At 40.8% G+C, this 115,082-nt stretch overlaps 1 protein-coding gene across 2 annotated transcripts; it reads left to right on the forward strand.

Annotated features, from left to right (window-relative positions):
- Window positions 1-30,742: 30,742 nt before the first annotated feature.
- LOC132832261 (partitioning defective 6 homolog gamma-like) lies at window positions 30,743-82,397 on the forward strand. Of its 2 annotated transcripts, none has more exons than XM_060850099.1 (3): window positions 30,743-30,985; window positions 44,058-44,280; window positions 76,407-82,397. In XM_060850099.1, exons 1-3 carry the CDS (start codon window positions 30,914-30,916, stop codon window positions 77,246-77,248), a joined length of 1,137 nt encoding a protein of 378 aa, XP_060706082.1. In that variant the 5' UTR covers window positions 30,743-30,913; the 3' UTR covers window positions 77,249-82,397. The 2 variants fall into 2 exon arrangements, with proteins under 2 accessions (XP_060706082.1, XP_060706081.1); XM_060850098.1 differs by having other exon boundaries at window positions 76,404-82,396.
- Window positions 82,398-115,082: the final 32,685 nt, after the last annotated feature.

Here is a 115,082-nt window from a genome sequence, read left to right on the forward strand (position 1 = left end):
CTAGAGAGGTCAGAATGGTTTTAGTTTAAAGTGTTCCTTAGCAACACTTCCCCTGTTGAAACAAAAGAAATGAAAGAGAGAAAAATTAAAATAACAGGAGATAACGAAATTTACTAAAAGGGGAGAATCAAAGAGTGAGAGAAGAACTAGAGGTAAGAGAGAGTCAGAAAAAGTAATTGGAGGGGATAATGTGTACTTTTGTCTGACTTTCCTCTCTTCATTTATAGTTTTTTTTAAAATCAATGATAACACACAACAGCTTACTATACAAATGTAATCTTAAATAACCGGCATAAACAGATTTGCGGCCATAGAGGGATAGCTATAGTTAAGCCTGTTCCTGTTTTAATTGCACATTGATCCATGCATTCTTTTAATAACAATCACAATAGTGAGCTGGACTAGGAAACCTAGCTGATGATTCTCTTCCTGATAACTGAAACTAATATAACACCATTAATCTAACTGAAGTTATGCAATTTGAGCCAGATCAGTCATCAAATGTATGGCTAATTTTAGCAATATTTTAAATTTATTTGCTAACCTATTGTAGCATATTGACAAAAGTATTCCGTGTTTGAATTTGTAATACAAAATGAACTGCCCTGAAAACTTACAGTATATATAATAGCTTGTACCTTCAGGATATGTGGCATAAGTGGTGACTATCAATACTACTCTACAACAAAGTTAAAAATCACATAACACCAGGTTATAGTCCAACAGGTTTATTTGGAAGCACTAGCTTTCAGAGCACTACTTCTTCATTAGGTGGCTGTGGAGAATAAGATCGTAAGACACAGAAATTATAGCAAAAGTTGACAATGTGATGCAACTGAAATGACCTGTGAGAGGGTGCATGTGCACAACCATCACCAGCCAGAAGGGTTCCCTCCCAGGGAGGAACACTTCAGCGGTCCGGGACAATTGGCCTCAGACCTTCTGGTGACCATCCTCCAAGCGGACTTTGGGTCAGGCAACAACGCAAAGTGATCGAACACCACACACACACACTCTCCTACAGACCCATGCACTCTCAGACCCATGCACTCATGCGGGCCCTCTCTCATACACAAGTTCTCTCTTATACGCTCACACTTACACACCCCACATTCAAACCCACACACGCACCCTCTCACAGATTTATACCCCTTTACACTCACACACATACACATGCACACACTCTCTCACAGACACTCACATTCTCCACCACCCCACCACACACACACTTTTAAGTTTGTGGGATGAATTTGTACTTGCAGAATTATACTTTATTTTACTTAACATGAATCCATGTAAGTTTCTGTAAATCTCTTTTTTAGAAATAGAATCAGTCTGAAAATTGGGGTACAAACAGACAGACTTTAACCTCACACCTTCAATGCATTATCTGAGCTGACATAGCACCTTTTGTTAAATTTCACTTGAGGATGTAATTTTAAAAAATGTTCTGAGATTTACATATGACAGAACTGAAATGAACATGGTCATTCGAAAAGATGAGAGGCTTAACAAAAACCCAGGTCTTTTTCATTACATCATCTCAGTTGCATTACACTGTAAACTTTCGCTATAAATTCGGTGTTTTACAATCTTGTACTTCACAACCACTTGATGAAGGAGCAGCACTTCGAAAGCGAGTGCTTCCAAATAAACCTGTTGGAATATAACTGGTGTTGTGTGACTTTTCACTTCGTACACCCAAGTCCAACACTAGCACCTCCAAATCATTCTACAACAAAATTCACAAGCTACTTGTGACAGTCTACTAAGCTGTTAAAAATTAGTTATTAATGCTGAACCTATCAACCCATCAAAACATGACTGTCTCACACTAATTGCTGTGCCATTTGCAGACATGCTGATAATGGCCTGAGCAAATGGACCAGGGAGAAGTAGGAATTTGTATCGATTTATCATGCATAGGATCTGCTGGCACTGACCTTTTGAAAAAGAGCTCGGTTTATTTCCACATCTTTTTATCTTCTTACCATTACTTGCTAACAACTTCACATTTTATGGGTCATGTAAGATAATATTAGAAAATTATATGGTTGTGTCTTATTTACCGCTTCTGATTTAGAGTTATGTTAGTTGTCAGGATGGCTTTATGGGTGAGAGTCTCACCGCAGAGCTTGTGAAATCAAACTACACATCAGAGATGCAAGTGCAAAATCTAGGTCAATGCATAATTGAGGCAGTGCTGCATCACTGGAGGCTCCATCTTTCAGATGAGATGTTAAAACAAGTTTCTGGCTGCTCTCTTGAGCAGTTGTAAAGATTCAATGATACAATTTTGGAGAAGAGAAGAAATTCCCTCCCCCCAGCGTCAACCAATACAAATACAAATTAGCAAGAAAAAAACAATAGACCTGAGGATTGGGAATAGTTTAGAAATCAGCAAAGAGGAATAAACGAATAGGTTAAGAAGTAAAAATAGAGCATGAGAGTAAACTTGTAGGAATATAAGAACTGGCTGTAAAAGTTTCTGTAGATATGTAAAGAAAGATTGTTGAAAACTGATATAGGGCATTTTCAGTCAGAAACACAGAATTTATAATGGAGAATAAGAAATGGCTGAAATGTTAATTTCTTACTTTGCTTCTGTCTTCACAAAGAAGGATACAATTAATATACAGAAATAATTAGGAGCACAAATTTTAGTGTGTGGGAGAAACTGAAGAAAATATGGATTAGTCGAGAAATTGTGTTGGAGAAATTAATGAGATTGGAGTCTGATAAATTTACGCTGCCTAATAATCTATATCCCAGAGTACATAAGGAAGTAGCCCAAGAACAGTGAATCCATTGATAATTATCCTCCAAGATCCTTTAGGTTCTGGAACAGTTTCTACAGATTGGAGGGTATCTAATGTAACCCCACCAATAAGATTAGATTAGATTTCCTACAGTGTGGAAACAGGCCCTTCAGCCCAACAAATCCACACCAACCCTCTGAAGAGTAACCCACCCAGACCCATTTCCTTCAGACTAATGCACCTAACACTTGGGCAATTTAGCATGGCCAATTCACCTGACCTGCACATCTTTGGACTGTGGGAGGAGACCGGAGCACCCAGAGGAAACCCATGCAGACACGGGGAGAATGTGCAAACTCCACACAGACAGTCACCTGAGGCTGGACACGAACCTGAGACCCTGGAGCTGTGAAGCAGCAGTGCTAACCACTGAGCCACCATGCTGTCCCATTAAAAAAAGGGAGGCAGAGAGAAAACAGGGAATTATAGTCCAGTGAAACTGATGTCGATAGTGGGGAAGATGCTAGAGTTCAATATCAAGGATTTTATAGCAGAGCACTTAGAAAACAGTGGTAGAACCCAAAAATGAAATCATGCTTGACCAAATTACAAGAATTTGTCAAGGATGTAACTAGTAGAGTTAATTTGGGGAACCAGTGGATGTAGTTTATTTGGATTTTCAGAAGGTATTCCACAAAGTGGAATTAGGGAAGTGTATTGATATGGATAGAAAATTTGTCGTCGGAAAGGAAAGAAAGAGTAGAAAGATGGATCTTTTTCTAAATGGCTGGAAGTGATTGGTAGGGTACCAGGACCCCAACTATTTACAATGTACATTTGTTATTTAGATGAAAGAACTAAACATAATATCTCAAAGTTTGCAGAAGACACAAAGCTGGGTGGCAGAGTACGATCTGAGATGTTGCAGTGTGATTTGGACATGTTGTGTGAGTGGGCAAGTGCATGGCTGATGAAGAATAATGTAGACAGATGTGAGGTTATCCTCTTTGGTAATAGAAATAGGAAGGCAGATTATTATTTGAATAGCTGTAAATTGGAAGAGGGGAATGCTCAATAAGACTTGCATTTCCAGTGCACAGTCTCTGAAAGTAAGCATGCAGCTGCAGCAGGCAGTAAAGAATAGTGAGAGGCTTTGAGTACAAGAGTAAGAATGTCCTGCTGCAATTACACAGGGCATTGGTGAGACCACAATTGTATGGTACAGAGTTTAGACCTGCTTTTTTGAGGAAAAATGTGCTTGCTAAATAGGGAGTGCAATAAAGTTTTATCAGATTCATTCCAGGACTGACGTCTGAGGAGAGATTGAGTGAGTTTGGATTGTATTCACTGAATGTACGAGAATGGGGGGGGTGGAATTCTCATCGAAACCTATTAAATTCTAAAAGGACTAGTCAGGTTAGATGTAGGAAGAATGTTCCCAATGTTGGGGGAGTACAGAACCAAGCTGTTACAATGTTTTAATGGTAAATGGTGAACCTTTCAGGACTGAGATGAAAAGAAATTTCTTCGGCCAGAGACTGGTGAGCCTGTGGAACTCACAACCACACAACATGGTTGAGACCAAAATTAAGAAAGAGTTAAATAGAGTTCTTATGGCTGAAGTGATCAAGATAAATGAGAGAGGGCAGGATTAGGATATTAAGTTTGATAATCAGCCACGACCAAAAAGAATGGTAGAGCAGGCTCAAGGATTAAATGGCCAACTCCTGCTCTTATCTTCTATGTTTTTACGTTTCTATATCACTAACACAGATTCTCTGGTTGTGATCACATTGCTGTTTCTGCAAATTTAGCCTGTGTAAATTGGCTGCTGCATTTTCTATGACATCTACTCTTGAGAAGCATTTTGTTTTAGCTATGTTGCAATTTTGGAAGTCCTGAAGGCTCCCTTTCCTTTATAATGCAATAGGAGTTTGCCACGCCATGAAGTAACAGCACATAATTCGCTGCTGCTGATGACCCGCAGTGCCTCATGGATGACAGTTTGAGTTGCGAGAACATTCTGAAGTCTGTCCATTTAGCACAATGGCAGTACCAACCTTGGCTGTCTATTTCCCCTATCTGAATTTATCGAGGCAATAAGTTCAGAGTTATCTTTGGGTGATGTGTCACATTGTAATGAAAGTTAGACAAACAAGTTACAGTTATGAAGGAATAACATCCAGAAACATCAGCATGATTAAAACAATTGGCAAAAAATCAGCAAGTCTATAACAGTAGGTAAATGGTGGCTCATCAAACTGAAGGAGGGCACACATTGGTGTTTCCCAAGGTTCAGCACTAGGAACATTGTTTTATATATTCTTCACCCTGGAATACAGAGGAAAATATTGAAACTTGGAGATGTAGCAAACAGTATAGATGATACTAATTAACTGGAACAGAATATTGCAGAATGGGTAGATAAGTGGCAGATGGAATTTAACACAGAACATGTTTTGGTAGAGGAGATAGGAGAAGGAATATGGATTATAAACAAAAACAGAAATTGCTGGAAAAGCTCAGCAGGTCTGGCAGCATCTGTAGAGAGAAATCAGAGTTAACAAGTCCAATGAGCAGACCAATGGTAGCCAGGAAAATGTTTTTTTCATGCAAAATATAGGGAAAGTGTAAATGAAAGGTGAAGGTAGGGCCCAAAGAGCAAGAAAAACAGTTGGACAGACAAAGGAATGGATAACAATCAGCCTAGGAGAATGAACAGCTACTACTGGGTACTATTAGTGGCTAACAATGGGTTGTGTATAATAGCCTGGTGCTTAAAGGCCTGGTGTGTGGGGATTGCGGTAAGGATATGGGAGAAGGTGCCACAAGCCAAAAATTGTTGAACTCAATATTGAGTCTAGAAGGCTGTACGGTCCCCAAGCAAAAAATGAGGTGCTGTTCTTCCAGCTTGCACTCAGCTTCGCTGGAGCACTGTAGCAAGACTGAGACAGAGATGTTATTCAGTTAACAAGGTGGTGTGTTGAAGGACATATAATCTTTATTACAGGCAGATGTAATCTATCAGCAGAATGAGAATGAAGATTTGGTTGTACAAAATGAAAATCAGACTCCATGTAAAGTAGAGTCGAAGACTGTGGTGCTGGAAAAACACAGCCGGTCAGGCAGTATCCAAGGAATAGAAGTGTCGGTGTTTTGAGCAGAAGGCCTTCATCAGGAATGAGGTTTGTGGCCCAAGGGGCCCAATGCTGCCTGACTTGCTGTGCTTTTCCAGCACCACACTCTTAATCTCTGATCTCCAGCATCCATAGTCCTCACTTACTCAAAGGACATCCAAAACAAAGACAATCCTCCAGTGGAGAAATTATTTGTAGAAATCAGAATCAAAGTCAACGATCTTCAAACCAAAGACTTGTCCATATTTCCTGGAAGAAGAAAATGTATCTGGGGAAAAATGCAACCTGTGAAGTCATAGATTTGTGGGGAAATAGGTTAATGGTAAATGCATGTAGGTATAGAAATAAATGTAGAAATGTTAACTTTGGAGACAAATGTTTGGAGTGAAATTTTGTGTATGGTAATAATTATGAAAGAGTTAATATTGAAGTTACATTAGCTCCACTCAATCTGATGATGTCACACAGTATTTGGTTACAGAATCAGGCAGTCTTGCACGAGGTCCTGACGAAAACAGACATATCATGTCTTGCTCCAGATAGTTGTAATCATACTAGCTAAGTGGACATTAATTCCTGATGAAGGGCTTTTGCTGAAAACGTCGATTTTGCTGCTCCTCGGATGCTGCCTGAACTGTTGTGCCCTTCCAGCACCACTAATCCAAAATGTGATTTCCAGCATCTGCAGTCATTGTTTTTACCTAGGACATTAACTGTACTCATTGCTATCACACAGAATTAAATTTGTTCTGTAAGCCATATGCTCTTTTTTTTAACTCGCTAGTAGTCTATCTTGTACCACTGATATTTAGTCAGGCCTTTAGACATAACATAGAAAAGAGAATAGGTGGCAACAAACTAACCTAATCACAAACCAACAATGGGTTGTTACCCAAAGCACAAAAGTAATGACCTTCAGACTTGTAAATACGGAACAAACTCCAGTAGCAATCTTGTATATAACTCTTAGCAGGAATATATGGAGTTCCATTATTTTTTTTTTAAAATTAAGCTGCTTATGAAATTGAATGCAGAAATTTGTATCTATTAATTTCATACAAGAATATTTAAAGTGCTGGTGAATGGAACATATGCTGTTAAACTTAACTTCAACTGTCTAACGATGGACTCACACCAAATGTTACAAAATTGCATTTTAAAAAATATTTAAAAGTCAGCGTTTTCAATGATTTATGTGCCATTAAATAATGAGAAGAGTACAGTAGTCATCCCATATTATTTGCACTTTAAATATTTGGAATTTAGTTTGAAACAGTTAAGTGCTTTAATGGTTTAGAAGTTGGTTTCAAAGGTTTCCTCTGAGTTTTAGGAAACAGTGGCTGCCTAAATCGTAGAGGTCAAGATTTGTTTATCTTGATGATTTGCAATTTACAGAACAATTCATTACAACAACAATGGGGATTGGGAGAATTTTAAAACTCAGAAAAAAACCAATTAATTGATAAAGAAAGATAAAAACAGAATATGAGAGTAGACTAGCAAGACATTTAATCGTATTATTGCAAACTTTGCTAAAACGAGACAGGTCGTCAAAGTTTTTCATCTTGCACTTATTATAACAAGAATGTATGAAACAGACCTGACCAAAAAAAATACACATTTTATACAGCAGAGAAAAGAGTGCTGATTGGTTGAGACATCACTGGTATGGAACTCCAACAAGAATAATTAACTATCAATCTTAATTCTCAGATTCTCTTAATTCTAGGCAGATAGATTCTAATAATAAAATAAACAGCAATAATAAAAAAAAATCAAGGGGAAATAAGGGAAGAAATAAATACAATAAGTATCACTAGAGAAAAAACGCTAAAGGAACTAATGGCTCTAAAGGCTATAGTTCTCCTAGACCTAATGGGATGCATCCCAGGATATTAAAGGAAGTAGCTGCAAAGGTAGTGAATGCACAGGTAGTTATCTTCAAAGAATTCTTTGGTCTGGAAAAGTCCCAGAGGATTGAAAAACTGTCAATATAATACCTCTGTTTGAAAAGTGGCAGAAACAAAAGCAGGTTGACTATAAGCCAGTTGGCTTAACATTTGCCATTGGGAAAATGGTACTGTCTACTATAAAGGATGTAATATGATCAAGCAGAGTCAGGATTGCTTCATGAAAGGGAAGTCATACATGAAAAATGCACGAGAATTTTTGAGGTAATAAAAAGGATAGATAAAGGGGAGGGAGTGGATGTATCATATTTGGATTTTCAAAAGGTACTTGATAAGATTACATGTTCGCTTACGTATTCAGACATGAACAAATGACATGAGTATGGGTGGAGGATTGGCTAACTATGTGAAAATAAAGTTGGGATCAGGCGAACATTTTCAGGTTTACAGGCCAATGACTAGAGCATTGCCAAAGGGATCAATGTTGAGGTCAACATTATTTACAATATATACTAATAACCTGCATGTAAAATGGATATACTATTGCCAAGTTTGCAGATGATACAAAAAAAGATGCAAAAGACAAATAATGAAAAGACACAGAGTCTGCAGAGGGATATAGAAAGGGTAAGCAAGTGGGCAAAAACTTGGCAGATAGAATATAGTATGGAAAATCTAAGGTTATGCACATTGGCAGGAAGAATAGAGGAGGTAAATATGATTTAAATGGAGAAAACCTTCAGAACACTACAGAAGAGTGATTTTTCCTCATCCGTGAATCACAAAAAACTGGCATTCGAGCTCAGCAGGTAATAGGGAAGGGCTTTATTCAAAGAGAATGGAGTACAAAAATAAGGAGACTTTGCTAAAACTATTTAAGGCATTCATCAGACCACAGTTAGAATACCATAAACAGATTTGGGCCCTTTCTAAGGAAAGATATACTGGATTGATGGTACCCCAAAGAATGTTCATTAGGCTAATACCAGGTATGGCAGGGCTGTCTTATGAAGGGATGCTAAGTAGGTTGGGTCTGTACTTGGAAGAATGAGGGACGACCTAATTGAAATATATAAGATTCTTAGGGGACTAAACAGGGTAGATATAGAAAGGTTGAAAGAAACACTGAGAATGCTGGAGAAACTCAGCAGGTCTGGCAGTGTCCATGAAGAAAGAAACAGTTCTGAAGATGTCATACCAGAATGGAAACGTTAACTCTGTTTCTCGGTCCATAGATGTTGCCAAACTTGCTGAGTTTTTTCCAACATTCTCTGTGTTTGTTTCAGATTTCCTATATAAGTAGTATTTTTCTTTTTTTAAGTAGAAACATTGTTTCCCCTTGTGGAACACTCAGACCAGGGGGCATAATCTCAGAATAAGTGTAGAGATGAGGAGAAATTTCTTCTCCCAGAGAGTAGTGAATCCATGGAATTCTTTACCTCAGGGGGCTAGAGGTTAGGTCATTAAGTAAATTCAAGGTTGCTGTAGACATATTTTTAATCAAGGGTTCTAGGAAAACAATCAGGTAAGTGGAGTTCTGTTAAAAATCACTCCAACATGACCTTCTAGAGGCTTACAAAATTATGAGGGGCATGGATAGGATAAATAGACAACGTCTTTTCCCTGGGGTCGGGAAGTCCAGAATTAGTGGGCATAGGTTTAGGGTGAGAGGGGAAAGATATAAAAGAGACCTAAGGGGCAACTTTTTCACAGAGGGTGGTAAGTGTATGGAATGAGCTGCCAGAGGATGTGGTGGAGGCTGGTACATTTGCAATATTTAAGAGGCATTTGGATGGGTATATGAATAGGAAGGGTTTGGAGGGATATGGGCCGGGTGCTGGCAGGTGGGACTAGATTGGGTTGGGATATCTGGTCGGCATGGACGGGTTGGACTGAAGGGTCTGTTTCTGTGCTGTACATCTCTATGACTCTGTGACTTGGAAGCACTACCTGTTGGACTATAATTAGTGTTGCGTGATTTTTGACTTTGTCCACCCAGTCCAATACCAGCTCCTCCACATCATCATCTCATTGAATAGCACACCTGCCTCAAATCTGACTGTCCTACTTCTGCCCCTTCATCTTCATTTTGAAAATATTTTTATAGGTATGTAATTAGGCACAGATTAGTGGAAATACATGTTAGCCCATTAGATGCAGAAAGATATGAAATGGGGAATAGGTAAATGGAACAAATAAATAAACACACAGGGTAGAATCTTTCCAGACACTTAACAAATGTGGGCAATGTTGAAAAATTTGGAAAAATCATGCGAGAAGTTCAGTTTTGACTTCCTACTAGTTAGGAGCATCAAATTGCATTTTCCAATCAAGTTCCTAATGTTGAGTTAAAAATCTTGCTAGTGAATCACATGGGGGACCATTGCTCATTATCCCCTTAATTACTACCTAACTTTACCTTATTAATATGCAGATTCCTATTCTAACACTGCTGGATAGGAACCATTGTCATCCTTCACTGGATTAATGAGTTGGAAAGCAAGCCTCATTACTCTTGCAGTTGTCACAAAAGTTAAACATTGTTAAAATTATGTAAAATCCCCCAATTTACCTGTCTTTTAGACCCAGTTTGACAAAAAATATAGAGGTTTCTATACTTAATAAACATTAGTATTTATTACAAATAAGTAAATTCTAATTGGAGATAAACAATAATGAACTGTCGATATATAACTACTAGTAAAAATTCTAACCACCTATGAACTCCCTTAAACATGCATACAGACAGAAACAGGACAAACAAAAGGGTGGAGGGAAAAACTAAAAAGACCATTCAATGGTCTTGTCCCCACGCTTTGCTGAGATGATCCTTTTGGTTTGATAGGATGCTTCACTTTAACTTTCCTTCTCCAGGTACTTCCATCTGCTTACATGAGTACAGGAAAAAATAATTTGGCTTTCTTCAGGCTTGAGATGGTTATTACTACAGTGCCAAAGGTATTGCTTTTTCCCTCTCAATGATCCAAATCTTTTTCCATCAAACATTCAAACACACAAGATGTTCAGCTATCAGTGAGCCAATCATTGTTGTTGGCAGACCAAGACAACCTTAACTAGACACCATACCATAGATCAACCAGCTACCCAATCTACACATATAATTTGAAGTTGGGGACCAATGTGTAGTGTGTCAAAGTTTGCTGATGACACTAAGATGAGTGGTAGAGCAAAGTGTGCAGAGGACTATGCAGCTTTGCAAAGGGACATAGATAAGTTAAGCGAGTAGGCAAAACTCTGGCAGATGGAGTATCCTTTCTATGCATGAATCCCAGAAGGTTGGTCTGTGAATCCAACAGATGATTAAGAAGGCAAATGGAATTTTGTTCTTCATTGCTAAAGAGATTGAGCTTAAAAGCAGAGAGGTTGTTTTGCAGCTGTTCGGCTATGCTGATGAGGCCACACCTGGAGTACTGTGTGCAGTTTTGGTCTCCTTACTTGAGAAAAGATGTATTGGCATTGGCGGGGGTGCAGAGGAGGTTCACTAAGTTGATTCCCAAGTTGAAGGGGTTGGCTTATAAGGAGAGATCAAGTAGACTGGGATTATATTCATTGAAATTTAGAAGAATGAGGAGGGATCTTATAGAAATATATAGAATTATGAAGGGAATAGAAAAGATAGAAGTAGAGAGGATGCTTCCACTGGTGTGTGAAACTAGGATAAGAGGGTACAGCTTCAAAAGTAGGGGGAACAGATTTAGGTCTGAACTGAGGAGGAACTTCTTCACCCAGAGGGTTGTGAATCTGTGGAATTCCCTGCCCAGTGAAGTAATTGAGGCTTCCTCAGTAAATGCTTTCAAAGTTGGATAGATTTTTTTTAACAATAAAGGAATTATGGGTTATGGTGAGAGGGCAGTAAGTGGAGCTGAGGCCACAAAAAGATCAGCCGTGATCTTATTGAATGGAGGAGCAGGCTCGAAGGGCCAGATGGCCTATGTTTGTATGGCCTAGTACTTATGTTTGTATGAACTTAAGTACTTAATGCCAACCTAAGCTCCATTCAGACACACCTTTGGCTCCAGTTCACCTGTAACTACACTTGCTATGCTGCTTGAACAAACAACTGCCTAAACAATATTTACAATGAATGTCACATGACTTGCTTTGAAATAGTACAGCCATCCTTCAATCATGCCTGGCTTTTTAAAAGAAAACAACCCTTCTCCCATTTCAATCCACAATCAACAATTCAGAAAAATAAAAAAAAGGATACGAAGAGCCTTCACGTTTAAAAAAGAATGAAACACCATTATAAAAAACGCATTTCACCACAAAATATGTTTTGTTGTTACCATGTTAGACATAGACGTTCAACATGTTGAACTGTCAATGACAATCCCAAGGACTTTTGTTTTTGCTTCAGTAGCAGGAAGAGCTGGAGTGTTGACCAGGCGGCTGCCAGGAAGGTGAATCACTGATTTTAAAACTTACCTCGTGAATAGGCAGAGCACACGCTGAGCAGGAGCAGACACGGGACTGCTGATTAAGTGAAGTAATATATTTGGGTGGTTGCGTTACCTGAAACACTACTTAGTAGTGTTTCCCACCCATGCTCCTCCTCGAACCAAAAAAAAGTTCTATGCCCCAGATTGGTAAGGTAACTTGTTTTTTTTTATTCTTTGCTTTTCAACGGTCCCTTTGGGAATTTAGAATAGTAGGAATGGAGGTTAGGGCAACTGAAGGCTCCTCCTGCAGAATGTTGGAGCTAAGGGTCACCACTAGTGTTCCTGCTACAGCTTCTGTGGGAAGTGAACCCAACTCGAAACTGCGTTAGGGAACTGGAGTTGGAGCTGGATGAACTTTGGATCATTCGGGAGGTGGAGGGGGTTATTGAGAGGATTTACAGGTAGGTAATCACACCTCAGGTATAAGAAAAAGACAGATGGGTTACGGCCAGGGGAGGAAAAGGAAACCAGGAGGAAATGTAAGGATCCACTGTGGCCGTTCCCCTCAATAACAAGTATACTGTTTTGAATACTGTTGGGGGTGGGGGGAAACTTACCAGGGGTAACCCATGGGGTACAGGTCTCTGGCACAGAGTCTGTCCCTATTGCCCAGAAGGGAAGGGGGGAAAAGGAGTAGAGCATTAGTCACTGGGGACTCCATAGTTAGGTGGAAAGAAACAGTTTCTGTGGGAATGAGAGAGATTCAAGGTTGGTGCGTTGCCTCCCAGGTGGCAGGGTTCATGATGTCTCTGATTGTGTCTTCGGGATCCTTGATGGGGAGGGGGACCACCCCCAAGTCGTGGTCTACACAGGCACTAAAGACATAGTTAGGAAAAGAGATGAGGATTTAAGGCAGAAATTCAGGGAGCTAGGGTGCAAGCTCAGAACTAGAACAAACAGAGTTGTTATTTCTGGTTTGTTGCCCATGCCACATGCTAGCGAGGCGAGGAATAGGGAGACAGAGGAGTTGAACACGTGGCTACAGGGATGGTGCAGGAGGGAGGGTTTCAGATACCTGGTTAATTGGAGCTCATTCTGGGGTAGGTGGAACCTCTACAAACAGGATGGTCTTCACCTGGACCAGAGGGGTACCAATATCCTAGGGGGGAAATTTGCTAATACTTTTCAGGAGGGTTTAAACTAACTCAGCAGGAGGATGGGAACCTAAATTGTAGTTCCAGTGTCCAGGATGTTCAGAATAGTAAGGTCAGAAATGAGGTTTCAAGGTCGCAAGAGTGCACTGGCAAGCAGGAAAGTAGTTTGATGCATGTCTACTTCAATGCGAGGTGCATCTGGAATAAGGTCGGTAAACTTGCAGCATGGGTTGGTAGGTGGAACTTCAATGTTGTGGGCATTTCAGAGACATGAATAGAGTAGTGACAGGAATGGTTGCTACAGGTTCCAGGATTTAGATGTTTCAGTAAAAACAGAGAAAATGGTAAAAGCAGGAGAGATATGACATTATAAATTAAGGACAGGATTACGATAGCTGAAAGGACGTTTGTGGACTCATCTACTGAGGTAGTATGGGTTGAGATTAGAAACAGGAGAGGTCACCCTGTTGGGAATTCTCTACAGTCGTCCGAATAGTTCCAAAGATGTAGAGGAAAAGATAGCAAAGATGATTCTACATAGGAGCGAGAGTAACAGGGTAGTTGTTATGGGGGACTTTAACTTTCCAAATATTGACTGGAAATACTATAGTTCAAGTACTTTAGATGGGTCAGTTTTTGTCCAATGTTTGCAGGATAGTTTCCTGATACAGTATGTAGACAGGCCAACAAAGGGCCTGGATTTTGTACTGAGTAATGAACCTGGCCAGGTGCTAGATTTGGAGGTAGGTGAGCACTTTGGTAATAGTGACCACAATTCAGTCATGTTTACTTTCACAATGGAAAGGGATAGGTATATACCGCAGGGAAAGAGTTACAGCTGGGGGAAAGGTGATTATCATGCGATTAGGCAAGATTTAGCATGGATAGGATGAGGAAGGAAACTGCAGGGGATGGGACAATTGAAATGTGGAGCTCAATCAAGGACATATGTCAGAGGTAGTTTATTTACTCAGAGAGTAGCAGGGACGTGGAACACACTGCCTGCAACAGTAGTAGACTTTAGCCAACTTTAAGTGCATTTAAATGGTCATTGCATAGACATATGGATGAAAATGGAATAGTGGAAGTTAGATGGACTTCAGATTGTTGCACAGACCTGTGGAACCATCGAGGACCGAAGAGCCAGTACTGCGCTGTAATGTTCTATGTCTTACGTCTCTTTTGTTATTTACGGCAGAGTAGTGTTAAGTTCCAAGAAAGTCAGGAGGCCACAGTTTTAAACAGCAAATATTTTGTTATGGAAAAAAACTCCAAAGAACTGTAGTTGCTGGAAATCAGAGACGAAAACAGAAATTGCTGAAAAACCTCAGGCAGCATCTCAGGAGAGAAAACAGAGTTAACATTTTGTGACCAGTGATTCTTCTTCAGAACTGACTGCAGCTTTGAAAAAGTTGGCATATATGCTAGAGAAAGGGTTGGAGGGAGGGAGAAGGAGTAAACGATAAAGAAGGCAAAAGTCAGAGATGGACCAGATGAAGGTGAGAGCATAGTGAAAATTGGAAGCAAAATTGATAAACATTTCCGATTCTGGATGAGCGAGGTAAGCAACACTGATGTTGTCATTGGCATACCAGAGAAAAGGTTGTGCGAGCTTCACATCCTGCTTCCTGTAAACACTCTATTCCATTCTCCCAGTTCTTCCATCTCTGTCACATCTGTTCTGATGATGCCAACTTTGACAAGGGGGGCCTCTGGAATGCCTACTTCCTTTGTTCGATGATTCCAGTTATTGGTTACTCACACACCCAGCCCCCTACCCAACTCCTACTTTCGCATATATACCAACCTTTTCCAAGCTACAATCAGTTCTGAAAAACAAGATCACTGGACCTGAAACATTGACTCTGCTTTCATTCCACAGATCTGCCAGAACTGCTGAGACATTTCCAGTGATTTCTGCTTTATTATGAAGATGTTTACTCTGCAGGCACCAGGACGAGACTAAGTTGTTTCCCAGCCAACACTGGCCAATAATGTCATCATTAAAGTGACCGTCCACCATATTTACACAAATACATAGGTATTTCTTCTGGTACCGGGCTAGATTCTTAGAGGTTGGCCTCTCAATTCCTGACTCATCATCCACGACAGGACTGGACGTATTCCCATGTCACTCTCATCAACTGTCATTTTTAAAGGTCTGAAAAAAATTAGGGGTGACCAATATTGATTCATTTATTTAAAATGCCTTCTGATTCTCAAAAGCTGCCAAACATTCTGGTGACCTGGCCACTTTTGCTTGTTTCTTTAACAAATTTGTTAAATGTATAATTGTTATGCTGAAGTTGCACACAAATTTACAGTAAAACCCACACATTCCTAAAAATCTTATGAATTCTCATTTTCTCAGGAATAATGAATTCTATAGAAATCATTTTAACTGTCTTTTGCTATACTTGTCCTTGAAGTGACTCTTACTTTTTCAAATTCACTTTTGGCTAAATGCATTACTAAGCAAGCCAATAGCAATTACCTAAATAGATTTTCTGTTTGTCTTACATGGTCTTCTCAATGTACCTGGGACATTCTTGAACACAAATGGTGTCACTTAACATTGGAATAACCCATTTGCTGGAACAAAAATGGCTATTTCTTCAGCTCTTGATACTGATGGTATTTGCCAACACTCCTTCAACAGCTGAATCTTAAACAGGGATGAGGTACTGCTAACCTTAGTACTGCAGTCTTCAAACTGTAGAATTGGGTATGTATCTGCCTTTGCGACTGTATATGGTCTTTACAACTAGATATCTCAAATTCTCAACATGCAAGTCAAAGCAAGCATCTGGCAGATTGTTGCTCTGGACCTCCATCTACAACATATGATAGCAATGTCTCAGGGCAGGGTTCAGGGTGATGACTGCATATACCTCACATTCACAGATGCTGGCATCCAACTTGTGCAGTCTCCACAGACCACAATAGCATATCTTAAACGCAATTACAGTATGCTTCTGCATTGCTGTGCTTGCACTTTGAAGTGCAGTAGCAACTATCATTGGAAAGCTGATATAAGGACACTCTGTGCTCTTGAATAGGCACCCAGCTCACAGAATCCAAAGATGTGCAGGTTAAGCAATTGTTAAATTGCCCATAGTGTTCAGGGATGCATAGGTTAGACAGGGATAAATATTGAATAAGGGAATGGATCTGGGTGGGTTACTCTTCAGAGAGTCGGTATGGACTTGTTGGGCCTACACTGTAGGGATTCTAATTCTAATTAAACCAGACTACATCTAAGGGCTGCTCATTTGTTATCTTACTGCTCATTCACTTAGGACTTAACTGGATGTTTATAGCATCCCAACCATGCCTTTTTTTGCCCTTCAGACAGAGCTAACAGACACATAATACTTCTGTCCTAACTTGCTTTTGAGCACAGGCATAAATGACACAAAGGTTGTCATGATTGTCAGCAGTCATCAATCAGGGGTGTGGACCTGTTGCTATAAGGCACCACTACATCAATGTCACATCTGCGCTATGCGTCAGCAGCGTAAGTGGCAAACACATTGCATTTGCTTCATGGAAATGACCATACCTTAAAATCTAAGGGGTGTTGTCCTCAGTCAAGTCACCTGGCACAGGAAGTCAAGTTCACTCCATATCCATGCTTGTGCATGGGTATTTGACAATTTTTCTCCTCGGGGTAAAGAGCCAAATGTTGGGAACTCCACCATCAGTTTTGGCTCTTTCTACCCTATTGTAGACTGTTTTCTCCTGAAAGGAGAGAAAAGGAGAGATTGAGTGAGATCAAAGTGGGTGGTGCAGCTGTTACATTTTGATTTTATTTTTAATTAATGTAATGACTGCGTTAAACATTTTGATCAAATTTCTAATTAGTGCTTCAAGGAATTAAATGAGAAAAATTTTCATTCAGCTGAGCTTTACTACGAACTGCTCTACCATTAAGAACTCACATTTAGGTAACGCCTTTAACATACAAAAATATTGAACGTACATACAATATGAGAATAAATTATAACAGTTTGATCAAAGTAATTTTTAAGGGGCATCAGAAAGAAGTAGAGACAGTTTGAGAATACTGCAGCTTAGAAGAAGCAGTGTGAATGTTTAAATCTTTCCCTTCATCGGAAAATTGAGTTTAATTCAAAGGATTTGCTAACTTGAATTTCAAAATTGCTCTTTCATTTCTTTAATAGGTGTGTTGAATCTATTGGACTTTAGGGAAAACATTAAACACGTCTGCTGTAGCTTGCTCATCATTATATTTGCAGTCTATTAAGGTTCACTTGGAAAGCTCACCTCCTTTCAAATGTCAAAGCAATTGAAAGATGATCATTTACAGGGCATAGAGCATTGTTTACTTTGTTCACACCCTTCTGATTTGTCCCTTGTTAATGTTGTTAAAATAGCACACTTCCTTCCTTGCTTATGCAGTCTTTATCAAATTATATGATCTGCCTGCTCAAAGGTAATTTTTTCTATCAAAGTCTACTATTTTATCATCGCTAAGAGAGAAGGCATTAAAAGTATTATATACTTCCTTGAAACACAGTTGTTTAACTAATTGTGACAGTGCTCAGGAATTTCACCTTTTCTGTGTGCAGGCATTTACCTGCCCCCGCATACATCAGAAAATGAACTCTTTCAAATTATTCAAAGCTGTTAGAGGCAATCAATTGCAGTCAGGCAAGCTGAACATGTACAGGCTAGCTGTATATCCTTTCAGTTTTCAATAAAGGAACACTTCCTCAAGAAGAATATTTGGTAAACCTTTTTTGATTTATTTACTAATACATGACATAATGATATATATTGCAACGTGACACATCACATGCATGTGATGTTATTGTGACAGTAATAATTCCAGAATCTTCCAGATCATCTTATTCAGACAACAGTGAAAGGTTGACTAAAATGACTATTTCGCAAGACATTGATTGTCCCTTTTTTTAAAAAAAGCAGTAGCTTTGTTCATGCTGCGTGGTGAAGGCAGTAAGCTACTGTGCCATTACACCTAAGGCATAATTGCAACTCTTCTATGAACAGACAAGCCCTGGCTTATGCTTTATTTTATATGTTGCAATATACACATAGATATTAGTTAACCCTAAAGGTTGTCACTCAAATTATATAATAGCTACATTATTTTGTTGCCTTACTCTGCACAGGCTGCTCTTTAGGTCCATCAAAAACTACATTCTAAATGTTTTAGTGAGGAAAAGGATAAAAGTATAAATATTCAGCATTGTAAAGAGTAAATTTAGGGGAAATCAGAGCTTGAATGTTAACATGAAGTGGTGGTCATTAGACAAAGTCGATGGAAAATCATTAGTGGGCCTTATATGCATTGGCTCCATCAGTCTGCCACCTACAATTGGTGGAAAGTGCCTGCTAGCTCCCAGGCAAAAGTGCAATATCAGCTGGTAGGAGGTTGTTGCGAGAAACTGTGTCTATTACTCAGGTAATTGGCTTAGAATGAGTGCAAGAGGGTCCTGTGATCTGAAATGGTATAATGCCCTGACGCAATGGAAATTTAGGTTCTCCTTGAGGTACCTAAAGGAGCACCCATGACTACACAATGAAGGTGAAAAAAAATGAAAACCTGTTTATATTCCTTCACTTATCTGGAACCATCTTCGTTCTAGTCTAATCTGGCAGATAAGCGACGATGGCATCCTCATGCTATCTGCTAGTAAACATTCCAGTTTGGCCCTAATGACAACATTGGAGTCTGACCTACATATCTAAATCAAGACCACACATGCTTCTGCTTGATGTTCCTGTTACCTATTCAAAAAAAACAAGGAATAACTGGAATCCACCAGATAACAGCAGAACCTTGGTATGAGTGAGTGTACATGCAATTTTAATTCCCTAGTAACCTCGTTTATGCCAGTTGGATAGGATTAAAATTGGCTCTCAGCAAGTATTTTCTCAAGCAGAAAGTGACTGACTCTAGGGCCATGCTATTGAGAACAACACATTGATGTTGAACTCACCTTAGAGACAACAGAATATTAAGATACTATCAGAGGCTCTTGTATTATAGTGGCAATGTTTCTATCTCAGGAAGACAAGGCCCAGTTTCAAGTTCCATCTGCTCCAGAGGTGTGTAGTAACGTGAATGAACAGGTTGATTAGGAAAACATCCATAAGTTAGTTTTGGTCAAAATGTTTAAACAATAATACCTTCAACTTGGGGCCTAAAAGAAAGGACTTGAATTATACAGCACCTTTCACAACTGTTTCACAATTAGAGGATGAGAGAGCCAGATAATGATCCTGGCACCTGATTTTGAATTGTATCCTTGGAAAATGGTGGAATCTGAACCCAATGAATATCTGGAATTAAAAGTCCAGTGACAACAATTAAATAATTGTAAAATTCCATCTGGTTCACTGTTGTCTTTACCTGGTTTATGGGATTAACTCTTAACACCCCCACTGGATAAGTAGGAATGGGCATAATACTGGCACTGGCCAGTGGTGCCCACATGCTGTTAATTAATTTTTTAAAAATTACTCATAATCATTATTGTATTACAGGAAACGTGGCAATTTGTACACAGCAAAATCCTGAAGATAGTGAGGATTGCAGATGCTGGAAAATCAGAGTCGATAAAATGTGGAGCTGGAAAAATGCACAGCAGACCTAGCAGCATCGGAAGGAGCAGGAGAGTCAACTTTTCTGGTACGACCCGTCCAAGATCTGGGGAAGGGGAAGAGGGCTGAGAAATAAATAGAGGGAGGTGTTTGGGGCTCAGGGATAGGTAGGTGGGATGATGATAAGTGGATGCAGGTAAGAGGTGAGTGGGATTGTCAGTAACAGACTGCGAAGTAGTGATCTCTTAATCTGTTTGATGGTGTGGCTGAGGAATGGTGAGAATACCTCTGCTGAGCTTTGCTTCATTTCCCACCTAAACCAAAGACTCCCTGCAGAAAATCATCCACATATGTTACTTGGGTAGATATTCATGGCACTTTGTAAGCAGAGCATTTCCACTTACACAGCTATTGTCTCAATGAAATGATTATGGAGGTTTTATCTAAGGCCTGTTATTACACATTCCAAGTTACGAATCTCAGAATTACACTTATTCCAATGCTTTCCTCAACTGTTTCTCTATGAAGGTTTGCATCTTTAAGAGGTAAACACTGCTATTATGTTTATTTTTCAAGATCAAACCACTGCATTGAGTAAATGCAATGTCATTTTGTTTATTTACATTTAAATCCTAGAGTTGCAAATAGAGATTGCTGAGTCCCTTATCAGAGCAACTGGCACTGAGGAATTGCAGAGCCCGATACTGTGAGGGAGTTGATATGTTTACATTTCAGAGAAACATCAACTGGAAACAAATCTGTAAACTGGCCTCCCAGTGTACAGGAGCTTACACTATTTATACTTCATTACAGATTCTGCCACACCAGCAACAATAGACAAAAACATGTGTGAAAGTTTGTTTGAGTCCATTTGTCTGGTGGCTGTAAATCATGAAAGAAGAATTTTGCACAACAATAATGGATATCTGAATTCAGGTGTGGAACTCAGGGTATTCTGCATACTTTTCAATCCCAAATGGACAGAAAGTATTGTAAAATGTGCTAATCTCTGCATCCTGATAGACTCTCTTGTAGGGCAAGGCTTTATTCGGAGAGTGCCAACTTATAAAGCCTGCTCATTCATTTAAAGCAATAAAAATAATGTGGTCTGATCTTAGTGAAACATACAACACTTGCAGGGGATTTGGGGTGTTACTGAAAGGATGCTCTCCTTATGGGAGATAAAACAGAATTTAAAAATGAGTGCTCTCCTGTTTAAGACATAGATGAGTAACAACATTTTCAAAGGTCTGTTGGTTTGTAGGATTCTCTTTCCTAGAAAACAGTAGAGGTAGGATCATTTAATATTTTTAACCCTGAGATAATTACATTCTTGACTGGCGAGAGAGTCAAATTATATAGAGAGAAATATAGAGTTGAAGCCACAATCAGTCATGATTTATTCTTCCAAAGGATTTGAACATTCATTAAATAAAGACTTGAAGGCTAGAGTCACGTTATTGTATTAGTTAAGTGCTAGAAGAAGGCAACAAAGGAAATAGAAAATGTTTCTTAAGGAATAAGGAACATAGAAAATAGGGGCAGGAGTAGGCCATTCATCCCACTGAGCATAATCCCCCATTCAACATGATCCTCTATCTCAATGCCAAACTCCCACTCTCTTCTCATATCCCCTAAAACCCTTGGCTTCTAGAAATTTATATTTTTCTTAAACATGTTCAGTAGCTTGATCTCCACAGTCTTCTATAGTAGACAATTCCAAGGTCCACCTCCAAATTAAGAAAGGTGGTAAGGACAAGTCAGGTAACTATAGACCACTGAGCCTGACGTTGACGTTGTTGGAGGGAATCCAGAGGGACAGGATGTACATGTATTTGGAAAGGCAAGGACTGATTAGGTATAGTCAACATGGCTTTGAGAGTGGGAAATCATGTCTCACAAACTTGACTGAGTTTTTCGAAGAAGTAACAAAGAGGATTGATAATGGCAGAACAGTAGGCATGATCTGTATGGACTTCGATAAGGATTCGAGAAGGTTCCCCAAGTTGCTGCACTTTGGGAAAGCAAATCTTAGCAGGTCTTATCTACTTAATGGTAAGGTCCTAGGAAGTATGAACAAAGAGACCTTGGAGTGCAGGTTCAAAGCTCTTTGAAAATAGAGTCGCAGGTAGATAGGATAGTGAAGAAGGCATTTGGTATGCTTTCCTTTATTGGTCAGAGTATTGAGTACAGGAGTTGGGAGGTCATGTTGCGGCTGTACAGGACATTGGTTAGGCCACTATTGAAATATTGCGTGCAATTCAGGTCTCCTTCCTATCGGAAAGATGTTGCAAAACCTGAAAGGGTTCAGAAAAGATTTACAAGGATGTTACCAGGGTTGGAGGATTTGAGCTATAGGGAGAGGCTGAATAGGCTAGGGCAGTTTTCCCTGGAGCATCGGAGACTGAGGGATGACGTTATAGAGATTTATATAATCCTGTGGGGCATGGAATAGACAAGATCTTTTTCCTGGGGTGGGGGAGTCCAGAAATAAAGGGCATAGGTTTAGGGTGAGAGGGGAAAGATATAAAAGAGACCTAAGGGGCAACTTTTTCACACAGAGGGTGGTACATGTATGGAATGGGCTGCCAGAGAAAGTGGTGGAGGCTGGTACAATTGCAACATTTAAAAGGCATCTGGATGGGTATATGAATAGGAAGGGTTTGGAGGGATATGGGTCGGGTGCTGGCAGATGGGACTAGATTGGGTTGGGATATCTGGTCGGCATGGACGGGTTGGACCAAAGAGTCTGCTTCCATGCTGTACATCTCTATGACTCTGAGAAAGGAAACTTTTCCTCATCACAGTCTGAAATGTCCTATCCCCTCAATCTGAGACTGAGAGTCTTTTTCTGAACCCTCTGGGCAGGGGAAAAAAATCATCCCTGCATTTAGTCTATGAAGCCATGTCAGATTTTATATGTTTCAATGAGATTCCCTCTCATTCTTCTAAATTCCAGTAAACACATGCCCTGTTGACCCAATGTCTCCTCATGCAACAAACTTGCTGTCTCAGAAATCAGTCTAGTGTACCTTTGCTGCTTTCCTTCCTAAGCAAGTATATATTTTCTTAGGTAAGGAGAGCAAAACTGAACACAATACATTGGGTATGATTAGATTAGATTCCCCTTCAGTGTGGAAACAGGCACTTCAGGCCATCAAATCCACACTGACCCTCTGAAGGGTAACCCATCCAGACCAATTTCCCTCTGACTAATGCACCTAACACTATGGGCAACTTAGCATGGCCAATTCATTGACCTGAACATCTTTGGACCGTGTGAGGAAACCCATGTAGACATGGGGAGAATGTGCAAACTTCATTCAGACCGTCGCCCGAGGCTGTAATCAAACCCGGGTCCCTGGTGCCGTGAGGCAGCAGTGCTAACCACTGAGCCACCGTGCCCCCTCAAGTGTATGGTGTTATCGCCTTTACAGCTGCAGTAAGATTTCCTTGCTCCTATACTCAGAACATCATGCAATGAAGGCCAAAATACCATTTGTTTTCCCAATTGTTTGGTTGCCATGGCATGTTTGTCTTCAGTGACTAATGTACAAGAACATCCAGGTCCCTTTTCACATCCTAATCTATCACCATTTATATAATATTCTGCCATTCTGTTTTTCTTACAAAGACAATGTGAGGGTAAGTACCTTTTTTTTCCCAAATGTAACTCCTTATTTGTCCGAAGTACTTTTAAGATAAAATTATAGAGTTTTAGATTTTGTTTAACAGGCACGGAGGAAGTTTTGCATTTTTGTATGAGTTATTTGTTTGGAACAAAAGGTGGATATATTTGCTCGTTTTAACCATTTGCTAATTATCTTTACATCTTTGCTTTAGTGAGTCTTTTTCTGGCAACAGGTTTGCTTTTTGTTAGCATAAGAAATTTAGCATGCCTGTTTCCGACACTATTTCTAACAGACAAATATATCACCTGCTCATTGGTAGACATCACCTCCCTTTTATATTCAAATGCTATTATGCTCAGTAGAAAACTGAGACAAGAAAATAAATCAGTCCACGCCTCCCAACTGGGTCATAGCAGTAGGAACTTAAGAGTAGGACATAAAATAATAAAGCTAGCACTTATGTAGACATTTTGGAGAACCTTCGACCCAACAAGTCCACACCGACCCGCCAAAGAGCAACCCACTCAAACCCATTCCCCTACATTTACCCCTTCACCTAACACTACGGACAATTTAATCTGGCCAATTCACCTAACCTGCACAGTTTTGGATTGTGGGAGGAAACCGGAACACCTGGAGGAAACCCACGCAGACACAGGGAGAATGTGGAAAGGGAAAACTGATAGTTGCTTTGGCCAGCCAGCATAGAATCTTGGATACTGAGGCGGGAATTGAACCCGGGTCTCTGGCGCTGTGAGGCCAGAGTGCCACCGAGCCACCGTGCTGCCCAAAAGAGCCTCTAGAATTAAGATTGAACTTGTTTACATAAAATGATATTTATAAATATTTATTGTCACCTGCAATATAGGATTTCTATCTGTACCAAAGCATTCGAATAAATTACTCGTAGAGTCATAGTCATAGAGCACAGAAATAGAACCTTCAGTCCAACCAGTCCATACTGACCATAGTCCCAATCTAAACTAGTCCCACCTGCCTGTGCTTGGCCCATATCCCTCCAAATATTTCTTATTCATGTACTTATCCAAATGTCTTTTAAGGGCTGTAACTGCACCTGTATCCACACTTCCTCTGGAAGTTCATTCCACACATGAACCACTCTCTGTGTAAAAAAATTGTAATTCAGGTCTTTTTTAAATCTTTCTCCTCTCATCTTAAAGATATGCCCCCTAGTCTGGAAATCTCCAACCCTAGGGAAAAGGCATTTGCCATTCACCTTATCCAGACCCTACATGATTTTAAAAATCTCTATAATATGGGAAAACATTTTATGCAGCAAGTTATAAAAAAAACTCATACCCTAATCCTTGAATCTATGATGATGTTAAATTAAAAATTCTACTCTGACATCGATAGAGGCCTCAATACCATCCCAAAACAAGAAGCAAGTCTGGGGACTTTAAAATCTTCTTTTAATTTTCAAAAATATAGTTCATTCATAAAATATCTTTATACACATACATAGTCAGTAAAGCAGTTCAGTTCTGTACAGTACAGAAGAGTCTGTTTCTCTGCTGTATGACTTTATAACACCTCTAAGCGCTGATGACTTCATGTTGTTTACAGTTGAGTTTTAGATCAATTACCATAAGCCTTACGTTTATATAGCTGGAGAGTTTTTGTGATGTATCCAAGATCCTATGCTGGCTGGCCAAAGCAACTATCAGTTTTCCCTTTCCAGAAAAAAAACTTCATCCATTGTTTGTTCCTTGGCTATATCTGTTTGGAGTCTTGAAAGCTTCACATGATCTGATTGTAAGTCTTCTCTTTTAAATGATCACTTCGTGAGTACTCGAAACGTCGAATTCCCTATTCCTGAGATGCTGCCTGGCCTGCTGTGCTTTGACCAGCAACACATTTTCACTTCGTGAGTACTCTAAATTTCAAAGTTCCAAAAGGTTTTTGTTCCTTCACCACAAAAGGTGGTGATCCTGCAAAGTCTGGATCCCTAGCCAGAAGAAGGTGAGGCAGCCTATATTTAAGGTTTTTTTTCTAGCAATTCCTACCCACACTAAGCTGCATCATGTCCTCCTCCTCCTCCCCATAAGGTTGAGTAGAGGGTTTCTTGCACACAACTGCATTGTTCAGTATGCATTGCTAAAAGGAAACTCTACCACAACACTGGCAATTAACAATATATAGGCATGTCTCACCTGTGTGCACATTCTTGACAAAAGACTTCCAGGTTCACAGTCCTGTCACCATCATTACAAGGTTTGGCAATGGATCTTGGCAGAAGTCTGTCTGTGACTTTGTTTAATATAGATGACATCACTATCCACATGATATCTACAGGTTAGCGCCCAACCATGATAAATGGACCACCTTTCCAGTGCAATTTTCTCAACTGATGAGATACTTAGACTTCTTTTACCTGTTCTGCTGCTGAAATCTCCTTGATCCACACTTTGTGTGGCACCTCCCCTGACCTTGCTGCCAAGGATGGTCCTATCAGGAGCAGTACGCTTCCAACAGCATTGTCTTAGGGATCATCAGAGTGCACAAGCCTTCCTAGTCGCATGAAGTAGGTGACCAAAATAAAGAGTCCCTTTGGGTAATTGGTGATGAAGAGTGACAATGTTGAACACACATGATTCAGCAAATTCTCTGAAGGTGAATTGGTTTCAATTTGATATATTATTCTTGCAGAAATTCCTTGGTCAGTGAACGGAAATGATTGTTGTAGTTCTCAAATAATTCATCTTACATATTATTCTGAATTACATAATTACATAATTTTCTGAATTTTTTCTTCAATGTTTTGGGTATGATTATTCTCAACTGGGCCAGTGAAACATCATCTTCCAGGGAGGTGCCTTCTTGAATACACTAATACTGTCATATTGTTCAGTGTTTCCTGTATCTTATTGGGTTATCCTTGATCATTGCTAAAATCCTTCAGAGCTACAGAACTTTGTAACTAGTCTCATCTCTAACTTGACTCATGTTTGGTAGTGTTTCATTTACTAGGTAATGGATATTTATACCTAGATCTTTTATCCCATGCTTTTCCCGTGTTGACAACTGATCTCGGGCATCTGCCAGTTCTGTTTCCCTCCTCAAGGTGTATTTCAAAATCACGTTGTCATTATGATGCCTCAAGGGAATCCCTAGATCTTGTTGGTGCTCTACACAGATTTTTTTTGTAGGTTTACTGTAATCAATGTGATCCATTATGAACTTTCTCCCACTGAGCTATTTAAGGCATTTTCCCACCGAAACAGAGCTATTAAAAAGCCTCTTTATATGTGGACATATCTGGACTCAGCTCATGTTGGAGACTTGGAACAAATGCTCTTCTTTCTTGTACCAGGGCTATTCAGACCTTTTCATGAGGCATCCACTTGTAGAGTGACAGATTGCTCTCTGCTGTAGTAAAACAGATGTGTCTCCTATTTCTAATAAGCTTGTTGAATTTTGTGCTGTGAATCTACACTGACACTCAATTTCTTCTCTCATTGACTCCAAGAGTTATGTTGAAATGTGAGGTGTTAAAGAACACCTGTAGCAGATTCACCAAGGAAACTTCTCAACTCTTCCTTCCATCTTGGACCTTCCATCAGAGACAGCTGGAGCTTTTTCAGAAATCAGTTTGATACCATCTGCAATGAGTACCATTTCAAAGAACTAATGTTTGGCCCCCATTTGTCTGCATTTAGCTTAAGTTCAGCATTCCTACTTCTCTCCAAAGCTTCATATAGATGGCAGTCATGAACTTGGATATGTTGACCATTCTCTTTTGTTTCTAAATAGGGAATGCTGGATGACTAAAGAAATTGAGGGTTTGGTTAAGAAAAAGAAGGAAACATATATCAGGTATAGTCAGGATAGTCACTCGAGTGAATCCTTAGAACAGAATAAAGAAAATAGGAGTATACTTAAGAGGGAAATCAGGAGGGCAAAACGGGGACATGAGATAGCTTTGGCAAATAGAATTGAGAATCCAAAGGGTTTTTATAAATATATTAAGGACAAAAGGGTAACTAAGGAGAGAATAGGGCCCCTCAAAGATCAGCAAGGCAGCCTTTGTGTGGAGCCACAGAAAATGGGGGAGATACTAAATGAATATTTTGCATCAGTATTTACTGTGGAAAAGGATATGGAAGATATAGACTGTAGGGTAATTGATGGTGACATCTTGCGAAATGTCCAGATTACAGAGGAGGAAGTGCTGAATGTCTTGAAACGGTTAAAGGTGGATAAATCCCCAGAACTTGATCAGGCATACCCGAGAACGCTGTAAGAAGCTAGGGAAGTGATTTCTGGGCCTCTTGCTGAGATGTTTGTATCATCGATAGTCACAGGTGAGGTGCCGGAACACTGGAGGTTGGCAAACGTGGTGCCACTGTTTAAGAAGGGCGGTAAAGACAAGCCAGGGAACTAAAGACCGGTGAGCCTGACCTCAGTGGTGGGCAAGTTGTTGGACGGAATCCTGAGGTACAGGATGTATATGTATTTGGAAAGGCAAGGACTGATTAGGGATAGTCAACATGACTTTGTGCATGGGAGATCATGTCTCACAAACTTGATTGAGTTTTTGAAGAAGTAACAAATAAGACTGATGAGGGCAGAGCAGTAGATGTGATCTATACAGACTTCAGTAAGGCGTTCGACAAGGTTCCCCATGAGAGACTGGTTAGCAAGGTTAGATCTCATGGAATACAGGGAGAACTAGCATTTGGATACAGAACTCGTTCAAAGGTAGAAGACAGAGGGTGATGGTGGAGGGTTGTTTTTCAGACTGGAGGCCTATGACCAGTGGAGTGCCACAAGGATCGATGCTGGGTCCTCTATTTTTTGTTATTTACATAAATGATTTGAATGCGAGCATAAGAGGTACCGCTAGTAAATTTGGAGATGACACCAAAATTGGAGGTGTAGTGGACAGCGAAGTGGGTTACCTCAGGCTACAACAAAATTTGGACCAGATGGGCCAATGGATTGAGAAGTGGCAGATGGAGTTTAATTCAGATAAATGCGAGGTGCCGCATTTTGAGAAAGTAAACCTTAGCAGGTCTTTGCTGAACAAAGAGACCTTGGAGTGCAAGTTCATAGCTCCTTGAAAGTAGAGTTGCAGGTAGATTGGATAGTGAAGAAGGCGTTTGGTGTGCTTTCCTGTATTGGTCAGAGTATTGAGTACAGCAGTTGAGAGGTAACGTTGCGGCTGTACAGGACACTGGTTAGGCCACTGTTGGAATATAGTGTGCAATTCTGGTCTCCTTTCTATCGGAAAGATGTTGTGAAACTTGAACGGGTTCAGAAAAGATTTACAAGGATGTTGCCAGGGTTGGAGGATTTGAGCTATGGGAAGAGGCTGAACAGACTGGGGCTGTTTTCCCTGAAGCATCGGAGGCTGAGGGGTGACCTTATAGATGTTTACAAAATGATGAGGGGCATGGATAGAATAGACAAGGTCTTTTCCCTGGGGTTGGGGAGTTCAGAACTAGAGGGCACAGGTTTACGGTGAGAGGGGAAAGATATAAAAGAGACTTAAGGAGCAACGTTTTCATGGAGAGGGTGGTACGTGTATGGAATGAGCTGCCAGAGGATGTGAATGAGGCTGGTACAATTACAATATTTAAGAGGCATTTGGTTGGTATATGAATAAGAAGGGTTTGGAGCGTTATGGGCCGGGTGCTGGCAGATGGGACTACATTGGGTTGGGATATCTGGTCGGTATGGACAGGTTGGACTGAAGGGTCTGTTTCCATGCTGTACATCTCTATGACTTTATGAGGTGTTGTCTGCATTAGTCAAATTTCATGGAAAGATAGTACACACCTAAAGTTATTTCATTTCTATAAAGTACTATCCTCAGGAAGGGGCAGCCTATCCAATGAATAGTTAGGTAGTTTTTCAGGATCAAGGACATTTTTTTTCACGTCAGTGGTATGGGTCCTAAGATGACTATGCTATGAGTGGATCCATCAACCTTTCCACAGATAAGGAAAGTGGTGTTTGCTGAAGCAATGGATAAAAATCACACAACACCACGTTATAGTCTAACAGGTTCAGTTGGAAGCACTAGCTTTTGGAGCGCTGCTCCTTTATCAAGCCTCAGCAGTGCTCCGAACTAGTGCTTCCAATTAAACCATTGGACTAAAGCCTGGTGTTGTGTGATTTTTAACTTTGTACTCACCAGTCCAAAACCGGCATCTCTAAATTATGAAGCAATGGAATGAACGCCCAGAGTTTTCAAATGCTCCTTCCAGCGTTCGAACTTGATCTTTTTGGGAGATAGAGCTGAAAATGTGTTGCTGGAAAAGCGCAGCAGGTCAGGCAGCATCCAAGGAACAGGAAATTCGACGTTTCGAGCATAAGCCCTTCATCAGGAATGCTTTTTCTTTCAGAAGAATTGTTCAATGTCTCACCACGTGTTGAACTCGTTAATCCGAGGGCGGAGGCCTCACCTTCATTCCCCTACGCCCTCGGATTAACGAGTTTAACACGTAGCGAGACATTGAACAATTCTTCTGAAAAAAAAAGCATTCCTGATGAAGGGCTTATGCCCGAAACGTCGAATTTCCTGTTCCTTGGATGCTGCCTGACCTGCTGCGCTTTTCCAGCAACACATTTTCAGCTCTGATACTCCAGCATCTGCAGACCTCACTTTCTCCTCCTTATTGGGAGATACTCAAACATTTGGCTCCTTTGCAGATGTTTCTTCTCCAGTTTGGGTTGTGTTGACTAGAGTTTCCCATAAATCAGTGGGAATTTTTCAGAAGGTCCTTGAAGCATTTCATCTGCCCTTCTGTCAACTGTTGACCATGAGAGTTCCAAGTAGAGTTTGTTTTGGAAGTTTGCTATCTCAGGATATGCAAACCATGTATCTCAACCTCTTCGCCCAAAAATCTGGGTTCAAGTCCCACCTTTATGTGTCAAGGATAACACCTGAGAATATAATGCGTCATGTATAACAAGTTCATACAGATCATTTATTTTAGAAATACCTGAAATTACAGATGAACCTGCTCGCGACACCGCCATCTCCAGTTTGGGATGAAGAAGACTCCGATTTTCCAGCGACCGTTCGGGGCAGGAGCTGAACGGTTGTACGTGATGACATCAGTACGTGCTAGAGGCGCTGTTGGTGTGAAGCCGTTGGAGAAAGAAAGGGTCTGCGCGCGCAAGTAGGTGCTTGCTTGCGGGTCTGAGTCCGCTCGACAACAATCGGAGGGAGGTTGCGTTAACGGTCCGACCGTTTCGGAACCCTTTCGAATTCCAGTTGGAACGGCGCGGGGAGAAGCTCGTGCCGGGATTCGGCGCCGCCAGTTCCCATCGCAGAGGGAGGAAAGAAACAGGGAGAATGAGCAGAAGTTACAACAAGTCCGGCACGCTGAGGTGTTTGGATAGGGTGGCGGTGGAAGTGAAGAGTAAGGTGAGCGGGTGAACATTACACAATAAAAGCCTGGGGCTGCAGGTTGGCGAGAGTGGGTCTTCCCTTATTCGGAGCGCGGTGCCAGCGACTTTAAATGGGCGCAACTTGTTCAATGTTTACTGCAGGACGGCACTGTGAATCCTGCTCCCTTAGTTCCCCCCCCCCCCCCTTCCTATTTAAATGTGGAGCGCAACATGTAGCTATAAACCGAATGGGAGACGAAGGAGAGCTTTCTTTCTGAATTTATTTTTTAGATATTTATTTCTTCCGTTTTCGTTTCTTTTTCCTTTCTTTCAATTGAAGGAGTGGTATATCCCTGCACATGCTTTCTTTTTTTCTCTCTTCCCCCTCTCTCTGGCGCGTAGTAAAAGGTTCAAGGCCAACATCTGGAATGTGGTTCACAAACAGACATTGCTGGCGGAACTCAGCGGCTCCGGTAGCATCTGTGCGGAGAAAGCGGGGCTAACGTTTAGGGTCCAGTGACACTTTTGAGTGTTTCGCTCACACTTGTCCTTCTTGCCTTCCTCCCCCCCCCCCTCTCCCTTAAATTAGCCGTGCACTCCGGAGAGAAGAGTGCCGGAACTCTCATAAACTGCCCACTAAGCAAGGCGCTTAAACCCCACTGCTGGAGAATTGCTGCCTTTCTCTCCTGCACATTGTGAAGCATTGCCATTCTCAATACCATTCTGTATAGTTAACACTTCGGTATTTCTGCGGATCTGTTTGCCTGGGATCAGATCAGGAGAGGGAAATTACTTATAGGAGGATCTTTGATGTTTACGGGTTGGTATTCACTTAATACCAAGTCAGTTCAAGCGTGTAAATGAATGACAGCTACAGTAACCACACCATTTTGATTGATTTGATATGCCGTTTGAGATTGTGGTTTAATAAAATGTGCTTGATGTAAGATTTTGCTGAATGTTGTATTTCAGAACAATGGGTGCAGACCATGGGTCTAAACATTGTTGTCACTGAGACTGATTGATTCAGTGAAAATAATGATGAAATATTTGACCACCTAAAACTGAAATGGACAGCATTCATTGCCTGGCAGACAACTCAACATCCAAACTCAAAAAGACAGCATTCCAACAGCTTGAGGCTGAATCCCAAAGACAAATCTGGAGAACAAAGGGGCAAATGGTGAGAAGAGAGAGCCATTAAATCTGATAGTATGCTGGCCATCGTTACATTTAATGATCTTTTGAAGCCACCAGGGCGTCTCTAGACCAAGGTCACATGGACAAGATTTCTTTCATTCCAGGATGGAGTCCCTTCAAAGGAATGCAATTGCAGGAAAGAACATTTACTACAACTCTTTACCTGTCAGATGATACTGTCCAGGTTATCTCCCCCATGCCATCCTCCAGAATCCAGAAAAGAGACCATTGTAACTATCTTCCAGAAGGGGGATGATTTCTGCTGTGAAAACTATTGAGCTGTTTTCCTCTTGGATAAACAGGGACCATCTTGTTGCATTTACCAGAATTGTCTTATTTCCTGTGGTTTTAGATCTTGACAGAAATTTCTGGTCTTTGCTTTTAATTTGTCCAGTAACAAAATGTCAAGAACATTATCAGGAACTCTACATTATATTCATCCAAGCACTTGATTAAGTAAATTACAAGGTGCTGTATATGATCCTCCAAAGATTTTGAAATCCATGAAACTTCTTTGCAATCCTGCAATTGCTTCATAGTGATATGACTGCAACAGTCTTGGCAAACTGGCCCATTGTCAAGCAAGGGCATATGATAGTGTCCCCATGGTTTTCAGTCTTTAACAGTGGCAATACCCCTCGTCGAAGATCAGCTGCCACCTTGTGTGAATATTAAGCACTATAGATAGAAAATCCCTTAATCCAAGTCACAGCTAAATGGACTACCATGAACATAACTTACAGTTTGCAGAAAACTGGACTGTCATTTCTCATAATATACCAGATTTGCATATCACTCTTCAATTCATACACGCACTTCAGTCTAATCTTGAATGTTGCTGAAACAAAAAGTCATAGCAATCCTGATGTGGTAAGTCAACTATTCCAACTTTCATATATGTTGAAGAGGAGAGACTGGAATGCATCCTTGCACATTCTGTACATTTACAACCATCTCTTTTGCAAGGCCACAATTGATGAGATTTAGCATAGAATTAACTATACCAGTTCAGCCTTCTATGTGCCATGGCAAATGTATTTGGTCACAGAGCTTTTTTCCAACAAAACACATAGCGTACAGTTCAGTTGTTGTTCTTACACTCCTGTAATACAGTGAAATCGGGATTGTGTATCATTGACACATAGGAACATTGGAGAAATTCCTAGATCAGTGCCTGGGTCACATCCTTTGATCCAATGGGAAGATTGCTACACAAATGATTGAAAGACAATTCTGCAAATATTCAGGTAAATTCCTGTAAAATCAACAATGATGGAGTGGAAACACTTTTTTGATGTCCAAAAAACATCTCTCATTCAATTCTGTTTTTCAACCCTCATAGTTTTCTATGGGACAGTAATGGAAACACCACAAAAACAGTATAAAGCTTTCCTTTAAATGCAACAACATCGATCTTAATAACTAGAAGGAGCTTATTTCCAGTCATTCAAAATGACGACATAATATCTATTAAGCTTAAATCCAAATGCCTTAATACTGAAGCAGAGTGGCAGCAGAGAAGGGAAAAAAAGCAAATCCTGCACTGCAGATCTGTTTAGGATGTTTTGCACTGTGTATCTACAGATTTGCAGGTCAAGAATTGGCCTGTAGAGTCATAACAAATTCATGGCAGAAACCCTGAATAGATATCATCTTTGAATGAAAGGACAGCTGACAGCAAGAATATGAATGATGAGACCAGTAGCAAACTTAACAAATTGTTGACAACTTGCTGCCTTTCTCTTTCTACATAAGGCAGCTCATCATTACCTGACTTTTTTCATGATTTGGAGATGCTGGTGTTGGACTGGGGTGTACAAAGTTTAAAATTCACACAACACCAGGTTATAGTCCAATAGGTTTAATTGGAAGCACTAGCTTTCGGAGCGCTGTTCCTTCATCAGGTGACGACCACCTGATGAAGGAGCAGGGCTTTGAAAGCTAGTGCTTCCAGTTAAACCTGTTGGACTATAACCTGGTGTTGTGATTTTTGACTTTTTTCAGATGTTTGAATTCATCCAGTCAGGTCCTCACACTTGCCATACCACAAAGTGGTTTTAGCAAAGGTAAAGGTGACTGTCTCATTCCTTTTGCCATGCTTTTACCCTTTGAAATGATCAACTGCATCATTTTTCAATGCTTCTTATGTCATTCAGTTGAATAGGAATGCCCTTGATTGGTTTTATTTCAATCCATCCAGATTGTAACCCCTACAATAGCTTATCTTTGTGCTCCCAGACTGTTGCTGCTAGAATACCAAATAGTCTGTCCATTTTGCTTCCTTTTTTCCCCACCTACATGCTGTTTCTAAAACACAGTGTCAGATATGCATTTTTGCCAATGACATAAATTCTTCCTTGTCATCACCTGTATCAACTCTTGACTGTTTGTACTGTTTGTTTAATAGCCAATACTAGATAAGCATACATTTCCTGTAATTACTTTGAAAAACCAATGCGTTTCCTTTGATTTCCTTCATATATAATGATGTCTTGGCCGTCTTCAAGTTTTTATACCCTATAAAGTGGAAATCCAAAGATTTGCTGCCCCATTCTAATTCGCTGAGTTACATTACCTCTCAGTCTGGCTATGCCTCAATTTTTAAAAGAAAATCCCAAAGTTTTGTCTTTATTTTGGATCTCTGTATTCCTCCCGTTCTAACGTCTTGCGCATTTTGGATTTTAATCAGTGCTGACCATGTTCTTAGGTGCCCAGACCCTAATTTCTGGAATTTCTCCCCTTTACTGCTTTGTCTCTACATCTTTAACTTACTACTTTACTAATTTTTGGTCACCTATCCTGATACTTCATTGCATTATGTCAAGTTTTGTTTGATAACAGTACTGTAAAGTGCCATAAGATGTTTTACCAAATGAAATGCACTATCAGTGTAAGTTTTTGTGAATATTTGAGGTTACTTTCCAATGTGCAATTGATGGACAGAAGTATCAAATACTAATGTCACAGTGCATGCTGTATTTTGTATTTTCCTTCCTATCTGCAGTCTGCCAGAACCATTCGATGGAAAGCACAAGTTGATTCAGGATTCTTAGTTACAAATATGTTCAAATAAATTTCAGGAATCTGCCCAAGGGCTAAATTGAGTTGTGGCATTGTGGAATCTGTTCTATTTAAGCTGCAGGGTGGATTCCACCACATCATCAGTAACACCACAAAACAGCTTTTGGCAAGTAATGTTCAGTACAGATAATAACATGCAAAAATTATTGTTCATGTGTGTTCAACCCAAGAAGCTTCCTGTAGGGTTAATTGGTCATTGAGTCACGACCTCCTGGGTGCCCATATCTGCTACAGAGACACCTGCTAGCAAGATATGTGACCTTCAGGCACTTTGAAGAGAGAACAGAAACAAAAAAAACTCAACTAGCCCAGAGAAATCAGGACAGCGAGTTATCTCAGTCCATTTTTTCCTTTGCAACAAGTCCAGCAGTGATTGCTGTGCCAGAGTGGAGCTTCTCAATCACATCATACGATGCTTAACACAGTTCAGTACCACAGTGTAAGCTACCTTCTCGAGTTATCCCTTGCAAAATTGTATTTAGCTTATCCATGCTGAAAACTGAGTGGTTGGTCCAGTCTTCTATGATCCTATTTCATCTTGATTATGGTGCAGGAAGAGGAACATCACTTGAATTGGAGCTCTCTATTTAAGGTGGGAGAATGTTTATTTTGCATTAGATAATCTTTAATTGTTAAATGATCAACACTCTGTAAATTTTCAACACTTCCTTTTAGGTCCACTTTTTTTTATTTATATAAATGATTTAGATGCGAACATCGGAGGTATGGTTACTAAGTTTGCAGATGACACCACAATTGGTGTTATAGTGGACAGCAAAGAAGGTTCCCTCTGAGTACAACGGGATCTTGATCAAGGAGTCGCATTTATCTATTAATTTAGATAAATGTGAGGTGCTGCACTTTGGAAAGACAAATCATGGCAGGACTTCTGCACTTAATGGTAAGATCCTAGCGAGTGTTCCTGAACAAAGAGACCTTAGAGTGCAGGCACGTAGTTCCTTGATAGTGGAGTCCTAGGTAGACAGGATAGTGAAGAAGGCATTTGGTATGCTTGCCTTGATTAGTTAATGCATTGAGTATAGGAGTTGGAAGTTCATGTTGCAGCTGTATAGGACTTTTGAAATACTGCATGCAATTCTGGTCTCCCTGCTATAGGAAGGATGTAGTGAAATTTGAAAGGGTTCAGAAAAGATTGACAAGGATTTTGCCAGGGTGAGAGGGTTTGAGCTGTGGGAAGAGGCTGAATAGCTGGGGATATTTTCCCCGGAGCATTGGAGGTTAAGGGGTGACGTTACAGAGGTTTATAAAATCATGAGGGGCATGGATAGGATGAATGCTCTACCTAGTCTCAAGTGATGACCCTTATTTTCTGGGATGTCGTTCTTGGTAGGATGTGTACCTAAACAATGACTATCTGCCTGCAGTTAGTCAGGTAGTTCTCAACACTTACAAATATTATTAGGTTGTTCAACTCCTTTGAGCAAATTCTGCCATATATATTTTAGATTTTACTATGGTATTAAGGCATTGGGAATCAATGCACATGGCTTGTAGTCGTAAATTATTCTGTTCCTTGTTAGCCATTTTAAACTATTTTTACTTTAATCATGAATTGAATAGGAAAGGGTTTAGAGGGATGTGAGCCAAGTGCTGGCAAATGGGGCTAGATTAAATTAAGATATCTGATTGGCGTGGATGAGTTGGACCAAAAGGTCTCTTTCTGTGCTGTACATCTTTATGACTCTACTGTTCCAGTGTCGTCATATTGTACCTTGAGAGATTTTCAATATGTTTTTGAAGCTTCAAATTAATCTTGAGCCAAGGAGAAGGTTGCATTGGCATAGACTGACGCAGAATAGACACTACAGAAAAAGTGCACTTGTAGTTCCTGCTGAGGGTATATTCTGTAGCTACTGATTTCAGATTGCAACTGCAGTAACAAAACAGTGTACTATTAATTGTAGCAATCTGGAGAGAATTATACAATTTCCAGTATTGAGTGTTCTCTCGTGTTAATTTAGTTAGTGCTTGTAATTTCGTCGTTGAGGCAAAGCTTGCCATGTGCGTCATCTGGAATGTTCAGTTGGGTTCTGATGGATACAAGGTGATTGAAATGTGATCTGTGATAAGTTCTGCCACAAAGGAAAAGATACAGCAGACAGTTGAGGTTTCGGTCTTTCTTTGCCTTTTCCATCTACCTCTGATATGCTGTTACTTCCAAAGGAGGCCACAGTTTTGTTTCAAAAATATAAATTGCTGGAAACACTTAGGTCTGGCAGCATCTATAGAGAGAAAGCAGAGTTAATGTTACAAGTCCAGTGATGATCCTCAGGAATTTTCTTACATGCAGGTGTAATTAAAAGGAAGATCGCAGGCATCTCTGTGTTCCCAAAACTGCTTTACAAACTTAAACTTTCAGAGCTTTATTATACTGTATATGTTCTCTTTGTATGGGCATTGTTATGCTGAACTACCAACTCCTCGAGTAGTGTTGTCTATGAAAATCCCAAAAATTCACACTAATATTTAAAACTGATGTATTTAATCTGGATTTAAGTTATCCATTCTTAATACTGTACTCTCTTAGAACCTCGATTTGAGTGGGGCTGGAAAAGCATAACAGGTCAAGCAACATCTGAGGAGCAGGAAAATCGATGTTTCGGGCAAAAGCTCTTCATCAGGAATGAAGGCAGAGAGCCTCCGGGGTGGAGAGATAAATGGGAAGAGGGTGAGGCTGGGGCGAAGGTAGCCAAGAGTACAATAGGTGGATGGAGATGGGGATGAAGGTCCGAGAGGAGGGTGAAGTGATAGATGGGAAGGAAGATTGGCAGGTAGGACAGGTCATGAGGATGGTGCTGAGCTGGAAGGTTGGAACTGGGGTAAGGTGGGGGAAGGGGAAATGAGGAAACTGGTGAAGTCCACATTGTTGCCTTGGGGTTGCCAAGGAGGAAGATGAGGCGTTCTTCCTCCGGGTATCGGGTGGTGAGGGAGTGGCAGTGGAGGAGGCCCAGGACCTGCATGTCCTCGGCAAAATGGGAAGGGGAGTTGAAATGTTGGGCCATGGGGCGGTGGGGTTGATTGGTGCGGGTGTCCCGGAAATGTTCCCTAAAACGCTCTACGAGAAGGTGTCCAGTGTCCCCAATGTAAAGGAGACTGCATCAGGAACAACGGATACAATAAATGACATTGATGGATGTGCAGTTCAGGCAGTATAAAAGGAGGTCTGAATCATCAAAAATGGCTCCATTATTAAGCAGTGCAATAAAATAACTGAGGTAAACTGCTTAACTCATTTATGCTGCATTTCAAGAATTTGTAGCTCTCAGTAATCTTAACCAGCTTGAGATGCCAAACTAAAATGATCCTTATATTTTTGGTAAGTTGCACTGGTGTTCCAGTCACTAATGTTTTTATCTGTTCTGAACATGTTTCTTTCAAGAAACTAGTTCTGTTTTTTTTAGCTTGTAAAGAAAACCTCTTTCTTTAACTCAGCCATTTCTAATAATCGCAAAAAGGTAATATTTCTAGTTATCCTTTGTAGCTCTTGCAATTCTCTTCCAGTTTGACCATTTGAAGTTAACGGAACCAGTATAAATAAGTTATTTTCCATATTTTAACTACTACTTAGTATTCAGTAAAATGCCTTAAAATTCTTATGAGTAGAAATGAGCTTGTGGGTTGCTACGTAGAGCTAGACAATTCTAGTGCAGCACGCTTACAGATGGGAAAATGACATTAAACTGCCTCCACAAACTTGTCAAGATGCAAATAAGACTTGCTGCAGTTTTTAAAAAAAAACTTTCTCATCATTGGGAGACTAATTCTATTGTGACAAATTTACATACAGTTTCTGTTCAAAATTTTGAAATAAAAATTTATTATGTTTATCATTTTCTGTGTGTTCATCGGTACATTGGAGCTTAAGTACAGAATGTGACTGAGTTCAGTGTCATCTTTCAGTTCAAACATCTGCCAATTCAGAATAACGTAAAAAGTCCCACAAACTGAAACCAAAGTCTTTGTTCTTTGCAGTATTAAAATCAAAGTTGCTTACGGATGAGTAATTCCAGTAATGATACAATGGAGCAGAAACTCACTACCCCTATGTAGGTGAGGTCTATGATTAGCAGTGTGCCGCAAGGATCTGTGCTGGGTTCCCTGCTTTTTGTCATTTTAAATAAATGATTTGGAAATGAATAAAGGAGGTATGATTGGTAAGTTTGCAGATGACACCAAAATTGGTGGTGTAGTGGATAATGAAGGTTATCTGATTCCTGAAGAAGGGCTTATGCCCGAAACGTTGAATCTCCTGTTCCTTGGATGCTGCCTGACCTGCGCTTTTCCAGCAACACATTTTCAGCTCTGATCTCCAGCATCTGCAGACCTCACTTTCTCCTAGTTATCTCAGAATACAATGGGACCTTGATCAGGTGGGCTGAGGAGTGGCAGATGGAGTTAATTTTAGATAAATATGAGATATTGCATTTTGGTAAGGCAACTTGTGGCAGCACTTAATACTTAAAGGTAGGGTCTTGGAGTGTTGCCAGACAAAAAGACCTTGTGGTATAGGTTCATAGTTCCTTGAAAGTAGAATCATAGGTAAACAGAGGAGTGAAGAAAGCTTTTGAACGCTTACCGTTATTGGTCAGTTCTTTGAGTATAGGAGTTGGGAGGTCATATTGCAGCTGTACAGGACATTATTTGGGCCACTTTTAGAATTCTGCTTTCAGTTCTGGTCTCCCTGGAAAAAGAAAGACATATTGTTAAACTTGAGAGTTCAGAAAATATTTACAAGGATGTTGCCAGAGTGGGAGGATTTGAGCTATAGGGAAAGACGGAGTAGACATAAGTTATTTTCCTTGGAGCATTGAAGGCTGTTGGGTTACCTTAGAGGTTTATAAAATCATGAGTAGGGTGAATAGTCAGGGTCTCTTCCCCAGGCTGAGGAATTCAAAACTAGACAGCATAAGTTTAAGGTGAGAGGGCAAAGATTTAAAAGGGGTCTGAAGGGCAACTTTTCATACAGTGGGCGGTGGCAGAAGAATTGGTTGAAGCTTTTACAGTTACAACTGTTAAAATGCGTCTGGATGAGTACATGAATAGAAACGGTTTAGATGGATCTGAGCCAAATGCTGACAAATGGGACTAGATTAATTTAGTATATTTGATCAACATGGATGATTTGGACCAAAGGGTCTGTTTCCATGCTGTACAAATCCAAAACTCTGGGTATATGTAGGATAATGTCTTTGCCTCCTATCAGACATGAGAATACAAAGTAACACAAATTACATTTTAAATTTTTCGTGTGAATTCTGTTCTGAATTAACATCTGGTGTGGACATTGACTTTCAAAATATATTGGCTTGGATCTTCCATGAGGCGTTAATCATGGTTGGATTATCACTCTGTCGGGCCTTCCTTCCACTATGATGCTATTCCATGTTTCTGGCCCAGTCTTCCAAACCCAGCTTTTTTAGACATGTGTAGTGTACATTTCTGCAAAGAGCTTTATTGCAGTGCTGGAACATGGGAGGGGATTCACTAGGGACCAGCATGAATGAATGAGTGATGGTGAATAGGTGGGTTGGGTGTGGAAGGTAAATTGGTAGATGATTGGGGATAGTTTTGTTGGGATGCATTGTTGGATTAGGAGTGGTAGTAGATAGACCAAGGAGTGTCTCAGGAAGGGACGATCAAAGGAAGGGTTGTGCAGTTAATTGACCAGACTCAATTTCAGTTGACCTTACCCCCGGACAGGCAGTGCAGCCATTGGCTATTCCCCACCATTAGACCACTTGCTTTACTAAAGTTGCTTGAGACTGTATCTTAGGCAACCAATGTTGGAGATGTTTAGAATGATGAGTAGATGCTTGTGGTGTATTTTACCATATGAAACTTTAACATTCTGTAACCACACTGGTCTATTTGGTTCTGGACTTAAAGCTGGACACGTTGAGTCAATTATTTGTGGTCTCAGTGTCTTTCCTTAATCACATTAGATATGTCTCTGTTACTAATCAGTGGTTGGACTGTAGGCTGTTTTCTACATCCAGGAAGCTTCTCGATGAATATTAATTGTATTCCACCCCATTCCTCACTTCCACCTTTAAATACAGAATTGAATGGATTTAAGATCCTACAGTTTTTTTAAATATGTTCCTTTTTATTCCTGTTATAGTTTACAAATATTCAGTTGTTCCAGTCTAAACTCTAAAATATGTATACCGATCTCATCTGGACTTTCCCAGATTGATATATTCAATCAACTTACACTTTAATAAGTTATTCCAATTCTCATAACAAAACTTATTTTTAAAAAATCTTTTAACATTGACATTGCACTATTCTCGCATTCATGAATCTTGGCAAATCTTTACTGTCTAGTAAAATGATTGTTCAATATTTTTAAAACATTTGTATGATTTCAGGCACTAACATCTCTTGAATGTTCAATCTTTGTTTGGCTATCTCAGTTTTTCAAAAGTAACTTGCTAAATTCCTTTAGATATTTCAAAATTATTGAACAAGTGTCAAGCTAACAAGTTTCCTTTTATTTTAAATTACCTCTTCTAAACTTGTTTGCCATAGAAACTACTTCTGTATGTGCATGTTGTATGTTCATTCATTACTTTTTATGTCCCTTGACCTTGACAAGAACTTGTTGTGTGCTGCAAGCTGCTTTCCATAAAAGGAAGCAGAAAATACAAAACATGTGGCCCGTGTTAAACTCCAAATAGCATGTTCCTGAATGTGGCCTTTATCTTTAACAAATTCTATTTCAAACTTTACCTTTTGTTTTCTATTTTCCGAAAAGTGTATTTTCATAAGACATTCTTCAGCCCTGCATGTTCTAAGTTTCCCACTCGGTGCGGTTTTCGGCTGACTTGTTCCACTAATAGGTCAGACCTCAAGAAGCTATCTGTGCAGATTTGGCTGTCCCATCCCAGTAGCACAGTTCTACTTCCTCACCTGTGATCACCTGTCCTGAGTCTTTGTTCAGTTGCCCATGCCAGGCTAATGCCACTTGGCTGCCCTATAATATATTCAACTGAATGCAGTCCTGGTCTCGGGGATGTGGTACAGGATCCTGCCATCTTTGCCAGATTCTGTTATGGTTCAATTTGATAAACCACCAGGAACCCCAGGTACAGATTGTGATCATCTATTTAAGTGAACATAAGGATAGTCTGCCTTAAAAGGCTTAAGATTAATCTCTGAAAATAGCCACCAGTTTCTAGCTTTTCTACTCTACAGGTCACATGTTGACCACATTTGTATTAGATTACTCATTTCCTACTGTACAACCAATATTGGTTGTATCCAACCAATGTCACATTTATCTTTGATTGTGTTGTCCAGTTGTTCCCAGTCTTATCATGTTTCATGTAATCCCACAGTTCTTTCCACATTTATTTTTTGCTAAAAGCACTTCTAACTGAAACTTCTTGACTCTGATTCAACTCTTTCAACAAGCTGGTTGTGAATGGTCAGCACTTTAGAACAGCTAGAAGGATGGGTTCTTGATATCACACTGGTGCAGAAATTCAATACTGTATTCCCCTTGTTGGCGAAATTGTAAATAGGGCCCAAGTCATTTGCTTACCATGGAAGTTTGATGAAGTAGGATGCATCAAAGTCTTCCTTCGGATAATGCCAGTATGATACCAGGTATGTGTTTTGTAAGTCCCAAAGACTGGCAGATTGTATCAAACAGAATATCCCTTGTGCTGTACGAAATAATATACTGATCATACCATACCCAACTAGCCTATGCTTGCAAAATTCACAGCGACAAAAAATAGAAATGATTCTGTAATTTGGTGACATTTGCTGATTTATCCATTGTGTAAAGAATTACATTGACCAATTTAGAGTTGTCAGTCAGGATTGCAGTGTGGTACAGTTGCATGCACAGGAAGCTACATACATTAATACACAAGGCGCTGTTCTTTGCAGAACATACATGCACTGCACCTATTTCAATTCAATAGAATACGTGACGACTATTTGCTGATGCATTGGTCAGGGCACTGCTCTTAAAAATCAAGTAATCTCTTTGGTTTGAAGTCTAAACAAAGCATGACAGTTAATAGTCAAGCATCACTAACCATTGCATTCTCCATGGCTTATCTCTACAATTAGAATCCACTTACCAACCAATCAGCACTTTCCTCTCATACAGTTCAAATTTTTGTTTTCCCTTTTATTGGTATTATTGTGAATTGTCCTAGTGAGAACGATGAAAAGTTTTGACAAATGCCTTTTTTCAGCATTATTAGGACTTCTCTTGGTTAACTTTTCAGGTGAAGCACTGGGCCATTAATTTAAAAATGGTGGAAAAATAATATGCAGAAAATAAGACAAAATATAAATATAAACATATAAATGTTCTGTATTAAATATTTAATGTCTGATTTATCATACCTGGAAACCAAAACAGTTACGTAATTTGTGTTCAGGTGATAAATGTAGAACTGTTGAGATTTGGTTGTCTTTGTCAGAACCATTGACTTGCTATATTTATTCATTCACTATTATCCTGAAGATGCTTTACTTCAAAATGTTTCAAACCCGTACTTAGCACATTGTGCCCTTTTTTAATTTCTTTCCCCCTTCCCTTATCAACTTGCCTTCAGTTGGTAATCATATCCAATCTTCAGAAGAGATCCTGACAGGTCTGCTACTTCCAGAAACTCCAGCCTATTGGAGTTTCTCTAGAGAGTGGATAAATGTTAGTTTCATGTAACTGATTATTCTATACTTTATAAGTATTACCAATATATTGTATGTTTTTTAAAAATTCTTTTTGTAATGTTAATATGCTCTAGAGGAGTTACTAATACTTTTTTTTTGTTTTTAATAAGTTTGGGGCAGAATTTCGAAGATTTTCCCTCAGCCGCTATAAACCTGGAAAGTTTGCTGAATTCTACAGCCTAATTATTCATACACATAACATTTTGAACATGGATATATTAATTGGATATGCTGATGTCCATGGTGACCTGCTGCCAATCAACAATGATGACAACTTCTGCAAAGCCATTTCCATGGCAAATCCATTGCTAAGGATTTTTGTACAACGAAAAGGTATGGCTTTAAAAGATTATCATCAGAAAATAAGTTGTGGAACACATTAGGTGCTTTGGCCTAATCTAATTTGAATTTTTATTCCCCGTTATTTAATTCCAACATTCTCACTCCTGTTGTCTGTGATCTCTCATGTTCTTTCAGTTTTTTAAATAACTCATCCACTTTTTGTATTGAAACTTGTTTCATGTGACAGATGAATTAACTAGAAAGTATATTTTTTCATGTTGCAAATACTTGATCCAGTTAATTTAATTGTTCAACTATCAATCAAAAAATGCACAGTAGGTTTCGGTTTCCTCATGAAATGACAAAGTGGTATAAATTAGGTATACTATGCCAATGAACTTTTTTTTCTATTTTAAGTCTTGAGTTACTTAAGTTTTAATGAGAGTTGCAATCTTGTAAGCTGCCAGCATAGATATTGCAAACTCAAAAAGTCCTGAAAATCCTTTTTTATAAAATATCTGTCATTTCTGTTGGACCTGAGTCCTAATTAACATATGACTAAAAATTAGGACAAACGGTGAATATTCAGATCTGATTGCATAAATAGAATAAGAATATCTTATTCTGGATACCATAAGAAATAGGAATAGTAGTAGACCGTTTGGCCCTGAGACCTGCTCTGCTATTCAATAGGATCATAGCAAGCTAGGCAGCATCAGGAGGTGGAGAAGCCGGTGTTTCGGGTGTAACCCTTTTTCAGGACTGAAGATGGGTGTGGGAAGCTGCAGATAAAGAAGGGGGGGGGGGAGACAGGGTGGTGAAGTGGGATAGGTGAAGACTGGTAGAGGGTATGACCTAGTTGGTCAATGGAAGGAATGAACCCAGTTGGTGGTAGGGAGCAGTGGAAGGGACGGGGACGGGCTTGGAAGGGAGAAGGAGATGGGGATGGAGGTTATTTGAAATTGGAGAACTCAATGTTGAGTATTCCAGGCAGTAGGGTGCCCTCTTGGAATATAAGGTGCTGTTTCTCCAACAGGAGCTACGGTTTGTTTTGGCAGTGGAGGAGGCCAAGGATGGTCATATCGGAAAATGAATGGTTGGGGGAATTGAAATGGGGTTATTTACCTCCACCCAAATGGACTTTACATCATCCAAGCCTGGATAATCCCTCACAACTGTCCTCATTTCATCTCTTCCTAACAGTGCCACCCATCGACTGTCTCTGAAAGGTTAGATATCCCTGAGTTTTAAGGTCCCCGTTTGACTTTCTTGGAACCATGTCGTCTTTGTAATGGCTATGAGAGCATATCCATTTAGCTCGATTTGTGTTGTCAGTTTGTGTACCTTATTTCAACTGCTTTGATACAAAACCTTTAGGGTTACCGTTTTGGCATTTTTCATCATCTTGACTTTTCCTTGTATTATGGCACTATTTGCCTCTCGCCCTTGATTACACTGTCTTACCATTTTGTATTTTATTGCCATCCTTGTTTCTCTTTCCCTTGTCACTCTGCTTTGGTTCCTACCCCTTTACCATTCTAGTTTTAAACTCACCTTCACAACATTAGCATGATAGTTTAACAAAATACAGTTCCATTCAAAAGAAATATGATGTGCTATAAGTTGTTTGACATAGTAAACATACATCATCAGTTGAAAGGTACACCAGTTTGTCATGTACCATGCTCCCCCTCTTCCCCCCCCCCCCCCCCCCCCACCATACAAATTAGCATACTATTATATTTAGATAAATGATCTTGATTGAACTAAGTGAATGTGATAACAACTGTGCTTCCATTATTACTGGAGAGGAGCTCAACAGTAGATGACAAGGAGCGCCTACCAAATTTAATTCCATGGCCTGATTAGAATAACTTTGAATAGATTCTCACTTGAGCAGGCTGACTGACTGACTGACTGACTTATGGAGGTGATCAAGCAGCCAATGCACCTCAACCTAGATAAGTATAACAGTATGCACTGAAGATTGTCTAATGATAAGGCGGTTATAGAATTCAGCAGGAAACAGTAACAAGATAAAGCAGGATAGAAACCTTGGAACCAAACAGGCAAAGTAGTTGTTTGTTATGGAATGAATATCGAAGGCAGTTTTGTTGCCATTGTATACAATATCAATTAGTTTACAAATGCAGGTTTATATACAGTCCTGAACCTTTAGTACAGGATAGATATAGCTAAGATGAATAAGGTATGTGAATCTTATAACGTGTTGTCTGTCAGAACAAAGTCTATTGTTGAAGAAGAAAACTGATGGACACATTCAAGTTAATGAATATCAAATCGATGCAAGATCATTTGGGTCTGTTTAAACTTTGTATACAAAATAACGTGAGATAAGTAGGTGCTAAAAATGAATGATTTTCAAATAGAGCATAAGAAAGAAATACTCCACTGAAAAGATGGTCACTATTTGGTGTTTGGGGAAGCTAAGATCTAGTCATTATCAAAGTGTACAAGTATCTTGAAATAAAAGCTACCATTTGTTTGTACATTAGGAGGTTGAACTGGGTGGATCCAAAACTTTTTCTAATCTTAAGATCTTCTAGTTTCTACTGAACTGTGAATCGTGAGAGCATTTGTTGCCCTAGAATAGAACTTAGATCATTTGCTTTCTACCATAGATATTCCATGGATGTATATTAAAGGATGCCCGCTTGCGTGATGTCATTCATTCAGTCTTATCATCATCAGTTATCTCTCATTTAGTTCTTACCATCCTTACAAGATATTCATTTTTGATTCCGTACTTTTTAAGGTACCAATTGATGTTGGCATTTAATCAACATTTGAAACCTCGACTTCTTCCAAAAGTAAAGGATTCTTGTTGAGGTAATCCAGAGCATTTTTCAAACAGTGTGGAAAAAGGCCGTTCAGCCCAACAAATCCACACCGACCCTCCGAAGAGCAATCCACCCAGACCCATTCCCCTACATTCACCTAACATTACGGGCAATTTAGCATGGCCAGTTCACCTAACCCGCACATTTTTGGGCTGTGGGAGGAAACCCACGCAGACACGGGAGAATGTGCAAACTCCACACAGACAATTGCCTGAGGCGGGAATTGAACCCAGGTCTCTGGCGCTGTGAGGCAGCAGTGCTAACTACTGTGCTGCCGTGATGCCCCAAAGCAAAATGATCTTCAAATTCTATCATCATGTTTAACAATCAAAGATAATGTGAAAATTGAAGTCATAGAGACATCAAATGTTTCTGTACAGATTTTCTGTTTTCCCTTGAATCCACTAATATAGGCTATCCATCTTCAAAGAAGAGATGTGAATGTAGCCTGATTATCCTTGGTAGGCTATCTAGTCATAATTGTGGGGTTAAATTTGCAGCAGAATCCAGCACTCTTTAAACATTTAGCCTAATATTAGGCAAGGTGATTGGTAGGAACATTTTCTTTAATTATTTTTGGAGTGCATGGATAATATGTTTAAGTGCATAGCCCCTTTAAATAATGTTGTGCCACCTGTTTGGAAATTTCCTGCTTCTATGCATATACCTACATTGTTTAATTGGTAGACCAACATAATTACTGCTTCGCCACATTTGAGGTTCCAGGCAGAGTTTGAATTGCACTCCTCAAAAACCAGTTGAAAAATTTACTTAGTTTTGTAGATCCTTAAAACCACTGTGTTTTATGATAAAAACTTGTGAAGTTCTTCAAAGTTAATGTCCTTTTCGAATCCATGTAAACCTATCACGATATTATGACTTACCTGGTACCTTGTTAATTGTACATGTCATTACCATCCAATCGTAGGAAATCTTCAGCCTTGGTAACAGATCATTGCATCCATTCTGCTGCTATTATGTTGCTATCGTAAACAGCTATGCATACACACTGGGTTGGTTTTGTTTTTGTAGTAACAACTTCGCTTTACTGGAGTAAATCAGATCGCAACTTCACATGTCCATACACACACAGATGGACCTGCAAATTTCCAAGTTGATGTCAGATACCTTATAAAATAACAGAATGTACTATTGCAGTTCTCCCTGTGATGTCCAATTAAACGACTACAGTGGTGCACTTACTGTTCTTGATGATTGTGCAGAAGATGAGTGAATATTTAGGGATAGTGTATTCTTGAGTAAATGTGAATAGTGGTAATTATACCTGAACCACCTGCTTGGCTTAGAAAAATATTTTAACCAAGTGTGGTGTTTTATATTCAAGAAAATTAGAAATACAGAATTAGGGATAGAAAATGAGCCTTCCCTGTCTATGACTTTTATCTCTCCCTTAATTTCATCTGTATTTGCCTGTCTTCATTTTACTTTCTGTTCATCATTCAAATTTAATTTATAATCCTTGCTTTATACTTCTAATATATACTTTGCATCGCTTTTAGGAATTCCCTGGTCTAAACTAGCTTGAACAGCCTCTTTTGCTTCCAGAGACCACAGATTCCTTGAATGTGTTATGCTGGAAGGAACGCCTGATGAGAAGGAAATTATTGGAATATTCACGAAAACTCTGGGCAAATAACAATGATGTGAGCAACCAGTGCTGTTTCTTTGCTGATCTGGTCAAATAAGAAAAGCAGCTGGATTCAGTAAATGTGTTGGTAGATGCAGTAGAACTATCTTTCCCCTTTCTTTAACATGGTTTCCAGCAGTTTTGTGCCATTTTTAGGGACCAGGCCAGACCCCCTCAAAATATCTTAAGCAGGTAGCCTAGACCCTAACTTTTTCTTTCTTTAAAGAAGTGGACATTCCAGATGTGATGCAGCTGGTCAAACCACTTGGCTTTAAGCAAAACAGATTTATTTAAACACTACAGTTGAAACATGAATAAAAGAAAACGGAATTTTAGATAACTTAACAATTGGAAAACTTAACCAACTCGATACAGCAACTTAACAAAGGAGCTGTTCCAATCCAGCAACATCCCATAAACCCCTTCCCCTCGCCAAAAAGGTAAATTGTAACACAGATTCTTACGGGCAGGAGGGAGCAACTTCCAAAGAGATTTCAGAGAGAAAAGTCAGTCAGGAATCTTCATTGAAGCTTGTAGCCTTCCAGCATCTTGACTGCCACAACTAAACCAAACTAGAAAAGACCTGAACTGGGAGAACTGGCCACTCCCCTGTCATTGATAAACTAAACACTTCAGCACACCTCTGACTTTATGACCTCTCTTGAAAAAACCAAGAGCAAAATAACCCTTTTTAAAATGACAGCATCGTCACACTATGTTCAGAAGCAAAAAGGCTACATACTTGGAATGCTCATCTTTATTCTGCATTTGTTGCATCCCCAATTTTGAAGTGAACTATCTTTCTTCGTTCTGTAGTTCTGCACAAATGTAATAACTTTCCCTATTTGACCAAATCATTTATAAACTATACCCTGGAAATTACTGTGAAATATATTGTGGGAGTATTTAAATTAGTTAACATCTCTTTTAAATAATGGAAGAGTTTAATGTGTGTTTAAGCATTTACACATTTAATATTGCTTGGTGTATGAAACTCAGAATATAAGAGGTATAATAGTTTAGAGGATATCGAACATGATTCTGAAGTTCAAACATTGGGACGCATTCCTAAAAATTGTAGGATAATTAATCCAGCAGTAATGAGGAAATTGACAAGTTTACTTTGTGGCATACTATCAGTTTTCATCTTAAAACTGTGAGGTTACGAGAGGAATATTCCATGTCTCTGACTAGATTCAGCAGTTAGAAATTAAGTTAATGTTTATGAATTTAAATGAAAACTAGCTGAATATTGCGCCTCTTCTGCATTGCAAAGAGTAGTGCTTTACCAATATTACGTCAAGGCAACATTTACTAATGACATTTAAGTCATTTACTTATGGTACCCTCTTGAACATCATATTTTTCATCACCTTGATGAGATAAGCAATGTGTCCAGCTGACAAGTGTAACATGGATTTATAGGATCGAATGGCATTTGAACCAATTAGGTAGAAAAATTCAGAAGTAATAATTAAATAGAATGTTGAAGAAGATCAGGATCTAACTTTGGTAAGCATGGAAAATAATATTGTTTTAATTTCCTTTTCAACTTTGCAATTATCTTTGATTATTCACTATCAGTTGGTACGTTTTAAGTATGACTGTAGGTTGTATGGACCAATTTAGACCATAGTTGTACGGACCAACATTGCAAAGAATGCAATTAATTTCTCCATCTGGTGATCATTATCATTTGCAAGAAAGTATTGCCCAAACTGAAATAGTTATTATGTATAGATGAAGATTGGAGATTTTTGATTAACGTTCTGAGACTTACAAGATATTTAAAAAGTCTTTCCTGGTTTATTGGCAAATACATATTCAAATCCCATTTTGAATATTTTTCATTTGTATTGGTAGGTTTATTAATTTTTAGTGATGCATTGATCAAGTGGTCAAAATTCCTTACAATTGCGAAAAGTGAAAATAATTCCATGGATGAATATTTCACACATAAGTACACTGTTAAAAAAAAATTGAAGGAGTTGCAGATGGTTTTGATTTCTGTAGAGTCTGTGTAGACCTGTAGAGGTCTGCAACACAGAAAAAAGAGCTTTGGTCCATCGAATCTGTACTGGTCAAAAATAAGCACTTAAGCATTCTAATTTCTTTTTCCAGCATTCCATTCCTATTTTCTGTCAACAGTTTTATAAATCTTAAATTGCTTGTTCTCTTTCCAGTTACCATATAACACTGTAGTTGCGTTCCAGTGAATCCTTGCTTAATAGAAAATCGCTTAATATGGGAAAAGTGGTCTTGGGGGCAAACCAGCAAAAAATATCATTCACAATCCCTCAAAAATCACCCATACGTCAAACACAAGGTATAGCACAGCCTGAATGAAGGCTGAAATCATATTTATTAATGAAACAAAAGCAAATTTAACACAGTACATTTAAGAAATGTAAGAAAGTTGCTCCCTGTGCAGTACCCCTCTCAGAAAGCTGCTCTGTTGTCAGCTGACATCAGCGCATGCGTAAAACAGCACGAAGACTGGCGCTGACATCGCACATGTGCAGGACAGCACAAAAACCAGAGCTGACATCGTGCACGTGCAGAACAGTGCGGACACCAGTGCATGCACAGGAAGGCACAGTTATCAGAATGCGAAGAACAGCAGTGATTTTGTGGACATTGCGCAGTACGAAGCATGTGAACTGATCCCAGCTGGAATTGCGCTATTGCCAATGGAGGTAAGCGTTCTCGAAAATGCAATTTCCTAATTCTTCAGCGACAATATAGCCAAATCATGCTGCCAAAATGCGTATTATCCCAGAACCACCTATTCTAGGTTTTTGATTAGTATCTCCTATACATGTTCGTGTAAGCTTTTTATTTCAATGATATGCAAAGTTTTATTTGCTAAGATGCAAATGCCATGTTGAATTTGAATATTGGAAAATGAGCAACAAAAGCACTCTGTAAAAGGTATGACAGTGACAGAAAATATATCTGTGTACGTAAAAACCATTTCAAAACTATAATAGATCCTCATTCTCTAGAACAGTAGAAGACTAATGTGGAGTTTAGCAAGGCCTTTGACAAGGTTCCCTATGGTAGACTGACTAGTAAGGTTAGATCATATGGGATCCACACAGATCTTGCCAATTGGATATAAAATTGACTTGATGGTAGGAGGTAGAGGGTGATTTTCTAACTGCAGTCTGTTACCAGCAATATGCAGCAAGAATTGATGCTAGGTCCACTATTGTTTGTCATTTATATAAATGGTGTAGAATATAGGAGGTATGATTATTAAGTCTGCGGATTACACTAAAATTGATGGTATAGTGAACAGTAAAGGAAGTTATTTGAGATTACAGTGAAAACTTCATCAGATGGTCAACGAGCTGAGGAGTGGCAGATGGAGTTTAAATATATGTGAGGTGTTGCATTTTGGTAAGACAAAACAGGACAAGATTTACAGTTAATGGTAGGACCCTGAGGAGTGTTGTCAAACAGAGGGACCAAGGGGTGCAGGGTTCATAGTTCCTTGAATGTGGCATCATAGGGCAGGGTGATAAAGAAGGCATTTGGCATGCTTACCTTCATTGGTCAGAGCACTGAATACAGGAGTTGGGACGTCATTACAGCTGTTCACGACATTGGTAAGGCCACATTTGGAGTGCTGTGTACAATTCTGGTCACCCTGCTATTGGAAGGATGTTACTAAACTGGATAGGATGCAAAAATGATTTACAAGGATGTTACCAAGACTGGAAGTTTTCAGTTACAAGGAGAGGCTGGGTAAGGTGAGACATTTTTCCCCTGGAGTGTAGGAGGCTGAAGGTGACCTGTTAGAGGTTTGTAAAATTGTGAGAGGTATAGATAAAGTAATAGCCAAAATCTCCTTCCCAGGATAAGTGAGTCCAAAACTAGAAGGTACTTCACCTGTTGCCTAACTGGACCTACTTGCAGTGCCACATGTGGTGACCTAGACTTCCCCTTGCCTTGCAGTCTATTCACTCTTTCTGCTGTGGCACCGGGCCTCCCTCCAGGACCACAGGTGACCAAGCAACCCTGGTTGCCCAGTCATCCGTTCCTGCATCACCCTGTTGCTCTAGCCTGCCTGGGTCACACCTGGGCTTTCTGGCAAACCAGGCCCACGGCCTGGGACAGAGCTAGGCTCAGCTTGTGGGATCTGCTCCTGGCAGGGACCGTGCTCGCTCCTCTGATACCCTTCATTCTAGGTTATCTTCTAGGCTGCCTGCATGTCTCTTAACTTCGCCTTTTGCACTTTAACTTAATTTCCCAGATAGCTCTTCTCCTCCTTTAGGGCCTGTTTATTACTCTTGGCTTCTGTGACCTGACACTGCAGATATCTATCTGGTTTCTATATTTTTCCACTGTTGCCACTTCTCTCGCTGCAGATCTACGTACAGCATTTCTCCTTCCCTGATCCTCATGCTAGAACCTGCCTCTGCCTCTCTTAACTCTGCCTTCAATTCCTTGACTTTCTAATCCAGTATGCAGACGTATCGCTAAAGGCAGAGGAGCCAGATCGCCTTCTCTACGGCGCACTTACGTTCCTTGCAGTCAGTCTACTGGGCTGCTGCTTCCTCAAACGCTCACCTCGTAAGAGATTGAGGACCCATTTCTTTGATACATTTACTTTTTTAAATACGTAGAAGATCATCTTCTCAATAAGATGCTTTGCTTCTGAAACACCCTGTATCACATAACATTCCTTATGCAAGTGTCCTGCCGTGATTCTGTAGGGGTCTGGTTTGCGATCAGTAATTTGCTACTTCTAGATGGTTTGAATCACCCCCAGGTCCCTAGTTCGAGATCGTGGACTTAGAGAATGTGAAATGAGGAAGGCAGTAGGGGTCTTGGGGTTTTAAGCTCACCACAGGGGAAAATGCAATTTTGAAGTACATCTAGCTGTTCCTGCTTGCCATACCTGGTGCCTGAACGAAGACTTTGGACTGCGTAGACCTTCGGTCTGGATTGAGTCCGCTGTTGCAGTAGGATGCGTATTGAGTCTACTGAGTAAGTACTTGGTTTTCCTTAATTTCTGGTGGTTTTGCAGACTAGTTTTCACCTCAGGATGTGTCTGAGGCCTTGTGGTATCTGTTGGATCAAAGATTGTTGATTCTTAGCTCTGCAGTTTGTGGTCGGTTGTTGTTGGTTCCCCGGTTCGGAACAGGCCTATGTTGGTAGTTTTCGGAATTAGCAAACCAGAGACAAGTACAGTTGGGTCAAGGAACAAATCAAATAGTCAGCGCAGGCAGAAACAAAGCAGCGAATGAGGTGGAATTAATAAATTAAACTGCAAGAGGCCTAACCGGAAAGGCAGGTGAACTCAGGACATGGTTAGGAACATGGAACTGGGATATCATAGCAATTACAGAGATGTAGCAGAGGGATGGACAGGACGGGCAGCCTAATGTTCCAGGATATAGATGCTATAAGATCAAAAGGGAGATGAGAGGAGGACGAGTGGTGTTTTTGAATAGGGATAGCATTTTGCCTGTACTTAGGGAGGATATTCCAGCGAATATGTCTAGGGAAGTTATTTGAGTGGAACTGAGAAATAGGAAAGAGATGATCACCTTATTGGGATTGTACTGATACTCCCAAATAGTCAGTGGGAAATTGAGAAACAAATTTGTGTGAAGATCTCAGTTATCTGTAAAAATAATAGGGTTGTAATGGTAGGGGTGTTTAATTTTCCAGATATAAAGTGGGATTGCTATCGTGTTCATAGTGTAGATGGAGAGAAATTTAAGTGTGTACAAGAACATTTTCTGATTCAATGTGGATGTACATAGTAGAGAAGGGACAAAACCTGACCTACGCCTAGGAAATAAGGCAGGGCAAGTGACCGAGGTGTCAGTGGGGGAGCACTCTGAGGTCAGTGACCATAATGCTATTAGTTTTAAAATAGTAATGTAAAATGATAAACTGGATCTAAAAGTTAAAGTTCTAAATTGAAGGAAGGCCAATTTTGGCTATATTAAAGAAGAACATTCAAAAGTTGATTGGGGCTGGATGTTCGCAGGTAAAGGGACGGCTGGAAAATGGGAAGCCTTCAAAAATGAGACAACGAGAGTCCAGGCCAGTATGTTCCTGTTTGGGTGAAAGGCAAGGCTGGTAGCTGTGGGGAATGCTGGATGGCTAGAGAAATTGATGTTTTGGTCAAGAAAAAGAAGGAAGCATACGTCAAGTATAGACAGCAGAATACTTAGAGCATAAAGGCAGTAGGAGTATACTTAAGACTGAAATCAGGAGAGCAAAAATGGGATATGAGATAGCTTCGGTAACTAGGGTTAAGGAGAGTCCAAAGCGATTTTATAAATACATTTAGGACAAAAGGGTAATTAGGGAGAGAATAAGACCCCTCAAAGATCAGCAAGGCAGTCTATGAGTGGAATCTCAGGAGACTGGAGAGTTACTAAATGGGTATTTCTCATCAGCATTTACTGTGGAGAAGGACATGGAAGATATAGAACGTGGGGAAATAGATGGTGTCTTGAAAAATGCCCATACTACAGTGGGGGAGGTGGTGGATATCTTAAGGTGTATAAAGGTGTAAAAATCACCAGGAGCTAGAACTCTGTGGGAAGCCAGCAAAGTGATTGCTGGGCACCTTGTTGAGAAATTTGTATCATCGATAGCCACACGTGAGATGCCGGAAGACTGGAGGTTGGCTATCATGGTGTGCCACTATTTAAGATGATTAAAAGGTAAAACCAGGGAACTAAAGACCAGTGAGCTCAACACCAGTGGTTGGCAAGTTGTTGGTGGGAATTTTCAGTACTCTGTTTTGGATCCACTGCTTTTCGTTATTTATATAACACAGGAGATATGGTTACAAAGTTTGCAGATGGCATCAAAATTGAGGGTGTAGTGGATATTGAAGTAGGTTCCCTTGAAGTAGAACAGGATCTTGATCATATGGACCTTTGAGCTGAGAAGTGGCAGGTTTACACACAACTTTTCATGCAGAGGCTGGTACATGTATGGAATAACCTGCCAGAGGAAGTGATGGAGGCTGGTACAATTACAATATTTAAAAGACGTTAGGATGGGTATATGAATAGGAAGGGTTTGGAGGGATATGGGCCAATTGCTGGCAAATGAGACTAGATTAATTTAGGATAGCTGAACAGCATAGACAAGTTGGACCAAAGGGTCTGTTTCTCTGCTGTACATCTGACTCTAAGAGAAAGTTAACTTTAGAATTTCCTTTCTGTTACCATTTTATTAGTCCATTTCTCAGTCCATAACTGTTCTGGACTAGGGGTCTAGATTAGAGTGGTGCTGGAAAAGCACAGCAGATCAGGCAGCATCTGAGGAGCAGTAAAATGGATGTTTCAGGCAAAAGCCCTTCATCAGCCCTAATGAAGGGCTTTTGCTCGAAACGTCGATTTTCCTCCTCCTTGGATGCTACCTGACCTGCTGTGCATTTCCAGCACCATCTAATCTAGACTCTTGATTTCCAGCAACTGCGGTCTTCACTTTTGCTCTGTTCTGAAGTGGATTTGCTTCAGTATTCCTAGTTAATGAGCTGAAGGGTTAATTTTCTGTATATTTCTACTATGGAAGTGGTGTAAAACATTTAGAAATTGATATTGCTTTGTGGTTGACCAAAATGTTTCTGTCTTCATGATGCATATGTGTAAGTACTGTATATAGGTTTGCATCACTTAGTTTCCCTGAAACATTGATCACTTTTTTCCAACATGGGAAATCTACTTGGGGTGAAAAATACCTGCTGCACTATATGCTTTTTTAAAAAAAAAAGCAGACCTGCAAGTAAAAGTGTTTTCAAATGCATCTTTCCCAGAAGAGAACTTGGAATCTTCACTTGATCTTATAATATCTGTTTAGGAAGTCAGAATGTGTTTAGATACTGTTTTTCTGAATTGCACTTAAGTCAATGGCAATTTTTCAAAAGCTATTCTTTGTAATTGTACAGTGAGCAAATAAAAATAAGTAAATAGAATTAAATTTATTGTTGATGTAACTTGGTAGATTAGTTCATATTAAATTTATTGTTGATGTAACTTGGTAGATTTGTTTATGATATGTTGAAAAGTGTTTATTAATCATTTACCATTTGACTACATTTAGTAGTTGATTTTTCTAGTAACGCTTAACCTCTGCTGTAAGCATCTTTATTAAATGCACAGCAACAAACATGTTTCATTGTAGATTTATAGACCATAAAATCTTTTGATCCATTTTCCCAGATCATCCTTCAACATTTTCTTCTGCCACATCACTGCAAGGTATGTAGGAGTTTGAGAGGTGACCTTATAGAAGTTTGGGCAGCACCATCAGTGGTTAGCACTGCTGTATCTCAGTGCCAGGGACCCAGGTTCAATTCCAGGTTCGGGCAACTGTCTGTGTGGAGTTTACATATTCTCCCTGCGTCTGTGTGGCTTTCCTCTGGGTACTCCAGTTCCCTCCCACACTCCACAGATGTGTAGGTTAGGTGAGTTGGCCATTCTAAGTTGCCCAGAGTGTTAAGTGCATTAGTCAGATGGAAATGGGCCTGGGTGGATTACTCTAAGGAAGGTCGGTATGGACTTGCTGGGCCGAAGGGCCTTTTTCCACACTATAAAATCATGAGGAATATGGAAAGGGTTAATGGTAGGCGTCTTTTCCTTAAGATGGGGAATATCAAGATAATGGGCCTCATTTTTAAGATGAAAGGAGAGAAATTTTTAAAAAATTTGAGGAGCATATTTACACAGATGGTAGTTCACCTGTGGAATGAACTTTCTAAGGAAGTGATGGATGCGGGCACAGTTACAACATTTTAAAAGATGTTTGGGTAAGTTTGGAGGAATATAGGCCAGAAACAGGCAAGTGGGATTATGTTCAGCATGGACTGGTTGGATCAAAGGATCTGTTTCTGTGCAGTACGACTCCATGACTCTCATGCTTTGTCAACCATATTGTCATCTTGTTTTATGAGTTTTCTTGAGGTTGCTATTAATATGGAATTTATCCTATTGTGATAGATTCCATGGCCCTGGTGTCAAGTGCAATTTCTATTTGCCAAACTCCATGTGAAAAATAAATTTTGCTAAAGGTTCGTATCTGGTACTGTATAAAACTCTAGTTAGGCCATAACTGGAGGACTATGTGCATTTCCAGTCACTTTATTAAGAGAAGGATATGATTGCCCTGCAGAGGAAATTTATGGGATGTTTGCTGGGATGGAGGCCCTGAGATTTGAGGAAAAATTGGGTAGGCTGGGGCTGTTTTCCTTGGAGCAGCTAAGTTTGAGAGAGGACCTGAGAAGTGGATAGGAAAATGAGAGGCATAGGAGGATAGTACTTGCATTAGTAGAGTCATTAATAACCGAGGAATGGTGGGGGTGGACATACATATAAGCATCACTGACTGGGCCAATATTCATTGTCCTTCCCTAGTTGTCCTTGAGAAGGTGCTAGTGCATTGCCTTCTTGAAACCTTGTGTTAAGTCATGACCAGTGTTTCTTTTTTAATGAGAGCAGCCTTATGCTCCATTATGATTGTAGTGACTTTTGTAAAACACATTTTATACGGTTTCATATTTAGGCTTGTTTTTATATATTTGATTAATCTTCTCATTAGTTGCTATATTCTGTTGAACACTAGGAATAGATTAAACCTTATTCACATGACTCAGATACACACCAAAAACTACCTGAAAATTGAAGAAGTTTAGGAAATGCGAAATCAGTGGAGCACCAGTGTCTAATTCTTCCCTACCTACCTTAATTACTTATCTCTCACAATCTATTATCAATCACTCTCAAGTGCTGGGTTGGCAAGTTTTACCTTCTACTACAACAAAAGATTTTGCCAACTCACTTAATGAGGTTCCAAATTCATCTTGTTCTTAATTAATCCATTATTTCAGTGAAAGCCTTGTTAAAACTTTACTTAAGGCTGGTAATTACAGAATTTAAATTGGATTTCAGTTTAATACCAACTATAAATAAACTATTTGAGTACTAGATAAATATTTAGGTTTTCTTAGCGAAGTGCAAATGCTCATCTATTCTGCATCATCAATTTTGTGTTAATAGCAAACAGATGTTCTCTTGCACACTTAGTAATTTTTCCCAACTTTCCAAATTACCATTCACCAAGTGCTTTAGAAATTGACCTAATAAAATTAACTTGCTCTTACTTAGTACTTCTTCACATCGTCAGCCATTCCAAAAGTGCTTTATAAATTATAATGGATTGCTGTTTCATTAAGTCCCGTTTCAAGTTCTAATGCTGGTCTTTTGATAGTGAGTTGAGGTCAGGACATTCAGTGAAACACCAGGAGAATTCCTTGTTTTTACTTAAATTCTGATATTTGGGTCATTTAATAAATCCATGTCATCCATCAGATCTGAAGGCAGGACGTAGTTTAACTTCACTTTGCATTGCAACTGGAATATTAGATAGATTTGAACTGAAACCCGAACCTCATTAGCTACAGATAAAGCTGCTGCATAAATTTTGCTGCCGTCAGATATTTGTCACCATCCTCAACTTGGTCTGAAAGAGCATTTGAGTTGTGGTTCTCATCAATGGGCCACTACTAATTCTATCTGTGAAAATTGGGGTCAAACAATAACCTCTCCTGCATTTTTCAATGTTGGACCTCACCGCTAGCAAATTACCCATAGGCATCATGATTTACAGAACAGATAGACAGTTCAACATACACTTCCTGCAGTACAGAAGCAAAATCAATCCTGCCTTGGTCATTAAGGAAAATTGTGTTTAATCAATTTATTGGAATTAGTGTAGTTAAGGGAGAATTGTTAGATGTATTGCATCTGGTTTCCAAATGGCATTTGGTAGTGTGCAATTTAAAAGGCTATTAATATGCAAGTAAAAAGTGAGGTCTGCAGATGCTGGAGATCAGAGCTGAAAATGTGTTGCTGGTTAAAGCACAGCAGGTTAGGCAGCATCCAAGGAACAGGAAATTCGACGTTTCGGGCCAGAGCCCTTCATCAGGAATGAGGAAAATGTGCCAGGCAGGCTAAGATAAAAGGTAGGGAGGAGGGACTTGGGGGAGGGGCGATGGAGATGTGATAGGTTGGAGTGGGGGTGGGGGCGGAGAGGTTAGGAAGAAGATTGCAGGTTAGGAGGGCGGTGCTGAGTTGAGGGAACCGACTGAGACAAGGTGGGGGGAGGGGAAATGAGGAAACTGGAGAAATCTGAGTTCATTCCTTGTGGTTGGAGGGTTCCCAGGCGGAAGATGAGGTGCTCCTCCTCCAGCCATCGTGTTGTTATGTTCTGCTGATGGAGGAGTCCAAGGACCTGCATGTCCTCGGTGGAGTGGGAGGGAGAGTTAAAGTGTTGAGCCACGGGGTGGTTGGGTTGGTTGGTCCGGGCGTCCCAGAGGTGTTCTCTGAAGCGTTCCGCAAGTAGGCGGCCCATCTCCCCAATGTAGAGGAGGCCACATCGGGTGCAGCGGATGCAATAGATGATGTGCGTGGAGGTGCAGGTGAACTTGTGGCAGATATGCAAGATGGATATGGAAATAATGCATTAGCATAGATGAAATATTGGCTAATAGACTGGAAGCAAAGAGTAAGGAGATGTGGAAATTTTCAAATTTGTCTTGTTGAGACACCTAGATCAGTTGTATCCTTGGCTTTTTAAAATCTAATGTTTTCGATGAATAAACAGAGCAGTGTAAAATGTTTTTGATTATGCAAATCAAGATGGGAAAGCGATTGCAAACTTTGAGGAGAGCACAGCTGTGAACAGATGTGAACACATTAAGTGAGCAAACAAAATATCAGATGGATTATGATATTGTGAAGCATTTAATTTTCTCACTTTGGTCATATAAGACTGAACTAAAACATATGCATGTTGATATTCACAATGTAGATGTGCTTAGGTAAGAATCTCAGAAAATTAGCATGGGCTGTAGCAAGGACTGTGGAAGATAAATGGTATGTTGATCTTAATTGCAAGGGAATTAGACATGGGAAATAAGGACGTCCTGCCACAGTTATACAGGTCTTTGGTGAGACATCACCTTGAATGTTTTGGTTCCGTATTTAAGTGGATATGCTTGCACTGGAGGCAGTGTAATTGGTCACTGGGTTGAGAGAGTTGTCCAATGAGTAATTTGGTTCTGTTATTTAGATGAATAAAAGGTGATCTTATTTTAAGATTGGACTTGTAGAATAGACATTAAGAGGTTGCTAGCTGTGGAATCTGGAATATGGGGTGCAGTCTCAGGATAGGGATTAATTATTTCAGGCTGAGAAGGAGAGATATTTTGTTCACTGGAAAGGTTGTGACTCTTTCGAGTTCTGTAACCCAGCTGGGCATAGGTTCTTTGTTTATTACACTTATCTGGGCTAGGCAGATCTTTGGTGTCTCAAGGAATTGGGACCTATGAGGAGGGGATGAAACATTGGAGTTGAAGCCAGTTTTTTTTTTCATTTTTAATGGTGGAACAAATTCTGTGTCCTCTATAGTCTAATCCAGCTATCTCTTGTATTCATGTATATAAATGATGCTCAGGTGTTCATTCACTCGAACCGAGCTCCAGGTTGTTGTCAGCACTCTTTGGAGAATAAGAGAAAATGGATTTTTCTCTAAACATGCAAAAAACTAAAGTTCTCTTCAAACCAGTCCTTGGATTAGGACATAATCCACTCCCTGTACATTTAAACAAAATGCTATAGACATACATCACTGTTGAATATCTAAATGGCAGTAAGACCATACTTCAATATCCATAGACCATTTTGAATATAGCTATTAACTAGGTACAACACAAGAAAATGGTCAGCAAGTAAATCTGTGGGAAAACCAACAACCTTTGTTTCCGAGGCCCCTTCCAATTTAATAAAAATTCCATGTACCTATAATGTGTTTTTTCTCTATAGAAATTAGGGATGCAATTCCCACCTTTCCTAACTACCTCAGTTCTGAAGAAGGGTCACCGGACTCCAAACATTAACTCTGCTTTCTCTCCACGGATGTTACCAGACTGCTGAATTTCTGTATATGTCGCATTTAGTTTCACTTAATGGGAAACTTGTTGGTGCTGTGCATCAAGAATTGGATGCTATTTTTGACAAATGCGTATGCATGCCTGAGTAAATGTTCATTCTGAATTGGTATTCAGTTTTCATCAATCTCATTGCTGAAAAGCCAGCTTTTCAAAGATTGATCCTGTATGGTACAGCCTATATTTTCAGAAGAAACAGTGTTGTATCAATCACATTCATACCTTGAGCCCTCACAGTCTCCAATAGATAATAATTATCAAATAGTACACCTTAAAGGAAGCTATTCGCCCTGCTGCACTGCTCTTCTGAACAGCAGTCCACTTTGGCCTGTTCCCAAGTTTTCTTCCCATTTTAAAATGAATAATTTTCTAGGCATCATTGTCTAGGCCAGTTCTTATTGTTCATCCCTAATTGGACAGAAGGCATTTGAGAGTCAACCACATTACTTGGGTGTAGAATCCATGCAAGCCAGATTAGGTAGGGAAAGCAAATTTCCTTTCCTGAAGGACATTAGTGAACTAGATAGGTTTTTGCAGCAATAGTTGCCATTTGATTAACTTGAATTTATTCCTGATTTTTATTATATTCAACTTTCCCCATCCACTGTGGTAGAATTTGAATCCATGGCCTAATGACATTAACTAGGTTTCTGGATTAAAAGTCTAGTGACATAACCACTTCAGCACTGCCTCCCCTTGAATATCCATGCAATTTTATCTTCAAGCAACTTCCTAATTTTCTTTTTGGAAGCTGCTGTTGAATCTGTCGCTTGTCCCTTTTTAAATATGGACAGGCTTTAGGGAAATTAGTTACTTAATGCTCAATTCTTAGCCTCTGGCCTGCTTTTATAACCAAAGTATTTATGTGGCTAGTCCAGTTCAGTTTCTAAAAATGATAACTCCAAGGTGATGCTGGGACATTCAGCTCTGGTGATGCTATTAAACAACAAGGCGCGATGGTTAGATTTTCGCTCTTGGAGATGATCATTGTCTGATCCTTGTGTAATGCAAATATTACTTGGCACTTATCACCTCATTGCTACAATTTTGATCAATACCTGAGGAGTTATGGTACTTAGCATTGTGCAGTCATCATAAGCATCCAAATTCTGCCTTTTTGATAGAGGCAAGATCCTTGAAGCACCTCAAGATGGTTAGACCTTGGATACTACCCTAAGGAATTCCTGCATTGATATCCTGCTACTGAGATGATTGATCGCTACTAGTGTTTTGTATGACTCCAATTATTGGAGAGTTTCCCTGATTCCTCTTGTTGTCAGTTTTCTTTTGGCTCTGACTCATTGGCCAGCCTTGAGGGTAAACCTGGGAACATTTTCATTCAATGCATAAATGCCAGTGTTTTAACTGTACTGAAAGAGTTCAGCTAACAGCAAAGCTAGTTCAGGAGAAGTAGTCTTCAGCGTAACTGCCGAGGTGTTATCAGGGACTGCAAACTTTGCAGTTATTCTATTTGCTGAAGACTGGCATTTATACTGCTGGGACCTCTGGAGGAGGCTAAGATGAATTGCCCACATGGCACTTCAGACTGGACTTGGTTGCAAATGCTTCAGTCTTTTGAAGTGATGCACTTCTTCCCAAACCCCACTTATTGACATCTGTGGAGATGTTTGTGGAGCTTCCTCCTCCATTTTATTGTTTGTTTTTTCATCATGTTGCAAAACTGCAGAGTTTTGATCTGGTCCATCAGTTGTGGGATTACTTGGCTCTTGCACAACTCTAGCTCCAAATTCAGCAAGTAATTGGGAAGGCAAATGGAATATTGGCCTTTATTTGAAATGGAATTGAGTATACAATAGGGAACTTAGGCACTAGCCAGACCATAACTGGAATACTGTTAATGGTTTTGATCCACTTGTCTAAGAAAAGGTATGCTGGCATTAGAGACCTGTTCTTAGGAGAGATTGAGTAGGTTAGGCCTGTGCCCATTGAAGTTTGGAAAACTGAAGTTGCCCTTATTGAATTCCTCATCAGAGATTTTTCAGGGCTTGACTGAGTAAATTCTGAGTCATTATTTCCTCTTGTGGAGAGTTTAAGACCAGAGGGCAGAATCTCAGAGTAAGGATTCATCCATTTAAAACATGAGGAAAAATTTATTCTGTCAAATGGTAGTGAGCCGGTGGAATTCTTTACCACAGTAATGAAATCAAGAGGTATGGCAAAAAAGCAGTTAAAGATTATAAGACCAGCATTACCTCATTGAAAAGCAAAGCAGACCCAGTGGGCCAAAAGGCCTGCTTCAGCTTCTTTGTCTGAGAGCCTTTTACTTTGGTTCCATATCTCTCAAAAATCTATCCAACAGCCCAATTACATCCATATATATTAAACAGAAATAATTAAGATTCTCTGTGTTTGTGTAGTGCCTGTTTGTTTTTGCTTGTCTCATCTCCAAAATGTCCAATATTTTTGACATTTGAACTGGACATCTTCATGTTTTGAGCCATTGCTGTCAACCCTAATGGCAAGTTATCCAGTGTATCTGAAATTATTTGTAAGCTTATTGACGTGCCTTCAGTAAGTTCATCCCTTCAGGTCAACTGCAAAGTTAGTGAGTGATCTCACTGCCTGACAAGCTGGTATCTTGTCTGTTGAGTTGGTATCTGCATACTTGTACTTTTAGATCATTTTTCGGGTAGTTTTATTTCTCTTGTAATATTCAAACTACAGTATGGTAGAGATCAAGATGATCACTTCTGGTTACAGTTTGTTGGCATTTGTCTTGAAGGAGGTTCTCACGACACGTGGGACGTCTGCTATTCAATATTCCTTCATTCTTGTCCCACCTGGAGTATCATCTTTTCAGTGGTCCTTGGTTCTTGCCTCGTGGCTATTTTCTGTGCTGCTTTCCAGGGTCTGAAGTCTTGATTCTATCCTGATGACTTCTTCAACCTGATTCTGCAACTGGTTCTATTTTATGCCATTTTAGAGGTCAACTGTAGAGAAAGATATTAGCACAGGTGTGTGACATTTTTGACCCTTTTTAAACATTCCCATTTGAGTCATCTTGTGCTTTTCAAACAAAGGAAGAATCATCAATTCACACCTTTTCCCAGCCTTTCAGAAGAAAGCGGCATTGCTTGGTCTTAAAAGATGTCATACCCCTTTGGTTGGCCAATTATCAGCATGTGACAATAGGTTGGGAATAATTCTTATTCTGATGTTACTTCCAAAATTCAGTCAGTACATTTGTGTTGCGATGGTACAATCTAGGTCTGTTTTCAACCTTAAAATTATAGAGCCATGTGGTAGGAAGAAGACTCTCTTATTGGCTGTGATTGGATTGTTTTAGTGTGGCTACAGTTACTGCTGTATTGGAAAAGCCATTGAGCATAGACTGTTGCTTTCACCACAGTTTGCAGATGTTGACAATTTTTAGATTATATGGTATTCGGCACCATTTTGTGGGAGATATCTGTATAATCGTGATTAATGCAAAAAAAGCCAAGATGTTAAAGAATATGCATCCAAGGGTGACTGTACCCAAAGGCATCAAGGTTTCATCGGTATTTCCATTCTGTCACTAGTTACTGGTTTCATATTTTGTTAATACACAGATGACTACAATAAGTATTATTTCATACAGATTCAACACATAATAGAATCAGCTTTTGAACCCCTCCTTTGCCCCATCAGCTAAGGGTTTCTGGGATGAGAGCAAGTGACTATGTATTTTCAGAGATCTGGACCCTATCCTGAAGTGGCAGAAGGGTATTTACATATCAATACTTAAATGAAAGAAAGGGGCTAGTAATTTGTATACTGTATGACTTTATGAATGGAGATCGGAGAGATGTGGCAGATTTTTTTTTAACAACTCTACATTTACCCTGAAGTAAGTTCAGCGTGAGATAGAAGCACAAAGGCAATTAGATGATGTATGAAGAAACGCTAAATGATATTTCCTTAGTGCTGCCTCTCGCTAAGACCATTAGGCGTTCCCTGTCCAGTACATTTCTTTCAAAGCGGGGATGTGTAAATTGACATGTCTTCGTCTTGTCACAGGTTGTAAAGGACCTTCTGCAAGAAAGAATAGAGAGGATGCAGAGCGCAGCCCCAGTCATGTGTAAAAACAATCTGGTGATGTTACAGCAAAGGTAACATGCTAAACAGCCAAAGTAGCATGTTGCTGAAAAGAATTAAACCTATTCCAGAGATCAAATCAAAGCTCTGCTGTTTTGTCACATCCAGTAGTCATGATGGACGAGTTGCTTCCAGTATGTCAATATAAAAGCGATGGCTAAAGCTTTCAAAGATATTTTAAGTCATGAAAGGCAACTGGATAACCCATTTCTGCCTGTTTGAGATCCCACTGTCACAGATGTCAGCCTTCAATCAATTTGATCCATTGCATGAACATCAAGAAATGGCAGATTGCTTTGGATACAGTAAAAGGTAATGGCCCTGACAATGTCCCAATATAGTAATTAAGACTTGTTCTCCAGAACTAGCTGCATCCTTAACCAAGCTGTTTCACAATAGCTTTAAAAAACTGGCATTATCTGACAATATGGAAAAATGCCCAGTTACATCTTGTCCAAAAAAAGCAGGACAAATCCATGCGACGAAGCTGCTCCTTCAACAAAGTTATGTTGTCCTTGGCTTTATTTTCAGAAAGGTCATAAAAGACACAGACTCTGAAAAGTCTAAGTTGAAGGGTTTTAGGGCCAATTTGATTATAGCTAACAGATACTGCCTCAGGCAACTGGCTTTCACATTTTTGAAAAAAACACTTGTATAATGAAAGGGACAAACCAGTTCGCCCAGCTCCGCTTTTCTCTGGTTCAGTTTGATCTTTAGCAGTAGCATTGGAAAAGCTGCTGGACCCAAAGAAGCAGGTCCAGGCTGATATCTTTCTGACATTTGTCCTTTAAGACCCTGTGTTTGCTTTTACTGTTTGTGCCAAAGAATGTTTATGGCGATTGTTGCAAGTATTTGGAACAGCATCATTAAGTTGGGATGATCCGTTCTGATTTATTTGTGTTTCATTTGGTAATCTTGTAAATAAATTGTTTGTTTAAAAACTAGATGGTTTGGCCAACTGTAACCCTCCTAGAATATCTGCTTTACACCTGCTTAAAACAACGAGCAAAGTTAGGGCCAGCGCTACATTTTTAAAATGTTTTGAGGGAGTCTGGCCTGTTCCATAATACCCAATCCTGCTGATTATCACCACATCTTTTAGATGATATATTAAAATGCCTCATCTACTTGCTTTCCTGCTCAGGATTGGATATAAATTATAAAAGAATTCATAACACTATTTTGAAGAAGGACAAAGGAATTATTTCTGGCCAATATTTATCAAATTTACATCAGATTTGGTTTTATGTAAGAGTTTGTTTAGTGTAATTACTAGTCCCTTTAAAAAATATACTTGATTGACTGACTATAAAATTGGGTAGCATAATGCTCAGTGGTTAACACTGCTGCCTCACAGCACTAGGTACCCCAGTTCGATTCCAGTTTTTAGTGACTGTGTGGAGTTTGCATGTTCTCCATGTCTGTGTGGGTTCCTACCAGGTGTTCCAGTTGCCTCCCACAGTCCAAAGATGTGCCGGTTGAGTGGTTTGGCCATGGTAAATGCATGGTTATGGGGATAGGGTGGAGACGCTAGGTCTGGATGGGATGTTTTTCAAAGGGTCAATGCAGACTCAATGAGCTGAATGGCCTCTTTCTGTATTGTAGGGATTCTGTGAAAATATTTTTGAGATATCCAATGAACATGAAAAGCAATATGTAAACGCAATGTTTCTATATACTGAATCATAACAGTTCAGTTCCACAGCCACTGTTTGGTCTGCAGTTTAATGTAAAAAGCTGTTAGAATAGTGTCAACAAGCACGCACACTACAAATGACCCGTGCATTCACCAAATACTTTCTAAATTGATGGTCACATTTTGTTTTTTGAAGGTTGCAGCTAATGATACTGCATGATTTTCCTAACTCTCAGATGTTATAATTCTCTTGAGTACAATTCTGTGTTAGAGATCCTGTTTTGAGAAGAGTCCTACCTCCAACTGTTGATTTAAATATGGTTGTGATGTCTGCATTAGTGACTGTCTTTAATCAGATAAAATTGTGTGATCTCAAGTGTGCAATTGACTGTTCAGTCTGCTACCTGTTCAACTTTTCAAAGCCAGCTGACCACATGATGGATGGAAAAGAGGTCAAATTGGGCTGACTCAGACTGTCAGAAAACAATTGCTGTCACTCATTTTATGCTAGGTTAAAAACAAAAACAAACTGCTGGAGAAACTCAACAGGTGTGATAACGTGTGGAGACAAAACAATTAGTATTTCATGTTCTGTGACCCATCTTCAGAAGTTTATGAACTAAGTTCTGAAGAAGGGTCACAGGACTTGAAATGTTAACTCTGAGTTTCTTGAACAATTTCTGCTATTTGTTTATTTCACATCTCCAGCATTCACACTTCATTGTTTTGTAGTACCAGACTGGGGTTGGTGCGCATTGTCATTTAGGAAACAGCATTGAACAATACATCAGTGTTGTTCCACTTGGAAGTGCACAAGTTGCCCTAAAGTCCTACTCAGGCGCTTTGTGAAAATAAGTCACAAACATTTTTCTGGGAACTTAGAAATGCATTTTTACCACTACCACAGTCTACCATAGAAATTAATAGACAAAAGGTGCAGGAGTAGGCCATTCTGCGCTTCGAGCCAGCACTACCATTCATTATGATCATGGCTGATCATTCTTCAATCAGTATCTTGTTCCTGCCCTATCCCCATAACCCTTGATTCCACTATCCTTGAGAGTTCTACCCAACTCTTTCTTGAAAGTATCCAGAGACTTGGCCTCCACAGCCTTCTGGGGTAGAGCATTCCACACACTCACCACTCTCTAGATGAAGAAGTTTCTCCTCAACTCTGTTCTCAATGGCCTACCCCATATTTTTAAACTGTGTCCTCTGGTTCAGGACTCACCCATCAGCGGAAACATGCTTCTTGCCTCCAGAGTGTCCAATCCTTTAATAATCTTATACGTCTCAATCAGATCCCCTCTCAGCCTTCTAAACTCAAGGGTATACAAACCCAGTCACTCCAATCATTCAGTGTAAGATAGTCCCAGGAATTGGCCTTGTGAACCTACGCTGCACTCCCTCAATAGCTAGAATGTCTTTCCTCAAATTTGGAGACCGAAACTGTACACAATTCTCCAGGTGCAGTCTCACCAGGGCCCTGTACAGCTGCAAAAGAACCTCTTTGCTTGTATACTCGATTCCTCTTGTTATGAAGGCCAGCGTGCTATTAGCTTTCTTCACTGCCTACTGTACCTGCATGCTTGCTTTCATTGACTGATGTACAAGAACACCTAGATCTCGTTGTACTGTCCCTTTACCTAACTTGACTCCATTTAGGTAGTAATTTGCCTTCCTGTTCTTGACACCAAAATGGATAACCACACATTTATCCACATTAAACTGCATCTGCCATGCATCTGTCCACTCACCTACCTGTCCAGGCCACCCTATAATCTCCTAACATCCTCCTAACATTTCACCCTGCCAACCAGCTTTGTGTCATCAGCAAATTTGCTAATATAACTTTTAATACATCATCTATGTCATTAATGCATTTTGTAAAACGCTGTGGTCCCAGCACTGATCCCTGCGGTACCCCAATGGTCACCACCTGCCATTCCGAAAGGGAGACGTTTATCACTACTCTGTTTCCTGTCAGCCAACCAATTTTCAATCCAAGTCAGTACTTTGCCCCCAATACCATGCACCCAAATTTTACTCACTAACCTCCTATGTGGGACTTTATCAAAAGCTTTCTGAAAGTCCAGGTACACTACATCCACTGGATCTTCCTTGTCCACCTTCAGAGTTACATCCTCAAAAAATTCCAGAAGATTAGTCAAGCATGATTTTCCCCTTTATGGATTTTTCATAAATCCATGCTGATTCTGACCTATCCTGTTACTGCTATGCAGATGTCATAATTTCATCCTTTATATTTGACTCCAGCACCTTTCCCACCACTGAGATCAGACTAACTGGTCTATAGTTCCCTGCTTTCTCTCTCCCTCCTTTCTTAAAGAGTGGGACAACATTAGCCACCCTCCAACCCGCAGGAACTGATCCTGACTCTATAGAACATTGGAAAATGATCACCAATGCATCCACGATTTCTAGAGCCACCTCCCTGAGTACCCTGGAATGTAGACCATCAGGTCCTGGGACTTATCAGCCTTCAGACCTAACATTCTCTCCAACACCAATTCCTGGCAAATGTAAATTCCCATCGGTTCAGGTCCTTCAGCCGCTATTACCTCTAGGAGATTGCTTGTGTCTTCCCCAGTGAGCACAGATCTGAAGTACCAATTCATCTCTTCTGCCATTTCTTTGTTCCCCGTAATATATTCACCCGTTTCTGTCTTCAAGGGCTTAATTTTAGTCTTAACCATTTTTTTTTCCTTTCGCATACCAAAAAAGCTTTTACTATCCTCCGTTATATTTTTGGCCAGTTTACCTTCGTACCTCATTTTTTCTCTGCATATTTCCTCCTTAGTTTTCCTCTGTTCTTTTAAAGCTTCCCAGCCCTCCGTTTTCCCACTCATCTTTGCTAGGTTATACTTTTTCTCTTTTGACTTTATATGTTTCCTAACTTCCCTCGTCACCCACGGCCACCCCTGCCTCCTCTTAGGATCTATCTTACTTTTTAGAATGAACTGATCCTGCATCTTCTGCATTATACCCAGAAATACCTGCCATTGTTCCTCCACTGCCATCCCTGCTAGGGTATTGCACCATTGAACTTTGGCCAGCTCCTCCCTCAGCTTCATAATTCCTTTTATTCAACTAAAATATTGTCACTTCAAATAGTGACAATATTTTCAAATTGCAGATGAAAGCTTATTGTATTATGATCACTACCTCCTAATGGCTCGAGGTCCCTGATCAAATCCGGTTCGTTGCACAACACCAGATCCAGAATTGCCTTCTCCCTGGTAGGCTCCAGCACCCGCTGTTCTAAGAATCCATCTCGGAGGCACTCCACAGACTCCATTTCTTGGGGTCCAGTACCATCCTGATTCTCCCAGTCTACCTGCATGTTGAAATCCCCCATAACAACTGTAGTAATATCTTTGCGACAGGCCAATTTCAGCTCCTTATTCAACTTACACCCTACATCCAGACTATTGTTTGGGGGCCTGTAGCTAACTCCCATGAGGGTCTTTCTACCCTTAGAATTTCTCAGCTCTGTCCATAATGACTCTACATTCCCTGATTTTAGGTCCTCTCGTGCAAGGGACTGAATATCATTCCTAACCAGCAGCGCCACCCCACCCACCCTGCCTGTTAGTCTGTCCTTACGTTAGCACGTATAGCCTTGAATATTCATTTCCCAGGCCCTGTCCACTTGAAGCCACATCTCCATTATCCCCACAACATCGTAACTGCCAATTTCCAAATGAGCCTCAAGCTCATCCATCTTATTTCTAATGCTTCGTGCATTAATTTATAATATTTTTAATTTGTTACTGCCCTCACCCTTCCTATCAATCCCTATTTCACTCAACCTTACAGCATGATCACTTTTTGAGTTTTCTGCTCCATTGATACTGTTGTCTGTCTTGACTTCTCTTGTTCTAACTTTCCCTTCAATTTCCTTCTTAAACTTCTAGTTTGTTTCCCCCCCCCCCCCCCCCCCCCCCCCCCCCCACCCCACCTGCTATTTAGTTTAAACGCAGTTGTGTTGCAATGGCAAACTTGCCTGCCAGAATGTTGCTCCCCCACCTAATTATGGTGAAACCCGTCCCTCTTGTATAATTTATCCTTACCGCAAAACATACCCCAGTAATCCAATAATTTAAATCCTTGCTTCCTGCACCAGTTCCCCAGCCACACATTCAAGTCCATTATCTCCCTGTTCCTGGCCTCTCCAGCCCGAGGAACTGGAAGCAAACTGGAGATAACCATCCTGGACGTCCTGCTTTTCAGCTTTCTTCCGAGTTCTCCGAAGTCCCGCTGTAGAATGTCCCTCCTCTTCCTGACATCATTTGTGCCGACATGTATCACCACCTCTGGCTCTTCACCTTCACCCTGGAGGATTTCCCGCACACTGTCTGCGATGTCCTTAATCCTGGCACCAGGAAGGCAACACGCTATCCTCAAATTCCGCCTGTTGCCACAGAAACCCCATTCAGTTCCTCTCACTATGGAATCCCCTATTACCACGCCTCTGTGTGATGTCTGACTCCTTGGCTCTGCCTCCACGCCAACTGTTGATTGGCAGACCTGACCGCCTCACGGACTGGCAGTATTGTCTATCTCTACTGTTTCCAAAAGATTCAATCTGTTCCTAACAGGTACTTCCACTGGGGTCTCTTGCACTTGTCTCCTCTCTGCCTTCCTCATCATCTTCTCCCTTCTACTCTCTTCTGGTATGGTCGGTGTAATAACCTCACTGAAGGTCATGTCCTGAAAGATCTCGTGCTCTCGGATGAGCCTGAGGTCATCAAGTTCTTTCATCAGTGCTGCAATATGCTTTGTCAGAAGCTGAATGTGTACACACTTTCCACAGTTATAAGAGCCAGATACACCAGAGTCCTTGACCTCCCACATCATACGTAGCGTACTGAATCAGCTTGGCAGTCATGTCTTCACCCTCTGCAACTGTGGCGTAATCACTTGACTCAACCTCCTTGTCGAAGACTCCTGAGCTAAAGACTCTCTCTTCTCTCAACAGAAACTTCCCTGGACCCCTTTTGTTTTGGTGCAAGTCTGTGGACTTTTAATTTAGGTTAGAGGAGGAGGTTGGGAGGGAGGTCCTACTGTGTAGGGCCTGGGGTTTAGACCGCACCTACTTAAATAACAGTCACTCCCCTTCCCAACCGCCTCTGCGCTCCGACTTCACTTTCGCCCAGCTCCCGCCACTCTCTGCTGCAAAAACAATGATATCTGCTCTATCTCTGTCATAAGGAATACTGTCATTCCTAATCAACAGTGAGTATTAGTCTAGTCCTCTAGATTTCTAATACAATAATATTACACTTCATTTGTTCCTCTTGGGAATACAGGAAATTGTGAAAACATTAAATGAATGCACATTTGTTCTGTTGAATATCTCGGGAGGTGATCAGACGCTGTTTCCAGAAACAATCATCAATTGCATTTTGTACATCGCTTTTCAGCCCACTACTTAATGGTTCAATGGAAGAGTTTTGATAAAGCTTTTGTGATTTCCATAGATAAGACTGCTGGAATAAATATAAGAGCATTCAAAATGGGAGCAAGACCAGGCCATTTAGCCAGTCAAGCCTTTCAGTATGATCATATTGGCTGATTTTTCAGCTATCAACTCCATTTTCTCAACCAATGTCCATCTACCTTCATTCCTTAAGATATCAATATTTTGTCTTTCTTAGCCCTAATAAATTTAATGATGGAGAATATCCAACCCTTTGGTTTGGAGAATTCCAAAGGTTTGCTATTCTCTGAAAAATTACAGCCATACCATCCATCATCTCTGTAGCTCCTTCTTTTAGGATTCTAGGATGCAAGCCATTAGCAAGGCAAAGGGCTTACCCACCTTTAGACCTAAAAAATTCTCTTTGTTTCAGTCATAGTCATTTCAGTCACATGCCATGAAGCCAAACAGGGAATAGGCTAACTTGGATCTGGCAATGGGTAATGAGTCATGCTTAATAAATGACCTTCAAGTAAAAGATCCCCTCAGAATCATAGCACGGAATTTAATATTCAGTCAGTGTGTCAGAAATGTAGGTCAGAAACAACTTTAACTTAAGTAAAGGGAAGTACGATGAAATGAGGATGGAGTTAGCTAAAGAATACTGGGCAGATAAATTAGCAAAAGAAGCAGTAAGCAAGCAGTGGCAGTCTTTTAAGGGAGTAATTCACGAATGTCAGCAAATATATAAGGAAGAAAGATTCCAAGGGAAGTATAAATCAACCATAGCTAACCAAGAAAGAAAAAGCTATAAAAGCAAGTAAAAGGCAATGATAGCCCAGAAAACTGAGGTAAATTCAACTACTAGCAAAGGAGATCTAAAAAGAGAATAGGGTGAAAAAAGAACTACGAAGGCAAAGTAATGAGGACTATAAAAAAAATCACTAGGGCTTCTTCAAATATATGAAAAGGAAGAGAGTGGCCAAAATGAACATAGCCCTCTGAGAAGATGAGCCTGGGGAGATGGTTATGGGGAAGAAGGAAATGGAAGCAGCGTTAAACATATTTTGCACCAGTCTTTACAGTGGAAGATACATCAAATATTTCGTTATACAAGTAGTTCTGCTTTTACGTGGTAGTTGCGTTCCCGTGTGACCTGTGCTATACAAAAATCGTGCAAAACAAATACACTTAAAAGTTTTGGCAATGTCATCACATGATAGCCAACACACACTTTAAGAATTCGCATTTTAGGAAAAACGTTCCCTATTCACTCCATTGCATTACAGCCAATTCGCGCTAATGAAAGACACATTATAGCAGAACTACCTGTAGCAATGAATATTGGGAGCAGTTAAATACCATCACTAGAGTAGTAGTGTCAAACAAAGTATTATATGTCTAAAGGCAAGTAAGTCAGTTGCCCCCCCAACCGATGGCTTGCATCCGAGGATCCTAAAAGAAGTAATTACAGAGATGATGGATGGTATGGTTGCAATTTTCCAAAAATGCTTGGATTGTGGAGAGGACTGGAAAACTGCCTAAGTGACATCCCTTTTCAAAAGGTGAGAGAGTCCAAACGTGTAAGCATAGTCTGATTAGCCCAACATCTATGACTGGAAAAAATGTTGAAATTAATAATTAAGTAAATAGCACATTTAGAAACTTATAATCTAATTAAGCTGAGTCAGTATGGCTTAAAAGCAAATTGCTGGAAAACATAGCAATGAGTTCCTGATGAAGAGCTTATGCCCGAAACATCAATTCTCCTGCTCCTCGGATGCTGCCTGACCTTCTGTGCTTTTCCAGCACCTCACGCTCGACTCTGATCTTCAGCATCTGCAGCCCTCACATTCTCTTCCTTAAAGGCAAATTGCAACTGGCTAATTCATTTGAGTTTGTTTTGAGGAATTTTCCACCAAGGGGATTGAAGGGAGCTAGTAACTGTGTTCTATTTTTGACTTCTACAAGGCATTCAACAAGTTAGCCTGCTAAAGATAAAGTCAATAGAGGGAGTACAGAGGAACTATTTTGGCGGCACTATTTTGTTTGGATAATTGGTTATTCGGATAATCAATTTTACCTTAAACAAGGGAAGCCATGCTGATGTAACGCTGTGCTTTACTGGAGAATTTATTTAAATCTAGAATTTTAATGTATTGAGCGCAAGAGGACACAGATTTCACATGAACAAAATACAGCAATGATAACATCAGAAAATGTTTAAAAAATGTAGCACTAGCTACCATTTGGCAAGGAGTGGTGAAGATAGCATTAGACAAATGCTCCAGGACGTTTCGGGCATAAGCCCTTCTTCAGGAATGAGGAAAGTGTGTCCAGCAGGCTAAGATAAAAGGTAGGGAGGAGGGACTTGGGGGAGGGGCATTGGAGATGCGATAGGTGGAAGGAGGTCAAGGTGAGGGTGATAGGCCGGAGTGGGGGTGGGGGCGGTGAGGTCAGGAAGAAGATTGCAGGTTAGGAAGGCGGTGCTGAGTTCGAAGGATTTTACTGAGACAAGGTGGGGGGAGGGGAAATGAGGAAACTGGAGAAATCTGAGTTCATCCCTTGTGGTTGGAGGGTTCCTAGGCGGAAGATGAGGCGCTCTTCCTCCAATCATCGTGTTGCTATGGTCACAATATTTTATATTGTGACAACAGATGTAAGTCAATAGACTCAGTTCATATCCTATACATCAATATATGGGAATCATACAAATAAAGAGCTTTAACCTATCTGATTCTATTTATAATCCAATTCTCAATCCACTTATAAACAAATGAAATTAAACCAGTTTCTAATCCTTTGTATATAAATCAATTTGTAGGAATACTGTTTGTGCCCTGTTTAATTTAAGATAACAGCAAAGTTTTGAATTAAGTACCCATATTAACGCTATGTGTACACGCACAAAACCGTTAAGATAGAAGAATTCTCGGTTCTATTTCTTATTGCTCCCAAGCTTAAAATCTTAGATCAGCAACTAGCAAAGCAAAACACTTCCTGATGAAGAGAGTGTGCGCTACTGGGTGAGTATGCCTCATTTTGTCAGCATGTTTTTCCAGTGTGACCCAGAATTATTTCCAGGCTGGTCCAAAGTAGTGAGATCACAAAAGGGAATTGAATGTAAGACTTCGTACTACATGCATTTTCTTTTCTCTAACAAATCTTAAATGTAATGAATTTTCACTGCACAAGTGTTGGCAATATAAGATATTACTATATTGTACATTTTTCTGAAGCATAAAATTAATGACTTGATATTCAGAGTTCTTTGAAATTGTAATTGATGTTTTCCTTGTCTAATCAGTATTATTGTGAATTCCAATTGCTGTTTGAACATGAAAATTCATTTTTCCAATTGACACCTAAAATCAAATCTGAATAAGTTTTATATCATTTTCGGAAACAGCTTTTGCACTGTTACATTCTGAATAAGAATCTAATGAACATTAAGTTGAATTTCTAAATACGTTGTTTTAAAATCTTTTTTCCAACTGTTACAGAAGAGGTCGACTACAATCTCTTTGGCACAGATTCATTGACGCGAAAGAAAAAGCCTTTGGGAGGTCTCCGTAATGATACCCTCCGAAAACGAGTTCAGCTCAGCATTAGTATTCCTCAAGACTTCAGGCCTGTTTCTTCCATTATTGATGTGGATATTTTGCCTGAAACTCACCGGAGAGTCCGATTATACAAACATGGATGTGAAAAACCTTTAGGGTTCTACATACGAGATGGCACAAGTGTGAGGGTGACAGCTCATGGACTAGAAAAGGTTCCAGGTATCTTCATCTCACGGCTTGTACCTGGTGGTTTAGCTGAAAGTACAGGCCTCCTTGCTGTTAATGATGAAGTCCTCGAGGTGAATGGGATTGAGGTGATGGGTAAAACGCTTGATCAAGTTACAGACATGATGATTGCGAATAGTCACAACCTTATCATTACAGTAAAGCCAGTGAACCAGAGGAACAATGTCAACCGCAGCAGTCGTATGTCTGGTAGCTCTGGCCATTCCAATGACAGTACAGCCAGTCATCATAGTCTGCCCTCTGCCCATATGGTGCAGAACTATAATCCTGAAGATGAAAGTGATGAGGAAGCTGACATTATTATTGAAGGCTGTATTGAACCACAGAGCATTTCATTTAAATCACCATCTTCCTCCTTCACCAGTTCTCGAAATAATCTGAGTCAGAGACGGCAGAAGGAGCTGCCACTCAATGGCTCCGTTAGAAAAACTAATGGAAGTATACTTAAAACATTGAGTGCACTCAAAGCTGAGGCAAGGCATAGCCTAGCTTTCAGTAGAGGAGGCATTGAAGAGGATGGAACAGTGATTACACTTTGAAATTTTGGTCTGGATTGATGAAAAGTGCCAACAGAGAACAATGAACAATTGATGTGTTCATTTCTACTTTTTTAATTGCAAGCATATTTTTGGGAACATTTCCCTTGTTTACTGGAATTCAGTACCTTACAGGATGTTCTTTCAATTGCCTTCAATGTAGAGGCTAAACCTATTATTCAGATATAGTTAATAAGTGGATGCCAACACAGAAGCTTATTTTAATGATAGGAAAGCTTTTAATAAAGTGTATCAAAAGGTATGACACCAAATTATTTTTAAACACAATCATGGAGATCCTGTGAGCAAGAATGATTGTGTTATGTAGCATTACTTGCTGGATATATTTGTTGCAATAATTGTGGGAGACCAATTTAATTATTTTAAATTCTTCAAATATCAGCCTGATCCAGGACATTGCAGTTGTTTATCCATGCATAACCAATAAATTTTAGGTTGTTTAAAATTATTTTTAATAGATGTAACACTAGAAACTGATAATTGGGGGATTAGCCACTTTAGTTAGAATTTGCAAGCATAATAATGTCCAATCCAATGTACATCTGCAGTGTTTTGTGTTTGTATCTTTTATTGTTTGAATATGTTTGGAATTTAGTCGCTGAAGATATTGAGAATGTGTGTACAATATGTCTTTAAAAATACACTTTGGAATTAAAAATAATATTGCCTTGTCAGCAAATTAGAGACCACGGCCTTCGGCAGTTTGTAATAATTAATAGGTATTTAAGAGTGATGTACACGGTGTTGATAATGCAAACAAAATAATTGAAATTTACGGAACAGTTGAAGGCCATTTGTCTCATCCTGACAAGTAGCCATCCAGCCTAATCTAACTGTCCAATTCTTAGCCAGTAAACCTAAGTGATTTATCTGCATATCCAAGAACTTTTTAAATGTTATATCCTCAAACCACCTTTTTAAGATCCTTCTTGATCAGTCTATTGATGAAACAATTCCTCCTCCAAGTTTTATTTGAATAATTCATGAGATATGGGTGTTGCTGGCTGGACCAGCATTTAGCGCCTGGCCTTAGTTGCCTTTGAGAATAAGGTGGTGAGCTGCTGTCTTGAAGTCCTTGTGCATGCTAAAGAATTCTCTCTAAAGCTACTGTCTATTATAATAGATATTCCTTCTCAGACATTAACTTCTCAACAAAAGGGGAAACGTCTTGTCTAGCTAGGTTCTTCATAAATTTATACTCTGAATTAGATTTCTCTTTAGCCTCCTTTGTTCCAAAGTCAATCCAATCTTGCCTCATAATTAATATTCTCCAATCCAGGCAAGATCCTTGTTTATATCGTTTATACCCTCTCAAGTGCAATCACATCTTTCTCCTGATGTGGTGACAAGCTATTGCTTAAACCTGCATTTTATACAGTTCCTGTATGGTCTCGGGGCTTTTATGTTTTTATTGCTTGGATATAAAAGCAGTATCCTGTTTGCCACCTTGATCATCTTGTTTACCTGTCCAGCCATCTTCAGAGATCTGTTGATATGCTGTCACAAATTCCTCTGTACCTCTACACTTCAACAACAAGTATTTATTTCTTTCAGTATCTCTGTATTTATTGTAAATTCCTACTCCTTGTTAGTTTTCACCAAGTGCATTACTTTAATTCTCTGGACTGAATTCAACTATTCCCTATTCTGCCCAGCTGATCAGTCCATTGAAATCTTATGTCCATCTATTGCAGGACTTGTCAAAGTGAGAGTCAGGGCTCCCACTGAGGTTATAAGCTGACATCAACACTTGAGTTCTGAGGCAGCAGTGCCACTGTGGTGCATTGACCAGGTTATAATAGCTGTGCTTCCTCTTGGACTGGCCTCCATGCCTTCAATCATTACTGAGGAATCACACCAATTTTTAAAGGGGTCACAATGGGGAAAAGCTTGTGAAGCACTGTGTTACAGGCTCATTATCAACCCAGTCTCATTACAAACCAGTTTTTGGATCATCAATCACGTTAATCGAGTGCTACATTTAAGTTAAATCATTGTTATATAGTATGAACACCAAAGGACTCAGTAATGAGTCATTCAAAACTCAGTGGAAGGAGTGTTCCAATGTCTCAAACACCAACCAACTCAATACTGTTTGCTTCCTGACTCTAAGCCAGTTTTGAATCCAATTAATCACTTTCCCATGAATTTCGTGCTTTTTCTTTTGTCGTCTGCGAGGGCACCTTATCAAAAACCTTGCTAAAATCCAAACAGGTTACTTCAAATGGCTACCCTAACTAATCCTCCTTGTAGTCTTCTCAAAAACTTCATTCATGTTTGTCAGAAACAAACTTTCCTTCACAAATGTCTTTAGTTAATTTTGTCTTTCCAAATGACTATTTATCCTGTGTCTCAGAAATTTTCCAATCTGTTTCCCACTACTAAGGTTCAGCTGACTGACCTATAATAACTTGGTGTAGCCTTTTTTTTTAATACAGTGGTACAACGTTATCTGTCCCCTCGCACCACACTTGTAGCCAGAGCAGACTGGAAATTGAAGGCCTGAGTCTCAACTATATCTTCTCTAGTTTCCAATAACAGCCAAGGACACATCTCATTTGGTTTGGGGGTGTTTCTGTCACAATGGTAACATCATCTTATATTTAACATTCCTCCTCCCTGGTTGCAGTGTGTGTCGTCCCTTCCTTTTGTGAAAACTGATGCACAATATTGATAAAGAACAATACTAAAATCATTACTTTTTCAATTAATTGTTTTCAATCCAATTTAGCTAAATCACAGTACAGTAAAATTAGCTTTACAAATGAGGAACTTTTTATTTCTGATATTCCTTTATTCTTTGCTTACCTTAACTCTAACTGAATTGCTGTTTCTTCTACCGGTGTGCTCCTCAATTGTTACCTCTTCTATCTGTCCAGTTTTGTTCCCAAGACTGAGTCCATAAAATCTCCCCCCCTCGCTTGCTGTGTGCAGCAAGTTCTTCTAAAATAGTTCTGAATGCATATTTTAAAACCTTCTCTCTTCCTTTCACAATAATTCTATCCTAGTTATATTGAATAGTTGAAATCTTCTACTATTACTATTGTTATTTGCAGTTCTCAGATTTGCCTACATATTTCCAATTCTGTTTCCCCCTCGAATGTAACGCACTCCTATAGTATGATGGCCCCTATTTTGTTTTTTCATTCAGCCCATATGCTCTCAATTGTGATCCGTTTACCATATTCTTCTCTCTGTTATTTCTTGGGTCAGTTTTGCCACGTTCTTCTCTGAAGCCTCCTCTGCATTTTATCTGAAAACTATCTAGGAATGTTGAGTTGCCATTCCTGTCTTTCTTTTAGCCATGTCTTAAAAGCTATAATATCATATATGAGGGTGGCACAGTGGCTCAGTGGTTAGCACTGCTATCTCACAGCACCAGGGTCCCAGGTTCGATTCCAGCCTCGCATGACTGTCTTTGTGGAGTTTGCACATTCTCTCCATGTTTGCATGGGTTTCCTCCGGGTGCTCCGGTTTCCTCCCACAGTCCAAAGATGTGCAGGTCAGGTGAATTGGCCATGCTAAATTGCCCGTAGTGTTAGGCGCATTAGTCAGAGGGAAATAGGACTGGGTGGGTTACTCTTCAAAGGGTCGGTGTGGACTAGTTAGGCCAAAGGGCCTGTTTCCATACTGTAGGGAATCTAACCTAATAGCTAGATATTTCAATGTGTTCTCATCTCAACTGCCTTACTCTTTGGACATCTTGCATTGAAGTACATTATACATTTAGTATTGTCAAACTGCTTTGCTGTCTATTTTCTAACACTGGTTTACTCCACCTTCTAAACATGCTTACAAATTTTCTGCCTTCCATATCCACCTTTATTCTCTCCCTTCTGAATTACTGTGTTAAATTGCTTCAATCCCTTCCCAGCATCACTATAAAATCCCCAGCGAGGATATTATTCCCAGCACTATTGACATAAAATCAGTCTGACTTGTAAAGGCCCCACTCCATTGCCCCAGGAATCTGTTGTCCCTCCAGTATCAATCTTCTAGCCATGTGTTCATTCGTGCTATCTTCTTATTTCTCACCAGCACATGACCCCAAGAGTAAATTAGAGATTACTACTTTTTGAGTTCCTATTTTTCAGTTTCTCTTCCAGAATCTAAACACTACTTTCAAAACAAATATTTTTCTACTTTATACCTAAAATTTGTACCTAGGTACCTTTTGTATCTATGATAGCGCCAAGAATGGTGACTTTGTATACTTTTCACTGTACTCCTGTATCCATCTACTCGAGTACACGTAACGGTAAAATATAATTCAGATTTTTTCTGTCTGTCTCATTTGTGCCGATATGGATCAGGACCTGTTGCTGTACACCTACACCACTCAGCAGCAGCTCAGTGACACCTTTGACCCTGGCAGCAGGGAAGCAACATACTTTCCAAAAATGGCAATAGCAGCTGCAAGAGTCCAGGTCTGTTTCCCTCCTTATCAAATCTGCAGCTACTATTGCTCGTCTTGTCCTCCTGTTTCCCAAGTGAAGCTGAATCATTTGGGATGTTGGTTGTTCCTGCACTTCACAGATGAGCCATTACCCATCACTGTCACCAGTATTCAAAATTAAATATCGCTTGTAGGTTGAAATGCATTTCTGAGATTCCTGCTCTGTCCCCCTTATCCTTCTGGAAGTCATCCATTCCCTCTCTTCGAGCATATGTTTAAGTTATGCTTTCCAAGTGGCTGCCAGCCTCATGGATCCCTCACGTTGACTCCAGCTGCTAGTCGAACCCTGGAGCTCAAGCTACTCTAGCTGGTCATTCAGATTTTCTGCCACGCCTTTACTTAGATTATTGCCCAGAAAGACCTATTATCTGCTCAAAATTTGACTCATTCCTTGGTGGGGATACCACTAAATCATCATGTAATGGCAATAGTATAAAGAGCAATTTGTAGCAATAGCAATTGAGCAGTTTGTAATTTTCATTTAAGGTTTACCCTAAACTGAAGATAATTTTAAATGTCTCTAACCCAGGCTGAATGGCACATTATATGGTATGTTGTTTATAGTGTACAGATAAGCATTACCAATTTTGTATGTAAGATGTATTTTATTTCAGGTCTATTTTGTATTGGATTGGCTACTCTGCATCTAATTGTCCACCAAATACAGATTGTGAAATCAACTGTACTTGAAAAAAATTGTGATTTTTGGATTAGTATTTCATTCATACTTGATTGTATTTTCAGTTTCTTTGTGATTTGGATGAATTTTCAGTTCTTATCCCTTTTTTCATGTTCTCGTTGCCCTATCAGTGAGAGTACAAGCTTGTAATCTTTGGGCAATCAATGATTTTGTATTATTTTGTAAAAAAGTTGATTGTTTGTAAAGTGCCATTATGTTCTGCACCAAAGAAATTATTTTAGTCTGTTAATTAGTGACTTTTTATTACAAAGTTTAGACAGTTTGCATAATTTTCAACTCTGCTTTCAGGAGCTTTTAAACAACCTGTTTGAATTTTTTTTCTACTTTAGTTTTAATTAAAATCCTGTACTCTTTGTACCCAGTTTCCACGAATCTGCATCAGCAATGCTTCAAGGAGATTTATATGCCTACTGCATGGAACTATTTTTGTGATCACTGGTCAAGAACTTTACCATGATGGTCACACTGTAACACTCCTAAGAATCTTTCTTTGCAGTCCTGTGTACTCAATCTTTTAGATTGGATTTACTTCTGTCCAACAAATCCTGCTATATTTGTCTTTATTATAAGATATCTCTGCAAATATTGGTCCATATTACAATGCATTTGTCAGTTCTTCTGTTCTCTCAGGTAATGTTCTCTGCCATAATTTATTAGAGTCTAAATAAAATATCTCCAGCAATCTTTAGCTGTTCATCTCTTAGTGCCTGTTCTTTGCTGTTTTCTAATGTGCTTGTAAAAGTGTTTGTATTCCATTGTTGTTATTTCAAGGTACCTCTGATAACTGGAAGTTCCCAATTATTCCAACAAACCTTTGAGTTACCAGCATTTATCATTTATTTCTCATTATTTTGTCTTGTGCCTTGTAGATAGTGAACCAGGTTCGGGAGTCAGGAATTCCTGCAGGATTTGCTGCAGGATTCCTACTCTGTGACCTGCTCTTGTAACAGGTCCCTGGAACAGTATGCTATTTAAAAACTGAAGTAGACTGGAAGGTGAAAATGAATAGGTCAGATAGTTAATATCATTAGTAGTCAAAATACTAAGAAATATTATTGTGGACATGATAACAGGAAACATGACAGGGAGAAAGCAGTGAATGTAATGTCAAAATGCATTCAGTAAGGGGCAAATTGAGGTTATTAGTATTAGACAAAATTAGTTCATTAAGAGCAGGAGTTGGGTTTCAAGTTCTTTAGTCTGTTCCACCATTCACGAAGATCACGGCTGATGTGATTGTAGACTGACTCCACATTCCCATATTAAATTTGATTCCTATGTTAGCCTTGCCCTGCCTTAAAAGTATTGAATAGTCTGATTTCTACCATACTCATGAGAAGAAGTCCAAACACCTCCAAGGAAAATTGATCTTCACCTCTGTTTTGAATGGGAAACCCCTTATTTTTAAATTCTTATCTAGTTCTGGACTCTTCCTCAATGGGAAACATCGTTTCAGCATTGATCCTGTCAAGTTCCTGAAAGTGTAAAAAGTAGATAAGTCCCCTGGGCCGGATGGGATTTATCCTAAGATTCCCGACTCAGGCGACTGACTGTGTGGAGTTTGCACGTTCTCCCCGTGTCTGCGTGGGTTTCCTCCGGGTGCTCCGGTTTCCTCCCACAGTCCAAAGATGTGCGGGTCAGGTGAATTGGCCATTCTAAATTGCCCATAGTGGTAAGGGGTAAGGGATAATGTAGGGGTATGGGTGGGTTGCGCTTCGGCAGGTCGGTGTGGACTTGTTGGGCCGAAGGGCCTGTTTCCACACTGTAAGTAATCTAATCTAATCTAATTACTCCAAAATACTCTTTCTCTGGGAAGCCAGGGAGGAGATTGCCAAGTCTTTGATCTTTATGTCGTCATTGTCTACAGGAATGGTGCCAGAAGACTGGATGATAGCAAATGTTGTTCTCTTGTTCAAGAAGGGGTGGGGGGAGTGGGGGTAGAGATAACCCTGGAAATTAGAGACCTGTGAGCCTTACTTCGGTTGTGGGTAAAGTGTTGGAAAGGGTTATAAGAGAGAGATAGGATATGTAATCATCTAGAAAGGAATAAGTTGATTAGGGATAGTCTACGTAATTTTTTGAAGGGTGGGTCATGCCTTTCAAACCTTATTGAGTTATTTGAGAAGGTGATGGATGAGGGTAAGGTGATTGATGTGGTGTATATGGATTTCAGTAAGGTGCTTAATAAGGTTCCTCCATGGTAGGCTATTGCACAAAATAAGGACGTATGGGATTGAGAGTGATTTAGCAGTTTGGATCAGAAATTGGCTAGCTGAAAGACAGTGCTGGTTGATGGGAAATACTCAACCTGGAGTACAGTTATTAGTGGGGCACTGCAAAGATCTGTTTTGGGTCCACTGTTGTTTGCCATTTTTATAAATGACCTGGATGAGTTAGTAAACTTACGGATGGAGTTGTGGATAGTGCTGAAAAATGTCGTAGGTTACAGAGAGACATAGATAAGCTGGGCTGAGAGGTGGCAAATGGAGTTTAATGTGGAAAAGTGAGGTAATTCACTTTGGAAGGAATAATAGGACTGCAGAGTACTTGCAAATGGTGAGTTTCTTGGTAGTGTAGATGAGCAGAGATCCCTGTGTCCAGATACATAGATCCTTGAAAGTTGCCACCCAGGTTGATTGGGTTGCTAAGAAGGCATAGGGTGTGTTAGAGGGATTGAGTTTCGGGACCATGAGATCATGCTGCAGCTGTACAAAACTCTGGTGCGGCCACATTTGAAGTATTGTGTGTAGTTCTGGTCACCACGTTATAGAAAGGATGTGGAAGCTTTGGAAACGGTACAGAGGAGATTTACTGGGATGTTGCCAGGTATAAAGGAAAGGCTGAGGGGCTTGAGGCTATTTTCATTAGAAAGAAGATTGAGGGGTGACTTAATTGAGACATATAATCAGAGGGTTAGATGGACAGTGAGAACCTTTTTCCTTGGATGGCAATGGCTAGCACGAGGAGACGTGCCTTTAAATTGAGAGGCGATAGATATCGAACAGATGTCAGAGGTAGTTTCTTTACTCAGAGTAGTAGGGGCGTGGAATGTACTGTCTGCAACAGTAGTGGACTTGCCAACTTTAAGGGCATTTAAATGATCATTGGATAGGCATATGGATGAGATTGGAATAACGTGGGTTAGATGGGCTATCGATTGGTTTCATAGGTTGGTGCAACATCAAGGGCCGAAGGGCCCTTACTGCGCTGTAATGTTCCATGTTCAGTCAGGATTTTTTAATGTTTCAGTTATATTGCTCCTAAACTTAAATGGATACAAGTTCTTGTTTTAAAAAAATGTCAGAATAAACAAGGGATTTTTAGTTTGGCATTCTTCAGTTTCAGTTTACAACCAGCAGAGTACTACAGCTGTTTACAGACTTAGTTGAAGGGACTGAGTACAATGAAGGAGAGGAAGCAGTGCATTTAACCAAAGTGACTGCAGAAGGATATAGATGGGTTCAGTGAGTGGGTAAGAACATGATAGATGGAATTCAGTGTTATAAATGTCATAAAATAAGAGGCTAAGGTTAAGTTAACCATTTTGGTAGAGAAAAAAAATGTTTTTGAATGGTGAAAGACAGGAAAATGTTTACGTTCACAGATATCTGGGTGTTTTGAACATGATTGAAAAGTTAGAAGTATTTACAGTTAGTAATTAGGAAGGTTTTTTAGCTCTTATTATATGGAATTGAAGAATATTAGCAATTACATCTAACAACGATTCTACAGGGCCATTTTTAATCTTGCAGTTTTAATGTTCAGAAACCTACTTTCCAAAGAAGGAGTGCAATAAAAGTTCACTTCATTCATTTCTATAACATGATTATCATTGAGGAGAGATTAATCAGGTTTGGCTTAGATTTCCAGAGTTAAAAAGATTGAAAGATGATCTAATTGGAAGACATATAATTCTTAAGTGACTGAATGCATTAAAAAAAAGTCCCTGTTTGATGATTCTAGAATCAAGGGTCATTGTCTCAGAATAAGGCAACAACTACTGATGACTGAGATGAGATATTTCATTCAAAGGGCTGTGAATATTCAGAATTCTCTACCACTCGCAGAGAGCTGTGGATGTTGAGTATATTTAAGCAAGAGTTAGGCAGATGTTTTGAGTAGTTAGAAAATCAATGGATGTAGAGAAAGTACAAGAAGGTTGAGAAGCGGTACATCAGCATAGCATTTATTGAATTGTAGATTGGCTCACAAGGCCTAATAGAGGTATTCTTTGTCGTAAATCATTCTGGTCCTTTCCTGTACACAGCACCATTTCTGCAAGTCTTAACCCTGCTTTTTCAGCTCATCTCATTGGCCAAGCTTTTGATTATTCTCCTCATATCCTGATCCATGGTTGAACATGATTTATTTATTGCATTCTGTCAAACAGTTTTTCTTGGAAGAGGTTCATAAATGTAAATTATCATGGAAATTATTATTAAAATTCCATCATTAATTTCCATGATTATCAGAGGAGTAAATGCCAACGACACACACTGCTCAATTTGTTGAAAGTTTATTTACTGAATATCATGCAATAAGCCAAAGCCATGTGGTTATTGCAAAACAAAACCACCATAAGGTAAGTGGCACAGTTTCTGTAATTAACAGACATGTACAGAGCACTGTGGAGTAACATGAAAACACAAAGAAAATTATTTTGAAATTGTACCTTCTGTATGCATTAATGTAAGACCACTGTATTTGTTGAGATGCAAATCTTATGATTTGAGGTCTGACCTTTATGCACGTGGTTTTAGCAAAATTTTTATTTGTACTTTTGTATATTTAAATTCATTGAATGCAAAACATTGTTAACATTAGGGTATTAAGTGTGCAGTGTTATAGCTATTTTTAATACATTTAGGGAGTTGCACTTTTAATTTTACAATGCAACATTTTTGCACTGAAGTCCAATTCTCTCCTCATCCAGCTTTCTCCATTTTATTTTTGGCATTTTTTATTATTGTTAGTGAAATAACTCCACAGAGGCCAGTATCCTGTCACTAAGTCACTCATTGTTTACAATGGGTGTAGTAATTGACATCTATCCAACTTCTTCAGTGCCAGCAGTCAGAATGAACAGAATCTCTGACACTCCTGACAAGGCTCCCTGATTGGACCAAGTTAACAGACCTAATCAGGGAACTCATATTCTATGATGTCCACTTGGCTGACCTTGTTACAGTCACTGCATCCCTCCCACTTGTGCAGACGTGTAGGTCAAGTTCTTATTTATGTAGCCTTTCCTGGGGCATTTTTACATTGGATCTGGTTCCTCCATCTCTGCCTCGGATACAAGCAGTGTTTACCAGACTGTAGGCAAAAGTGAGGATTGCAGATGCTGGAAATCAGAGTGGTGCTGGAAAAGCACAGTTAGGCAGCATCCGAGGAGCAGGAAAATCAACAGTTCGGGCAAAAGTCCTTCATCAGGAATAAAGGTAGGGCGCCTCCAGCGTAGAGAAATAAATGGGAGGAGTGTGGGGATGGGGGTGGGGAGTTCTGAGAGAGGTGGCTGAGGAAATAGCGGAGACATTGGTTGAGATCTTTCAAAATTCACTGGAGTCAGGGAAAGTCCCGGATGATTGGAAGATCGCTGTTGTAACCCCCTTGTTCAAGAAAGGATCAAGGCAAAAGATGGAAAATTATAGGCCAATTAGCCTAACCTCGGTTGTTGGTAAAATTCTAGAATCCATCGTTAAGGATGAGGTTTCTAAATTCTTGGAAGAGCAGAGTCTGATTAGGACAAGTCAACATGGATTTAGTAAGGGGAGGTCATGCCTGACAAACCTGTTGGAATTCTTTAAAGAGGTGACAAGTAGGTTAGACCAGGGAAATCCAGTGGATGTGGTCTATCTAGACTTCCAAAAGGCCTTTGATAAGATGCCACACGGGAGGCTGCTGAACAAGGTGAGGGTCCATGGTGTTCAAGGTAAGCTACTGGTGTGGATTGAGGATTGGCTGTCTGACAGAAGGCAGAGAGTTGGGATAAAAGATTCTTTTTCGGAATGGCAGCCGGTGACCAGCGGTGTCCCGTGGGGTTCAGTATTGGAGCCACAGCTGTTCACATTATATATTAATGATCTGGATGAAGGGACTGGGGGCATTCTAGCAAAGTTTGCCGATGATACGAAGTTAGGTGGACAGGCAGGTAGTACTGAGGCAGTGGGGAGGCTGCAGAAGGATCTAGACAGTATGGGAGACTGGTCCAGGAAATGGCTGATGGAATTCAACGTGAGCAAATGCGAGGTCTTTCACTTTGGCAAAAAGAATAAAAGCATCGACTACTTTCTAAACGGTGAGAAAATTCGTAAAGCCAAAGTACAAATGGATCTGGGAGTGCTAGTCGAGGATTCTCTAAAGGTAACCATGCAGGTGGAGTCCGTGATTAAGAAAGCGAATGCAATGTTGTCACTTATCACAAGAGGGTTGGAATATAAAAGCAGAGATGTGCTACTGAGACTTTATAAAGCTCTGGTTAGGCCCCATTTGGAGTACTGTGTCCAGTTTTGGTCCCCACACCTCAAGAAGGACATACTGGCACTGGAATGTGTCCAGCAAAGATTCACACGAATGATTCCTGGAATGGTTGGTCTAACATATGAGGAACGGCTGAGGATCCTGGGATTGTATTCATTGGAGTTTAGAAGATTAAGGGGAGACTTAATAGAAACTTACAAGGTAATACATGGCTTAGAAAGGGTGGACGCTAGGAAATTTTTTCCGTTAGGCGAGGAGACTAGGACCCGTGGACACAGCCTTAAAATTAGAGGGGGTCAATTCAGAACAGAAATGCGGAGACATTTCTTCTGCCAGAGTGTGGTGGGCCTGTGGAATTCATTGCTGCAGAGTGCAGTGGAGGCTGGGACGCTAAATGTCTTCAAGGCAGAGATTGATAGATTCTTGATGTCTTGAGGAATTAAGGGCTACGGGGAGAATGCAGGTAAGTGGAGTTGAAATGCCCATCAGCCATGATTGAATGGCGGAGTGGACTCGATGGGTCGAATGGCCTTACTTCCACTCCTATGTCTTATGGTCTTATGGGATGAAGGTGATAGGTCAGAGAGGAGGGTGGGAGATGGTGGCAAGGAGTCTGGTAACGGGTCTGTTTCAGTACCTGGTTGAAGAGCTTCAGAGCAGAGGAGATGACCTGGGGTTGCAGTGAGAGAGACTCTCAGATTCTTTTGGAGAGAGATGGGGAACTTCAAGGTAGGCATCTTTGCAAGAGGATTCACAGTAAGGTTAAAATCAACTAGGCAAAAGTGAGGATTGCAGATGCTAGAAATCCAAGTCTACGACAGAGTGGTGCTGGAAAGGTACAGCCGGTCAGGCAGCACATGAGGAGCAGGAAAATCGACGTTTTGGGCAAAAGCCCTTCAGGAATGAAGGCAGGAAGCCTTCAGGGTAAAGAGATAAATGGGAGGAGGAGATCCCATGGGTTCCAACAGCCTTTCCAAGTGTCTGGGTGTTTTGCTCCTGCCCCATATGCAAGTCTGCAGCTTTCATGTGGTCCACGTGCTTCAGGACTGTCTTCCCCTACCTGAACTTTGTATATCACAGCACCTCAACTCGTGTCAACCACACCTGTAACCATGCAGGGCCATCTCTGTAGTTTTGGCACCAAACATCATTCCCCTAAGTAAACGGTCTCTTGCTTAGAGGAGTCTTGTGACCAGCTTTGGTGTTCCTAATGTCTTTTCAATCCCCACCAGGTCCAGGAAGATCAGATTTAATTTGGTATGAAACCTTCTTCCCATTATCAACTCTGCTGGAGCTATTCTTGTAGTTGCAGGAGGTGTGGTCCAATAATTAAATATGAACCTGGACAGATTGGTATTGAGTGGAGCTGTAGATTGTTTCTTTAAGTCTACCTTCAAAGTTTGGACTGCTCTTTCCACCAGACCATTGGACAATGGATGATATGGAGCTGTCCCTTTGTATCAAACGCCAACAGCTTTGAGGCTGATAGCTGCTCCTTTACTTCCCTAAAGGCTACATCTTGATTACAAGACTATTTCCAAGGTTGACTGTCTTTTTTTCAGTAGCATATACAAGAGAGTCAAGACATAGGCCATACTGCATATGAACTTTCCATCATTCACCAATCCAAGGACCCACTTCAGCTTTGGTACAGACGTGGGAACCGGGACACCTTTGAGCGCCTTCACTTTATCTTCCAATGAGTGTAATCCAGTCTTTTCAACTCTGTAGCCCAAGTATTGGTGTGCTTGGAACACATTTTTCCTTTCTAAGATGTCCACCTGCCTGAGAGAAACATCTAAGGACTGTATCCAAATTCTGTTATTTATTGGTTTTTCCTGTTATTAACACAGCATCCAGATAAATGAGGATCTGGGGTAGATATTGTAAAATGTTCTCCATTGTCTGCTGAAAAATTGCACAGGATGAAGATAACCCAAGTGGCATTCTTTTGGATATTAATTGTAGCATACTGCTGGGAATCCTCATTTAACTTGCAATTGCACGTACACGTGGCTCCTATCCAGCTTCATGAAGGACAGCCCTCCCTGCCAGTTTTGTATACAATTCCACTCTGCAAGGGATTGAGTATTTATCTAGCTGCGAGAAGTGGTTTACTGTTTGTTTAAAATTGCCGCAAAGGTAAACTGACCCGTTGGGCAACACGATGGGTATGACCAATTATGCTGTCCATTCTATAATCTGTAATGGTTTGAGGATTCATTCACTTTGTAGAATCTTGATTTCTGCCCCCTCTTTTGCACGAAGGCAGGGCATTCAGTGGGCCTTGCATTATCGTGGAATTGCTTTCTGGTCAACATGCAATGTGGCCTTGGTTCCTTTGATAATCCCTAGTCTTCCTGAAAAACTTCCATGTACTTCATTACCACTTCACTCAGGAAGCCATTTCCTAATCACAAAATGTTAAGCCAGGTCAAGGTGAATCTTTCTCAACCAATTTCACCCCATCAGGCTTGGGCCCAAGCCTTTGAACCAGCTGCTTTTCATACAAGACTGAAACCAAAGTTTTACTTTAAATCCGTAAAGGTTCCCCGGTGTAGGTTCTCTGTCTAGCTGAGGCCTTATGCAAATTTAAGGGTTGGATTCCAGTGCAAATTTTGTCAGACTGGTTTTGCAATCAGTGCTCTAGCTGCGCTAGTATCAACCTCCATTAGAATCCGGTGACCATCTAACCAGACATTTATTTTCATTGGTTCTGATTTGGATGTCACTAAGCAATTTAACTGTTCCAAGTCACATGTTGGTGGGCTTCCCAGGGTGTTCCGGCCTTTGAGTTCTCCTACTCAATTCACATCGAAAGGGTATCTTTTGATGTCTCTGCAGCAACTACAATGGCTTACCAGCCTGGACCCTGAATAAAATGTTAACTGTTAGGCTAAGACTTGGTTTTGTTTTGGGGTTTTGTTATGGACTGACCTAGAGTCCCTCAAATGTGTTCCTGAGTGATGCTATGCAATTGGTGCAGCTTATTCAAGCTCAGTTGGCCTGGCAAGAGTGATATAGTCATAGAGATGTGCAGCATAGAAAGAGACCCTTCGGTCCAAATTGCCCATGCCGACCAGATATCCTAACCTAATCTAGTCCCATTTGCCAGCACTTGGTCCATATTCCTCTAAATCCTTCCAGATGCCTTCTAAATGTTGTAATTGTACCATCCTTCACCACTTCCTCTGGCAGCTCATTCCACACACTCACCACCCCCTGTATGAAAAATTTGCCCCTTAGGCCCCTTTTAAATTTTTCCCCTGTCACCCTAAATCTATGCCCTGGTGTCCACTTCCATTTGCAAACCCTGTAACACCTATGCTCCACTTGCTACATTTTCTAATGACAAAGCCAGCCACAGTGCCTGTTTGAAGTCCAGTTGGGCTTCAGCTAGTAGGCACTTTTGGATGGTTACATCATCAGTCTCGCTTACCAAATGGTACTTAATTGGAAGCACTAACTTTCAGAGCGCTGCTTCTTCATCCTTCCAGGTGTTGTGATTTTTTTAACTTTGTACACCCCAATCCAACACCAGCATCTCCAAATCAATCTTAGTGGCAATCAACATCCTATTTACATTATTCTGATTTGTCACCTTTTTAGGACAAGAATTTTGCCACCAGATGTAGTCCTCTCCTTCAAATGACACTAGTTGCATTGCAAGTTGATGAGGCAGTAGGATGACCTATTCCAGTCTGAAGCTGTTATTACCACAGTAGGATCATTGAAATTGAGCAAAAGTCATGCCATGTTTGCAGAAATTAGAATCAGATTTTATTGTCACATTACTCAAGTTCAAAAATCATTTGGGATTTAAAGATTCAATGCGACCGAGAGTCAGGACAATAGTTCTAAGTTGCTTGAATCCTTTCCCCCAGCATGATTAGACAAACAGCTTTTCAATGAAGTTGTGGATCTCTACCCTAGAGATAGCTCAACTAATGCTAAGCTAATAGAAATTAGTACAAATTTAAGAATAAGTGTTAAGTTCTAGACTTGAGGGGTTGATAACCAGAGCATTCACTGAGTGAGGTAAAGATTGATGTTTGGGCGTTTTGCCACTGAGCTCAGCATTGTAACCTTGCTTTCTGGTACAATTTAGTTTCGAAGGTGTGAATCTGTATTTGAAAGGCATCATCACATTATCAAAACATTTTAAACACTTAAATAAAAGCAAAATGTTGGAGATCTAAAGTAAAAACAAAGTCAATTATTTTTGTGGGTTATATTAGTATTTTATGCAAAGCGAGATCCATAAATAATTCATGAGACAGTGGACCAGATAATTATTTTGTATAACTGGAAAATACTGAACTATTTATTCATTTGTAGCTTCACTGTTTTTAAAGAACATAGGGAATGCATATTTTAAAGGGATGAGTAGTAGAGTTAATGAATTGTTCATAATCCTCAATAATAAATCAAATGATATATGACCCTGGGAGATGTGCAGATTTGGTAAAAACACCAGTTTTCCTCATGTTGGGGAGAATCTGCTATCGGGGCACCTACATTGGGGCTAGGGAGGGGAGCACCATTATTAAAGCAGACACTGTTGGATACCAGCTAAAACACAGCCATGTAAAGTAAACCCAGCCACTGCAGGACTGCCTGCCTGGGGCCACATTCCTGGGGGATTAGGACATGTCCGTCAGTTTCAGATCATCCTATTACACTCTCATTGTTAATAAAGGAAACCGGTAACTATCGGATAGTGTAAATCGCACCGATACTACACTTGATTGATAAAGTACTTGCTAACGCCTCCGCTGATGTCAAACTCATTCGGGTCCTATGTTAAATGATAATATCTGTATATTCAACTATGGAGAACTATTGTGAACGCCCAGACAGCCAGACGCATGGCAATGAGGAATCCCTTCCAACAATAAACTTTTAATTTACAAGATCGGAAACTGCCGAACCCAGGATGTCTACCCATTGTTCGGCACAGCAGGAGTGGGACAGGTATCTCGGGGCAGCCAACAGAGACACTAATCCCTTCACAGACAGGTGAACCGACCAATGAAAGAGCCGAACAAGGGGAACCTGACCGGGAACTCGAGGAAGCGCGAAGTATAACTGCACCAGATCCGAAGGGAGAGACAGAACGCCTTCTCCAACGAATTTGCATGCTTTTGAATTCGTTGTATAGTGCACCAGTTTTGATTCTGTAATAAACGGTGTTTTTGCTCCAAACTCTAGCCGGTTTGATCTCTCCTTCCAACGAACACGTAGAGACGAGACCATTCGGTTTCCGTCTCAACAGATGGTGAGCCTGAACGTGGGAAGGGAAAGAGACGACCACAAGTTGGCCACGTTGGCGGACCGGAGGGCAGACAAACTTTCGGCCGAACTTTTAAAAGGTGAGGAAGCGCCTGTTAAAGCAAAGGCTTCCAGTAGGTAAAATTTTTCAGTTAGTCAGTCTTTGTCTGCTCCCTGATCCTCACCAACACAAACAGTACTTTTAAATCAGTTTGGCAGCAACGTTGCAGAGTCCATACTGGTAAGCTATTTTCTCACTTCTTCACTAATACCTGCCTGTTATCGCGGTACTGAAGTGATTAATTGATCCATGGCTAGCCTTAAGTTAATGCGCGCTTTTTGAGTCCACTTACTGCGTGGATTTCGGATCCTGGACACAGCTTTTTGAGTTTGAGTTTTACGCGTGGATTTCGGATCCTGGACGCGGTTTTTGAGTTAAGTTAATGCGTGGATTTCGGATCCTGGACGCAGCTTTTTGAGTTTGAGTTTTACGCGTGGATTTCGGATCCTGGACGCGGTTTTTGAGTTAAGTTAATGCGTGGATTTCGGATCCTGGACGCAGCTTTTTGAGTTTGAGTTTTACGCGTGGATTTCGGATCCTGGACGCGGGTTTTTCAGTAAAGTTTATGCGTGGATTTCGGATCCTGGACGCAGCTTTCTGAGTTAAGGTAAAAGCGTGGCTTACGGAGCCTGGACGCTTAGTGAAATTAATTAAGACAGCGCTGACCGCACTTGACTGATTGGATCCTTTCTCTTTTTATTAAGCACTTTAACTCCGACAACTATCGATAGACACACTCGCTGCTAGCATTCTAAGGGGACAGAGGGCAGATCTCATCTCCTGGATAGGGTTTACCTGCACAGGCGTTTGCCTTAGACCGGTTGTTAAGAGCAGAAATCTGCCACGCGAAGGTCAGGCTTTTGAAAAACGCACTGGGTTTAAAGCAGTACCCACCAGGTGAGATCCGTCATGGGGGACTTGAACTTTGGACCACCAAAAATGACCCAATTTCGACCATTACGCCCCGGAGTGCCCTGGTGGCACCTCACGGTTGGCACAGACGTAACTTGGCATGCCCATTTATTACTGGACAGTGTAACAGTGCACAAGACAGCACTGGATCAAGTGTTTAACCAAGCGCCCGCCCAAAAAGACCTGATATTGACGAGACTAAAAGAGACCTTCACAGATACGGCGCTAATGACCAAAATTTTAAACGGTCTCCTACTCGCGCCGCAATATTCAGCGCGGCAAACTATAGGCCTAGGGGAACCCCCTACTGATTGGGCACCACCGACCGCTGAAAAATCCCCGGGGTGGAAAACGAAACTGTTAGTCACATTCAACCAGCAGTGGCAAGGGGGCCACTGTACCTCCACCACAGCCCCAGTCATTTCGGACGCCCCTGCCAAACATGTCACTAAAACTGGGGACAGGGGACTGCGACAGGCTGAGACGAGAGTACGAACACACCGACAGTATGCATGGGTTGGCATGTATGTGGATGAAAACCAGTGTGGGGCCGGCCCAGTGAGAGAGGGAGTGAGTGAGTGAGTGCAGTGCTTTTAACAGACGTGGCGAATGGAGGTGTCGCAACAAATGTTTCATCCCAGGTCTCGGTGTACAGTGGACCGGCACCGACAGCCTGAGTGACGGACAGGGACCGTGGGAAGCCGCCCAGCAGCTGAAAGCAGTTTTACTGGTGTCGGAGTACGTGAGTGTTGTTCTCTTAGCAGTTTGGGATTGATAACTTAACGGTCTGGGATTTTTCTCCATAGTCTCGTCTTGATTTTTAGGATTAAATGCCGCTTGTCCCCCCACTATCACTTTTAATTACTCTTATACTTGGAAAGGACTACCTGAATGTAGGGAGGGGGCGCAGGAAGGGATGGTTGAGCTTTTATTTTAATAACACTACGGTTGTGGAATCCTGAGACGGTAAATCCCGGGGTGTCCCGTGCTCACCCTAGTTTTGGCGGGTCACCCTTCTCTGGGCGGGTCACCTTAGTTCTTGGCGGGCTTTCTTGCTTTTGGAGCGAAGACTCAGGTTGGGCGGGGCCAGCTGACTTTTGGCGCGAACGCTCAGTTGGGGCGGTGCCCGTTCGCTTTTGGCGCGAATGCTCACTCTTGGCAGGATTGCACAGTCTAGAAGGGGCTGCTCGCCTGCGGACGTTCCGCCACCCCTTTTTAGCTCAACTACCGCGCCACCACTACAGCGATGGGTCCCTCAAGCGTCATTGCCCTACTTCATGGGATTACTCGATGAACAGGTCCTCTTCAGTTACTGGGATGTCGATATGAATCATGCCTCTAACCACATCTTCTCTGACAGGTTGTACCTTTCTAACTCTAACGTCCCGACCGACAACATGCGCATTGCTGTATCGCCATATTGTGCGTTTTCATTTACAACGTTTTGTATGTCCAGTGTTTGGCCGTCCCACTGCCCGAATATCCCCCAGCCCACTTATTTTGTCTCTCTCTTTTTCCCCCGTTGGTCACAGGCCTCAGGCATCCAGCTAGGACGTGCTACTCAGCACCCAGCAGGGTGCTTGGCCCATCTCTCTTCCTCGCGGCCGCTCACTCATCTTTTTGTCCGCCGACATGGGTGTTTAGGCCATCCCTTTTCCCCTCGTGTTCACAAAGTGCCAAGAACGAGGGGGGGCCCACCTACTCCTTCTTCCGTCTATGCCCTCCACATTTTTCTGCCCCCTCTCACGAACCCATTTTTATCTTTTCTCCCAAGTCCACAGATTTTTTCTTTCGCTAAAGCATTATGGACGCTCATTTTAAAGCAATTTCCTCCTGCTACTTGTCCCCCCTCCTCAACTTTGCGGCTAGGGAGGGTTGAGCTACTCCTGCCACAGACACGGCCATTTCCAGTCCCTGAAGCGGGTATTGGCAACCATGCGGGTTGAAGATGCCAGCCAGTCTACCTGTCTGAGGCTACACTCTCCAATGCTTTGAACATGCAACCTGTAACTGCCAGTCAGTACCAAACCTTCCCATTGAAATCTCGTACAGACTCCTCTTGCCGATTGTACTGCCCTATCCTACAACCCCGCTCCCCATTCCCCACGCCATAGTCACGCCCCTTCATCGTTTTCTCCCAAACCCACACACTTTATGTTCACCGCCGGATCTGAGGTCGTCTTAGTTCTGTCTTTCATTCAGCTTGCAGGAATTCGACTGGGTCTTGCTGAATAGAAGATCCGCGGATCCTTACGCTCCATCTCTTTTTAAGGTTTTAAGCTCCCTGAGGTTTTTCTACCAGGGCACAGTAACTCATCTTCTGGCCTCATCTCTCCATTAGGGCATTTCACTCACTATGCTTCTACTGCCTTGCTCTGCGTCCCATCTTCTTTCCAAAGTCTCATGCTCCCTGAGGTTTGCTACCAGGACTTCCCAACCCTCATGCCCTGCCCAAATCCTTCAGTCTCCTCAGCTGCGAGTGCTCCTCGCCAATTCATCTGTTCATATCTTTTGCGACGCACAGGTACGCACTGAGAACGGCAGGGTCACCAGGTTCCTTTATGATCCTTTTCCCGGGGTATCTTTTAAAGGCTGTTACTTCCCTCAAACTGATCAAATCCTCACGTGTCAAACGGAGGAAAGTGCTACACAGACAATTTCTGTCCTGACCTGTCTGACCATCCTTTTATGATACTCTCCCTCTCCCTCTCCTTTACACAGGGATGAAGTCCGATATGCCCGCAGCACCTGCGCATTCTCTTTTGTCTATGCCACACGGCCCTACACACACACAGATTCTTGCATACACAAGGATTATACTTGCACCTCTCGTTTTGTATCTCGTTTGGGGGGACAAGTCCCCTCAGGCAAACAGTCCAATTTCGTCCCACCGCAAATCTCCTAATTGCCCAGAGTTTTACATTGTCCCCCTCTCCATAATCATCATCATCATTTCTTATACTGAGCTGGCTGGAAACACATAGGCCACCGCACGCACCACTTCTCTCATTGCTCCAGGTCGGCGCAACCTAATATATCCCTGAAGTCACTCGATGAGACGGGACCTGACGGGGAGGTGCAGAAAGAGAGGGGATCATGCAACCCCGCCTTGGCACGGTTTCTACGTAGAGTTGGGGTTGCTGCCCTTCTACACCGACATGGCTCTGTTTCACTGATATCTTTGCTCTTCTGGTACTTTATTCTGCTGTCTAAACTCTTCATTGGGCCTTCTCTTGGGAGGTCCACCTGGTTTATCATAGACTCCGCTTCGAGCGGGCAAATAGCCGCCAGGATAAGTTTGTGCCCTTTAGCTGGTGACTCAATCTCTTTTTATCTACATTGGTCTTTCTCCATTGTGTAGGCGCCTTTCCCGATGTTACCAATACTGTCTGCCTCACAGTCGCGGTTCGCTCCAATATCATACCCAAGTGTCTGGGGGCAAAAAATCCCCGCCCTGCCTGCTAGACGGGGTCCCGGCCGCCTTGAGGCTTACGCTGCATGCCCTGAGAGGTTAGGGGGATCTCCTGCGCTGTGTCTTCCCTAACCACACGGTGGAAATTTACCTACTCTATTGTCCTGTTGCCACAGAGTTGATGGGGATCCTCATCATTTCCACCTTTATACTAAACGGTCTCCTTGGGCGCCTCATCGAACGATTGTCCTACGACAACCCCATTGGTTGGGCGCCCCCAGCACGGGCAGTTCCCCGGGGTGCGAATCGAAATTGCTTGCGCCCCTTACCGCGCAGTATCAAGGCGTACCGTAGGCCTTCCCCTATGCAGTCTATTATAGTTCCCTTCTCACTATTACCAATCCCACTTCCCTCTCGAGGGACTTACTCTATTTTTTTGACACAACTTCTGGACGAATGTGTTTACTCTTCGAACATTGCGTTTTAAAACATACAGGCGCCTGCGCTCCTGCAGCTGCGAGCACACATTCCCACCGAGTCATAACTGCCACTCGTACTATCTTGCATTTGTATCACTGTCCCGACTTTCATCTACCCCGTGTAGTGCTGCTGCTCAAATGGACACGGATTATCCTACTCATTGTCTTCCACACTATGCGCACACTTGATTTTAACTTTGTCAGAATATTGCGACTTGACACCTTTTGCGTGACTGCTCCCCGCAATTACCTCACCGACACTGGACCAGTGTCATGATTACGTTTTTTACATTTTTCCTCTGCCTCTTCGTAATTCGACGAACATTAAAACACCTACAGTATAATCTGGCTACCCCTGCCTCGACTGCCTTTTTGTGGCAGCCCGTGCTGGGGAGCCCTTTTTCTCTGATTTGAGATCACGAATCCCTCTGACTTCCTTTGTGTAAAGTTGTACCCTTTCCCTTACATGAAACCACTCCTTCTAGCTCACACAGAGTTCTCTCTATTTTGATGTGACTCCTTTTTGTGGAATACTGCCACGTACAGGTCCGCGACTCATAAGAAAGGTTAAGGGTTTCAGACTACCTTCATTATTTTCACCATTGTCTTTTTATATCTGCTCCCTCCATTCCTCTTGCACAGATGGTTGAGTACACTCTTCCTGCTTGCATTTGACATTCCACATGAGCACAGACCTCATGTTCAGGAGTACTGACTGGAGACTTTGGGGACTGCCTCCCGTCCATTCCGGTCTCCCAGACATGCCACCCCAAAGACCCCTTACAACACAACACTTTATTTCCCATAGTAGTCACATGGTTCCTGACTGACCCCGCCATATATCACCCTGGTGATGCGGGGACTCCTTTTTACTGCATTCCCACAGCCCCATCTCACTGATTTAAAGGTGATGAGGTATCATTACTTTTCAACCGGACCCCCATCCGTTGAGCTCCACCGGGAGACGCCGCTGCCACCAACTCCAACAACACGACAGCCTGTGTGTGACCTCCTACAAACGGACAGGGACACATCCACTACATGCTGTAATGCGACGTCCGCTCGTGAGCCATGATACCGGGTTTCTTGCTTATGGCTGGTTGCGATAAGGGCTGGCGAGTGGGGATCTCCCAATTCTTTTCTTCATTGTTATAGTACCGCCTTTGCATAAGCTCGCGGTTCGAGCGTAGTAAATCCTATCTCACCGGTGCGTGTCAGCTCCCTCAATGACTTTCTTTCGAATTCGTCTGATCCTGTTGTACTCATGACTAACTTTTCATCTTCATGTCCGCTAAATGCAGCCTGGTTGTCCAAAGAGCCCCCACTTATTTATTTTGCCCGTTTAAATTGGGGATATGTGAATTGATCCTTCCATAACAGCGGGTGGGTGAAATGTACTGTGTGCCTTGGCAATTGAGACACTGCTGTTCTCGCAGGCGGCCTTTGCGGACTGTCCAGTATTCCTGACTGCCCTCAGCCACACTTGGAGGCCACTGACCATGCTACTGAGCTGCCCATGCCTGTCCTTGGGGTGGTGAAATGGATGTCGCCATCTATTACTCAATGCAGCACGACTGGTTAGCCAATGACGGGTAAGATCCCTCGGGCGAGGGACAACCTAAGACAGGCACAGTCGCGCATTGACATCGGAACGGGTGGCCTCCGTTCGTCTCCATTTGATGAGATTTCTGCCTGCTTGCATCCGTGTCGGACGGTTGGACAGCACTGCTGCTCTCTGGAGCATACTGATCTACGGGACCACCGGGGCACAGTACAGTTTCACACTGGGTTTCACATCTCTAGCGGGTACCTAGCTGCTGGTACCAGGCTGTTCCTACTCCCTTTCCAAACTTACAACGCCTATTTACATTTGCTGACTTTTTGGACTACAGACTTGCGTTTACTAAATGGCTTACTCATTCTAACGCACTCGCGTACATTTCGCCAGCTCTGAATGACTTATTGCAATGCTTGTCTAATCCTGTGCTTTTTGTTATTTCTGCAGACACTGCCTCAATTACTTCAACTATTAGTTTAGCTTAGCATGCAGCTGTGACTATCTATTGCTTAATTGTGTAGCGGCGCGTTTTTCAGGGCACCCTTCATCCCCATATGACTGTCTCCTTAGAACCGGTGAGTCTGGGCGATACAACACCGGACACCGGTCGCCTCGTGGGGTTGCGTTCTTTACGGGATAAGGGGGTGTGGCCTCTTTCAAGGCCAAGGGAGGGAATGTTGGGGAGAATCTGCTATCGGGGCACCTACATTGGGGCTAGGGAGGGGAGCACCATTATTAAAGCAGACACTGTCGGATACCAGCTAAAACACAGCCATGTAAAGTAAACCCAGCCACTGCAGGACTGCCTGCCTGGGGCCACATTCCTGGGGGATTAGGACATGTCCGTCAGTTTCAGATCATCCTATTACACTCTCATTGTTAATAAAGGAAACCGGTAACTATCGGATAGTGTAAATCGCACCGATACTACACTTGATTGATAAAGTACTTGCTAATGCCTCCGCTGACGTCAAACTCATTCGGGTCCTATGTTAAATGATAATATCTGTATATTCAACTATGGAGAACTATTGTGAACGCCCAGACAGCCAGACGCATGGCAATGAGGAATCCCTTCCAACAATAAACTTTTAATTTACAAGATCGGAAACTGCCGAACCCAGGATGTCTACCCATTGTTTGGCACAGCAGGAGTGGGACAGGTATCTCGGGGCAGCCAATAGAGACACTAATCCCTTCACAGACAGGTGAACCGACCAATGAAAGAGCCGAACAAGGGGAACCTGACCGGGAACTCGAGGAAGCACGAAGTATAACTGCACCAGATCCGAAGGGAGAGACAGAACGCCTTCTCCAACGAATTTGCATGCTTTTGAATTCGTTGTATAGTGTACCAGTTTTGATTCTGTAATAAACGGTGTTTTTGCTCCAAACTCTAGCCGGTTTGATCTCTCCTTCCAACGAACACGTAGAGACGAGACCATTCGGTTTCCGTCTCAACACTCATATGGAGGATATTGGCCCATCAGACATTTGTTTATATCAATCCAAAAACTTAATGGTCACTCCGTGATAAGTTAATTCTCATTGCCATGCTAGATTTTAACCTTAAGCTTTGAATTATTAGTATAGGTCTCTGGATTGTTCAGTAGTCACTGCACCAGCAGACTAAGCAGTACAAATATGAAAAGTATTCAGCATGAACTCTTCATATCTTATGCACAACAAACTGATAGAGTCTGTTTATTCCAAAAATGTAAATATTCTTCACCCTTTGACTTTTTTTTTTAAGTTAGATGCTCCTTTTGCATTGGTGGTGTTAGGCATATAGCCAATTGAACATTACAGAACAAAAATAATTGATTCAACTCCTTTTAACCCTTCAACTGCAGCAATTCCTGCCCCATCACTCCCCTGCCCTACCCAAAAAAAGTACATTTTGGTGAATTTAATTGGTTCATTTAAAAAAAACTCATTAGTCAAAATTAAAATACAAAGTTTTTTTACTCTAATCAGGAAAAGTTTCATTTGACTAATTTAGTTGATCCAGAAATGGTTTGAGTTCCTAAAACAACAAGATGCACTAGTCCAGAGGGAGTAATAATGGACATTACTATAACTAACCTGTCAAAGTATAGTATTGATAGTTGAGAATAACATGGAATTCTTAAGATGGCCTCTTGTTTTGGCATATCAGAAAATATAACTACTCAACATTGCTTAGTTTTGTTACTATTAATTTACTAAAGAGGTTTTGGCGAGGTATTTCCTGAAGATCCCTGGTTGGCATAATCATTGAAATTGGGGAGAAAGTGAGGTCCGCAGATGCTGGAGTATCAGAGCTGAAAATGTGTTGCTGCAAAAGCGCAGCAGGTCAGGCAGCATCCAAGGAACAGGAAATTTGATGTTTCGGAAATTCGAGCTTTCCTGATGAAGGGCTGATGCCCGAAACGTCGAATTTCCTGTTCCTTGGATGCTGCCTGACCTGCTGCGCTTTTCCGATAATCATTGAAGTTTGCCTATATAGTAATGCAAGGAAATGCAAGAATTCTGTTTTCATTAGGTATTTAGAGATTGGATTCCTGTAACCTTCTGGCATAGTGGTGCTCCCAAATTCTATATTTAAGATTTCCTTCCTTGCAAAGATTTTCTACCATTTTATATTTTGTAAATGGACTGAAAAGATATAGGTAACCACAGAAGTAATCAAGCTGTTGTCTAACAGATAGAATCCCCACAGTGCAGAAAACAGTTTTGAATCAATGTACTTATATGTCACCGTAGAGAGAAACAGCAAGGCACTGCTGGAGAGTCATTATTTTAACCTCATTGTATTTTTTATCATCATGGAGCTATTCTAGGCCTGTTTTAGGAAAAGAACCATGAACAGAACTGGAAGAAACCCAAATTGGTTAGGAAAGAGGTAACTTGGAATGAAAATAAAGAGTAGGTACTCTGGTGACTATATTCCCAGCTTCAACTGCTGTATTTCAACTTCCACTATCGTAATGAGTTGGGGAAAAATGAAAGGAGTTCCAATTCCATATTTGATTGTAGCACGGTTAGGGCACTAAGTAGTGCAGATGGGAGCAGGAAGTTGCAAACTCTCAGGGATAGATTAACTTAGTGACAAAAAGTTGTGGCAAATGAAAGTCATCCATGATAAATTTAAGAATGGTGAGAAATTTGGAAGTGCAAAAAAATCAGAGATCTGGAATCTGAAGTTCACGAGTGTTTCAAAGGTAAATGTCATGACTGCATTTCATAACTCTAGATCACCTACAGACAAGCAAAGGACATATAGCCAAAGTGACTCAATGCAAATTCTGAGCAATGTAATGTAGGGACTGTCTGCAAGACATATATCAACCTTGAGAACACCCTAGGTTGTCGCAACTGATCAGCGTCAAGGAAGATTCAAAGAAGGATCTCAGGTTGAAATGCACTACAAACTGAACTGTAATTTCTTGAATTATCTTAGCCTGTGAAAATGATGGGAGAAAAGAGAACTTCTTTTAAATTACATTCTCAAGCTAGCTCAGCTTTTCTAACAATAGGTTGAAGTCTGCCTGTGTCCCAATGTTGACTCAGACTGACAAGCCCTCTGCATCGTTTTACATGGATTCATACAATTTTTGAGCAAAATGAAATATAATTCTGCAAAAACAAATTCTCCCCATAAACTTGTGTGTGTGTGTGTGTAGGAGCAGCAGAGTGTGCATGTGAGTGTGTGCGCGCGCGCGCATGAATGCACGTGACAGACTCTATATGTTTGTGTGTAAGCTTGGTTAAGAGTGAATGTGATGGGGTATGTGTCTGTGAGGGGATGTGTGTGTGTACATATGAAAGCTAAGCTATCTTGAGAAAGTAATTTGAAAGAAGCTCTGAGATTTACATATCAAAAAACAGAAACCAGCACACCGCATTCTAAAAGATGAAAGATTTAATCTAAAATTGTTCATTGTATCACATCTCCATGACATTGGACTCCTTTGGCTATAAATTCTGTGATCATGTCTTATTCTCTACAACCACCTGAAGAACGAGCGGCTCTCCAAAAACTAGTGCTTCTAAGTAAACCTATTGAACTATAACCTCGTGTTGTGTGATTTTAACTATGTACACCTCACTCCAACACCAGCACCTCCAAGTCATGGGTAAAAAGAAAGTAAATGAAACCTCAATTGAAAAAAAAGCACAAAGTCCTTTCAGCTGACCAGCAAAGCTAAGCACATTGAAATCTACTATTCACCTACCAGCAATGCTACGGATTTCACCCAACATTACTGATATCACCCGACAAAATCTTATTATCTGCTCTCCAGAGAATTCAGAACTATTTTTTAGCAATCGTCTCATTTCTAATCTGTGTATTGCATTATTGTTTCTCTTATCTAGTTCCTAATAATTTCATTCTTCCATTATCTCAAAGCCTAGTCTCCTTTTAAATTGACTCCTTTTAAAACACAATTTCACTTGGTATGGAGGAAAGGCTTTCACGTGAGAAGGACTCCTTTTAAAACTAACGCGGTTGCAACTAACTGAGGACAGCATCAGAGAGCATACAGCCCAACTCATCCATACTGACTTGTTTCCAAAACTGAGCCAGTCCTATTTGGCCTATGGGCCCACATTTCTCAAACTTTTCTTAACCATGTAACTGTCCAAATTCTATTAAATGGTGTAATTGTACTTGCCTCTATCATCTTCATTAGCAGCTCATTCCATATACATACCACCCTCTCTGCCCCTCAGATCCCTTTTAAATCTTTGTTCTTTTACCTTATATCATCTAATTTTCGACTCCCCTACCCTGGGGAAAGACCTTGACTACTCTCATTTATTGATCACCCCTCAGCCTCCTACACTCCAGGGAAAGAATTCCCAGCCTATCCAGCCTCTCCTTATAATTCAAACTTTCCAGTCTCAATAACATCCTTGTCATTCATTTTTGCACGTTTTCAGGTTTCATAACTTTCCTGTAGCAGGGCAATCAATGTTGTCTGCAGTACTCCAAATGTGGCCTCATCATCGTCTTGTACAGCTATGACATCATAACTCCTGTACTCATTGCTCTGACCAATGACGGCAAGTGCACCCAACGCCGCCTTCACCACCCTGTCCACCTGTGATGCAACTTCCAAGGTACTTATGTACCTGTACCTTTAGGTCTCTCTGTTCAACAACACTCCCCAAGAACCTAACATTAATTGTGCAAGTCCTGGACTGATCTGTCTTACCAAAAATGTAACACCTTCCATTTATCTGAATTGAACTCCATCTGCTACTCCTTGGTCCACTAGCCCAGTTGATTAAGATCCAATTGTACTCTTACATAACTTTCTTCTCTGTCCACCAAACCACCAAATTTTAGTGTCATCTGCAAATTTACAAACAATGCCTCTTATATTCCATGCCATTTATATAAATGATGAACAACAGTGGATCTAGCCCCAATCCTTGCGGCATATCATTGGTCGTAGGCCTCCAGTCTGAACAACCTTCTACTACCAACTCCTATCTCCCATCATCAAGCCAATTGTATCCAACTGGCTGGCTCTTCCTGGATCCCACATAATCCAATCTTACTAACCAGTCTACCATGCAGAACCTTGTCAAAGACCTTGCTTAAAGTCCATATAGAGAAGTTCTTGCACTTTGCCTTCACCTATCTTCTTGGTCACCTCTTCAAAACAACTTGATCAAGTTGATCTCACAACTTGATTTCACATGGACCATGCCTTGCTGACTATCCCTAATCAATCCTTGCCTTCCTGAATGTATGATGATCCTGTCTCTCAGAATCCCCTCCAACAAGTTACCCACCAGTCGCTCACCAGTCTGCAGTGTCTGGTGTTTGCTTGCAGCCTCTCTTAATAATGGGTCAACATTAGCTACCCTGCATACTTCCGGCACTTCACTTGTGGCTGCCAATATCTCTCCTAGAGGCCCCGCAATTTCTTCCCTAGCTTCCCAAAATGTCCTGGGATAGGCGATTGGGTCATCGGGATTTATCCACCTTTATGCTTGTTTTAATGTATATTTAGTTAAATGTTCTCGCACAAACAATTATATAAAACTGTTTTAAACCACTCCAAAGCGCAACCAAGACCATAGAGTGTTTTGAATGATACCTGTTTTTAAGACTGTTGTCCACCTCTTGGTCCTGTGCCTGCTAACAGATGGGTAATTATTAAATGAGCCTTTAGAAACACAAACAAACATCACCACCAATGACAAGCTGTAAAAGCCAATGCACAATCCAAAGCATGTAACAGCAAATAGCAATTAGCCAGCAGGGGAATCCTACACAGACAGAAATACTGCTTCATTAGGCACTGGCGTTCAAAACTTAACACTTCTTGTCTCTTTAAGGTGACTTGAAATAATATTCAGCAAAATTGCTTGAAGTAAACAATGACCTTAAGAAGCTGTGTTTAATATTTCAAAGGCAGGACATTTTCTTGACATTTTATAATTATCTGTTACCTTTAGTTAAATCAAGACCTTGATCCACACAGTATCACTAACATCCCTCCCTCCCGGCTCCAACATTTCATCTCTTCATTTTACCATTTTCCGCCCCTCACTTCCCAGCATTTCTTTTCTCCAGCATTTTATCCTGATTTGTTTGTGTTTAGCCATTAGCTCCCTATCCTTTGTATTGAATATTCTACAACTGGAGCAAATGCAGCTAGAGTATTGATGAATTCTGAGAGAGTTGGAGGCTGTATTGGAAGCAGATTAGCAATCGGTTGGACCAAGCTTGTCTGTGACTCAGTTTTTCACATCAGTTAATGCAAGATTGTGATTCCTGTCAGAAATACCAAACACAACTAGAAACAAATGGTCCACCAGAGATGAACAGACACAGTTCTGTTCCCACGCGGAATAGTTTGAAATAAACCTTACTCTCACGAGTCTTCCTCTCAATTACTTGCAGCTTTACAATATTTTGCAACCATTTTTTGTTAGATTTCCTTAAATGAAGATTGTTATTAAAAAAAAGTCCCCATAACTTGTTTGTTCAGTTCACTGAGCCATTCCTGGGTTTGCTTGTGTCACTTTCTGAGGTTATGAGATCCCAGTTGCGCCGAGACCCGCTTGTGGGGCTCATGCGGGGCAAGGTTCACATGGACTTGCTGTAATCATGGGTTACAATCCGCCCGTTCTCAGCAGTGCCTCCCTGTGCTGGGACCCTGTCCATGACCTTCATCACTTCACTTATCGAAAGCCGCTTCACTCGTGTTGCTTCGGTTCTTGACTTGTAACAAAATTCCTCTCGTGCCACGAGCATTGCCAATCCGAGTCCACCAATCTGGATGTAGAAACCCCCTGCTACGTTGCTGAGACTCAGCGCACCTGTCATTACTGCTGGGGTCCTTGCTTCCACATTCAACTTTATTGTACCACTATTTGTTTTCTAGCTTGTCTAAGATGCCTTGCTCACTGAGTTTCAATACTGCAAGGTTGACTCGATTTCTTCACGTGAAACATAACATACATTATCAATGTTATTTTATGTTATCCATGACAAAATGCACGACCGATTCACAATTCCAAGTGATAGGTACTCAATGCTCCACTGGCTGGGTGACCACCTTTATGCTTTTTAAGACCTCCAGTACCTCCTCTTCTGTAATGTGGACTCTTTTTGATTCATCATTATTTATTTCCCCGAGTTCCTGAGTTTCCATCTCTTTCTCCATAATAGATACTGATAAGAAATCTTCCTTTAGGTTCTCACCCATCTCCTGTGGTTCCACATGTAGAGTACCAGATTAATCTTTAAGGGGCCCTATTTTCTCCCTAGTTACTCTTTTGCTCTTAATATATTTATGGAAGAATCTCTTTGGATTCTCCTTTACCTCATATGTCAAAGCTATCTCATATCCCCTTTTTCCCTCCTGATTTCCCTCTTAAGTGTACTCCCAGACTACACTCAAGGGATTCACTTGATTCCAACTATCTATACCTGATATATGCCTCCTTCTTCTTGATCAGATGCTCAATATCTCTAGTCATTCAGTGTCCCCTGCTCCTGCAGCCTTGCCCTTCGTACTAACAGGAGCATGCTGGCCCTGAAATCTTGCTTTCTCCCTTTTGAAAGCCTATCACTTGCAAGATGTCCCTTTAACTGCAAACAGCCTTCCGCAATCAACTTGTGAAAGTTCCTATCTACGACTGTCAAAATTAGCCATGCCTTAGTTTAGAACTTTAACTTGTGGATGTATCCTTTCACATATCTATTGCAAAACTAATAGAATTTTGGTCACTGGTCCCAAACTGCACCTCACACTAGCACCTCAGTCACTTGCCTGACTTGAAAAAGCCAAAACAAAATGTGGAAGCAAAGTGTTTTTAGACTGTCACTCAAGTATTCCAAGATAGACAAAAAAGATCCATATATGGCTAAATAAACAGAAAAAAAAGGTTCTGAAAGCTTCCGTTCTTGAGGAGTAGTGGTGAACTATAACAATCCTACTCTCCCATTCTTTCAAAACATTATAAAATCAACTAGTTTAATACTATTTGTAACAGCCAACTATAATTTATTGATAGTGTCTCTCGATATCCAAACCAGATGAAGAATATAAGTAAATTACATAGATATAAATCCTGAGCCAAATAGAGAAGACAGTGATTTTAAGAAAAGAGACTTTACACAACGTTAGAGAATCATATATCTGGCAGAGACAAAAATCTCAACAAGATTTTGTAAATGTTTGTCATTATATTGCAACAAATAGTCCCTTGAGAAAATAATTCAATAGTTTGTTTTGAGGCCCAAGAAAAAGTAACTTTGATGTTCAACATGTAGCCTGCACTACACACAACAAAACAGTATGTTATATACATTAGCCAATGGGTACCCAGTCCAGCGAATGAGTAAGGTTTGGGTATGCAGTCATATTTTAGCAACTGATTAAAAAAATGAGGTGCTCCTCCTCAAAATTACTTTGAACGTCAATGCAACAGTGAACCAGGCTAAGGACAGAGATGGCAGTGTAAATGCAAAATTAAAAAATAAAATGATAAGCCTCTAGAAACTCAGGTTCATGCTAGCAGAAACGTTCCACAAAAATCATACAACTGCATTTTGTCTCACCAAACACAAAGCAAAGGGAATGTAGTGAAGCAACAAAGCCTAGATCCAGAGTAGGTATTAGTAGTAGAATTAAAGGTTATCTCTACCAGAAAATAAAACGCTATAACAAGTTACACAGCAGGGGGAAATAAGATCAAAATGGAGAACAGCTTTCATGGTCTTCAGTTGCTGAATTTGATGTTGAGTTCAGAATGCTGTAACGTGCCTACACAGAAAGTAGTGCTTTCATCCAACTTGCATTTAAACACTGTAGCAGGCCTAGGACAGAAATGTGAGCAAGATAATGTACTGAAACTTCAAGCAATGGGAAGATTAGGGTCTTGCTTGCAGGTTGAGCAGAAGGGTCCTACAGTCACCCAGTCTGAGTTTGGCATTCCTTGTGTGAAATAGACTGCATTGTGACCAGCAAAAACAATAAATTGAAAGAAGTACGCATTAATTGCTGTTTCACTTAGCAGGAGGTTTTGGGATCTTGAATGATGATAAAGGAGGAGGTAAACAGTAAGTGTATCATGGGATGTTGCCATGGAAAGGAATGAGATGTTGGGGGAGACAGAGGAGTGAACTAAGTTGATTCAGAGAGAATGGTGGTAAGGGAGACAAGAGAAAGAAGTGTTCAGTGGTAGTATCAGTAGGTAGAAAAAAATGGCAGAAGATAATTCTTTAAATTTGGAGACTGGTGGGATGGAAAGTACAGATAAAAAAAGAGAGATTGGAAAACCCTGAGATACATGGGGATCTTAATCTGCTGTTCCATAAATCACAAATATTTAATGTGCAGGTGCAGCAAATGATTAGGAAGTCAGATGGAATCTTGCTATTGAAAGGTAAACATGAATATAAAAGTGAGGATGATCTTATTGAAACATGGAAGATCTTGAAGGGACTTGACAGATTGTATGTTGAAAGAATGTTGCCCCTTGTGGAACAGAGGTCTTGCAGTGCAAAAGGAGACCATGCAGCCCACATGGTCTGTACCAGTTCTCTAAATGTGCATCGTGCCATAATGTCATTCCCATGCCTTTTTCTACTCTTGTACGTTGTTTCTATTTAAGTATTCCCTAATGCTGCCTTGAATGCCTCAATTGAATTGCCTCTCCCATACTTCCATGAAGTGTATTCTAAACCTGAATCAATCATATGAAGAAGTTTTTTCTCACATGTATTTACTTCTTGTGCAAATCTGTGCCCTTTTGTTCTTAATCCTTTTACAAGTGGGAACATTTTCTCATTATGACTTTATCCAGTTCTCTCAAGTTCTGGCAAATTGTTTCCTAGCCTTCTTCTTTCCAAGCAAAACAGTCCTAATTTATCTCGAGCAGTTATCCTCATAACTGAAGTTTCCCATCTCTGGAAATATTCTTGTGCATATCTTCTGCTTTCTCTCCAATGTATTCACATCCTCCCTATAATATGGCATCCAGAACTGTATGCAATATTCTGACAAGTGACTTATACAAGCTGAACATCCCTCCTTGGTATATTACACAATTGAAAATTGAAAGGTCTTCCATTTAAGCAAAAATGAAGAAGAATGTTTTCTTTTGGAGGTTTGTGCCTTTGGAATGCTCTTCCCCAGACAGCAGTGGAAGTGAAATCAATTAATACTTTTCAAGACGGAGGCAGATAGATTTTCAACTAACAAGGCAGTGAAAGATTTCTTAAGAATGGACAGCAATGTAGATTTGAAGCCAAAAATGATGAAATAGTTTAGAGGGGCTGAATTTATTACTCCTGATCCTAATTTATATGTTATGAGGAGAAGGTGAAAGGGTGAGGTCAAAAGAATGGCAAATGGGGTCTGACATGGTTGAAAATCCTATCAGGAGCATCGGAGGTTGAGGGATGACCTTACAGAGGTTTATAAAATCATAAGGGGCTTGGATAGGGTGAACAGACAAGGTCTTTTCCCCATGTGGGGGAATCCAGAACGAGAGGGCACAGGTTTATGGTGGGAAAGGTTTAAAAGGGACCTAAGGGGAATTTTTTTTCACACAGAGGGTGGTACATGTATAAAATGAGCTACCAGAGGAAGTGGTGGAGACTGATACAATTACAACATTTAAAAAGGGATCCGGATGATAGAGTAGGAAGGTTTTAGAGGGATATGGGCCAAATGTTGGCAAATGGCACTAAATTAATTTAGGATATTTGGCTGGCATGGATGAATTGGGTCTGTTTCTGTGTGGTACAGCTCTATGAATCTAAAACCCACTGTGGGAGAGAATCCTTAGTTAAGGAACAAGGAGAATATCTCAGAAGTAGCTTTGTGGACAGTAGTATCAGAAAAGAGATTCATCAGGTTTGACCACATCTGTGGGGACAGTCACTAGACTCAAAACAAGGGGAGAAAATAAACATTGTGCAGTAGGAACAGACTAAAATGATGGATCTTCCAGGGTAGGAGAAAGTAGGGATTGCAAGTGCTGGAGATCAGAATCGAGAGTGTGGTGCTAGAAAAGCATAACAGGACAGGTAGCATCCGAGGAGCAGGAGCATCCACGTTTCAGGCATAAGGTAGTCCTGGTTGTGGAGTCTGCGAAGAAAGTTGAAGCAAACTATACGGGGTTTTGAAACTGTAAGGTGTAGCTGTAGAAGGACGTTCTCCACTGGGGATGAGGTCAGCGACCTCATGTTCAGTGATAGGGTCATGGTCTAGAGAGAAATAGGAAGAAATGTCAGAAGTTATCCCTAGAGCATCAGAAGCTGAGGGGTGACCTTATAGAGGTTTATAAAATCATAAGGGCATGGAGAGGATAAATAGACAAAGTATTTCCCCTGGGGTGGGGGTGGGGGGTCCAGAACTAGAGGTATAGGGTGAGAGGGGAAAGATATAAAAGAGACTTAAGGGCAACATTTTCACACAAAGGGTGGTGCATGTAAGAAATGAGCTGCCAGAGGAAGTGGTGGAGGCTCATACAATTGCAACATTTAAAAGGCATCTGGATGGGTATATGAATAGAAAGGGTTTAGAGGGATATGGGCCAGGTGCTGGCAAGTGGGATTGGATTAGGTTGGGATATCTCGTCGGCACGAGTTGGGCCGAAGGGCCTGTTTCTGTGCTGTACATCTCTACGACTCTATTTGGCAGTCTACAAGGTAGGTGCCAGCATGCCCAATACAATAGTATCATCAGCAGGATTTACAACAAAGTCAGGGAGACAGGGTTAGATTTGACCTAACCAAATTCATCAAATTCAGGCAAAGACAGGTCAGGGTATAAGAGAGTGAAATTAAGCTGATATCAGGTCAACAGTTCTTAATTAGAAGATCAGAAGTGGTTAGACACCAGAGGGAGGCGTTCACAGAGAGAACTGGAGACGGGTGAAAGAGTCCAACCCAAAAAAGTGGCCACAGGTGGCCCAGTTTAGGTTCTGCCAGGCCCACTCAACTCCTTACCTCATTACAGCTTTGATTCAAACACGGGACAAAAGAAGTGATTTCTAGAGGTGAGGTGAGAGTGACAGCCCTTGACATTGAGGTTGCATTCGACCAAGTGTGGCATCAAAGAGCAAAACTGGAATCACCGGATATCGGCGGCAAACACTTCGATGATTAGAGTCATACCTAACACATAGCAAGATGGTCATGGTTGTTGGAGGTCAGTCATCTCAGCATGAGTTTGTCAGGATAGTGGCCTAGGCCCAACAATCTTCAGCTGTTTCATCAATGACCTTCCCTTCATTATAAGGTCAGAAGTGGGAATGTTCACCGATGATTGCACAATAGTAGGCCAGGCAGCATCTCAGGAATAGAGAATTCGACGTTTCGAGCATAAGCCCTTCATCAGGAATAAGAGAGAGAGCCAAGCAGGCTAAGATAAAAGGTAGGGAGGAGGGACTAGGGGGAGGGGCGATGGAGGTGGGATAGGTGGAAGGAGAAGCTCTCTTCCTCCCTCTACAAGGATTTCAGTGAGTCCCTCTCTCACTGCACCCCCCAGGTCATCTCCTCTGCACAGAAACTCTTCAGCCTCACCTTGACCTCCTTCCACCTATCCCACCTCCATCGCCCCTCCCCCTAGTCCCTCCTCCCTACCTTTTATCTTAGCCTGCTTGGCTCTCTCTCTTATTCCTGATGAAGGGCTTATGCTCGAAACGTCGAATTCTCTATTCCTGAGATGCTGCCTGGCCTGCTGTGCTTTGACCAGCAACACATTTGCAGCGATGATTGCACAATGTTCAGTACTATTCATGACTCCTCCGATATTAAAACAGACTGTGTTCAAATGAAACAAGATCTGGACAATATCCAGGCTTGGGCTGACAAGTGAAAAGTAACACTTGAGCCACACAAAAGCCAGGCTATGGCCATCACCAATAAGAGACAATCTAGCCATTGCCTATTGGCATTTAATGGTGTTACCATCACTAAATCCCACATTATCAACATCCTGGGAGTTATTATTGATCAGAAATTCAACTGGACTCACCACATAAATGCAGTGTCTACAAGAGCAGGTCAGAGGCTAGGAATATTGTGGCAACTAACTTACCTCCTGTCTCCTCAAAGCCTGTCCACCATCTACAAGGCACAAGTCAGGAGTGTGTTGGAATACTCCCCACTTGCCTGGATTACTGTAGCCCCAACAACTCTCAAGATGATTGACACCACCCAGGACAAAGCAAACCACATAATTGGCATCACATGCATAAACATCCATCCCCCCACCTCTGAACACTCAGTAGCTGTCATGTGTTCTATCTACAAGATGGACTGCAGGAATTCACCAAAGATCCTCAGATCCTTCCAAACCCATGACCACTTCTGTTTAGAAGGGGGGTAACATATATATGTGAACACCACCTTCTGCAAGTTCCCCTCCAGGCCACTCACCATCCTGACTTGGAAATATGTTGTCATTCCTTCACTATTCCTGGGTCAAGATCCTGGGAATTCCCTCCCTAATGCCATTGTGGGTCAACCTTCAACAGGTGGACTGTAGGAGTTCAAGAAATTGAGGATTTTGGTGTTGGACTGAGGTGTACGAAGTTAGAAATCGCACCACACCAGGTTACAGTGCAACAGGTTTATTTGGAAGCACTAGCTTTCAGAGCGCTGCCCCTTCACTGACCATCTGACGAAGCTCCGAAAGCTAGTGCTTCAAGATAAGCCGGGTGTGGTGTGATTTCTAATGTGGTTCAAGAAAGCAGCTCACCGCCATCTTCTCAAGGACAACTAGAGACAGACGATAGATACTGGGCCCAGTCAGTGACACCCACCTCCCACCAATACAGAAAAACACCGCCATTCCAGACACAACCGGAAACGCATCACCATCATCCACTTTTTAAAAGCTACTCATCCTGAACGGAAACAATACAATTAATTCTCGGTTAAAGACACGACGCAATGTTCCAGGTGCGGGATTACAATTAGAGGGAGGAGCGAAGAGTGGGGTCGGCAGAAGAGGCGGAGCC

This window comes from Hemiscyllium ocellatum, chromosome 34 (assembly GCF_020745735.1).
Source record: "Hemiscyllium ocellatum isolate sHemOce1 chromosome 34, sHemOce1.pat.X.cur, whole genome shotgun sequence".
NCBI lineage: Eukaryota > Metazoa > Chordata > Chondrichthyes > Orectolobiformes > Hemiscylliidae > Hemiscyllium > Hemiscyllium ocellatum.

Bases quoted from the DNA above. Each gene is read 5' to 3' on its own strand.
- LOC132832261 (XM_060850098.1), top strand. From the start codon at position 30,914: ATGAGCAGAAGTTACAACAAGTCCGGCACGCTGAGGTGTTTGGATAGG. The intron at 30,986-44,057 runs GTGAGCGGGTGA...GTTTTTAATAAG, and splicing joins CGGTGGAAGTGAAGAGTAAG to TTTGGGGCAGAATTTCGAAG. The intron at 44,281-76,403 runs GTATGGCTTTAA...CAACTGTTACAG, and splicing joins GATTTTTGTACAACGAAAAG to AAGAGGTCGACTACAATCTC.